This window comes from Spermophilus citellus, assembly GCF_964194105.1.
Source record: "Spermophilus citellus genome assembly, contig: SCAFFOLD_131, whole genome shotgun sequence".
NCBI lineage: Eukaryota > Metazoa > Chordata > Mammalia > Rodentia > Sciuridae > Spermophilus > Spermophilus citellus.
In genome coordinates this window covers 310,959-455,137 of record NW_027672905.1, presented here as the reverse complement: position 1 = coordinate 455,137, position 144,179 = coordinate 310,959, and the positions used below count along the sequence as shown (strand labels likewise).

The 144,179-nt window shown below is 38.0% G+C and overlaps 1 protein-coding gene across 5 annotated transcripts; it reads left to right on the top strand.

Annotated features, from left to right (window-relative positions):
- The first annotated feature begins 40,847 nt into the window (after positions 1 to 40,847).
- Positions 40,848 to 143,230, top strand: LOC308640383 (limb region 1 protein homolog). Of its 5 annotated transcripts, XM_081312312.1 has the most exons (15): positions 40,848 to 40,930; positions 42,228 to 42,266; positions 63,790 to 63,893; positions 90,398 to 90,524; positions 90,976 to 91,044; positions 91,871 to 91,935; positions 96,187 to 96,259; positions 110,252 to 110,332; positions 114,852 to 114,928; positions 115,514 to 115,591; positions 118,303 to 118,376; positions 118,614 to 118,704; positions 119,940 to 120,006; positions 136,248 to 136,351; positions 143,123 to 143,230. In XM_081312312.1, the coding sequence occupies exons 3-14, from the start codon at positions 63,840 to 63,842 to the stop codon at positions 136,325 to 136,327; spliced, it is 936 nt and encodes a 311-aa protein (XP_081168438.1). In that variant the 5' UTR covers positions 40,848 to 40,930; positions 42,228 to 42,266; positions 63,790 to 63,839; the 3' UTR covers positions 136,328 to 136,351; positions 143,123 to 143,230. The 5 variants fall into 5 exon arrangements, with proteins under 5 accessions (XP_081168438.1, XP_081168440.1, XP_081168439.1 ...); XM_081312314.1 differs by lacking the exons at positions 136,248 to 136,351; positions 143,123 to 143,230 and adding an exon at positions 135,876 to 136,019; XM_081312313.1 differs by lacking the exon at positions 42,228 to 42,266 and having other exon boundaries at positions 40,895 to 40,930.
- The last annotated feature ends 949 nt before the right edge of the window (positions 143,231 to 144,179 follow it).

The following is a 144,179-nucleotide window of genomic DNA, read 5'->3' as shown; positions in this document are numbered from 1 at the left end:
GTGTCAAGACCATCAGCATTAATAAATTGGAGGTCAGGGGATCATGCTGCTCATCAGTCAGTGTCACTGGTGATGAATGTCTTGAGGGCAAAGGTCAGTAGATTTGAGGTGACTAGAGTATTCTAGAGGCACAGCACTCTTCTGCTAAACAGGAGGCTCTTGGAATACTGACACGCTGGTCATTAAACCTGTCATGTCACTGTGCAAAGGCCAAAATCAAATCAGAGTGAGGATTCCAAGAGTTTTAATAAAGTGAAAAGAAATGGATCAAAATGAAATATTTTCTGCTTAACTGTTACTTTTAGATAATTCACATGAAAATGCCAAATGGCTGTTTTAAATTATCCTCCTTTAAAAACTAAGTTCATGATATACAAATAATTACAAAATTAGCCAACTTTTTGTTTCACATTGGGGTTGTTAAGATAGCTTGATGAAAATAAGATTTTGGAGCTTTGACAAAAGGGGAAACTCTTAGGTCAAGGTCTTGGGCAGCCCAAAACTGTGGCAGTAACTAAGCAAGGTACAGTTAACCATGGGTTCAAGCTATCTGTGTGAATTAGGCTGACTTAATTTATGGACTGAGGATAGATACATAAAATCATTTTTTAGATGAAGCACAAATACAAATATCAGGCAAAGCCTAGCCATGAACAGAAGAGGTCAACTCCACAAATTGTTGATAACTTGACAATTGGGGACAATTAATCCACCTCAGCATTGCTGTCATAATCAAATGAAATAGTCTATGTACAGCATCCAGTAAAATTAGATGAGCATATTAAATCAATAAATGACTGTGGGTTTGTGTGTGTGTGTGTGTGTGTGTGTGTATGTATGTGAGACTGTGAGACAGAGAGAGAGAGAGAGAGAGAGAGAGAGAGAGGATGTGTCACAAAATTTGTCACTTATAATCTTTATACTGATATTATACATAAAATTAATTCATATTGCATCTCAGGTAGAGTTAAAGACCAGATATGTAGTTGTGTCCAAAATAGTCAAATCCCTAACCTCTTAGAACTTATGTTCAAAGGAAAAAGATCCAGGTGATAAAAAAAATATATAGACATAGTGTATGCAATAGTGGCAAAATACTAAAGCACAAAAGGTTCAGAGTGTTATGGAGGCACCAGAGGGAAGGGCTGACACTTTGGATGTTTGTGGACAATTGCAATGAAAAGACCAGGTGTGTGTAAAGACACAAAGAAGATGAGCAAGGCAGCCATGGGGTAACAGAAGCATGTTTCAGGAAGGGAAAGAACCAGGTGGAAACTCTTGAGTAGAAACTTGCCAGGAAAGGAGTATGGGTGTCACAGAGTGAGAAAGAGCCAAATTTGGAGGATGAGTTCCAGAAAGGAGCTGTGGACTGGTCCATGCAGGGCCTTGGATGCCAATTGAGGGCCTTTGCTCTGTATTCTGAGGAAAATCAATAAATGTTGTATGCAAAGAAGTGAGGAGTTGACCTGTTGTTCAGTTACTGTCTGAAGTATGTCTCCAGGAAAATTCATTTTAAATCCCCAAAACACCAAATGAGGTGGTTGCTATTCTTTCCCCCTTATTCAGGCAAGGAACCAGAAGCTCAAAGAGATTAAGTAATTGACCAGTCTAAGTGATAGCCAGTGAATGAGCAGGGTTTCAAACTCAGGCAGGTTCACCTAAAGGACTTCTGTTCTCTTTCATGTGTAGTTGTGTCTCTTAGAGTTCTGGCTGCTTCTAATATTTTTTCTGAAATACTTAATTAGATTCATTTCTTCTGTGATGCAATCTCTATTTTCAATCTTTCTGTCATTTTAGCCTCTCAAAGAAGTCCTTATTTTTAAAAATATCTTACAGTCTTAATTCTAATGTTAACAAAATACTATTTAGAAAGTCACACTTTTTCCTTGGATTGTCTTTTATTTTAAGATTACACCATGTGGGTCCTTTCTGTGTAATTTCCCTTTACTTTCTTCATTTTCACTCTTCTTCCCATACTTCTTCTTATTTATTTCTTCCTTCCTAACCTCCCATCCTTTTGTGTGAAGCATACTAGGAGTCTTTCATGCATTATGCTGTTTATACTCTATCTCACTGGGTTGTTCTCTTGTCCCTTTATCTTTTCCTAATTATGAATCCTAAGTCTTTCTCATTTTGGTTCAGGTAATCATCTTGCTACTCAAATTTGGTCCTTTGGCAAGGGCTTTAAATCCTGTTGGATATGTACTACCCCAGGCTCTGCCCAGGGTCTTTCTTCCAGCTGTGTGATGATTCAGTGACAAAGTAACTATTGGAAAGTGCTCTTTCTGCAGACCGAAAAGCACAGAATAGGACCTGTCCTCGACATTACTAGTATCTGATTGTCTTCTGGATAGAATGTTTTCAGATTTATAGCTATTGAAAAGTTCACATGCAACCATAATCTCTTATCCATCATTAAGAAGAAATTCATTTTAATCAGCTGTGCTAAATAAAAGTGGGGCCATTTTCTGATTATGTAACACAGAAACATAAATTTCAAAAGCACTTACCATAGGCTGCACTACTTTTAGAGTGCTTTTGGTTCTTGCTTTAGCAACTTTTTTTTTCTTTTTTTCTGAAAATGCACAATTCCAGGAAGCATTGAGCAAATGTTAGTTACTCACTTTAGTTCTTCTTTCTACCTTTTTTTTTTAGTTTGAAGCTGAATTTACTACATAATCTTAGAGTGAAGGATATCAATGGAAAAGAAGTATACTATGCTCTGATCTCAAAAAGATACAATTCTTCGGTTTGGGATAAAGACAGAAAAGGGAGGAGAAAGAATCTGCCTCCTTACCCCCTTCTATCCCTGCAATTTTGTTTCATTTCTGATGGTAAAATAGCCATTGCAAACCAGCTATGCTTCTTAGATCACTGCTATAATTATAAAATCTTTCCAGATTTTAGAAAAAAAAAAAACAACTCTGAGAATTAGTTTTCAGCATTCTCAGAAGACTCAGCAAAGTTAAAATATCTGTCCAAATTATTAAGTTGTTAAGTGGCAGAGCCCAGAGCCAAGACACACACACACACACACACACACACACACACACACACACTCCCAGTGTAATGCTTTCCTCCTAACATGCTATGCATTTTTTAACAAAATATGATGGATAGCCACAAGAGCCCTGTCCCTTGGCATTAGTATCACTCCTCATTTCACATTTCACTGTCATTTCTGCAGCTGACAACATCCCACATCTTCTGATTGCATTCCCAGGTCTCGGCCGCCACAAATATCTACAGGTCACCTTCTTTCCCTAAATGGTGGCCTCTGTGTGGGTACTTCTGGTGCCCTCCCCATGAGCCCCAGCTGTTTGCATCCTGCTGTGAGTAGCTGCAAGCAACTGGATTTGGACAGCTGCATCCTCTGTACAAAGAAGAAGCCAACACATGTCCCTGATTCTGAATTCTGTGATTGGTCTGTTCCTTCCTGGATAGGAGCACACAATAAAATTAGGAAAGAAAAAAGAAATAAAAAGTAGAAAAGAGACATAAAAAAGAAGGACAAGGAAATAAGACTTTAATTTACAAGTTCTGCATGCTTTTCCAGGTCTGTCATCCCTAAGTCAGTCTCTTTTCCAGTCATTTTATACTCAAATTCCTAGGAAATCTGGAAGTCTACCCATGCACTATTAATTAACCTCCTAATAAATAGATTAGATAAAGAGAGATATGATATATTGAGGAACCTATAATTTAGAGGACTTTCCCGCACTATCTGTGGATCTGATAACAATGACCACATCAGTCTGAGGATGCAGGGATTGACCAGGCCACCAGAAACCACCTTGAGATCATCGGACTGTTATCATTCCTATATACCTTCCCTTACCCATCCTTTGCCAAGTGTCCTTTAAAAGAAGACCCAGGACTCCCAAAACCAAGTCTCTCACTGTCAAGATGGCCCAATTCTTCCTTGAATACGTATCTGCTTTCTTAATTAAGACTCTGTCCATACTTCCGACTGGCACATGCTGAAATTCTTTTACTTTACCAAGAAGGCTGCTACTATTGCATCAAATTCCTATTCTGTCTGGAAACTACTCTGACCTTTCTTCAGAGACACTCTTCCCCCATGACAAAAGTTTCTCTCTTCTGAAATTGTTTTGTTCTACTTTTATCTCATTCTGTGTGGGCCCTAGCCCTGTACAGTGTGAAATAGACTTCAGCTTATAAAGTCAGATTGTTTTGTTTAATCTAAAATAGATTAATTGCATTAATTTGTACAAATGATTAAAGTAATAATAATGCTATTCATAGATTTGAGTCCAGTTGCTCAGTTTCTCAGGCCACAATTACTTGCTTTTTTGACATACAGCATTATAATGTCAGATTCCTGTAAGTCGCATAGATCCTGAAATGTTCAAGGACTGGAAGTGGCAAATGAGAACTTGGGGGGTATTTCTCCCTTCAGTTAGTTCTGTTGCTTTGTACATTTAGGTGCTTTGATGTTGTGGGCATGTATGATTGTATTGAGTCTTTCTGGTGTATTGATTATTTTGTCATTATGGTATGTACTTTTAAAAATAATTCTTTGTATCTTGTGTCAGGTTTTGAAATAAGTATATATACCCACTGTTTTTGGATTATCGTTTGATAGAACACCTTCTTCCTATCTCTTTACTTTCAGCCTTTTTTTTTCCTATGCAGTGCTGGGGATAGAACTTAGGGCCTTATGTGTGCTAGGCAAGTGCTCTACTCCTGAGCTGCAACCCCAGCACAACTTTCAGCCTGTATATATCCTTAAGTCTAAAGCAAGTTTCTTGTAAGCAGCATATAGCTAGGTTTTTTCCCCCATTCAACCACTCTGTACCTTTTATTAGGGAATCTAATCCATTTTCTTATAAAATAATTATTGATAGGGAAGGATTTACAATTTTCATTTTGTTGTTTTCTGTTAGTCTTTTAGTTGTTTTTATTTTTTTGCCATTTTCATTATTTCTGTCTTCCTTTGTATTTTATGATTTTTGATATTGACAGGTATTGACTTCTTTTTATAAGTTCAATAGGTATTTTGTATTCTTTCTTTATTAAATTATAGTCAGAATACCTTAGAGGTATAGACATCCAAAGAATGTCTTGTCCTTTTAGCATTATCTAATGTCAATGTTTTGTTTCCAAGCCACAGTTAGGCAGGAGGATAGTAAGTCTTCTCCACCCCCCCACCCCCATTCCCCAGTGTCTGTAGTATATTTTTGAAGCTATTCATTCATGATGGTTTTACAGATTTGGAGAGTACATCCAAATATAATAATAAACGGGTCAGTTTCCTGAAAGTTTTGGTGATAAGATAATTCAAGAACTGAAGGCATTATAGGAAGAATACAATAAGGGGCTGATGTTCAGAATTTTTCTTTGAAAGCTCTTATGTTTTAACACTTAGTAAAATAGAAAATTCTAATTTTACACTTTAATATATATTATTATCATTCATCTTTTTGTTATGCAGTCAGTACTGTTCTCAATATAAATGCAAGAGTATTTTACTCATGTGGAATCACTGAAATTATACAATTCATATTTAGTAGTTCATACATACATACATATATATGTGTGTGTGTGTGTGTATTTGTTCTACCAGAATAGTGAAAATGCTGCCTAAAATTAACTCAACAGTTCTTAAGCAGTTTTGTTCATAGGCTTAACATACTTTACAGTTCACTCAATTTTGTAGTTTTTAGTATATTCACAGTGTTGTGCAGTTTACCACAATCCTTCAACATTTTCTTTATCTCGAAAACAAACTGTCTACCGGTTAGCAGTCATTTTCTATTTCTCCTCATTCTCTTTCCTGTAAGCTTCAGCAACCCTAATATACTTTTTGCCTAGATTTGCTTGTCTAGATTTGCATATTCTGGGTGTGTCATATAAATTGAATCGTGTAATATATAATTTTTAATATCTAATTTCTTTTAATTAGCATTTTTTCAAGGTTCTGTCAAATTGAAGCATATATCAGACTGAATTCTTTTTTTAAGAGAGAGAGAGAGAATTTTTTTAATATTTATTTTTTAGTTTTCGGCGGACGTAACATCTTTGTTTATATGTGGTGCTAAGGATGAACCCGGGCCGCACACGTGCCAGGTGAGTGCTCTGCTGCTTGAGCCACTTCCCCAGCCCAGACTGAATTCTTTTTTGTGGTCAGAATCTATTCCATTATTTGGATATGTTACATTTTGTTCATTCAATTATTATAGACCTTTGGGTTGTTTCTACTTTTTGGCTTTTATGAAAATGCTAAGACCATTTGTGTACAAGTTTTTGAGTGGAAATCCATTTTCATTTCTCTTGGGCATATATGGAGGAGTGGACACATTGGGTCATATGGAAACTCTATATTTTGTTTAGAGGAACTATCAACCTGTTTTCCACAGTTATGAAACCACTTCACATTCCTGTCATCAATGTTGAGATTTCTTCATATCTTCATTTTACTTGTTTATTTACTTTATTTTGGTTTGAATTATAATGATCCTAGTGGGTTTGACATGGTCTCTCATTGTCATTTTTGTATGCATTTTCCTGATAACTCATTCTGTTGAACATCTTTTTTATGTGCTTATTATTTGTGTATTTTCTTTGGAGAAATGTTTATTCAGATCCTTTGTCCATTCTTAAGTTGGTTTATTATTATTATTGAGTTGGAAGAATTATTTGTATATTCTAGATACAAGACCCATCTCAGATATAAAACTTGCAAATATTTTCTCCTTTGAGTCATCTTTTCACTTTTTTAATTGTAGGACAAAGGTTCTTACTTGTTTTGAAGTTAAATTATGTATGTTTAAAAATTTTGTTATTTGTATTTTTAAAAAAACATTTTTAGTTATAGATGGACACAATACCTTTATTTATTTTTTTTGTGGTTCTGAAGATCAAACCCAGTGCTTTACACTTGCTAGGCAAGTGCTCTACCACTGAGCTACAACCTCAGATCTATCATTAATATTTTTTATGTGATATGTAAGAAGGCCTTGCCAACTTAGGATCATGAATATTTACTTTTTTTTCTAAGTATGTTATAGTTTTAGCTGTTACATTTGGCTTTAGACTTCATTACAGTTTATTTCTATGTATGATTTAGGAAAGAACTTCATTCTTTTTCAAATGGGTATCCAGTTTTTCAAGTATCATTTGTTAAAAAGGCTATTCTTTCCCTCAATGAATTGTCTCAACATTCTTGTTGAAAATCAATTGACCATAGTAGATATAAGGGTTCAGTTCTGTTTCATTGATCTGTGTGTCTGTCATTGTACTAGTACCACACTGTCTTGATCACTGTAGCTTTGTAGTAAGTTTAAAATTTGGAATTGTAAGTCCACCAATTTTGTTCTTTCCATGATTGGTAATTCTGGATTAGTTGGATTTTTTTGTGAATTTATGATAAACTTGTCAATTTCTGCAGGAAAGCAAGAACTAGAATTTTCAGAGTGTGTTGAATATGTAGATCAATTTGGGAGTTATTATCATCCCAAGGATATTAAATTCTCTGATCCATGAACGTGAATTTCTTTCCATACTCAGAAATTCTATGTCCTTCAACATTATCTTGTAGCATACAGAGTACAATTTTATTCTGCCCAGGACTTCTCATGCTTCCCTTTTACCTGTTCCTTTTTCTTCTCAAGACAGGCCAAAGAAACTAGAATTTCTTTTCCCTATGGTGTCATGGAAACTCTTTCCCCACCTTTCTTCATGTTGGCCATAAAGAATTTCTCTGACCTATCTTGTCTGATGGTAGAACATAAGACCTGTGTTTTGGAAGAGATCCTGTCCCATACGTGTGAGGAAAGAATGCTGCACTCAGAGGTCAAGAAGGATCTGAACAGACAGTCACAACAGGCCTTGTTAGTTTCCCCTATGAGTCTATTGATGATTTGTTCAGTCACGTTTTTGCATGTCTTTCACGCTTCAATCATGATCATGCAATGGAATCTTTATAAATATCCCAAAAGACATGGTTCAGGGAACTTTGGGACAGCTGAATACCTAGAGACTTATAGGATGTAAACTAGAACTCATCACGTGCCAGGAGGGTGGCACACCCCAACTCCACATGGTTGGAAATGTCTGTGCTTGGGACCCGTTCAGACTTTGTCCTGTCTCTTTATCTGGCTATTTATTTGTGTATCCTTTATAAGAAACTGATAAACAAGTAAGTGCTTCTCCGAGTTCTGTGAGGTCTTCTAGCAAATTAATCAAACCCAAAGGTGTGGGTGTATTTGTATACAAGGTGTGTGTATATGTATGTGTCTACACCTTAGTTGGTAGCTGGTTGGTCAGAAGTTCTGGAGGCCTGGACATGTGAGTGGCATCTAAAGTGAGGGCAGTCTGGTGGGATTGAGCCCTCAACCTGTGGAATAACTACCTCCAGGTAGATGGTGTCTGAACTGAATTGATTTGAATGCCCAATTCACTTGAATTGTTGTCTGCTGTAGAGTTGCTCTTGCGCGAGGGTGGGGAGAAATCCCTGTATATTGGAATCACAAAAGTCTTCTGTGTTGATTATTGTTGAGTAAGAGTGTAGGGGAAACAGAGTTAGAGTTAATTTTTCTTCTGTATCATCAGAATGGACAGAAACTTTCAACTCACTGGGCAAATACCAAAGAATGAGATTGCCGAATTGTATTGTAAGATTATGTTTAACTTTGTGTGGAACTACAAAGTTAGTATGTAACCAAGTTTTTTGTATGGAAGACCATCCGATGGTCTTCCAAAGTGGCAAATGATTTTGCTTTCTCACCGGTGGTCAGTGAAAGTTCCTGTTGCTCCACATGCTTACCGGGCATTTGATGTTGTCAGGTTTTTTTTTTTTTTTGGATTTTAGCTTGTGCCTCTGGGCTGTGACCTTCACTAATGCTGCTCAGCTTTTTTTTCTCCTTCCTTAGGTAACGAAGACTGGAAGGGAGCTGGAGTTGTACGTTTCATTTTCCCTCAATTGGTTAGGCTCTTGTAATCCCCAAATAGGTTGGGCTGTGAGTAAAAATTGTTTTCTTTGAGGGCAGACCATTCATAAGGCTAACATGAAGCTCTGGGCATATTCAAAATGGTTATTTCCTCCTGCCCCTGCAGGAAGAATGAAGGGACACTCCCCTCATCCCCATATCCTTACCCTGAGAACCTGGCTGAGTTCCTGGGAACTCAAAGGGTGGCAGTCCTCTTCACACTGGACTTTTGGAGTTTCTAAGTCTTCACCCAGCCCACGCTGATCCTGCAGTAGCACATCAATGGCAGCTTAGAGATCCTGCTGGGACTGGTGCAGCAGACACAGGTACTGGACTTTGTTTCCAGTTTCTGGTGCAGCAGTTTGTCCTGGGATCTCAATTTTCTCATGGCCCTAAGAAAAGCTGGTGATTTTCAATTTGTTCAGCCTTTTCTTGTTTTGAAGGTGGAGTGATGACTTCAAGATCTTTTTGTGTTCTTGAAAGGAGAAATCACTGTTATCTTTTTGGCCTTTAAGTCTTTGGTTTACCTGAGAAATTCTTTTTGTGAATAGTATTTATGGTATAATTTAGATTAAAAATATTATATTCTGTGTGGTGACTTCCCTTGACTTCATCATTTGGTGGCTGCTTGAGAATATATCTGATATCTAGTCTCTGCATAGGTTTAATCCAAAGGAGTTATTTTAGGACTTTTTTTTAATATATATTTTTTTAGTTTCCGGCGGACACAACATCTTTGTATATGGTGCTGAGGATCCAACCCGGGCCGCACGCATGCCAGGCGAGTGCGCTACCACTTGAGCTACATCCCCAGCCCTATTTTAGGGATTTTTGAAGTTGATTCTTATTTAATTTTAAATAACAGGTTTTGGCTAGCATGGTGAATATTAGTTTAATGTTTTTTTCTTAAATAATTTTTAGTTGTAGATGAACACAACACCTTTATTTTATTTATGCATGCTAGCCGAGCGCTCTGCCACTAAGCCACAACCCCAGCCCTAATTTTTCTTTTTAAATATAAGATATGTGATCATGAGGGGTGGTATCTTTTATTTATTTATTTTTTAACATTAAGTTGTTTAGAATGATCTGTTCCTTAATCTTGTTAAGATTTCTTTTTATGGTGCACAGTTTTTTTTTTAAGAGAAAGGAATTTTATTATGTGGTAATTTTTAAAAACAATGTTAACCTGTAAGTGAAGGAATGGTATGTAAGTCTTTGAAGGATTACTTGAAAATGACTGTGTAAGAGTTTTGTATATGTGATAAATCAAGTAGGATAGAAGACCTTAAGAAAAGTAAGGCTTCCCATCCATAACCAGTCTCTTATTTTTTCTTCTAGATTTTCCCAAATCACTTCTGTAATACATATAGGAAGTAAGAATTTTTAAGTAATATTATTTCTTTTACCAACACTTAACAGTATATATTGACTTCCCACACAAGACATTGAGGATTTGGCTACTAGCTTTTGATAGAACTTACACTACTGGTAAATATTTATACCACTGCCCTTCTTCCACTTCCTCTGTGTTTATTGTTGTTATTCTTTGTTGTTCTTTTGGTTGCCCTTCTAAGACAGAGCTAAATCTTTATTTCATGTTGTATCAATTTACTACAAAGGTATGACTGATGAGTACTTCTTGTTCTTATATTCTCTAGTGGTGGCTTTTATTACTAATTGTGGTAATAATACTGACCTAAATATTTCATAATGGAAGCATGGTTTTTAATTTCCCACTACTTAAGATAAAGCTACAATGAAAATTTTAATGCATGTAGCTTTTTTCTTCTTAAAGTAAGATCACTGAATCAGGGTGCATATTGTTTCTTTGCTTTCTAATAGGGTTATGGAAAAAATTTTTTATTTTATTCATATTAAAAATAGCATTGTTCTTCCCTTCATTATATAAATAATAGTCCTTACTGTTATCAGTTGAGTTTATTCTGAAGTAGAGGACAGAGAAGATAAAAGAGAAAAAATATTTTGAAGTGTCACCACTTTGAAATATGTACCATTGTTTTATTTCTCTGTGTGTATTTACACAATCTAAATCATGGTATGTTTGTCACATTGTGTGTGTGATGTTTCTGTGTACAAGTGTCCAGTTTTCTCCTGTTACTTTTGACTTACAGTCATGCCCTGTGTATATTCCCATTTTTAACCATCTTTGCAGGTGACCAGGAGGAAGAGCAGTCCTTCTGGTTTTGTTACTAGCTGTAAATGTTCTACAGCAGGTGTAACTGGCTGTAGAAGGCTAAATCTTCTAAACTTATTTTTTCATTTAAATCAGTAATCCACCTGACACTTGTTTTCATTATATATATACATATATATATATAATGAAACATCTGTTAAAACATGTTTCATGAAACATCTAACAGAAATCAATCACGGTAAAATTTGGAAGAGGAGTGGGGGTGGTGTGGGCTTTTGGAAAGGAGGAATTTGGGTGGACTGGCTGTGATTGGGATGTAGAGTCCCAGGATAATGAATGATGCTTACCACTTGCTGCTTGGTCTCTAGCTCCTCTCAAGAGATGCCTGTATTTTTCCTGTTTTTCTAGAGTATGGTCTCAGAAGGGACACAAGGGACTTTTTTTGATGACTAAAAAGAATATCTAGAATTCGAACTTCAACAAAAAGCAACAATGTGTAATACTGTAGATGACATTAATGGCCTTGAAATTTGCTGTGATAATCCTGAAAAATTGAGTTTTTACCCCTTGGAAGGGTTTTGATGTTTTATCTGTTTGTGAGGAAGTATTATTGTTTTACCTTATTGGAACACATATTGAAAGATAAAGTGCAATTTATGATAGCAGTTTGATAACTGTTACAAAAGTAGATATTAGCAAGTGTTTTGTATCCAAATTAACTGTTCTTAGATAAGACATTGGTAATTTTGTTTTCTTCTCTCTCCTGAAGGATAATTTGTTGCAATTATAAATAGTGGAATTATGAACATCTTTATAAATACATTGTTGTGTGGTTAATAGAAAGGAATGCATTCAGCTACAAGAAAAACCCAATGTGGGCTTTTTTTTTTGTGGTGTCGGGGATTGAACTCAGGGCCTTGTGCATATGAGGCAAGCACTCTTCCAGCTGAGCTATATTTTTAATCAAATAGTGTGTTTTCTCAAGTAATCTGGAGGAGTGAAGTACTGATACATGCTACAGTATGTAGAAACTTGAAAATATTATATACTTCATGAAAGAAACCAGACACAAAAGTCATTCATAGCATGATTTCATTTATATGAAATAACTGGAATAGGCAAATCCATAGAGACAGAAGGCAGATTAGTGGTTGTGAAGGGGTTGGTTCGGGTGTGAGGAGTATAGGACTTTGAGTTTGGTGAATGCATGTACCTATTAGAACAAATAGCCTTACTACTACTTAAAAATATCTTTTTTTGGAGTAATTTTTAGGTTCACAGCAAAATTGAATAAAAGATATGGGGATTTTTATGTACTCTATGCCCTCACACATGTATAGCCTCCCCCATTATTGACATCCCCCACCCAGTAGTGCATGTGTTAAAATCAATGATTCTGCATTTAACATCATTATCACTTAGAGTGCATAGATTAGTGTTCACCTTTGGTGTTGTACATTTCTGGGTTTGGAAAAAAATTTATAACATGTGTGATACCATTATGGTATGGTAGAAAGCAGTTTCACCAGTCTTCTGTATTCTGTCTATTCATTTCTTTCCCCCCTCAACCTCTAGCTCATACTGGTGTTTTTATTATTTTCATACCTTTGCCTTTTCCAGAATGTCGTATAATTGGAATTGTATAGTATGTAGCTGTTTCAGGTTGGCTTCTTATGCTTTTACCTTTCCTTGCTTGATAACTTTTCATCGTTTGGTAGCCTTTTTCTTTTTATGACCAAATAATAGTCTTAAATGACTGTTTCACATTTTGTCTATTCATCTTTGAATAGATGCACCTTATTGGTTGCATACAAGTCTTGACAGTCATGAATAAAGCTGCTATAAAATCTAAAAATTTACAGATTTTTCTGGAACATAGATTTTCAACTCCTCTCGCTAAGTACCAGGGAGAGTGATTGTTGGATCGTTAGGTAACAGTGTGTTTAACTTGATAGGAAACCACAAAACTGTCTTCCAAAGTGGTGGTACCATTTTACATCTCTTTTTGCACGTCCTCTTCAGCATTTGGGGTTCTCAGTGTTCTGGATTTTAGACATTCTAGTAGGTGTGTGGTGGTAACACATGATGTTGAGTATCTTTTTGTATGCTTTTTTGCGTCTCTGTGTATTCATTGGTTAGATCTTTGGTTCATTTTCCAAAAGAGTCATTTGTTTTATTGAGTTTTAGGAAATCTTCATATATTTTTGGTAGTATCCTTTATCAGGTATTACTTTGCAAATATTTTCTATCATTGTATGGCTTGTCTTTTCATTCTCTTGACAGTGTGTTCACACAGCAGAAATTTTGTATTTTAATGAAGTACAACTTAGAATTTTTTTCTTTCATAGTATGAACCTTTGGTGTTGTGTCTAAAAAGTCCTCCCCAAACCTGTGTCATCTAGATTCTTTCCTATGTTATCTTCTAGGAGTTTTATAGTTTTGTGTTTTATATTCATTCATTTATTTTTGTTTATAAAAATACATTTTCTGTTTGGTCCTGGGGATTGAGCCCAGGAGTTGTTTACCACTGAGCTACATCCCCAGCCATTTTTATTTTTATTTTGAGACAGGGTCTCATTCTCCATGCTAATCTTGAACTTGGAATCTGCCTGCCTCAGCCTCCCTAGTTGCTGGGATTACAGAATTTGCCAGGTGCCTGACTAAAAATATGTTCTTACTTTTAATTGGCGTGTAGTAATTATACCTAATTATGGGGTACATTGGGACAGTTCAGCATACATATATAATATGTAATGATCAGGGTAATTGGCATAATTATTAGGCATTTATCATTTTATTGAGAACATTCAGAATCCTCTCCATAGCTATTTTGAAAGGCTTAATTAATTTCCATCCCTGTGCCATGGAGTAGTAGAAGTTATTCCTCCTGTTCAGCTGCACCCCTATACCTGTTAACCATCCTCTCTATGTTCCTCCACACCCTTTCCGCACTCTGAACCACCATTATATTCTGTATGTCTTTGACATCAGTTTTTAAGCTAGTGCATGTAAATGAGAACATGTAGTACTCATTTTCCAGTGTCTAACTTACTTAGATTAATATCTTCTAGTTCCATCCATGTTGCTGCAGATGGCAACATTTTATTCTTTTTATGGCTGAATGGGTAGTATTTCATTGTGTGTGAACCATATAAACATCTGTATATACCACATTTTCTTTACCTATTCAGCCACCAACCCGGACACCTAAGTTGATTCTGTATCTGGGCTATTGGGCGTGGTGCTGCAACAACTTATGAGTGCAGATGTCTCTAAAATATGACAGGATTTCAGTTTCTTTGTGTATAGCAAATATTTGGCTATATTGCTGGATCATGTGGTAGTTATTTTTCTAGTTTTTTGAGGGAACTCCATACTGTTTTCCATAGTGGCTGTACTAACCTACATTCCTAGTGGAATTCAAGAGTCCCTCTTTCTCTGCATCCTTGCAAGCATTTGTTATTTTATATCTTTTTGATAATAGCCATTCTAACATCTCATTGGGTTTTAGTTCACATTTCTGTGATGATTAGTGAGTATTTAAAAAATACGTTTGTTGGCCATTTTTATATATTCTTTTGAGTAGTGACTTCAGGTCATTTGCCCATTTTGAAATCAGATTTATTTATTTCTTTTTGCTGTTGAGTTGTTTGAATTCTTTATATATACTGAATAGTAATGCCTTGTTGGATGAATAATTTGCAGATGTTTTCTTCTATTATGTAGGTAGTCTACACACTTTGTTGATTGTTTCCTTTGCAGTGTGGATCTTTTTAGTTTGATGTAATCCCATGTGTCAATTTTTGCTTTAGTTACCTGTGCTTTTGGGGTCATATCCAAAATCAGACCAAAGTCCTGAAACATTTTCTCCTAGTGGTTTCATAGTTTCTGATCTTACATTTAAGTTTTTGATCTATTTTGAATTTATTAATTTTTTTAAAAAATTTATTTACTTTTGGTACCTGGGATTGAACCCAGGGGCACTCAACCATTGAGTCATATCCCCAGCCCTTTAAAAAATATGTATGTATGTATGTATGTATGTATGTATGTATGTATATGTATATATGTATGTTATAGATGGACACAATACCTTTATTTTACTTATTTTATTTTTATGTGGTGCTGAGGATGGAACCCAGTGCCTCACATGTGGTTGACAGGTGCCTTGAGCTACAACCCCAGCCTCCCCAGCCCATTTTATATTTTATTTTGAGATAGGGTCTTGCTGAGTTACTTAGGGACTTGCTAAATTGATGAGATTGGCTTTGAACTTGCAGTCCTCCTACCTCAGCCTCCCGAGCTGCTGGGATTACAGGTATGTGCCACCTCGCCCTGCTTGAATTTATTTTTTTATATGATGAGAGTAGGGGCTGGTTATTTATTCTGTCCATGGATATCCAATTTTCCAAGCACCGTTTATTGAAGACATTCTCCTTTCTCCAATGTATGTTCATGCTGTCTTTGTTGAAAATCAGTTGACTGTAGATATATGGATTTATTTTTGGATTCTCTACTCTGTTTCATTAGTTTATATGTTTGTTTTTATGTCAGTACCATGCTGTTTTGAATACTGTGGCTTTTTAGTATGTTGTTAAATCAGGTATTGCGTTATCTCCATCTTTGTTCTTTTTTGCTCAGATCAGGAATGCTTTAGCTATTCAGGGTCTTTTGTGGTTCCATGTGAATTTTGTGATTTAAAAAAAAATTCTGATAAGAGTATCATTGGCATTTTGATAGGAATTGCATTGACTCTATAGATTACTGTGGGTAATATGGACAGTGATTGATATTAATTCTTCTAGTCCAGAAACATAGTTCTTTCCACTTTTCCTGTATGTATCTTCTTCATTTTTTTCCGTTAGTGCTTTCTAATCTCATTGAAGAGGTCATTCATGTAATGACTTTATCAGTTCTGACATTTCACTTTTGGTCTTTCTATATTTAAAAATATCATGTTGTCTTGCAAACAGGGATAATATGATCTCCTCTTTTCCTCCTCTGTTTGACTTCTTTCTCTTGCTTTATTGCTTTGGCTAAGACTACCAATACTATGTTGAGTAAGAGTTTTGAAAGTGGACATCTTTGTCTTGTTCCTGATATTAGAGGAAATGATTTCTGCTTTCCCCCATTCAGTATGATGTTGGCTTTGGATTTGTCTTAAAACGCTTATATTGTGTTGATATAAATTCCTCCTATACCCAGTTTTCTGAGGGATTTTTATCATGAAGGAATATTGAATTTTATTTTTTTGGGGGGGGATCTGTTGAGATAACCACATGGATTGTTTTTGACTTCCCAGTCTGTTCATGTGATGTGTTTGTTGATATGCATATGCTGAGCCATCTTGTATCCACTCCATCTTGGTATATAATATTTTTGATATTGTTGGATTCAATTTGATAGTAGTTTATTAACTTTTTCATCTATATTCATCAGGGATATATTGATTTGTAGTTTTCTTTGGTGTGTCCTAGTCTAATTTTTGTATCAGGGTAATGTTGACCTTATAGAATGAGGTTGGGGTTCCATCTCTTTCAGTTATTTGGAAGAGTTTAAAAGTAACTTTTTTCCTCCTAAGGTTTGAGTAAGTCATTCAGTGAAGCCATCTAGTCCTGGGCTTTTCTTTTTCTTTGTTGGAAGACTTTTTTTTTTTAACCAATTCAGTTTTTTACTTGTATTGATCTTTTTAGCCTTTCTGTGTCCTCAACATTGAGTTTTGGTAATTTTTGCCAGAAATATACCTATTTCTTGTAGGTTTTTAAATTTGTTGGCATATCATTGTTCATAATAGTCCCTAATGATCCTATGTATTTCTGCAGAATCAATTGTAAAGTATTATGTTTATCTGTGTCTTTGAGTTATTTCTCTTTTTTTGCTTATTGTAGCTAAACATTATTGATTTTGTTTATCTTTAAAAATAAAGTTGTTCATTTCTTTGATCTTTGTGTGTTTTCCTGCGTTTCATTTAATTTTGCTCTGCTCTTTGTTTTTCCTATGCTAATTTTGGGTTTGGTTTATTTTCTAATTTCTTGAGTTGCATTGTTAGTTTGTTCTTGATATCCTTCTCCTCCTCCTCCTCCTCCTCTTCCTCCTCCTCCTCCTCCTCCTCCTCATCATCATCATTTTTTTGTTTGGTGTTGTCCTGGGGAGTGAACCCAAAGTTACTCTACTGCTCAGCCTTATTCCCTATCCATTTTTATTTTATTTTGAGATAGGGTCTCTTTCTGTTGCTGAGGCTGGCCTTGAACTTGTCCTCCTGCCTCAGCCTCCTGAGTAGCTGGAATTACAATTATGCACTGTCATGCCTGCAATTTCTATTTTCTTAATGTAGGCCTGTATTGATATAAATTTTACCTTTTGGTGAAGTTTGGTATTGCCTTTGCTGTATTCCATACATTTGGGTATGTTGTGTTTTCTTTTTCATTTGTTTAAGAAAAACTTTAATCTCTTGTCTTGATTTCTTCTTAGACCTATTGGTTGTTTGAGAATATGTTTAATTTCTATGTATTAGAACAATTTCTAGAATATCTCTTGTTTTCAGTTTCTGGTTTTCAAGCATTGGATGCATTTATATTTACAACTGTTACTTTCACTTTGTTTCTTGAGATAGTTTTTTTCTTAAATCTATTTTGTATGATATAACTATTCTTACTTGCTTTTGGTTTAGGTTTGTATAGTAATTTCCCATTTCTTCACTTTCAGTTTATATGTGTTGTTACTGGTAAAGTGAACTTCTTGTAGACAGCATATTGTTGGGTCTTCTTTCTTTTCTTTTCATCCATTCAGCCAGTCTGTATCTTTTCATTGGGGAGTTTAATCCATTTACATTCATTAATCATCTGTGTTCTCTTGATTTCCTTTTCTTTATTACTGATAAATAAATGCACATGTCCTTCCATTGTTTCTAATGAATCAGTTTTCTCTATTAAGACTTTCTTGGGCTGGGGATGTGGCTCAAGCAGTAGCATGCTTGCCTGGCATGCATGCAGCCCGGGTTCGATCCTCAGCACCACATACAAAACAAAGATGTTCTGTCCGCCGATAACTAAAAAATAAATATTAAAATTCTCTCTCTCTCTCTCTCTCTCTCTCTCTCTCCCTCCCTCTCTCTCTCCCTCTCTCTCTCCCTCTCTCTCTCCCTCCCTCCCCCTCTCTCCCTCTCTCCCTCTCTCTTTAAAAAAAAAAGACTTTCTTATGGAGACCAGTTGGATAGGCTGTGCTGGGTTTGGTTTGGGTGGATGCTTCAGTGAATTGTCCTGTAGCTTCTTCAGCTGTAGTCAACATTGGCGATTAGAGGATCGCACCAGCTGGCTTTCTTTCTATTTTTCTTCTTATTGTGGTGCTGAGACTTGAACCCAGGGCCTTTATATGCTAGGCAAGTGTTCTATCACTGAGCTGCAATCCTAGCTCAGGTAAGTGGTGTTCTTATACGGGCAGGTTTGCTAGTGGCTCAGGGCCTGGTGCACCTGGCTTTGGCTGTGGGACTTGCCATGAGTTTCTGTGGGTTGTGTCAGGAAAGGCTGCTTTGGCAGGCTCACATAGGTGAGGTGTGGTGCTGTCAGTTTCTGAGGACTATACGGTGGTGTTGGGGCACCATATTGGGCTTAGGTGAGTCTGGCACAGTTTACCTGGTAGTGGGGTAGGGTACTTGTCAGTATTTTAGGGCTGTTGTGTTTTACATTCAGATGTGTGATCCACTTTGAGTTAACTTTTGTGAAGTATATAAGTCTATATTCATATTTTTCTCATGGATTTCTATTCTGGCCTTGTTTGTTGAAAAAAACAGTACTTTATTGTATTGCCTTTCCTCTTTTGTCAAAGAATTATTTATGTGAGTATATATCTGAGATTTCAGCTCTGTTCTATTGACCCATATTTATCTATTCTTTACCAATACCATACTGCTTTGATTTCTATAGCTTTGTAGACTGTCTTGAAACTTTATGATGCCAGTTCTCTGACTTCATTCTTTTTCTTTAATATTGTGCTGACTATTATGGATCTTTTTGCCTTATATAAGTTTCAGGATGAATTAGTATCTGCAAAGTAATATGCTGAGATTTTTGGTTGGGATTACATTGAATCTGGAGATCAAGTTGGAAAGAACTGAAAATTTGAGAATATTGAGTCTATCTGGGAACAGAGGATATCTCTCCATTAATTAAATTATTTTTTGATTTCTTCAGTTTTCTAGTATTATGTAGTTTTTGTACATATTGTGCTGAGGGCCATGGCCAGGTAGAAATGACGCATCGATATTTCCTTGCCAGCGTACCCCATGTTAAATGGATTTGCCTTGGAATTTCGCTGTGACATTGCATGTGTGTTTGAGAAAGGTGACCCTGCCCAAGGACGAGGGTGGATTCAGGATTAGGGTATATCCTGCAGTTTGAGGAAGTATCCCGCTCCTTGGGTTTAGGGCGTTCCCGGTTTAAGACAAGTTTAAGGTGTTCCCAGTGGAAGACAATAGGGGTTTTAGGGAAGTTGGAGGTTGAAGATTATTGCTGCCGGGATTAGGGTGTTCCTGCTGCTTGTTCCCGTTGAGTTCTCTTGAGATTCAAAGGGGATTTTGGAAAAAAGCCTCGGGGAGTAGGTGATTTGGGAGGCAGGAGAACTGGGATTGCCCCAGAGCGTGTGTGGAGGCCAGTGTGAGTTCGGGAATAAAGAATTGCTGTTTGAATCTACAAAGCTGTGTGGTGGCTCGTGATTCTGCGCCCAGCCAAGACTGTGGCAATATTGTTCGATTTATACTTGAGTATTATGTATTTTTTTGAAGTGTTAATGTAAATGGTATTGTGTTTTTACTTTCAAAATCCACTTATTCATTGTTGGTATGTAGAAAAGCAATTGACTTTAGTATATTAACCTTGTGACCTGCAGCTTTGTTATAATTGCTTACTTAGTTCTAGTTATTTTTGTTGATTTGTTCAGATTTTTTCTTTCATCTGTGAACAGACAGGTGTTATCTCTTCCTTCAGATCCTATATATCTCTCATTTTCTTTCTGGTCTTATTGCATTAACTAGTATTCTCCATATGTTATGGTTTGGATATGAGGTGCCCCTCAAAAACTCCTGTGTTAATGCAGGAATATTCAGAGGTGAAATGAATAGATATGAGAGCTGCAATCTGATCGGTTCATCCTAGTTTGATTGGACTGACTGTAGGCAAGTGGGGTGTGGCTGGAGGAGGTGGATCGCTGGGGTGTGTACCCTGGAAATGTTCATCTTCCTTGTGGCTCCTTCCTGTTCTGCTCTCTGCTTCCTGGCTGCCATGAATGGGGCATTGCTTCTTGACCATACACTTCTGCTGTGAGGTTCTGCCTCACCTTGGGCACAGAGCAGTGGCCTGGGCTGGCCATGAACCACACCTTGGAACTGTGAACCAGAATAAGTCCCCTTCTCTCACTTATTCTTTTCAGGTATCTTAGTCACAACAACACAACGGTGACCAACACAGAAATCAGTATAATGTTGAGAAAGGTTGGTGAGAATGGACATCTTGCCCTGTTCCTGGTCTTAACGGAAAAGCTTTGAGTTTCTCATTATTAAGTATAATGTTATTTATGTATTTAGATATTTATTGAGATTCCCCTCTAGTATTATTATGTTTTAAAATTCACATTTATTATTATTTATTTGATTTAGGCTTATTTCTTTCATGATCAATCACAGTCTCTTAGCTAGTATAATATTTTATTTATCTTTTTATGTCCAGTTTTTAAAAGTGTTTTGGTGCTGTGTTTTTTGGTATAGGATGATTTATGATGGTTCTTTCTTCATTGTGGGTTATACTATTTTTTCCTGAAGTGCTGTACTTTGTCTTGCTTTGTACATTTTTTTCTTAAATAATTCAGCTTTGTCTGAGAGAGAAGGGGGGGAGAGAGAGATTTGGATATATATATATATATATATAGAGAGAGAGAGAGAGACAGAGAGAGAGAGAGAGAGAGAGAGAGAGGGGGGAAGGGAGAAATAAAAAATATCCAACCATTGTATTCCTTGGCTTAATATCTGATAATTTTTAAAAAATCATAAATTAGTTTTATTTATTTATTTATTCTTTGTACAGGTACATGGCAGCAGAGTGTATTTTGACATCATACATATATGGAGCATAACTTATTCTAATTAGGCTCCCATTCTTGTGGTTGTGCATGATGTGGAGTTTATTGGTACTGAATATGATCATAGGAAAGTTATGTCTGACTCATTCTATTGCCTTTCCTATTCCCATCCCAGTCCCTTCCCTTAATTCCCCTTTGTCTAATCCAATGAACTTTTCTACTCCAAAACTTTTCTACTCCCTTCTTATTGTGTGCTAGCATCTGCATATCAGAGAGAACATTTGGCCTTTGGTGTTTGGGGGATGGCTTATTTCACTTAGCATGATAGTCTCCAAGTCCATCCATTTACCAGCAAATGCCATGATTTCATCCTTCTTTACGGTTGAGTAATATTCTATCGTGTATATATACTACATTTTCTTTATCCATTCATCTGTTAAAGGGCACCTAGGTTGATTCCATAGCTTATCTATTGTGAATTGAACTGATATAAGCATTGATGAGGCTATGTCACTGTAGTGTGCTGGTTTTAAGTCTTTTGGGTATAAACTTAGGAGTGGGATGACTGGGTTAAATGGTGGTTCCATTCCACGTTTTCTCAGGAATCTCCATATTGCTTTCCATGGTGGTTGCACCAATTTGCAGTCCCATCAGCAATGTACCAGTGTACCTTTTCCCCCACATCCTCATCAACATTTATTGTTGCTTGTATTCTTGATGATTGCCATTCTGACTGGAGTGAGATGGAATCTCAGTGTTGTTTTAATTTGCATTTCTCTAATTGCTAGCGATGTCGAACATTTTTTTTCCATATATATTTGTTGATTATATTTCTTCTGTGAAATGTCTGTTCAGTTCTTTTGCCCATTTAGTGATTGGGTTATTTGTGTTTTTGGTGTTAAGTTTTTTGAGTTCTTAATATATCCTGGAGATTAATGCTCTGAGGTGCATGTAGTAAAGATTTTCTCCCATTCTGTAGGCTCTCTCTTAAAATTCTTGATTGTTTGCTTTGCTGTGAAGAAGCTTTTTAGTTTGATTCCATCCCATTTATTGATTCTGGATTTTACTTCTTGCATTTGAGGAGTCTTGTTGAGGAAGTTGGTTCCTAAGCTAACATGATGGAGATTTGGGCCTACATTTTCTTCTAGTAGGTGCAGGGTCTCTAGTGTAACGCCTTGGTCCTTGAGCCACTTTGAATTGAGTTTTGTGTAGGGTGAGAGATGGGAGTCTCATTTCATTCTACTACATATACATTTTTCCAGCACCATTTGTTGAAGAGGCTGTCTTTTATTCAATGTATGTTTTTGGCGCCTTTGTCTAATATGAAACTAACTGTATTTATATGGGTTCGTCTCTGTGTCTTTTATTCCACTAGTCTTTATGCCAGTTTTGGTGCCAGTACCATGCTGTTTTTGTTACTGTAGCTCTGTAGTATAAATTAAGGTCTGGTGTGTGATGCCTCTTGCTTCGCTTTTCTTCTAAGGATTGCTTTGGCTATCTGGGCCTCTTACTTTTTCCAAATGAATCTCATGACTACCTTTTCTATTTTCATGAAGAATGTCAGTGGAATTGTAATAGGAATTGCATTAAATATGTGTAGTACTTTTGGTAAGTATGGCCATTTTGACAATGTTAATTCTGCCTATCCAAGAACATGGGAGATCTTTCCATTTTCTAAGGTCGTCTTCAATTCTTTCTTTAGTATTCTGTAGTTTTCATTGTAGAGGTCTTTCACCTATTTTGTTAGATTGATTGCCAAGTTATTTTTTTTATTTTTTGTGGTGATTGTGAATGGAATAATTTTTCTAATTTCTCTTTCAGTTGATTCATCATTGGTGTACAGGAATGCAGTTGATTTATGGATGTTAATTGTGTATTCTGCTACTTTGCTGAATTTATCTATGAGTTCTAGAAATTTTCTGGTGGAGTTTTTTGGGTCTTTTACATACAGAAATCATGTGGTTGGCAAATAGGGATACTTTGAGCTCTTTTCCAATTTGTATCCCTTTAATTTATTTCTTTTGCCCAATTGCTAGGTCTAGAGATTAAAGAACTGTGTTGAATAGAAGTGATGAAAGAGGGCATCCCTGTCTTGTCCCATTTTTTTAGAGGGAATGCTTTCAGTTTTTCTCCATTTAGAATCATGTTGGCCTTGGGTTTAGCATGGATAGCTTTTACAATGTTGAGGCATGTCCTCAGTTTGGGTAGGTCATATGACTTTAGAAATTTGTTGATATCTTCAAGATGTTCTATTTTATTGAAGTATAAATTTTCAAAATATTTTTTGATTTTCGTCTTGTATTTCAGTAGTGTCTATGGTGATATTCCTTTTTTATGATGAATTTTAGTAATTTGAGTTTTTTCTCTTTGTTAGCTTGGCTAAGGGTTTATCTGTTTTATTTATTTTTCAAAGATCCAGTATTTTGTTCTGTTGATTTTTTTTTTTGAAAATTTTAAAAAATTTCATTGATTTTGGCTCTAATTTTAATTATTTCTTGTCTTCTGTTGCTTTTGGTGTTGATTTGTTCTTCTTTTTCTAGGGCTTTGAGATGTAATGTTAGGTTATTTATTTGGTGACTTTCTATTCTTCTGATGAATGAACTTAATGCAATGAACTTTCTTCTTAGAACCACCTTCATAGTGTCCCAGAAATTTTGATATGTTGTGTTGATATTCTCATTTACTGCTGAAGTTTTTTTTTTAAATTTCATCCCTGATTTCTTTCTATCATTAAAAATTTTTTTTGTAGTTCTACATGGACAGCATACCTTTATTTTATTTGTTTATTTTTATGTGGGGCTAAGGATTGAACCCAGTGCCTCACACATGCTAGGCAAGTGCTCTGCCACTGAGCTACAGCCCCAGCACCTCCATCGATCATTTAATATCATATAACTTAGTCTCAAGGTGGTAAAGTGGCTTCTATTTTTTATTTTATCATTGATTTTCTAATTTTGTTCCATTATGATCAGATAGAATACAAGGTATTATCTGTTATTTTGTATTTGCAAAGAGTTGTTTTGTGGCCTAAGATATGGTCTATTTTAGATAAGGATCCATGTGCTGCTGTATTCAGTCATTGAAGAATGAAATATTCTATATATGTCTGTTAAGTCTAAATTATTAATTGTATTTTTTAGTTTTATAGCTTCTTTATATAGTTTTTATTTGGATGATCTATCCAGTGATGAGAGGGGTATGTAAAATTCACCCACTATTATTTTGTTGTGATCTACTTGAATCTTAAAATTGAGAGGGTTTATTTGATATATGTATGCATGTACTCAACTGTTTAGGCATAAATATTTATGATTGCTATGTCTTGCTGATATATAATTTGCTTAAGCAGTATAAAATGACCTTCTTTGTCCCTTCTGATTAACTTTGGCTTGAAGTTCACTTTATCTGATATGAGGATGGAAACCCCTGCTTGTTTATGAGATCAATGTGAATGATATGCTTTTTTTTTTTTAAATCTTTTTACCTTTAGTCTATGGATGTGCCTATGAGGTGAATCTCTTGAAGACAGCATATTATTGGGTCTTGTTTTTTAATCCAATCTGCCAGTCTGTTTTTTGTTTTTTTTTTTTGTATCAAGGATTGAACTCAGGGGCACTCAACCACTGTTTTGTATTTTATTTAGAGACAGGGTCTCACTGAGTTGCTCAGCACCTCACTTTTGCTGAGACTGCTTTGAATGCACAATCCTCCTATTTCATCCTCCTAAGCTGCTGGGATTACAGGTGTGTCCCATTGTGCCCGGCCAGTCTATTTTTTTTTTTTTTTGGTACTGGGGATTGAACTCGGAGGCACTCAACCACTGAGCCATATCCCCAGCCCTATTTTTATATTTTATTTAGACACAGGGTCTCACTATATTGCTTAGCACTCACTTTTGCTGAGGCTGGCTTTGAACTTGCGATTCTCCTGCCTCAGCCTCCCAAACTGCTGGGATTATAGGTGTGCGCCACTGTATTGATGAGTTTAGGCCATTTACATTCAGTGTTATTATTGAGAAATGATTTTTATTCACTGTCATTTTGATTTGTTTCTAGTTTTAATTTGAATTATTTTCTCTTTTCATTGACTACTCTAGTGTTCTTCCCTTTCCTGATTTTCAATTTTCTTTTTCATTTCTTCTTCATGGGATATTTTATTGAGTATGTTTTATAGTGTAGGCTTTCTAGTTGTGAATTCTTTTAACTTTCATTTATTGTGGAAGGTTTTTATTTCATCATCAGTTCTGAAGCTTAATCCTGCAGGGTGTAGTATTCCTGGCTGGCATCCATTTTCTTTCAGAGCTTTGTATATATTATTCCAAGACCTCCTAGCTTTGAGGGTCTGTGTTGAGAAATCAACTGAGATCCAGACTGGTTTCCCTCTAAATGTGACCTGTCATTTTTCTCCAGCTGCCATTTATTTATCAATCTATTTATTTTTTTTTGGGGGGGGTACTGGCAATTAAACCCAGGGTCACTTAACCAGTGAGCTACATCTGCAGTCCTTTTTTTGTATTTTATTTAGAGACAGGGTGTTGCTGAGTTGCTAAGTGTCTCGTTACGTTGCTAAGGCTTGCTTTGAACTCCTGCCTCAACCTCCTGAGACACTGGGATTTCAGGTATGCGCCACCACACCCAGTTTCTCTGGCAGCCTTTAAAATTCTATTCTTATTCTGTATGTTAGGCATTTTCATAATAATTTGCCTTATGTGGGTCTGTTGCAGTTTTGTGTATTTGGGGTCCTATAAGCTTCCTGTATTTGATTTTTCATTTCATTCTTAAGATTTGGGAAATTTCCTGATACTGTTTCATTGAAAAGATTGTGCATTCCTTTGGTTTGTATCTCTGAGCCTTCATTATCCCAATAGGTTGTTTCATGTTACCCCAAATTTCTTGGAAGTTCTTTTCTTTTTATTTGTTCTGTTTAGATATACATGACAGTAGAGTATATTTTGACATATTATACCTACATGGAGCATTACTTACTTGGAAGTTCTGTTCATGATCTCTTAACAATTTTTCTCCATGGCCAACTTTATTTTCAAGATTATATATTTTGTCTTTATTGCCTGAAACTCTATTTTCCAAGTGGTCTAGTTTGCTGGTGATGCTTGCCATTGAATTTTAAATTTGGTTTATTGACTCTGTCAATAAATCAGAAATCCTCTCAAGGATTTCTGCTTGTTTCAGAATCTCTCTTTGATCTTTCACTTCATGTATTTTCTCTCTGACTTCACAACTTACTTCATTCTTTATCTTGCATATCAGTTTAATTATGATCATTCTGAACACCTTCTCTGACATTGATGTTGTTTTTCTCTACTGGCATATTCATTCCACCTTCTATATCTTTTGTAAAATGCCTCTTGACTGCACATTCCCCTTCACATCTGTTTCTTCCTTCCTAATGACTCTCTGAAAGAACTATCTACTTGCCTTGCCATTTCTAACTCCTCTGAACCCACTCCAGTCCAGGGTTGGCCTCCATTACTATAGAAAAACAACTCTTGTCAAGGTTGCCAGTAGCCTCCATGGTGCTAAACCCAGTTGTCAATCCTCAGTCCTCATCTTACTTGGTGGGTCAGCAACATTTGACACTGTTGTTGATAATTCCCTTTTCCTTCATGTGGCTCTTTCAGTGCCTAGTCCTGTTGACCCCTCTACCCCCCATGCTTTTCTGTCAGCTTTTGCAGATTCCTCCTAAATGTTTGAGAGCTCCAGGGGCTCTGTTTCCAGACTTCTTTTCCTAGGTTGGAAATCTTATCTAGTCTCAGGACTTGAAATACCATCTGCTGATTTTTTTTAAGTTTCTAGCCTGGTTCCTTCCCCTGCACAGTACAGATTATTATATTTTTATATCCAACTGCTCATTCAGCCTTTTTACTTGAGTGAATATATGTATTTTAGATTTAGAAGTGCTTGTTTCACCCCAGAACTCCTCTTGTGATCTTTCCTGACTCAGTTTTTCCAGTTTCTCAGGCTAAGAACCTTGTGTTCGTTCCTGCAAGTCCTTCCAGGTCTGCTTTCAGAACATACCTAGGACTTGATCGCTTCTTAACGCCTCCACTGTATAGGTCTAAGTGACTTTGCTTTTGGATTTCTGTGGCAAATTCTTGTGTGGTCTCTTGCTTCTGTCCTCACCCTCTTCTCGCTTATTTTCTTTTTTTTTTTTTTTAAAGAGAGACGAGAGAGAGAGAGAGAGAGAGAGAGAGAGAGAGAGAGAGAGAATTTTTAATATTTATTTTTTAGTTCTCGGCGGACACAACATCTTTGTTGGTATGTGGTGCTGAGGATCGAACCCGGGCCGCACGCATGCCAGGAGAGCGCGCTACCGCTTGAGCCACATCCCCAGCCCATTCTCGCTTATTTTCTATGTAACAACTAGAGCATCTACGTCTACATTATGTACATCTCATCACATCAACTCTCTGCTGAGAATCTTACTGTAGATTCCCATGTCATTCAGGTTCAGGACCAACACAGTAGTTACCATGTCTAGGAAGCAGAAATTCCTACAGAGGTCTGTGCGAACTGGGCCTCCATTACTCTCTGACCTCATCTCTTAGTTCTCTCCCCTCATTGTTTGAACACACAGGAGCCACTGGTGCCGGAGACCCTTGGCATTGCTGTTTTCTCTGCCTCACTCACTTCCCCCTGGGTGTCTGCATGACTTACCGTGTCTTCTCTCACAACTCTCTCCTCACATGTCACCTTCTTGGTGAGGCATGCTCCCACTGCTGCTGGCACTGTCTGTTCCCCCAAGTCTATACGGATTGTCATCTGACACACTGCAATTTAACTCTTTGTCATTTACTTTGTTATTTCTCCCACTGGATTGTGAGCTTCATGAGGGCATCAGCTTTGTTCACTGCTGTGTCCCCAGTTCTTAAATGAATACTTGACATATAGTGAACACACAATAAATTTCTGTTGATTGAAGGAATTTTAGTCAGCCTCTCAGAAATATCAATTCTTTTTATATCAACTGTCAAATATCAACTCATCGCACTGGCTTTAACCATATAATTTACTTTTTCTCTGCTCAGTTACTCTTCTTCCCATTCTTCTTTAAGCCCTACTCTGACTTCTGTTACATTGTAGAACATTTCCCCCTTATCCCCAGTTCCTTCCTAGAAGACCCCTCTGTTTACATTTCTTTACCAACAACTGGTTTTCCTTATGACACATGTCCTGTATTCTGAGGATTACTAGGAGGAGGTGGTGTCTCTGTCAATGTTCCCTAAGTAGCTGGTGTTCCAAATAGGTCCTCGGACTGTGCAGGTGCTCGTGAATGCTCTCATTTGTTCAAGGTCCATATTGTAATCTGTCAGTGTTCCATATGTATTTGGAGAACTCTGACACGTGGTTTATAGTCTTCATTTTTGAGGTGTAATTTTCTAGATGGTGTCATTGATCATAGTGAAACCAGAGTTTTGAGATGAAACTCAAATTTTCTTCTTCCACTAGCAGGTGAGACGGAGTTTTTTTGGATGAGGTCTGCCTCAGGTGCAGGTCTCTGCAGCCAGGAAGTGTTGCAGCTCTCAGTGCTGGGCCATGCCTTCCAATGTTACAGCAGTGGGCCCTAGGCACTCACCATCAGTTCCTAATTCTTCTATTGGTCCAAATTTATGTTAATTAGGGTTTAGAAATGTACTTATGCTATTGGTCGAAATTTATGCTAATTAGGGCTCACAAACATAGTAATGCTATTGGCCAATACTTTTTTGTGAGTGTGGTGCTGGGGATTGAACCCAGGGCCTTTTATATGCAAGGCAAGCACTCTACCAACTGAGCTATATCCCTATCCCCCAATATTGGTGAATTCTTGAGTCCCAACTGTCATTCAAGTCTGTCCCACTTTCATTTTTTTTGTGCCAGGTCAGGAAACTGGAGGTTGAGGTTGTGGAATGGGGCTTCAGAGCTTATCCACTCTGTGTGTGTGGATGAGTTTGCTGGTGGGGAGTGTTTGGGGGGATGGGCCGACGCACCTTGGCTCCCCTTTGCACTATGAGCTGTGCCTGGAGCCTCTACCTAGCCTGTCTGGCAGGCTCCAAGCAGCCTGGTGGCTGGCTTTGCTGGATTGAACAGTTACGCCCCACTCCCCACATTGATTTGTGATGCCTCATTTATGTTAAGTTTTTACATAATAGAATCTATTTCATTCATCTGTGAATTCTTGTTGCCAGCACACACTTTGTCACTGAAGCTTCCCTGTGTTTTGATATTTAGTAGGTAGTGGATTCTCATCGACTTTGCTTCTTAGACTTGTTGGTGATAGTCTGGTTCTTGACACCTCCATATGATTTTGAAAAACATTTGATCAAGTTATGAAAAGAAAACTCTCCACTGGGATTTTTACTCCCTGGAATAGTATTAAATGGATTAATTGATGAGGTCACATAAATTAGTATTTTAACAAAGCTTTATATTAGCAAAATGTCTAAAATTTTTACTTTTTTAAAAAAAACTTGATTTTATTTGTTCTTTCTTTATATGGTGCTGAGGATCGAACCCAGGGCCTCTCACGTGTTAGGCAAGCACTCTACTACGAGCCACAATCCCAGCCCCAAAATTTTACTTTTGTATAATGTAAATCCTTTTCCCTATAAATGCTAAAAGATGTATCTTGTATTAGTTAAGAAAAAGGCAAAAAAATGTAAATGATGTGTTAAATTTGTTTTGTTTCAGATATGTTTTCTTCTTTTTGCCATTCTGTACATTGTTTCCTACTTCATCATCACAAGGTACAAGAGAAAATCAGGCAAGTACAAACCTTTTTTTTAAAGCTTTCATTATTGTGCCTCCTGGTTTCAGTGTGGTACATGGGCTCTTTGGGTACTTGTTAGTGTGGTAATGTATTGAATATGCCCATGGTTGAAGTAAACAGTGCCTGTTGAACTGGAGCACCTTCCAGGGAATTTGATTACTGTTAGGATCACCTTTGGAGACCAGAGTCCTTGTTTATCACAATTCTTAGGCCCAGCTAAGAATAGTGCTGGGCTATTTAGTATCTGGGGAAATTCCAGAGTTTATGAGGCAATTTGGTTCCTTGTGACTGGCTCTGACTTTGAATAGTCAATTCAGTCCCACCTATCCTTTTCCAGCTACTAGAATATCTTTTTTTTTCTCTGAAGTACTCTAGAATTGATAGTCTCCATAATACTATTGGCATTCAGTTATCTACTATCCTTTTAGTACTTTATATTATCCTTACCTAGCTAGTGGGACCACAATATCTTTTCTTTGTTGTTGTGATATTGGGGATTGAACCCAGGGCCTCTTGCATGCTAGGCAAGTGCTGTACTATTGAGCTACAGCCCCAGTACCCCCCGCCTCCTCTAGTGAACTTTGTGCTAATTAAATTCACAGACTTTTAGGTTAGAATTTCACAAATACCTAAGCAACTGCCTTGCTGCTTTCTGACAAATCTTAGTTGTTTTCTGGGAATCATAATACTTTCAGCCTGTGATGCTGGGCTAATAGCACGATTCCTTGTTTTAAGGATTCTTTGATATTATCAATCTAAAAACCGTCAAACTTTTGAGAGACATAAGGAAACAGCTCTTTCTCTTGTGTATTACTTTAGTAGTGTTACTTGACTCTGAACATACTGAAGTATGCCTAGATTCTGTAATTGGTCAAGATTTTGAAGATCTGCAAATCTGAGATAGTATCTTAGCTGTTTTGAAAGATATTTTGGCATAATTTCATAGGTATGGGCACAGAAGGAGGGGGGGGGTGAGTGAGTGAACATAAACACATTGTTTTAGGGGAGATAAGGGGTTATAAGAAGGAAAGTTAAGAGACTGAGAAAGGAAGATTTAAGAGACTTAATTTTTAGGGTACCCTGGATTTAGCAGGTGTTGGGAATAGAACTGAAGTGGCCATGGGTATATTGAAGTTCCTCCCAAGACTTGATGATTGATTGCTTGTGTATGAACTAACTGTGACTATTGCATTGTGGTCCTTTTGGTTGTAAAGCTGTTTTGAGCAGCCTGGAATTAGTGGATGGACACTGGAGTAACAGAAAGGCCCAAGTACACCATCAACACTGAGGTTTTAAAAGATATTTTAAAAGGCTGTGGTATCCAAATTAGTTTAGGATGGTCTCATTCTCAATGAGAATCTCATTGCCATTATTAATGACAAACTCAAATTATAGAAAATTTGACGAGTTCTAAGATTATAAGTTTTAATTTTATAGTGAAAACTTTAGTGTACTGTTATCAGCCAGAAAATTTAATTCATTAGCTATTTCACTTAATATTCTTTGACAGTACGTTTCATACTGGCCCTCAGGTTCTACTAACTTTTATTTTCTTGAAGAGAAAATATTTGGGAAATTTAAATTTACATATGCAATCAGGATTTTAAAAAATACCACTGCCGTCTCTAATTGTATGCCATTCTGCCTGAATTAAATTTGGATCTTTGATGAAATAAACACAATGCTCTTTGAAAGTCTTTATTTCTATTTAGTAATTGCTTTTTCAAGTTTATGTTTTTGTTACATTTTTAAGTAAATTAGTGAAACATTTTGTTGAAAAAGGATATTAATACTTTAAACATTTTTGCAGATGAACAAGAAGATGAAGATGCCATAGTCAACAGGACTTCGTATGTATTCTAAGATTCAGTTATTCTGTTTCTATTTCTGAAGTCAAATTCTGAAAATAATTCTGATTTTTGGACAAAAATACAGAGAAAAAATTACCTGACGTATTATAACACCTTTATCAATATATTTTAAAAATTCTTTTTAGTTGTAGATGGACGCAATACCTTCATTTATTTATTCATTTTTGTGGGGTGCTGAGGATCAAACCTAGTGCCTTATAAGTGCTAGGCAAGCATTCTACCACCGAGTCACAACCCCAGCCCACCTTTCTCAATATTAATCCTACCTTTGAAAAACACATTTAAGCAAATACATGTAGGCAGTTTTAAAATTTGCTTATTTAAGGAGATGCCAGATTTTATCTTCACAAGGTTTAATGAGAAAATGGACTTAAGTTTGGAGAAACTGCTGGGTTTAAGAAAGAAAACCCCAGCTGTTTGAATTGTCTTTGGGAAAGACTGTGACTATCTTGAAACAGGGAACAGATGTTTTCTGGTTAGAGGAGTGGGCACCTTCTATGATAGGGAGGTGGGCCCTGATTGTTCATCATAGCAAAAAGAGCCATTTCAGAACCACACATTGCATTTAGTCATCTTGTCCCTTTAGTCTTCCTCAGATAACAATCCTGGCCAGCATTTCCTCAGGTTTCCTGATCTTGATGCTTTTGAAGAGTACTGGTCACTTATTTGGTTTTGTCTGATGTCTCTTCATGACTACTATCAGATTATGCATCTTTGATAAGGGGAGAGGTGAGAGGGCAAGAAAAGGGGAAGAGGGAAAGAGATTACCTGTGCTTCCAATACATTGATACACGTGTACTAACATGTAGTCACATGTTACAGAACAGTATTCAGCCATAAAAAGAGATGAAGGACTAATAGGTCTTGCAGTGTGGATTTCATATAGTGTGAATTTCACCTCAATGAAAGAGTCGTTTTAGCTAACAAATGACTTGAATAGACCAGATTTGATTCATAATTGAAAAATGAATATAAATGGATTCTGCCTTACTAGATTTGGCAATTTAAATTATTTCAAGTGTCCTAGGAAAGTTGGATAAGAAACAAAAATAATTGCAACTTCACTGTAGAGATTCTTTCCTTAGGCTCCAACTTAGGCCCTAAGCTTGATGTTTTAAATTTACAGGGTTAGGGGGTCTTAATTTTATTACTAACATTGTGATATTTATCTAAATTAATGCTTCTGTAAAACTACAATTCACTTCACTACATCTAAAAAACAGTCATGAATCACAGACTGAGTAAAGGGCAGATCTTCCTCCATGTGAAATCCTCTAGGTGTGAAGGGTAAGTGAAGTATGGGCCTTTCTCTTCATCATTTAGTCTGCACAACTTTGGTGGTAAATGTACTTAAATGCACTTCAAAATTAATAATTTATAAACTTAACAGAGCATATCACTTTGCCCTTTATCTGTAAAAGTGTGTTTAATGAGGTTGCAACTGTGTCCTGTTTTCTTGTGAAACTGTCCACTAGCAGGCTGTACTTCCTTCCTCTGCTCCAGCGGGGCAGCTGCACAGCATGATAAGTAAGCTTTCCCACTAAGTAGTTTCTGTGTCGAGATTTGTGCTGTATCCTGTTCCTAAAGGTAGATGGGTTTGCAGTTACAACAGAGTTAGGAGGGGGAAGCCTGGAGAGAGTCACCGGAGAGGATGAGTGTTGTCTGGTCAACTCCCTTCCCCTGCATTGGTGATAAGAGTGAAAACGAAAACCAGAGAGTGAGGCTGGTATGCATTCATAGTTTGCACCCAAAATTAACTTGCATCCAGAAGAGATGGAGAAGCAAAGATTGGCTTTCTCTATTTGTAAAGGAGGGCTTTCATCTCCTTTGTAGGATGTGAATTAAATAACATCGGCAAAACAACAACAACAAAAAAGGTTGCTTGTGGTGTAGCAGGTGGGATCAATGTCACTCCCCTTTTCCCATCTCGTCTCCCTTTTCCCTTGCCTTCCCTCCTCTCCCTGAAAGCAGTTGTGAGCAAGGTAGAGAAGAAAGGTACCTTAACTAGGACAAAAAAGGAGTTGAGACATGGTGTTGAGCACAGGTGAGGGTGACACCATTCTGTCCACGTGAGAGGGCTTTCCACGGCTGACTAAGCCTCTTATTGGCTTTTTTGACCCTTTTAGAGGCCACCTTTGGTTTCTCTTCTATTCCTGATATGCCTTTATTCCATGCTCTGTTTCTGTGTACTCAAAATCCTAAATTAACTTCCTCTGCCCTTTGTAACTCAGTGCATTTTTGAGAACTCTTCTCAACTAGGTATTTAATTTGATTTGAATTAATAGTTGATCCAACTATCAAGCAAAAAAATTAAAAAAATAGGTGATACTGCTTTTGCTGGCTGTGAGCCTGGGCAGGACAAGGAGGATGTCTGTGCTGGAGGGAAGTCTGGCATGTGTGTGTGTGTGTGTGTGTGTGTGTGTGTGTTGGAGCCTGGCCGGTGAGGTCAGCTGCATAGGTAAAGAGAGCTTCTGAGAAGGGGGTCCCTACAGGCTGAGGATGGTGTCTGTGCTTGTGGGAGTCTGGCTGGGGTGGTGGAATGATTCAAGGGGGAAGGAGGGTGTCTACATGGCAGACAGTCTAGAGTGGGGAGCTCCATAAATAGGAGAGTGCTTGTCTGTACAGGTTGGGGATAGTGTGATAGGAGATTGGTTATTTGTGATGGCAAAGCCTGATTCTGTAAAGATAATGGGACGAACCAAGAACAATCAGAGGAAAAGGAAAAAATGGAAACAAATTACCAAGTTGTTGCCTTGGAATTGGAGGTATCAGCGTAATTTCATGGTTTCCAGCATCTAGAGAGTTTAGAAGTAAATATAGAAATAAATATGGGTCTTTGTGTGCACATGTGTGTGCTCAGCACATGCTGCACTGCTCAGCTCTGTCTGCCCTCTGAGGCGCCTGGAAGTGCCTTTCCCAGCATCAGTGAGCATTTCCAGCATGCCCAGAGACAGCGCCTGCTGAGCAAAACAGTGCTTTTGGAGAGAGGTTGGGTTGCAGGCTGGGGTCAGGAAAGGCCCAGGCTAATTTTGTACATCTTTTTTTTTAATATTTATTTTTTAGTTGTAGTTGGACATAATACCTTTAATTAATTAATTAATTAATTTATGTGGTGCTGAGGATCGAACCCAGGGCCTTTCATGTGCTAGGCCACAATCCCAGCCCCTAATTTTATACATCTTATTGTAAAGAATCAAGCAAGTATCCAGAGAGTGATGGGCATATGTTGAAGGAGGCAGAATCCTTCAGGGTTCTCATACCAAGTTAAAGGCAATTCAAGCAACAGCGTCAATCATTGTAATGGATCCTAATCCATTGAGTATAGTAGAATGGTTTTGAGTCCATACAGAAATCAGTAAGTGAATTAAATCAAAAGTTTCGACAAGAAGAACTAACCTTACTCAGAATACTAATTAAAGGAAAGAGTAATTTTATGGTGGAGAACCCTGGCGGACACCACTTTGACCAGTGATCTAGACAAAATGTTGGTAGAAGGGCAGGCAGCAATTCCCAGCTACTCATAGCTATCGAAAGAAGCGTGGACACTTCTGTGATAGTCCTGTCAAACTCCATGTATCCACAACGGAATCCTCATTTCCCCTTCAGCCTTCTGTGCTTTGTAGCCTTCTGCATCTGAGGTACTGTCAGCTTCACCCTTTCAGTTCAGGCCCAAAGCCCCAGAGTCACCCTGATGCCTCTCCCTGTCCTCCTCTCCATATTAGGCATCTATCTGTTCTGTCTTCAGGACCACACTGCCCATCTTACTGTCTTTATTGCTGCCATATCTGCTTCAGGAGCTTTCAAGTGAGTCTCCTTCTTCTGTCCTTGCTTCTGGTCAGAACATTAGCCAGATCATGCCCCCTTCTGCTCAGAGTTCTGGAGTAGCCACTCCTGCCCACTCAGAGTGCGAGCCAAAGTGCTCACCTGGCCCAAGACATTCCTCCATGGCCCTCTTGCCCTTCTCATTGCTGAAAGGCAGCCATATCTTGTGCTTTCCTTAAAAGGCTGGCCACGCCTGGCTTAGGGCTTTCAGACCTGTTTTGTCTTCCCAGAGTGCTTTTGTTGTCAGCTGCCCCACTGAGCTTTCAACCCCTTCCATTTTGTTTTGCTTTGCCTTACCTTCCCCCTAAATTTCCGACAGCCAGCCTGCCTTTTCTTTCCTTTTCTTTCAACAGGAATTGAATCCAGGGGTACTTTACCACTGAGCCCCATCCCAAGTCTATTTATGTTTTTTATTTTGTGATAGAATCTTGTTAACTTGGCTTGAGGCCTTGCTAAATAGATGAGATTGGCTTTGAACTTAAAACCCTTCTGCCTCAGCCTCCTGAGCTGCTGGAATTACAGGTGTGCCCTACCACATCCATCTAAATCTTTGCTTTTCAGTGAAGCCTACACTGACGGCCATACTTAATACTGAAACTCGTCTGTCTTCCTTTCAGTTTCTAGTCCTCCGTGCCTTGCATTATGTTTCTGTAGCATTTATGATTTTAATGTTATACAATTTCACATTTACTCTTTTATAGTTTATTATCTGACTTTCCCAACTGGATTCTAAGCTCATGAGGGCAAGAATGGTTGTTTTGTTCGTTGTTGTAACATGCCTAGAACAGTCCTAGCACAGAACTTTAAACATGTATATCTTTCTGGTGAATGAGTGTTACCAAAAACTCACTGAGTCAGATACCCTGGGATATGTGTTTAAAAAAGCCTCATGGTGGTCCAGATGATGCTTCTCATTACTCCTTGGGGGTCCTGATGCTAGAGCTGGGTACTCCTTCTGTGGTGCTGATAGTACTGCTGCTCAGAATAACATGATTATTCTGACAATCACTGGTTAAAGAACCACTGATGTAGAGTGAGGGATGAGGGAGCCTAATTCATGCAGCATATATTTACTGATTAGCTAGACAAAGACTTAGGATGGAAATAGTGCTCCTCAACTTGAAATATCATGCAAGGTCAGGTTCAGATTGCAACTTAAATGTATCTGATAAATTTGATCATGAGGAGAACTTTTTCACTACTGTGGGGTTAGGGTTTAGATATGGAATGTCCACCGGCAGCTCGTGTATTGAAGACTTGATTTCTACAGCAGCAATGTCCAGAGGTGGGGCTTTGGGGAAGTGAGTGGATAATGAGGGCTGTAACCTTATCAGTGGGTTACTCCATTTGATGGATAAATAATTTGAGTGGACTATGGGAGGTGGTCAAAATTCTTGTCAGGTCAGGTTGGGTACATTTGGAGGAAATGAGTCGCTGGGGACATGCCCCAGGGGACTCTATCTGTCCCTGGCTCCTTCTTTTCTCTGGCTCACTCTGTCTGCTTCTAGCTGCCTTAAAGGAAACAGCTCTTCTCTATTTTGTCCTTCTACCATGATGTGCCGTCACCTAGGGCCCAGGGCAATTGAGTTTGCCGTGGTGGACTGACGTATCTGTAACAATGAGCCAAAGTAGATCTTTCCCCTAAGTTGTTCTTGTCTGGTATTTTGGTCACAGTAATGAAAAGCTGACTAACATGTGGTGAGGAGTGGAAATCCTACTGCAATGTGTTAAGAAAAAAACTGATGTAGAAGTAAAGATGTAACTTGTATGTCCTTCTCAAGAAGCTTTTTGAAAGATCAGAAATCCCGTAGGACTTTTCTATTCTGAGGATTAGGAGCTAGAGAAGGTGACATGGAAGGTTAAAGATGTCCAGCTGGTGAGGCAGGAGGCCTGTGGAGACAGCAGTGTGGAGAGCTCCCAAATGGTAAGTGTTTTAGTCAGCTTTTGTGTTGTTGTGGCTAAAATACGTGATGGGAACAATTTAGAGGAGGGTAAGTTTTTTGGTTACAGAAGTCTTAGTCCATAGATGGGCATGTTCTGGGCCCAAGGTAAGGCAGAACATCGCGGGGGGAAGGACATGGCAGAGAGAAGCTGCTGCCCTCAAGGCAGCAAGTAACTAGGGAGAAGTGGGGAAAGGGGAGAGGGAGAAAAGGGGCTGCAGGGACAATGCTTCCTGCCAGGGAAGACCCCTGTGACCCACTTCATCCAGCCATGCCCCACCTGCCTACAGTTATCACCCCTTTAAACTGGGTTGGACTGGTCAGATCACAGTTCTTGCAATCCAGTCATTTCACATTCTTGCATTAATACAGGAGCTATTGGGTGATACCTCATATCCAAACAGTAACAGTATGGAAGGAGTTTACCCTTCTGTTCCCATTCTGAAAGAGAAGATTGTCATTTTCCAGGAATGAGGCACTGCAGGACCATGTCAGAAAGCTTGGAAAGAGCTTGAAGATTTGAAGATGTGGTCAAGAACGGGGGATTAGAGATCCAAGAGTCAAGGTTCTGGCTCTTGTTTGCCAACTGAAAGTATATGAAAGTTTTGTGGAGTGTTCAACTAAGTTGAAGTGGTCTTATTGTCTTAATTCATAATCACTGCACAAGATGTGGTCTGTGGACGACCAGCTGTCTTTACCCCCATTATATTCAACATCTCAGTGTTGGTCCTCACCACATTTTGGAGAGGAGGGGAGATTCTGCCTTTCTCATCGGATCAAGGAGATAGTAACAAATGTTAGATACTTGGGAAAACACTGGTCTTATCCCCTCCACTATCACAAAAGACGTATTACTCTAAAGATGTAATTTTTTTATTCTGCTGCATTTCAGAAGGACATTTCTGAAATTTCTTCAATTCTGAAAGGCCTCTCTTCTTTAATTACATAAGTAGTGTGATCTAAAGCACAGTGTTCTATGGTGCTTTTTCAACTTGGGGCCTTCTTTTAAGGACCAGCTCTCTGCCAGCTTTAACTCTGTCACATGAACCTTTTATGAATAACTTTTTTATTCAGCTATATTCAGTGGCAGCAGCAGTGATTTTTAAAAAATATTTTTGTTATCTTTAGGGCCAATCACAACAATTAAAAGGCTCTAATAGTTTTTTATGAAAGATCAAGCATTATAGTTGTGATGATCAATTGTTCAGGAATTGTGGGTTTTCTTTGACTTTAAATAATTTGTTTGTCCCAGAAGCTGACTCCTTTTGTTAGATCACTGGTTATAGTTTTTGATTTGAAAACTGTGTTGGCCTTTATTGCCAGGTGTATGATGAGAGTATTACAGGAGTCAAGAGGGGAGAGGAGCTAATTTTCTGGAGAGGAGCAAGATGGTAGAAGCTAAGGAATGATTCTCAGGGCAGATGACATGTGAAGTCTGTTTTGAAATTTGTGCATGACTTGCCATGTGGGTATGTGGAGTGTACTTTAAGGAGGGTGCAGGTGTGGATGCTAACAATGCAGTTTGATGTATAGGGAATAAGGTGGGTAGGGAAGTCTAAGTGTATGCTGAAGTGTGTCCTGGTAAAGGCATCCTGAAAAGCACACAAGGAGAGCCAGTCCTGGAGAATTTGGATTTGATCTTAGCTTTGGCCCTGGTAGGAATGATGGCAGCTGGGCTAACATCCTCATTTTCCTAGAGAGGTTTGCTGGTATTACCACTAGAGCTGCCATCCACCCTAAGATGAAGACTTTGTCTAGAGTGTTTTTCTCAGGACATGTGCTGTCTACTCAGCAGAACCAGTTTGTAGCATTTCTCATGTGTTTTATCTGAATTATATGTTGGTATGTAACACATGGTCCACATTTGAGGTTTTTTAACATCAATTTACCAAACACAGCAGGTTTTCCGGGCACTTTGACTTTAACTAGGAATATATTTCACTTCTGTTTTTGGCCACAAGATGGCACTGACCTCAAAGTTACTTTAGTCAGTGTGTATTTTGAGCGTTTAGTATGATTCTATTTTGAATGTTAGTGAAGTTTTCTTTTCTTTTGCCATTATATTCTGTAAAAACTTTTTCCAAGTTAGGTATTTGATATAAAAAGTTTAAACATATCAGGAATAAGTGTAACTGAGAAAGCGAAAGCCCCTTGTAACTATATATACCTTGCCATGGGTTATTATACAGTGTGTGGACTTTTTATGTCTCTTTTTTCTTGATTGCATATGTGCATTTTGGGGGGATGGGGTGGGGAGAGCATGTTTTATATTTATTGTTCATGCTTTTTTTCCATTTGTTTTGTTGACTTAATTTATTTTAGATTTTTTTACATTAGAGCTGTGTTTTATCTATTTTATTGATAGACTATTTTTTGAAAATAAAATTTATTAAATAGGTAACTTCATTTATATTTGTGAGGTAGAAGGATTAATGCTTTTTCTTGTTCTTGATCATTTATAGTTCTTTTTTTTGATTAACATATACTGATTGTGCATATTAATGAGATTCAGTGTTTATTTCAGCATTTGTATATTGTCTACACTGATCAGATCAAGGTAGTTAGCATTTCCCTTTTCTTGTCATGAAATAATCATTTTATTTTATTTCTTTCTTTCTTTATTTTTTTTTTGGGGGGGGGTTTTGAGGATTGAACCAACAGGTACTTTACCACTGAGGTCTCATTAAGATTCTGAGGCTGGCTTTGAACTTGCAGCATTCTTGCCTCAGCCTCTTGAGTTGCTGGAATTACAGATCTGCACCACTACACCCAGCTGAGATAATAATTTTAAATTAATTTTTTTCATACCTTTTTCACAAGTGTTTTTTTTTAACCCAAGACAGTTGTTGCATTGCTTTTAACATACATTGTCAAAGCTATTAATTAAATACAATTGTGAAATAAATACTTGTGTTTAAAATATGAATGGAGCCACTGCTGCAAAGTGTGAGAAGCTTGTATTTTATTTATATATATATATATATATAATCTGTCTTTTAGGTCTAGTCATCAGATTTACTGATCTTTTCATGGAGTTTGAGAGTTTAACTTCCAGGACCATATATACATCATTTGTCTTCCAAATACATATATTTAATGATATCCTTGTATAATATTTTTTTTTTATTAGAAAATTGAGTTTGTATTCTTCTGATGTTGCTTCTGTGATCATTGGTTTGTCCTGTCTAGTGACCATGACTCTCTTCTCTTCCAGGTTGTTTTTGAGCACCTTCACTTTAGCAGTTTCAGCTGGGGCTGTTTTGCTTTTACCCTTCTCAATAATCAGCAATGAAATCCTGCTTTCTTTTCCTTAAAACTACTATATTCAGTGGCTAAATGGCTCCCTGATTCATGGTTAGTATATATTGCTTAGTATAATTATTATTAACATTTTAATTTCTTACTACATTGTATTTTTAAATTTTTCTTTTCTTAGTTTCATTCATAATTTGTAACTTTCTCTAGTAAATCATTAGGATCCTTAGTAAATCAGAAAAGTGGATTTTATTTACCATTCCTGTTTTTTAGCTGTGAAAGGCTTTTTTCTCTTATTTAATCTAAAAGCAGTTTTTAATATTCATTATGATTTTGATAAAATATCTTCATTTAAATATTTAGGAAGAAAAATTTGATTCAACTGGTTATGTTGAATTTTCATTGAAAACCTGAAAAATCAGGGACCATAGTCTGTTTTATTTATTTTCTATTAGTTTCCTTTGTCATTTCAAAATATATGATGGAAGGGGGAAAACACACTGTATCAAGTATAAACTTTGTGATTTAAAAAAGTAATGACTGACTTAATATGGATAATCAGATATATTGCTTTGAAGGGAAGTAGACTTGCATTCCAACTTTGGTCAGCCATTTTCTAGCATACCCTGGGCATTATGGTTTGGATGTAAAACGTCCCACGAGCTCCTGTGTAAGACACTGAAAGGATGTTCCAAGATGGAGTGATTAGATTATGAGAGCTGTAACCTAATCCACTGGTGTGGATTAACTGGGTGGTGACTTCAGGAATGAAGGGTAGGGTATGGCTAGAGGAGGTGGTCACTGGGGGCATGCTTTTGGGTTTAATATTTTGTCCCTGTGAGGATCTCCCCCCCATCCCGTTTCCTGATTGCCACGTCTGAGCTGCTTTTCTCCCCTGTACCCTTCCACATTAGAGTTGGCTGTCTGTGGACTGAGACCTCTGAAACTGTGAGCCAAAATAAACTTCTCCTCATCTAAGTTGTTCTTTTTTTGTCACTAGAGTTTGAACCCAGGAGTGCTTATCTCATGAGGCATATCCCCACCCCTTTTTATTATTGTGTTTTGAGACAGGATCTTGGTAAGTTGCTCAGGGCCTTGATAAGTTGCTGAGGCTTTAAACTTGTGATCCTCCTACCTCAGCCTCCCGAGCTCAAAGTTGTTCTTGTTGGGTATTTTGGTTACAGCGAGGAAAAACTAAAACACTGGGCAAGTCATAGTTATTATCTGACTTGTTTCCTATTCTCTTAGTTAGGATGATAAATAAGATCTATCTTGCAGGCTTGAGTTTAGAAATATAACTAATGTAAAATACCTGTCTCTTAATTGGTGCTATAGGTTATTTAGACTGCGTCTTCTCTCTCTCTGTCTCTCTCTCTCTCTTTCTCTCTTTCTCAAGGTGGTGTTGGGGATGGAACCCGGGCCTTCAGCATACTAGGCAAGTGCTCTACCTCTGAGCTACATCCTCATCTCTCTCTCTCTCTCTCTCTCTCTCTCTCTCTCTCTCTCTGTTCTTCTTAAAGAGACTTACTGTTTTTTATATATTAATTTAGTGTAGGTACACTAAACTGTTTTCTCTCCTAGAACATGCTGGTATAATTCTTTTATAATTGTCTCTTAGAATTCATTAATGTTCTTAGAGATTTTGATATTTTTCTTCTTTATCGTACTCATACCTCCCTCATTTCTTAGCAGTATTTTAAATTTTTTTTTTAGTTGTAAATGGACACAATACCTTTATTTTATTTTATTATATTTATTTTTATGTGGTGCTGAGGATCAAACCCAATGCCTCACACACACATCCTGGGAAAGTGCTCTGCTACTGACCTACAACCCCAGCCCCAATGTTATTTTTTGTTACTAGTTATTGTAAGTGTTGTTTTATTGGTGTCATTAGTTGTTAGTTATTAGTGTTAACACTTATTTTCTTATAGAGATAATGTAATTCGATAGTTCTATGGTGGGTTAGATACATTCTTTATGAAAACCAAATGCATGTAACAGAATTAGGGCACCTCATTTTCAGGTGTTTTAGTGTGGAGTCAAATTTCTCCCCATCCTGATGAAGTAGCACTTTGAAATTATTGAAGCGTGTCTTCTTATGAAATAATATCTTTTTTAAAAAAATAATTTTGTTATATTTATGTGGTGCTAAGAATTGAACCCAGTGCCTCACACGTGCCAGGCAAGCGCTCTACCATTGAGCCACACCCCAGTTTAGGAAATAGTATCTTGACCAGTATTTGCTGCATGTTTGAATTCCTTCATGCCATGTTTAAGGTAAAACATGACTTTTTCTTACCAAGGAGCCTTCTTTTGAGTTAATGGTAGAATGTCCTTCTTTAATAACATGCAGCTGACCTGCCATTGGACTAGAAACAGATGTATCAGAGATGGCTTCTCCATTAAATATATGGTATTGGCCAGTGCATTTGGCGTTCCCAAGGGGACATACACCTTGGGATAACTTGCCTTGTAATATTATCATGATAATCCATATGCAACAACTGAAATACCTCTTGCATGCCTTAAATTGCTGCAACTTCTCTTTTAGCTGTTATCATGTTCTTTGTAACTAATGCAAAAGAAAAGAACAGAGTAAAATGTAAGAGATCCACTAGTTTACCAGTTTAATGTATGAGATGAGTAAATTTGAGAAAATACAGAATGTTTGAGGAAGTACAGAGTGTACCTTTTGTAGATGAGGTTCCTTCAGCATTCCCTTAGCTGTTGCCGTGACTCAGGCCCTGCATGTTAAGAACATCAGGAGCAACAATGGCTTCTTTCTGACTTTTTTCCTGAACATAAAAGTAGTATTTATTCACTATAGAAGGATGTAAAATAGGGAACGGTTCAAAGAAGAAGATAAAGCCCACTCTTTCTCAGTGTATCTATGTGTGTGTGTGTGTGTGTGTGTGTGTGTGTGTGTGTCACGTGGCACATGCCATTCACATCTTTTCAAGCATTTACTATCACATGGTGAATGTTTTCCATTCCATTTGATGGTCTTGAAAGCACTGGCTGGCTTTCTTCTCTTCATGGGGCACAAAGATATAAAAACTTCAGGTACATGTATAATTTGTTCCATATCTTTTGTCCTTTTCTATTTTGTTTTCATATTGATTTATGTGGTCTTTTTGTATATTGATGTGAAACACATTTACTATTTAATTATATTGAATAATTATTATTTAATTTCCATGAATATATTTTTTGGTTGTTTTAATTTTGCTTTTTACATTTATTTGCTCTTTTGAGTTTCAGAATTTTATATTTTATGTTATCTGGTCCTTTTCTTAAGAATTTTTAATTTTATTTATTTATTTATATTTATTTTTTAAAAAAATAAATGACAGCTGAATGTATTACAATTCTTATTATACGTATACAGCACAATTTTTCATGTCTCTGGTTGTATATAAAGTAGGTTGACACCCAATTCGAGTCTTCATACATGTACTTTGGATAATGATGTCTATCACATTCCACCATCCTTGCTAATTCCCTGCCCTCTCCCTTTCCCTCTTACCCCTCTGCCCTATCTAGAATTCATCTATTCCTCCATGCTCCCCCTCCCTACCCCACTATGAGTCAGCCTCCTTATATCAGAGAAAACATTTTGGCATTTATTTTTTTAGGGATTGGCTAAGTTCACTTAACATTATCTTCTCCAACGCCATCCATTTACCTGCAAATGCCATGATTTTGTGCTCTTTTATTGCTGAGTAAAATTCCATTGTGTATATATGCCACAGTTTTTTTTTTTAATCCATCCACTGAAGGGCATCTAGGTTGGCTCCACAGTTTAGCTATTGTGAACTGTGCTGCTATAAACATTGATGTGGCTGTGTCCCTGTAGTATATGCTGTTTTTAAGTCTTTTGGGTATAGACCGAGGAGAGGGGTAGCTGGGTCAAATGGTGGTTCCATTCCCAGATTTTCAAGGAATCCCCATACTGCTTTCCATATTGGCTGCACCAATTTGCAGTCCCACCAGCAGTGTCTGAGTGTACCTAGAAAAATAAGAGACCCAGAATAGCTAAAGCAATCCTTAGGAGGAAGAATGAAGCAGGTGGCATCACTGTACCAGACCTTAAACTATACTACAGAGCAATAGTAACAAAAGCAGCACGGTATTGGCACCAAAACAGACTGGTAGACCAATGGTACAGAATAGAGGACACAGAGACTAACCCACAAAATTACAATTATCTTATATTAGACAAAGGTGTCAAAAACATGCATTGGAGAAAGGATAGTATCTTCAATAAATGGTTCTGGGAAAACTGGAAATCCATATGGAACAAAATGAAATTAAACCGCTATCTCTCACCGTGCACAAAACTAACTCAAAGTGGATCAAGAACCTGGGATTTAAACCAGAGACTCTGGGTCTAATAGAAGAAAAAGTAGGCCCTAATCTTCATCATGTGGGATTAGGCCCCAACTTCCTTAATAAGACTCCTATAGCACAAGAATTAAAACTAAGAATCAAGAAATGGGATGGTCCTTTTCTTCCTTTGGTTTCTCTAACTACTTTTGATTTTAGAAAATCCTTTCTCATCCTGAGATGTGACAAATATGCACTTTTTTCTTTTTCTCTATTTTTTAAATGTTTTCTTTGTACTTATCTGTTATTCCCTCTGGCATTTATATGGGTAACTACCTTTTCTCTAGTCCCTTTCCCAAAGTCAGCTCATTTTCCCAGTATCACCAATTGAATATATTTTTATCTGCTTTTCTAGAAATACTCTATTTTTGATTTGGTAAATTATTACATAGGGTTTTGTTTTGGGGCTTGTGTACACAGATTTTGGAGTCAGATAGATCTGTGTTTGAATTTTAACTTTGTATTTTACTAGAAGTAACCTTGTTGAATTTGTTTAAGCTTTCAAAGTTTCAGTATTTTATCTGTCAAAGGAATAGAAAGATCTAATTTTAAAATAAGATATATGGACCATATATACAGCATAAAAATATCTATCTAGTCAGATGGTACAGAGTAAGCTTGAAAAAATAAGTGCTGAGTTTTAATTCCTTGTTCTTTCCCACTGTACTAGTGATATTGTTTTAAAGACTGTAGTTTTGTCATGCTTTGGTCCCACTAAGTTTTTAAAAGCTAACACATTTTATGAAGGTTTTCATAAGCTAGTCATACATTTTGTTTCCACTGCATATAATATGGAGATACGACAATTCTGTGGTAAGTTTTTTCAATTGTTGCTTATTATAAATAAGGCCATACCACAGATAATCACATGTGTATGTATGGTTCGTGTGTGTTTATTAAAGAAATATATATCTGATGTAGAAATTTAGAACACAAGCAGCATAACTGGCAGATTGGACCTTCATCAGTGACTATAGCCAGGTGTTTTGGTGAGTGTAGATCCATGTTGCTGAGCCCATGCACAACCTCCAAGGCCACCAAGGACACTTTGTGCATGGATCCCCTGGGTGATGACATGCATAGCTGTAAAGCAGCTGACTGGTATCTACAGTCATCCTGTCCCTTTGGGTCATTCTGTTCTCTCGGCTATTATATTCAGAGAAGTTTGTCCACATCTTTTTGTCTCAGATGTCCTTGTTACCAATTTCCAGTTATATTTCTTCTAAGTTCTGGATCATCCAAACCATTCACTATAGCTCCATTAATTGGTTTGTAATTGCACATTTCACCATTTATTTCTCCAAGTAAAATAAATAGCCAAATTTGCTGCCCATTGTAGTGCCCACTAAGAAGATTTCCCTTCACCTCTTTACTTCAGAGTGTCTAGAGAGGAGCTGTAGTGCCATTGCTGTCTACATTGGACTATGCTGAACTAGGCCCAGGTCTCCACTTTCTGTCAGCTTTCATAGGGATTCTCTTTGAGGCTGGTAGATAGATGCAGCTTGAGGCAGAAGAGACAGTGTAGCAGGGGTGGGAGCTGTTGGTATTTAGGCTACTTTTTCATGAACTTAGTTATTCCTTCAGGACCTGCTTAGGCCTGAGTACATATATACCACTTCCATTTGATGATGGAATATTGTTCTGTTGTCCAACTTTTTGGATTGCGATATCATAAAATGCCCAGTTCTGATGGGCAGCCTAGGATATATGGTTAAGAATTCAGTCTCTACTAAAGCCCAGTATCATGTCGATAGCTGTTTCTCATAAGAAGATTAATTATCTGAAAAGAATGGCAGGCATTGCTTCAACATCCTAAGGGCCTTTCTGTGATTCATCCATGGGGTCCTGCCAGGAGCTCCAGACTGCATACTTATCTACCACTAACACCTGAAGCACCATTGGATCTGCAGGATCACATGGCCCAAGTGGTAGAGCAGTTTGTGAAGCAACCTGGACCTGTTGCAGAGCCTTCTGTTCTGGGCCCCGCTAAATACTACCATCTTATTAGGTAAACTAATAAATGGATACATCCAAGTGAGAAATGTATTGCCTCCAAAATCTAAGGTGGCTCACTGGATGTTGTACCCCTTTTTGGTGTAGGAGGAGCCAGATGGAACCACTTGTATTTTATCATAGAAGAATATCTGAAAATGCTCCATACCACTGGACTGCTACAAATTTCACTGAGAAAGAAGGCCCCTGAATTTTATTAGGATTTATTTTCCATTCTCTGACACATAAATGTCTTATAATAAGCTCAGAGTAGTTGCTATTTTGCACTCACTAGTTCCAGTCAGCATAATGTCATCACTGTAATGAACCAGTGTGATAGCTTGTGAAAGGAAAATGCAATTAAGAGCTCTGCAAACAAATGATCACAGTGCTGGGATGTTGGTGGACCACTGAGGTCAGTAAAATATATTTCTGGCCTTGCCATCTGAAAGTAAATGCTTCTGGTTATCTTGATTGACAGGGACTGAGAAAAGGTATTTGCCATATCTATAGTTACGTATCTGGTACCAGAAGATGTGTTGACTGCTCAAGCATTGGAACCACATTTGGCATAGTGACTGCAAATGGGGTCACTCCCTAAGCTTATGATAATCCACTGCCATTCTCTCAGATTGTCTTCTGCACAGGCCTTGTGGGTGAATGGGTGTGTGGTGGGAATCACCACCCCTGTATCTTTCAGTCCCTGATGATGGTGGTAATCTTTGCAATTTCTCCAAGTTAGTGGTATTGCTTTGTTTACTGGTTTCCTAGGTAGATGCAGTTCTAGTGGTTTCCCCTTGACCTTTCCCCTATAGGAAGCCCTCACTGCAAAGGTCAGGGAACCAATGTGGGGGTTTTACCAGCTGCAGAGCATGTGTATTCCACGTATGCATGCCAGAACTGGGGAGATAACCACAGGATGGGCTCAGAGACACATTGTGGGTTTGACCTGAGCTAAAACTCCATTGATCACATGACCTTTTAAAGTCCCTGCTTTGAGTCTCCCATGATCAATGTCAGATCAAGGCCAGTGTCCAGAAGTTCTCAAAAGTTCGGATTATTTCCTCCCTAGTACACAATTATATCATCTGTATTCAATTGTCAGTCAACCATTTACATTTATGGCATTTGTGGGATTCTTTGAGATTCAGAAAATTTCTCAAGTTCTTTAATCTCCCATGGAATTTCTGTTTTAGTTATTGGACATTGAAAATGTCAATAAATATTCCTTGATTGAAGGAGTAAAAGTTATTCTATAATTAGGAATACTTTGGTAGAAGTTTTTGGATTAGAGGCTGAATATGTGTTGATAATGCTTTTATATGTGTAAATGTAGTTAGTTTATTTTAAATACAGCGTCTGGATTTGGATGCACAGGTTTGAGATATTACACATTAGTCTTATTTCCTGGGAATGTGACTTGACTTCTGTGAGTCAGAACACAAATACATACTTACATAATATAAATAATCAACCTCAGTTCTAAGACTGCATATCATATAACAAGATGGGTATCTGTCTACAATGAGAATGATTAAAACAGCTTGAAATATTTTATAAAAAGTGATGTTGGAGCCCTGGATTAGACAGAACTGGTAGTGATCTTCTGTGGTCATTATGTTCTTCCTTGTAGTCTTTATCACTGGTCACTTGATCTGTATGGCATGTTCCATCTTTCATTTAGTGTGGGCTATGGCATGCCAACTGCTGCAGTTTGTTGTAGGAAGGGACAAAGAAGGAGAGATGACAAATTAAAATGGCGGCAGTATTTTTTATTGTTGTATAATTAAAATAAAGGGGTGAAAATGGGTAGAAAAACTCCATTTCTATTTACTTTTTGTATCCCAAATATTGTTAAAATGTTAGTAGAGCTGGCCGTGGTGGTGCATACCTATAATCCCAGTGATTTGGGAGGCTGAGTAGGAGGATTACAAATTCAAAGCCAGCCTCAGCAACTATCAAGGCTGTAAGTAACTTAGTGAGACTGAGTCTCAAAGAAATAAAAAGGGCTGGGGATGTGGGTTAGTGGTTAAGCACCCCTAGGTTCAATCCCTACTACCCCAGATACCTTGCCCCTGCAACAAAAACAAGTTAGTGGAGTTGAATGTGGTGACACATGCCTATAATCCCAGTTACTTGGGAGGTAAAGGCAGGAGGATCACAAGTTTGAGGCCAGCCTTGGTAAGTTTAGTGAGACCCTATCTTAAAATAAAAAAAATAAAAAGAACTGGAAATGTAGCTTAGTGGTAGAGCACTTACCTAGCATTTGTTAGACCCTGGGTTCGATCTCAAGTACCACACGCACCAAAAAAAAAAAAAAAAGGTGGAAAAACATGTATTCTTCAGTTCCTTAAATGGAAAGACATTGATACAACTGTTTGCTGGGTGCGAGACTTCTAGGTGGTGAAATGTTCTGGAACTGGGTAGAGGTGCTGGTTGTACAGCATTTTGAGTATGCCAAATGCACTGAATTTTTTACTTTAAAGTGGCTGTTTTTATATCATGAGTTTAAAATTAAGTACCAAGTAATAGTAAATTTTGGTAGATAGAAAAATGATAGAGTTAATTTGTAGCTTTAAAGTCAGGAAATAGTTCTTTAGCATTTGAGGTATTTTCCTCCTTGGTGTCCAAGGTTTGCTTCAATGTCCATTCACTTGAGATGAGAGGTACACATTTATAGCCTGATTGCCCAGCTTAGGATTTTGTATGTTCAGAATTAACCACAGTGAATCAAATTAGTCTTGGCAGGGACTGAGTGCTTTATTTTGATTTGTCATTAGGAATAGATGATAATGCCATTTTGGAAATGAAGAAACAGTACAAAATCATCTTTTTGAAAAAATGCATTTTAAGTTATATAGAAAGTCAAAACAGTTTTAAATTACAAGCAAACTTATATTTGCTTATAAAGTTATTAAATAAAAGTGCTTAATAAGTTTTATTTTACCATTATTAGTTAAATGTCACTAAGAATTTAATACTAAATTGGTGTTAAAAGCTTAATCATTTATTATAGTATACATCAAAAAAGCTACTGGATATTGAGGTATTTGTTTATGATATTAAAAATAAAAACAATCTTGGCTGGGATTTGGCTCAGTGGTAGAGTGCTCGCCTACCATGCATGGGGCATTGGGTTCGATCCTCAGCATCACATAAATGTAAAATAAAGATATTGTGTCTAAAAAAAATCTAAACATTTCAAGTGGGAAATTAGCTTTAATTAAATTTGGTAGATTCAAACAGTGGAGTGCTTTTTTTGTCCACTATAGTTGATAATATAGACAAATATTTGTTGACATACAAATATATAGGAAAAAAAGTATATTTACAATCTGATGTACCTTTTGTAAAAAGAAGTAAGTATATATGTATAAAGAAAAATATCTTGGGGGGTGAATACAAAGGGTTAGTGGGCGCCATGCTTCTTTGTTTCTTTAATCCCAGCTGCTTGGGAGACTGAGGCAGGAGCTTTGCAAAGTCAAGGGAAGCCTGGGCAACTGAGCAAAACCCTGTCTCAGTACAATTAAAAAGGGCTGGTGGTGTAGCTCAGTGGTAGAGTGAGTACTCACCTAACACGGTGAGGTCCTAGAGTCAATCTGTAGTGTCACAAACAAAAAGACAAAAAACAAGGGTCTATACAATAGTTTTTTTCTCAGGGTAATAGGATTATATGATACAAATTTTCTCTTATTTGCATTGTATAATATTTATACCATGGACATTTCATTGCTCTTTGTTGTAAGAAAAAAGTTGTATGTTAAGGTGAACCAAGTTTCACAACTAACAGTTAAAATGTTCACTATTTTTTGTTTTTCTTGTAAGTAAATAGAGACTCCTCTTATTCTAAAGTTCTTTGAACACTATTTATTCAAAAACACGTTTGTCTTTTTTTCCCATGCTTACACTTTCTTGAAGCAGTTTAAAAAATATGTCACTTTTGGACAATTAGATTCTTCATTTCTACTGAACAGGGGTTTTAACTTAGTTTTGTTTTGGAAGTTGTTGAATATGGCTTAACTTTGATTAATTTTCTAATTTAAATTCATGAAAGGTTTTGTTTACACAGAAAATTATAAATTATATTTTTTATAGAATTGTATATTGTATTTTGAAATATTTTGTGACTCCAGCAGATGGAGCTAGAAGTTAATGAATTCTGTGGTTATCTGTCTGGTGTTTTTTTCTTTTTTAAAATATCTTTTTAGTTGTATGTGGACACAATACCTTTACTTTTATTTATTTTTACGCGGCGCTGAGAATTGAAACCAGTGCCCCACTTGTGCTAGTCGAGCACTCTACTACTGAGCCGCAACCCTAGCCCTGTCTCTGGGTTTGTTTTAAACCAAGTATTTTGGGATTATTAATCTTTAAATTCAAACTTCTTTGGGGGATGGTGCATTGAATCTTTCATAAAGGTTGTCAGTGATACTGATTTAGACAACCTACAACATTTCTGAATTTTTAGATTTCTACTATATTGAAGCATGCAATTTTAGCTTTATGAGGAAGAGATATTTGACTATTATTTTATAAATTAATAATAATAAATAATGTAAAATAAAATACATGTATTCACTTAAATAACAATTTTTAATTTAAGAATGGTCTGTCAGAATCATAAACTATCATTAAGGGATATTTTCATGTGTAGGCATGATGTATGTTGGTAAAATCTAGAAATTTTCTGACTTTGCATAGTTGCCAAGAATATAATGACTTATCAATGTCTATTAGAGACATTGTTGTATCTTTATATTGATCTTCTCTTAGTAACTAACTTATATATTGAAAAATATTATAATTGGATCACTATGAGCTCTGTTCATCTGAAACTTTCACATTTACTGTAGTTAATAAACTTAGTTTTTTACATTAAATTATTTAAAGTGAGAAGGCTGGTAGGTAAGTACATGAAAAAAGGGCATCTGATTTCATGACACACTGAATTTGTTGGTATTCAGACCCTTTGGGTCCTGAATCATTTTCTATAGTTGTCCAACGGATGCTGCTGCTCATTATGAACTCTTAATTAAAAATTTCTTTATTTAGGTTTTGATAACTATCTGATTTTTTTGGGGGGGTACTGGGATTTGAACTCAGGGACACTTGGCCACAGTGCCACATCCCGAGCCCTGTTTTGTATTTTATCTAGAGATAGGGTCTCATTGAGTTGCTTAGCACTTTGCTGTTGCTGAGGCTGGTTTTGAACTTGTGATTCTCCTGTCTTGGCCTCCTGAGCTGCTGGGATCATAGGCGTGTGCCACTGCGCCCAGCTTAGTATTAATTTTTAAGTGAATGTATTGGTTAGAGTAGACACTTCTTTCTAATTTATGAACTTTTACTTAAGGTAGGCTTTATTTTTTAACTTCTGACTTTCAGATGAGATGGGGCATGTTTAGGGTGGTTTGGCTATAGACTCACTTTTGACTTTGAAAGAAGAATTTGAATTTGTAGTTTATGAAAGACATATAAATTTTGAAAGTACGTGTATTTATAGACCCATAATAGCAATAAAAGTTCTTTCTTTTGTACTATGAGTAATAAATTTTTTTGATTATAAAAATATAGTGGACCCTTTGCATTTGAAGATTTATATTTATAGTTATAACCAGTTGAAAGCAATTTTCTTTTCTTTTCAGGACTGAGGATCAAACCATGCTAGGCAAGCACTGTACCACTGAACTACATCCTCAGTCCTTTTTATATTTTGAGACAGAGTATCATAAAATTACCCGAGACTTGCAGTTCTTCTTTCTCAGTTTGCCAAGTAGCTGGGGTTATGGGCATGCACTACTGTGCCTAGCAGTTGACAGTTATTGTGAGGTCCTTGATATGTGATAATTGATAATTTTTCTGAGCATAAAATTTGGATTTTGCAGGCAGTGAGGCTAGGAAATGAAATGAGCTGTGTGGCTAATGAGTGAGGCTAGCTCAGCACCTCCATTTCAATTCAGCTTAGTTCTATGCTGTTTTTATGCCTCTTATGGGGGAAGTAATAGAGGGATATGGAGAATTATGTATTTCACATACTTGCTTCTGATTTTTTTGGAATACTGTCTGTGCTCCTTTTAGGAAACTTAGAATATGCAGAAAAATAGGAAGAAAAAGTCATGTGTAATTGTGCTCCATTCATAATTTGGTGTATTTTTTGCAATTTGTCTTTTATGCTTAATTTTTGTTATTGTAATTTTTATATATTTTTAATGTTGTATGTGGGTTTTTGTTGTATAAGCATTTTTGAGAGAAGCTAATGAGAATACTTAATTACATCATTTTTCTTACCTTTCTGTGGTCTAAGTTCTAAATATTGGAATTTTTCAGTTTTTTGGACCATTTGTATCATGTTGAAAAAGGACAGTGGGGAGGCATTGACATTCATTTGTTTAGCATTTTGGGTGTTATTTCTCTTCTGTTCTTCATAAGTGCCATATGACGAGTAACGTTTTTTACGTGGAAAAAACTGAGTGACAGAGTTGAAGTCCCTTTTTAAGATCTTACATTGATTGGTGCAAATCTTGGCATGTCAGATGTAGAGTGTCACTCACTTAGATATAAATAGTGTGAGTATCTTATTTTTGGTTGGGTACATTATAGTATACTAAGTACATAGAGTATATTCAGTTTTATTGAAATTGAGTTTTTAAAATCTTCTTTGAATTGAAAAATGTTTTGGTTTTAAGAAGGCTTTGGTGTACATGTGGAACACCCACACCTAAACAACTGAGAAAATATATGTAGAATTATTATTATTATTTTTTTTTCTGTTTCACTCCCTTACAATCTGATCACAGATTCCACTGAGCATTTTGTTTTACACTGATGGGTAGAATTAATGGGTTATCATAGTCACTTTTCCCTTAAAATTTTATTTGACGGACTTGTTTTTTTTTTTTTTGGCAGCTAATATTAACAAAATTCAAAATATTGTCTCTTTTCCACTTAGAATGATATGTATGATCTATCATATACTAATGTAGAAAGAGCAAGAGATCTGGGATCTAAGTCCAGGTTTATCATTTGTAAGTTATAGAATTTATGGGGAATTTGTTGACTCTCCTTAAAAAATTAATTTGGTTTATGAGCAAATTAGACAAGGAAATCTTAAGTTATTTTGTGTTACAAATTTCTATGTTTCTATATTGTATTTGGTGCACTAAAATAAAAGTAAACTTTGTTTATTTTGAATAAATAGTGATTTCAGATTCTTAGAAATCTTTTCTCTACTCTGCTGAAGTATTTTATTGAAACAAAGATCCTTGTTTAGTTCATTAGAAACAGGAAGAAAAGTTCTTTGAATCAAAAGCAATTCTTTGGAGAAGACAGAAAACTGGTGCCTATTTTTCTAAGTATTTTTGTCCCTCTTTCTGAGAATAAATTGACAGTAGCAGGTATTGGACAGGGCAGTAAGAACTTAGCCCAAGTCAGGCTTTGCAATTACTTCATTGTTATGTTTAAAGTATTTCTAACATACCATCATTTGAGGAGATATAATGGAAAGAGGGTGAGAATAAACTTGATGCCGTTTGCGAAGTATCTGGGAGACCCACTGTAGAAATGTATAATGGAATAGTTAAATTTTAGGTATTTAGGGCAAGAGAATAAAGAGATTCACTATAGGAAACAGTATGCATCTAATAAGAGAAAACTAAAACATAGAAGTGGAGGTTTATTCATCTTACGATAAAGATTTTATTCTGTTGTTGAATGTTGAAATAAATATTTAAAAAGGAGTAGAGATTTCAGTAAGAATCTGGGAGGTCAACTTGCGTAGACTAGGTAACTCCACATTTTAAAACACATTATTTTATGATTAACAAATCCATCAGGACAGATAAGAGGTAAAGAGCAAGCACTTTCTACTGCGGTATTTTGTGCCTGGAGATTTTTCTGTATTGTTTTATAAAAAATCATGTGTAATTGTGCTCCACTTAGATTTAGCTTAAGAAAAATTAAGAACACCAGTATTTAAGTGTTGATAGCAAAACACTTTAAAACTAAATATAATTTGACTAATATGGGGTTTAAGGACTAGATTTTCAAGAAAATACATGTGCTTTTGACTCAGTAAATCCATCCTAAATTGAAACTATCAGAAGTTGAAGATACATTTAATCTACCAGACCTACCAAACATCCTCGCTTAGTAACAGAGTGCACTGCAGAGTGTCATTTGGTTAGCCACATGGTCGTGTGACTGGGAGCTGCAACTGGCTGCTGCTGGCTAGCATCACAGGAGAGTTAGACTTCATGTGGTTAGCCTGGGAATAGGTCACAATTCAAACTGTGGTGTCTTCTAAATGCATATTGCCATTGAACCATTGCAAAGCTGTAAAATCATGAGTCAAACCATTTTAAGTTGGAAACTGTACAGCAGTAATCACTCAGAGATGGGAGACAATACAGTGTCGCTTGGAGAAGACTTCTAGGCTGCAGTGCAGAGAGGGAACCTGGTGGAGCTAATTGGTGTTCTGTGTTGAGGAGGAAAGGTGGAAGTTCAGAAAGACCAAGATAGCTAGAAGGTATCAGGCCAATATTGGAAAGCAAAGATCTGCACAGAGATGAGTTATGTTATACTTCCTGGAGTGTCCCTGAAGCCACATGTAAAGCCTTGGTTCTCAGCTTGGTGCTATGAAGAGAGAAGGCTTAGTGGGAGGCTTTCTGGTCACTGGGGCCATGCCCTTGAAGAGGTAGTGAGGCCCGAGCTCCTTTCTCTTCCTCTCTTTCTTGCCCTGGCCATGAGGTGAGAAGTTTTGCTTTGCCACATTACTCTATTCACTCAGCTAGCTTCGTGCACAAGAAACACGAAGAAAACTATACTATGGCTTATCATCAAATTGGTCAGAATCAGTAAAATCATGAGTCAAACCATTTTAAGTTGGGAATTGTCTGTACAGCAGTAATCACTCAAGAGATGGGAGACAACACAGTGTTGCCTGGAGAGGACACTACAGCTTATCATCAAATTGCTCAGAATCAGTGGCAAGGAAAAAATCTTAAAAGCACACAGTATTTGAACGTCAATTTATAGCACTAAATCCTTATCAGAATAGAAAAAAAGGTTTCAAATCAGTTTCCATAAATTCAAGCTTAAGAATATGTATTATATATATATATATTAATAGAAAATAATACTCTGTATTTTAATAGAAAAAGGAGAACAATCAATGAAGTAAAGGAAGAGGATTGAGGGGAAGGGGCAGGTACAGGAAAAGGGAGGAACTGTGGCATGAAATTGACCAAATTACACTATATACCTATATGGATGTACCATAGTAAGTTCTTCCTTTTTGTATAACCTATACAGCACTGATTAAAAAAAATAAAACAATAAGTAAACAGAAGGAAGACCGGTAGAATAGAGGAAGGGGAACCGGGGGAAGGGAAAGAAGTAGTACTGGGGACTGAAATGGAGCAAATTATATTCCATGCATGTATGATTATGTCAAAATTAACCCCACTATTATGCATAACTATAATGCATTCATAAAATAAAAAAAGAAAAAGAATAAATGAATACTAAAGAATAAAGGAAATTTTAAAAAGAGGAGAAATCAGTGAAACAGAAAACAAAATTGATGAGATCAATAAAATTGATAGATGATGCTAGGCTGATGAGCATAAATTTTTTTGAGTGATTATAAGAATTGACATTACTACAGATTCTACACCTATTGAAAGGATAATAAATGCATATGGTGAATATCTTTATGTTAGTAAATTCAGTAATTTAGAGAAACGAAGAAATTCCGTGAGAGGAAAAAACTATTAAGACCTTTTCAAACATTGTGAGAGTGTTACACACATTCTTACAAATAAAACTCTAGGCCAAGAGGAACTCCCTGTCAGTTCTACCATGTGTTTAAGGAAGAAATAAAGACTGCAGTTATATGTAGTCTTCAGGAAAGTGGAAGGTGAAGGAATCTTAACTTATTAAGCCAACATTACCATGGTACTAAAGCCTGACAAATACATTAAACACTACAGACCAGTATCCGTCATGAACACTGATGTATAAATTCTGGACAAAAATTTTATAAGATGAACAGCAGCATATAAGAAGGAATAATATATTATGGCTTTTGAAAAACAAGTATAACTTAACCATATTTACATGCCAAAAAAAGAAGTCACAATACATTCAGAAAAAGCATGATGAAATTTGACATCTATTCCTGATAAAATTTCTCAGCTCACAGCATTTCTAAGGAATATATCATCCTCCCAAAAAGCAGCTGATGAAAAATTGGCTCATAATATTAGCCAGTGGTGAAGGGATGGGCACTTTCTCTATGAGATCAAGAACAAGGCAGGTGTGCTCCCAATCAATTGTATTCGACATTGTTCTTGAAATTATACACAAGTTGGGAAAAAAAAGTATCTACTGATAGATGATATGATCATATAGAAATTCTGTTGGAATCTGTTATAAAGAAGTTATTAAAGCCAACAAGTAAATCATGAAAATTTGCAGGATATAAGATGAATATACAAAACACAATTGTATTTTTATATGTCAATGAATAATTGGAAATTGAATTAAAAATCAATACCTTTAAATATAGAAACATCAAAAATGGGAAATACTGGGCTAGGGTTGTGGCTCAGTGGTACAGCACTTGCCTAGCATATGTGAGGAACTGGCTTCGATTCTTAGCACCACATATAAATAAATGAATAAAAAAGGTCCATCAACAAATTAAAATATATATAAAAGTAAAGAGTTAAAAAGAGAAAAAAGTAGGAAATACTTAGGGATGTGTGAGATCTATATATTTTAAACTACAAAACATTGTTGAAAGAAAAGTGTGTTATGATCAATGAAGACATATACTCTGTTCATAGATTCCAAGATAGTTTTGTCAATTTGGGCTACTACAAGGGAATACCATACACCAGGTGGCTTTAACAATACATTTATTTCTCACAGTTCTGGATACTGAAAGTCTGATATCGGGGAGACCAGCATGGTGAGATTCTTGGTGAGGGTTCCTTCCTGTTTCACTGGTAGCTATTGTGTGTCCTTGCAAGGTGGAGAGCAGAAACAGAAAGCAAACCTGGTTCTGCTGCTGCTTGTAGAGGCACTGTCTCATCATAAGGATGGAACCCTTGTGATCTCACTACCTCCCGAAGGCCCTTACCCCAGATGTCATTATACTGAAAATTAAGGTTCCAGTTTGTGAATTTGAGGGCACACATTCTATCCATAACAATATTGCTAAGGTATCAGTTCTGCCCAAGTTGATCTATAGATTGAACACAATGCCTGTCAAAATCCCAGCATGCTTTTAGGTAAAAATTGATAAGTTGATCTAAAATTCAGATGGGAATATGGTGAACTTAGTATAGCCTAACAATTTTGAAAGAAAACAGGGTTGGAGGACTTACTACCTAACTTAGAGACTCATTTTAAGTCTACGATAATCAAGATCACATGATAACAGAATAAAGAAAAATATACCAACTCTGTAGAGTCCAAGAATAGATACACATATACATTATCAATTGGCTTTAAACAAAGGTACAAAGATAATTTAGTGGAAAAACAATCTTTAACAGAGTGGAACAATTGGATAATAATCACAGGCAAAAATGAACTTCAGTTCATACATGGCACCATATACAAAAAGTAACTCCAAAGATCATGGACTTAAATACAAATCCTAAAATAAAAAAATTGTAGAAGAAATCATGGAAGAAAGTCTTTGTGATATTGGACTAGATCATAATTTCTTGGATATCAAAATCATGATTTGGAAAAGAAAATTTTGATAAACTTGACTTTGTTAAATTTAATGAATTTTATTCTTTGTAAGACAAAAGAAACGAAAACTTTTGTGAGAAAATACCTAGCAAATCCCATACCTGATAAAGGACTTGTATTCAGTTTATATAAAGAACTCATCAAACTCAGCAATAAGAAAGCAAACAACCAGGTCTAAAAGTGGATGACAGACTTGAAGAGACAGTCTACCAAAAAAGACATCAGTGGCAAAGTAAGGTCATGAACAGATGTTCACATCATTTTGAGGGGAAAGCAAATTAAAACAGCAGTGGCATGCCACCATGCATATGTTGAAAGGACTACAACTAAAAGAGACTGCACTTACATGTTTGGCAGGTGTGTAGGCGAACCTGAACTTCGCTAGTGGGAATGCGAAATGCAGCCACTATGTCAAACATTGTGGTGGTTTCATAAGCTACATGCCCACAGCATGATCCAGCTATTCCATGCCTCATATTTACTCACAAGAAACGAAAGCATATATCTGCCACAGACAGGTGCATGAGTGTTTATTTGTAGCAGCCACCAATTGGGAACAGCCTAAGTGCCCATTTACATGTGGCTGCAGTCCAGTAAATTTTGGGTCTGATCCATGCTACAGCAAATCAGTGTTGAAAAAATCTCAAAATAATTGTACTGGAATGCAGAAGATAAAAATGACTACAGAATGCATGGGTCCACTTACATAAAATTCTAGAAAATGTTTTTTAAAGTGTAAAGTCAATGGCTGACTGGGGATAGGTGTCGGAGGAGAGTGGCATAAGGTATAGAAAAGTGGTGCTGGTGTCACTGGTGTGTTTTTATGCCTGCACTTATCAAATTATATACTGTATATTAGGCCATTCGATGTTGTTACAATAAAATACCATTGCTGGTACTTCATAAAGTAAAGAAGCATTTGGCTCACAGTTCTTGAGGTCCGAGATCATGGTTCTCCTGATCAGCCCCACCCTCAACACCGCTGCATCACCACAGAGAAGCTGAAAGAGGACCAGCTGTGTGCAGAGAGGGCCCAGTTATGGGGTGGGTGCGCTTGCGGTCGCTCGCTTGCGCTCTCTCTCTCTCTCTCTCTCTCTCTCTTTAAATACTTATTTGTTTTTTAGTTGTAGCTGGACACAATACCTTTATTTATTTATTTTTATGTGGTGCTGAGGATCGAGCCTCGGGACTTGCATGTGCTAGGTAGGTGCTCTACTGCTGAGCCACATCCCCAGCCCAAGGGTGGGCTGTCTTTATAACAGCTGCCCTCAAGAAATTTCTTACATGAGTGCATTCTGTGAGATGAGCATTCATCCTGTCTCCAGGGCAGACCCTGTCCTCCTAGCCTCTACCTCTTGAAGGTTCTGCCACCTCAACTTGGCCACACTGGAGACCAAGCTTGCTGCACATGAGCCTTCAGGGCAGGACACAAACTATAAGCCCTAGGTGCACTTGTGTAGTTTATTTTATGTTAGTTATAGCTAAATAAAGTTGAGAAAATTAGTCTTTCATTTTTTGCATACATTGTGCTTTGATTTTGCAACGATAATTGAGAGTTAATTCTGATATCATCCCCTTAGTTTGGTTTGTGAGCTTTTCCTAGAGGGTGATTCCTTGTTAGTGGTTAGCTGTATAGGATGTATGTTCCAAGTGATTCCCTGTTACTGATTCTTTGGAACTGGAGTAGACACATGGGAATCAAAAATGAGGAAGAGAAGTAATGTGTATCTCTTGGAACTTGGATCTAGAGACATATAGTGATAAAAGTGTAGACATCTGTAAAGAATTGGGAGTTATAGGAAATGATGGAATTTATTTTGCCTAAAATCATGTCAGCAAATCAGATAGTGGAGCAGCTTTCTCTCTGCTCTGGGCAGAGCACCTTTTTGATGAGCTATGAAGTGAGGACCTGGCTCGAGAGGAGACATCAGTCAGTGCCTGGCACATCCAGCACAGGGCTGCTGTTAGGTTGTAACAGGTGGTGGATTATTTTCTTCTATAGTTTTCTGAAAGGACTGTGTGACTTAGAATTGGATTAAAGCTATCTCATGTAAATTGAATATAATGTTTGACATGAAGATGTTTTATCTTTTACAACAATGTTACAATGATTTAAAACCAGCCTTTGTGTTTTGTACCATGAGTGAATAAAGCAACACATTAACAATCACAGTTCTCCAGCCTACAAAAGAATACCCACTTTGTATGCAATAGTTCACATAGTACTAATTATCACCTTATGTATTTGGAATAACTTATTTAGAAACCCTGAAGAAGATAAAATGCAGTTGAGCAGTTGAAATAGAGGTCAGAGACCATGCTCTAAAGTTTATGAACTGGACCTGGAGGGCACAGTTTGGAATCAGGTCCATTTATTCTTACTTTAGATAAAGTACTAATGAAGTTTACCTCTTTGTATAAGGGAGGGGGAAAATGTGGATGGACAAATGCAGATTGTTAGTAAGAGCAGTGGATGTAGCTGGCAGAACGGGAGGTGAACCTCCAGCCTGGGTACTCTGAGGGAGAGCAATTGGCAGAAGAGCTGATAGTGCTACATACTAGTAGCCTCTGTGAAGTAACTGGTAACAAAAGCATTAAGTCACTAAGTGCTGATTTTGTGATAGACATTGTGCTGGTTCTCGTACATGCATTATTTCATCTGGTAATTAACAGCTACAGACGTGGCATTATGCCTTGTTTCATAGATGAAGAACCTGTGCCTCAGCAAGGTTGTCACATGAAGTGCAGACAGGATGTGGGCCAAGTCTTTGAATAGAGTGTGTGTGTGTGTGTGTGTGTGTGTGTGTGTGTAGCCCTTTCTGGTTATTGGCACAATAAAATGATTGACTCTTATTTTTGAAACAGTGTTTCGCTGTGTTGCCTAGGCCAGTCTTGAACTTGTGAGCCTAAGTGTTCTTCCTGAGGAGCTGGCATTACAGGTTGCACCATTATGCCCAGCTTAGCTTAAAAATTTATTTTTATTTTTATTTTATTTTTTTTTAGAGAGAGAGAGGGGAGAGAGAGAATTTTTAAAAATATTTATTTCTTTTTGGTGGACACAACATCTTTGTTTGTATGTGGTGCTGAGAATACAAGCTGGGCCGCACGCATGCCAGGCGATCGCGCTACCGCTTGAGCCACATCCCCAGCCCTCCAAATTTTTTTTTAAAGGATCAGAATGTATAGAACAATTTTAATTTAAAAAGTTCAAATTAGTTTTTCCACTAAAAGATATTAAGCCATTACTTTCTAAGAATTTTCGTAAAACATTTTATTTCTTACAAAGATAAATGGGTATTATAAATTCATAAAAATCTGTACAGACTTTTGGATAGAAAATTATAAATTGCTTTTATTGTGTTACTTTATGTAGAAAAAAAGTGAATCAATCTAGATAAGCTGTGCAAGTGCTAAGTTAATTATTGTCTTCCACACTATTCCAGAAAGAGCAGAGCAATTCTAGAGCATGCACACTAATTTCAGACTGGGTGGCTGGGGAACGGCGTGCTGAGGCTCACCCTCTTCCCTGGAGCATGTGTGCAGCCTTGTGAGCAGAGGTGCTGGCTTATCATTGTGCCTCAGTGCTGTGACCACTGCTGTGAGTGGAGTGGAAAGAACGCAGGCTCCTGTATCTCCAAGCCTCAGATTACAGTTGCATGTGATGCACTGGATTTACACTGAAATCATAATTTGCATAATTTCTATCTTTGCTTTGATTTTACAAACTTTTGTAAGGGTGATAGCCATTATTTTAAGACTCAATTTAAAATTCTAGTGTTTTATCTATTTAAAAAAATAGGAGATACTGAGCCACTCTGCCAATGACATACCTAAAGGTCTTTCTAAATCTGTTCTTATTTTAGTTGCTGCATTTTGTTGTGACATTATAAAGGACTGCAGAATGTCCCCAAAAGGGCAACCACCACATGAGCTTGCTGCTTCTGTGACCTCTTTTTCCCCACTTGGAGTCGTTCACTGGCACTTCTGTGATGTAGTGGTTCTAAAGTCTCAGGCAGAGAGTCAGCTCTGCCAGTTGCAGGCTCTGTAGCCTTGGCAAATGAGGTGGCCACCCCTGTCCACTTTGGGTAGCAGTGCTGCCGGGCTCAGGGACTGCTGTGAAGAGCAGACGAATGTGTGGAAGGTCTGCAAATCACTTAGAATGGTGCGTGGCACATCAGCCTGTCAATGCTAGTTATTTTCGGGGTTTTATGAGGCTTAAATTAAATGGGATTATACATGTAAAATGATTAGCAGAGTGTCTGGCATTTATTAAGTGCTCAGTAGATGCTAGTGGCTCTAATTTAAATATTCTGGTGCCTACATGTCTAAAGACGTGTGCCTTTGGATCTCTGCATGTCATATTGTTAGTTAATTTATTTTAGGGCACCAGAAAAAAGAAACTAGTTTCTATATTGGCCTTTCTCAATAGGTACAAGTTACAAAGTTAAAGTTTAACAAATATGCAATTACTTTGTGATTTCTAAGTTTAAATTATTTGTTATTTCAAGTTTATATTTACTTTTAGTATTAAAAGGTATAGATGTTGGGGCTGGGGATACGGCTCAAGCGGTAGCGCGCTCGCCTGGCATGTGTGCGGCCCGGGTTCGATCCTCAGCACCACATACAAACAAAGATGTTGTGTCCGCCGAAAACTAAAAAATAAATATTAAAAAAATTCTCTCTCTCCTCTCTCTCTTTAAAAAAAAAATAAATAAAAGGTATAGATGTTGATTAACATCACCATTTAGTGAAATCTCAAAAGGCCTGTCAATATCTAACCTGAGTTTCCTCTTCTTTTGTTATCTTCTTTATAGGTTTGTGGAATCTTGCGTCTCTCTTTTCCAACCTTTGTTTATTTGTGTTGATGCCCTTTGCATTTTTCTTTCTGGAATCAGAAGGATTTGCTGGCCTGAAAAAGGTAAGTAAATTGAATTTTGGAATTAAGAAGTAAATGTCAGGCTGGGATTGTGGCTCAGCGGTAGAACGCTTGCCTCAAGAGTGCAAGACCCTGGGTTTGATCCTCAGCACCACGAAAAAAAATAAATAAACAAAATAAAGGTATTGTGTACAACTAAAAAATAAACATTAAAAAAAGAAGTAAATGTCATTTATGTTGAACTGAAGATCAAACAAGCATTTGAATAGAATATTAAAAAAAGTTTAATAAATAATATTAAAACCACATTTTAGCAATAATAGTAATATTGCACATTGAATCATTTTGTATGTTTATGGGGAAAGTTCTTCATCAATCCTGTATATGTTTGTGCTGTGCATTACTCTAGTGGAGTATTCCTTTGGAATAGATAAACCTATAGGGTTGGTGTTACTGCTTTCTTAGGTAATCTCATTCAATTTTAGAGTTTGATATGAGATTCTAAAAATCCTAAAATACATCTTGATGTAAAAGTTATCTCACATACAATATTTTCAGGGTAGTAGCACGTTATAAAATCGGATATGCTTTATTAGGTAGTCAAATTCCCAGTATACCAAGAGTAACTAATCTTAGGTAAATGTGGAAGGCTTAGAAGTGGGCAAACTGGGAAACGTCTCAGGAACTTCTTAAACTAATCAAGACTTTAAAACAGGCAGTACTTTAGTCTATCCTTGAAGATAGTATTTTCAAAAAATTTTTTATTTATTCTTTTTATATATAACAGCAGAATGTATTTTGACATTCCCATTCTTTTTTAAATTTAATTTTTTTTTTAAAAAATTTCCCCTTCTTGTGGTTGTGCATGGTGTGGAGTTACTCTGGTGGTGTATTCATATATGAGCACAGGAAAGTGATGTCTGATTCATCTACTATCTTTCCTATTCCTGTCCCCCTTCCCTTCCCTTAATTCCCCTTTGTCTAATCCAATAAACTTCTTTCTCTGCCCCCACCTTATTATGTAGTTAGCATCTGTACATCAGAGAGAACATTCAGCTTTTGTTTTTTTGGGATTGGCTTATTTCACTTAGCATGGTAGTCTCCAGTTCCATCCATTTACCGGCAAATACCATAATTTCATTCCTTATGGCTGAGTAATATTTCATTGTGTTTATATACCACATTTCTTTGAATACAGTATTTTAAAGAAAAAGAAACTAGGTTCTATTTATAACCTATGCAGTTCTTTGTCATAAATTTTTGGAATATAATGCAAATGCAAAGATTTAAGTACATTAATACCTTTTAAATGATTTTTAAACTTGCAAAGTGAGACTAGTGTTACAGTTTAGCATGTTTTGCCTTTCTGACTTTTAGTTCTATTCAGTATGTTGTGGTGGCATTCAGAATGAAATGTGCTTGTATATCTTATTATCGAATAATAGTATAATGCTAATTCAGAAAATTTGGCTTGGGAAATTGTAAACTGCATGTGAATTGTTATTACTTTTCATCTTGTATAACTCTGTGTGGGATCATAGAGGTGAAATTATTTAACCATTTGATAGCTTTCTGACTTTAAACCTTAAATACCATACATTTTAAAGATGCAGTGTATCACTGGGGTGATGATCACAGTGCTGTTCCCATGGACTCACGGGAACAACTGTCTGGCTGTTATTCCATAGGCGAACGTGTTGCAGCTAGCTGAAAAGGAACAGCTAGCTTCTTATTTAATGAAGGTTCCGAGATAAGAATGAATGAAGGAATGTGTTTGGCAGTCAAGCCTCACATTGAGAAAACTGGCTTTTGTATTTTGGACGTTTTTTAATCCTGTTATATTATTAAGATTGGCAATTAAATTTATATACTGTTAAGAATTGTATTCTTTCAACTTAGAAAGCTGTTTGCTGGTTTATATTTTCTTGAAGAAATAATACAAAATATTATTGCTGAAAGGGATTTAGTTCAAACTCTTCTTCTATAAGGAGAAAACTGATATTAAATTGTATCAAATTGTCTGTGATCCATCCATGTAAAATAGCACAATTAGAACAGAATATCTAGGGTCATGTCTGACCTTCCCCAGGTCGGTGTTCTTCACAGCCAGCACTCTGGAGGGCACAAGAAAAGCCAGTAGGAAAATGAGGTGGCCAAGGACAGAACGTGAATGTGAAACACTGTCAGAAGAGAGGCGCAAGGAAGAGTTCTGACACTGTCAGCTAGTGTGAGGAAAATGGGGTGACCACCTGGAAGCCAAGGGACAGAGAGTTCCAGGAGATGCTTACCACCAAAGTGGAACTAAAAAGAATGAACAGAAGAAAAGGGGCATTGGAGAGTATTGAAACGGTGGGCTTCTGTAGCATCTTGGAGTTTGGAGGTAGAGCTTTTGATGGACATTTATTCCAAGAGTTTTATGAAGTAGTCTACTACTAGTTAGTGGTTATTGTAGGCATTAGCAATCCTCTAACTACTGGTTAGTATTATAGGAAATTTCTAGGGACACAAATAAAGAAATGGGTCTCCTGCTTCCAAGGAAACATGGAGAACTTACAGTTGCAAACCAGATGAACTTATTACAGTTTGATGAACTTATTCATGAGGTGCTAAGGAAGAGGCTGAAAGAAATGTTTATCTTGTTCTGCTGTGCACCAGGGGCAGGCTGCGAGGAGGAGGCCAGCTGGGATTGAGCTGGGATCTGATCCACCAGCAGTGTTTGCTAGAGTATGACGTTCCAGGCTTGAGCCATGGCCTGGAACTCTAATGGAATTGAGGGAAATGGCTGGTACCTAGATGTGAACCATGAACAGTCAAGATGCACAAGTAGCCCTCAGGGTCATCTTCTGGAAGCACTGATCCTCTGCCAGGCAGTTTGGATTCTGTGCTGTAGACAACAGGGAGCTGGCATTTTCCCATGAGGATTTTTGCATCTATCATTTCATTTAAGTGAATCACACATTTTAGAGTTTCCGCATATGTCACAAAGGAAAGGAGCATCAGGGAGCACATGGGCCAGGGAGTGCTTGGCACCGAGTTTTGTAGAAAGAACATATGCATCCAGCTCTGCTCAATAGAACATTTTGGTCTGTGTCACAAAAACTGCCTGTTGGCGTTTGCTTTATGCATTAAAGCTCTGCCTCTTCCTGATACTGCCTCTTTGCAGTGTTCCCCAATGCAAGAAACAACTGGAACTGCTCAGTGTTAAATATGTCCGTGTTTGGTGTTGTAGAACTATCTACCTGGTGTTCTTTATGAAATTCTAATTGTTAGCTAGGTAATTTTTCAAAATAGCATGTGACATGGACAGACCATTCTACCCTTCTTGTGAACTGACTATCTAGAAAGGGGACTTGGCTACCTCTAAGTGCCCAGCCAGTCAGGGAAGGGACTCGGCTCTATGTGGTGAACCAGTCAGCCAGGGAAGGAACATGATTGCATTTGATGAAGCAGATCAGCAACACACTGTAGGCTTTAAAAAAAACTCTGACGTTACTTTTCTCTTGTGCCCCTTTATAGACTTAAGATCAAAAGGGAGAATCAGCTGAACAAGGACCCAAGAGATAGAGGTATTTTATGACTACACTTGTACATAGTTGTATAGTTCTTCCCTTTGAATTTTTTTTCCTTTTTTTACTCCTAGTCTCTCTATTCATGATTAAAAGAACATTCTTTCTCCTAAACACAAATTTGACTGTGTTCATCTGTTAAAACCCTTCAAGGGCCTCCAGTGTACTTCATGACCTCATATGGGACTGAAGTGTTGAATGTTTGTGTGATACAGTTGTGATTTTCAGACAGGTAATTCCCAGACCCAGTGAAGGATTGGGAAGATTGGAATGAATAGGTGCTATGGTGAACAATTTAAACGTTTTGTTTCTCATACTAGTAAAGAAGGGGAGTAAGGGGGTTGCGGCCTGAAGGCAGAGGAGGGAGAGTAACTGTCAAGTGGGGAGTCTGAATGTATGGGCATGCCCAAGGGCAGGGGCCAGGGAAGAAAGAGGGAGGGCACAAAGGTAAGGAAGTGGGCTTTAGAGTCAGCTCCCTGGGCATGTTACTTCATCTGAATCTCAGCTGTTCTTTCTGTAAGATGGCTACAATAAAGATACTTACCTTACTGTATTATTTTCATGGTTATATAAGATGAGATTGTTCATGTAGAGCATAGAGCCCAGGACTGCATTTAATGTAATTGTAAATGTTAACTATTATTAAACCACCACTGTCTTCATGGTAGTGTGTACGTGCATTCAACCAATAAATATTGTTATTTATTCTTTACTTATTAATATTACTTACAATATTAATGTTATTTGGGATTCAGAAAGAAACCAAATACAGTAGAGTCAGCTGTTAATTATTCACATGTTATTATCATGAGCAGTTCTAAATTCCAAATTGTTTTTCACATTTTGAAATAGCATTGACTAAAGCAGAATAAATCAGTTTTAGCATTAAAGGTAGCATACTTTGGAAAAAAAGCCTTCTTGAAGCTACAGTACATTTTAGACCCTAGTAGAAATGTTTTAGAAAGCTTTAAACTTAGGTGATCAGGTCGTGCTATTTTAAAATGCTCTTTTTTTTTTTAAGTTTTGAAACCAATTACTTGAAAGTTGCAGGGGTTATTAGCATTTTAAGTCTCAGTGTGTGTGCTGAAATGCTAGGTGTCTTTCTGCAGCATAGGATTATTTGGTGTTTCCTTGTGCAGCTCTGGATGTTGCTCCAGATGCATGGCTCTTGTCAGGCACTGTCTGTATTAGAACTACAAATTTTACTGCTTTATTGATGTTAATGTTATCATCGGCCACAGTCACAAAGTGTTTGAATTGTCTAATAAGTATTCATATATGTTCCTAAAAGGTGTTTATCATTGGTTACCTTTGACATACTCATTTCTGACTGGTACTGAAGAAGGTAGAACATTTCTAATGGCAGATGCTGCCCAATAATTTGAGTCCTGATGAACTTGTATTATGGTTAAGTTAAATTTCCTTTTTTCCTCCATGACCACCCTCCTGGTTTTCTTTTACTATGTCTAGTCTGGTGTATTCCCTAAGTGGCACATGGCCCACCATACTCCCACGGAGTCCCCTGGGCGATGGATTTTAAAACAGCTCCTTGCATATTGTCCCGAGATGCGGAAATTGGCCACTGGCCATGGGGCGGATGCAGAGCTTGAATTGAAAATCAAATTAAGCAGAATTCTCTACTTAGTTTTTAATTAAGCCACTATGTTAATTCAAACAGGACATTTTAGGCCTGGGGGTTGACCATGCCCTTTTAAGGCCCTTAAATAGCCTTTCTTCTTTCTCCTCAATGTGGCGAGTGTTTCAATTTTATTAGGACCATCTTTTTGCTATTCCCTTTCTTTATTATTCTTAAGCCTAAGAGAATAGAAGTGGTTTTGATAAAGTTTTTAGTAAGAAGCTAACTTTTACTTGGATCTTAAACTACTAGCAGTTTAATGTTGATGCAGATTCTTCTGTTGTTAGATTCATGTGCTGCATCAAGCATCGAGTTTGTTCATGTGTGTTTGAACCTGATCCTGTGTTTACATTTGAATTTTCATTTCTGATAGAAAGGCACATCATTGGGTTTGTTTGGTTTTGTGATGGAGATGCCTCTTTGCGGTTTTGAGCTTCGTTACTCTTTAGTGGCGGGTGTCTGTGGGTCGTGGGGATTGGGGTCATCTAAGGGCAGACAGTGCAACTGTTGCTCTCATACCTCAGATCAGAGCTGTAGTTTTTCCTCTCCTCTACCTCAGGAAAGACCTCTAGGTTAGCTGCACAGTCATCAGGAGATGCTTCTGATTCAGTCATGAACTCTAGAGGTATCATCTCTGGTTGGTGCTCACATGAGATGTAGGAATCTATTTGTTGCATATTGTGTCTTAACATCTACTTTGAATTAAATGTTATAAGGAAACAGATTAGCAACTAATGAACGTGGGAAAAAACTCAAATGTGACTATTTATAAGTTTAATGACAGATTAATTCATAAGCCCAAGATTTTTCTGGGAACAAATGTATATTGTTTTTAACGTAATGCTTATCTTTGATTTGAAGTCCTGGTATAAAATTTAACATCAGCGACAGCAACATCCTGACCAATTATCCAAACCACGCAGATATCCTAGACTGTCCAGAACTAGCGCATGATCTGTAGGATTAAGAGGTTAACTCCTATAACTTCAAACAAGTGCTTAATAATAAAAACAAAAAGTACAAAATTTGAGGTGACTTCCTTTCTTAATTAGTTAGGCTGACCAGGTGGGAGCGAGAGGCTCTGTGCTGGTGCTCAGGACATCCATAAAGCCCAGCAACATGACAGCACAATGGAGGAGGAACAAAGATTTTTTTTAATATGTTTCTGTCCTGTGTCACAGTTTGAGATTGTCCTGGTTTATGTCCCTTTTGGCAAACTTACATAAAAGTGACCCTGTACTGTATTTTATGACCAGATGACTTTTCCCCTCAGTGGCTAATTTGTCTCAGGCCTCCATCTTAAAGAGAAGTGAGTAGGAAGTTCAGCCTCTGTCTCTGTGAGCTTTCATTGCATTCTTTCATTATTTTTGCTTGTTTTTTTTTTTTTTTTTTTGCCACTGATGATTCATAAATTGTTGGGAATGAGTGATTAAGGAAGTGCTGCTTAGTGTTAGTGGCACATGTGCATATTTGGCATGGTTCTGGTGGGTGAGAGGAAATCACAGACAAGAGGAAGGCTCCTGCTGGGAACCCTTCAAGGAAATTTAACTTGGGCATGTTTTGATCTTGGTGTTTATTGCAGAAAATGAATTCCTATCTTACTAACTATTGTTGTGTGTTAATTTGATTCTTCCAACACCTGCAAGAAAACCATGGAGTAATGCATTAGTAGAGCTGCTCTACATTCTCCCAGCTGGGAGATGAGTGTGGATGAGAATGGTTCTTATCTTTTTTTATATGTGTGTGGGGGTACTGGGGATTGAACTCAAGGGTACTCAACCACTGAGCCACACCCCAAGCCCTATTTTATATTTTTTAAATTTAGAGACAGGGTGTTATTGAGTTGCTTAGCACCTCGCTGCTGCTGAGGGTGGCTTTGAACTCAGGATCCTCCTTTCTGAGCCCCTGAGTTGCTGGGATTACAGGTGTGTGCCACCATGCCTGGCAGAAAATGGTTATTTTCAAAACATTCCATCTGGCAGTGCTTTGCAGTGGAGGCCTTAGGAATCACCCCTTTGCTGTGAAAGGTGTGGCGGTGGAGGCATAGGTAGAGAGCCTTTCAGATAGGGAGGTTCGCACACGGGCCCTCAGAGGAAGGGCAGAAGCATCATGTGAGGAGCAGAGCACTTGTGCTGGTTTCCTTTAGAGATGGTTTGCGTTCATAAAGACTTTGAATGAAACTTCATTTAGTTCCTGAAATGGCATCAACTTCATTGCTCTTAGTGCAGTTGCCTATTGGAGGGAATTAAATTATAGTCACAATGAATTGTTGAATAGCAGCTGCTTTTTTTAAAAATTAGTTTTCATATACTTTGTGAAAGTACAGCATTTTGAATTGGACTACTACCTATTACTTTCATCTTTCTCTCCACCTAGAATAATGAGGGATTTCTGCATTTAAGGCTAGATTCTTTCTTTATTTGCATAATAATGTAATGGCCAAAAATGTGCATTTTGGAGTTCAGAGCAGCCGGACTCAAGTCCTGATCTAGTCTAAGGTGTTGGTGAAATAATGTGCCCAGGACACATTATCTGTAGCAGTTACCACAAAGAGCTCAAACGTGACAAGTGTGTGAGAGCTGCTAATGAAACATCAGGAAAATTAGTATAGGACAGATTTTTATGTCATAGCACAGTGACATGGGCAGTTATGTTGGCATCGACATGGCCAGCTTTTGTTATGTATCCTGAAACAGGATCTGTTTTATCTTAGAACAGTATAGGTTGTAAAAAACAGGTCTCATGTTTAATAGGCAACTAAATTTTGAACTTTATTTTATGTGATAATTAAATTACTAACTAATGTCTCATAGTTCAGGCTTCTTTGTTAATTGAGGAACGTTTTGGTAGGGAAGAAATAAAAAGTTACCAGGTTCAGATTTTAAACTAATTATACTTTTAATTGTACTGGCCTCAAATACTTCCAATATTCATGAAATATTTGGTCAGAGGAAGGGTGAAAGCATCATTTTAGGAGCAGAGCACGTTTCTGTTTTATAGAAATAATAATTGTTTCATTAGAATTTTTTTCCAAGACTTTTTTTGGGGAATTGAAAATTACCCACCCTTGGTTGAGAGGAATGTTATTTGAAAGTGAAGTTAGATGTCAGACTTCTTAAGTAATTATGATATCATATGACTGCCAGGTAAGTGCTCACCAAAGAGGTTAGAGTTTGTATTGTGAAAATCCTGTATTTACATGGCATTTGTCTTGTACTTATTTGTCTATAAAATCACTTATTCAGCATGTCACAAGGATGATCTTTGATCTTTATGAAATGTTTGCCAATATGTAGCTGAAACTTGGTACATAATATCAATCTACAATCCATTAATTTGGCTCATCTATATACCAAAAGTAGATACTGTGTACTCAGACACATCAAAGACAGTGTGATTGTTTGATAACTTTACTTAGGTAATATTTAGATTGTGCTTCATCTACTTTTCTTTAAGTTACTGACAGTGATACAACTTAAAAATGTATTGGTTTGAACTTTCTGTTTAAAGAAAGGAAATTCTCATCTAGAAAGACAAGCATTGTTCTGGAGTGACTGAACTTTAAAGCAACTGAAATGCTAAACTATATGTATGTAAAAGACATATTTGTCTTTTAGTGATTAAAAATTAGGTTAGCAAGCAAAAACTGAAAAAACATAAGGGTATGTTGACAGTCAAAAAAGTTAGAATAAAGTGTATTGAAAGGATCAGTTTTATGGGAAACATTTCCTGTTTTTTATGGAATACGGGAAAAGAAATTTTAGGTTTTATAAGGCTAGAAGTAAGTATTTTATACTTTAAAAGTTTATTTCAGGTAGAATTACTTAATATTTAATGCTTACATTGCACATCAGTGAATATTTTTATAAGCAGTTGATTTTTAAATAGACTTGTGAAGGGCTTAGATGTTTTTAAACCTTTTTTTGAGGTATCAGAATGATAACTGTTATTGATTTTTACATCTTTTTTTAAACACATAGAATTCAAGTTATATTTCTGATGTAATTTTTAAGAAAGTAATGAAATACTTTATGTTATAATGAGAATTAATTGCATTAAATGACTTAAAATGCTTTACTCAATATTCAGAATAAGATTTTCTTTTCTTCCTGCTGTTATTTTGGTTCAGGCTTCCTCATTTCTCACTTGGACTATTTAAGTTACTTTTTTTTTCTATAGCCAGTTTCATCCCCATACAAAGTAATTGCTGTAGTGCCTTTTAGCTTTGCTTCCTTAAAAATTAGTTGTATATGTACCTCAGCTCCATAAAATCTTTGATAGCTTCTAATTCCAACAAAATAGTCTAAACTCTGGTGCATTACACATAGGAGCACCTTATGTGTAATTTGGCTTCCATCTGTCTTAAGCCGAGTCTTTCCCTGGGCTCCCTGCCTGCCCTGTGTTGTGTCCCTACCAACTCACCTCTCCTAGAACAGGCCCTGTCCTTTCTCACTCCACCTCTTCCTTCACATCGCTCCCTCTGCCAGGAAATCAGTTGTTCCTCAATACACTCCTGCCAGAATCCTTTTCCTGAGTGTTGTCTCCAGCATGATTCTTTTGTAATTATAACTGCTTTGGGTTAGGATTGTGGTTGTTCCTCATTGTGTCTTTAACTTGAATACTTAGGGTGCTGGGGTGGAGTCCTTCTGCAGGGAGACAAGGGTGAAAGTGAGCACTCTGCTATCTCCCTCCACTTGTCTTGGGGGTGTGGGACCTGAGTGTGTTCCAGCAGAGCCCTGTGTGGGAGAGATGGGTTCCTGCAGTTCCTTTCAGGATGTAATGTTTTTAGAACCTTGACACAAAATAAGACTCTTAGACTGATGCATTATTTTAGTGCAGCTTGGTTGACTGATTCTGAACCTTTGCAGACCCCTGACCATCCTGAGCTCTGTTTATAGGACTGGTGTCTTCCCAGCCCCAATCCTGCCTGGTTCCTCAGCTAGCTGGGTAGATTTAGGATTTTATGTGTCTGGAACCAGATGTACTGTTTCCCACAGTTTCTAGAGTGTTTGCCCCATTGATGGCATGGAGCTCAGCCTCACCACATCTGTCCTGGCTGGACCTGACCTCTGCTGGAACTCACAGCTGCCTCTTCCCAATGTGTCCTCAGGGTCCTGTTCTGTTGATCTGGTGCTGCCTTGCTCCCTGTGCTGTCTGCAGGTTTAGGAGAGCTTGTGGCTGGAGTTCTTCCAACTGTGCTGTCAGCTGTAGTTTTTGTTATACAGTTGCTGAGAAGTTGAAGTGAATCTAGAGGATGCTATTACTACTGTTAACCTCAAATCTTACATGCTGAATCCAGTTCTTACATAAAACAGGCACTAGATCTTCCCCCTGCATTCAGACATTATGAAAGATTCATATTTATTTACTATTTTACTGTTTTTAAAGTATTCTTATGTATTTTATTTCATTTGGTATTTTAAATATCTGAGCGATAATCAAGGCATACTTTATTGCACAAATTTTGTAGATAATGTCTTAATATTTTAGTTTTCTCATGAAATTTCCAGGGTATATAGTCAGCAACAGAATCAATAGTGAACCCAAAAAGTCTTTTTTTTTTCTTTTACCCTGTGAATATGTACACCAAATGATTCTCAAACTTTTCAGAAATTACGGAAGTGTTCCTGCAGTTTAATTCTCTAAAGATACCTCATGGTGTTATTTCTGTTTTTTAAAAAGTCAATAAATATTACATGTATTCATACATATTATAAATATTTTTTCTTTGAAGGCATGTTGTGAGTCTGTGACTGTCATTTGGTGAGTATGCCAGACAATTTGAGAGATCAGGGTGCATGCTCAAGGTTTCAGGACTTAACTGATCACTCATTGAACCCCATGAGCCACAATAGTAGTTTTGAGTATTATGTTTCTGTTTTTAAAAATTCTTAATCATGTGTTGTTTATCTGATACTCATAATGAAGGATTGATTAATACCATAAATATAAGGGACATTGATGCTTAAATACAAGGTGATGAGGAGTATGCTAGTAAAGTTGAAGATGATGACTCTGTAGAGCTACTCAGCTTAATATTCAGTGAATTAGTGTTCTGTATTTGGCTGATGAAAACTTGTCTATAGCACATCAAGATAGCCCTAGAACTTCAAAATTGATGCTAAGCAGAAAAAAAAAAAGTAGAATAATGCTTAGGCTTAATTTGGTTCTATTTATTAAAAATAGATAGCTTGGATCTGGGATGTTATTCATGAAGAAATATTTGCAAGTAATTCCTTAAAAATTCAGGTGCGTGACTGATAATTCATATTAGGAAAGTAAAAATGATAAAACAAACAAAAACAACCCACTAGTGAGCTTCTGAAGAGAGAGAAAACAGATCCAAGATGGCAGAATGGAGGAGGTAGCATTCCTTGCTGCTCTGTGGTATGAAACCAAGAAAGAAAACAGGCAGCTTCTCTGCAAGTTGGGTGAAAAGGGACAGAAAACATATTCAATAAAGTTGATATTTATTCATGATTAAATTAGGAGCACATTGCCTGTAATTGCAGCTATGTCGGGGACTGGGGTAGGAGGTTGGTGAGCTTGACGTCAGCCTTGGCAACTTGGTGAATCGCTGTCTCACATAAAATAAAAAGGGCTGGAAGATGGAGCTCAGTGGTAGAGTGCTTGCCTAGCAAGAGCGAGGCCCTGGGTTCTCCCTAAACTGAAAAAAAAAAACAAAACCAAAACCGAAAAATGACCCGCCCACCAAAAAGCAAAACAAAATAAAACAAAACAAAACAAAAAGCACCCAAATGCAAAGTAGGAACAAAGGGAATTTTCTTAACTTGATAACAAATATCTACCTTAAGCCAATAATTGACATAATACTTATTGGTAACATGTAGAAAGTATTTAAAATTGGAATGTCATTGCAAATATTTTTATTTCAAATAATCAATTTTATTTTCTAAATAATGTTAGAATTGCCTCCCCTGGATCTTTTAATCCCTGATGGTGATAGTAATCTTTGTAATTCCTCCAAGATTGTGGTATTGCTTTGTTTACTAGTTTCCTAGGTAGATGTAGTTCTAGTGGTTTCTTCTTGACCTTTCCATCATAGGTAACCCTCACCTCACAGGTCAGGGAAATGATGTGAAAAGACCACCACCAACAAAAAACAAAACAGAAAAATTCAAATGATCATTATTAACAGATGATTATTGAAAAGATTGTATAAAATCCAAAAATTATTTATTGTTTCCAATAAGAAAATATAACAAGAAAGCTGGACATAGGATTAATACATAAAGTCAATAAATACCAGCAACAAAGAAGAAATCCAATTAAAAATTCCTTTTATTCCCTTTAGGCAAGATAGTCTAAAATATGTTGAAATAAATCTAATGAACAATGCTTAAACCCTTATGACAAGCAGTAATGATTTTATGGAAAATCAGAAAACCAAAACTAGTCAAAGTAATTTTGAAGAACAGGGTGGTAGAACTTTTCAGTCAAACATCAAAACTATAATGAAATATTACTTCACACTTATTAGAATGGCTATTAGCAAAGAACCCAGAAAATAAGCATTAATGAGGATGTGGGAGATTAGAATTCTAGAGTGTCATTGGTGAGAATGGAAAAGTTATTGCTGATAGACAAATGTGGTGGTACCTCAAAAAAACAACAAAAATAAAAAACTGAGAGTAAAATTACCATTGGATCCTGCAATTTCTCCACTGGGCATATAACTTAGGTAGTTATTTGCACACTCATGCTCGCAGCAGTGGTGAGAGGATAGGAACATCCTGAGTGTCCGGGAACAGGTGAGTAGATGAGCAACATGTGGTTATGCATGCATGGGATATTATTCTGCTTCAAGGAAGGATGTGCTGACACTGCTGCAGAATGGGCAAACCCCAGACGTTATGCCAAGTAAAATAAGCTAGTCCTCAGAGGACAAATACTGCATGATTATGCTCAGGTGAGGTACCTCGAGTAGTTAGTTACATTCACAGAGGAAGTAGAAGCATGGCTGCCTGGGCTGGGGCAGGCACAGTGGAGCTGTTGTTTAATGGGCTCATAGTTTCCATTTAAGAGGAGTTCTTGGAGATGACTATTGGAGATGCCACCGCAGCATGTGAACAAACTTCTCCCATGAACCTTATTTAATTAGAAATGGTTAAATGGTGAATTTTATGTCTCATGTATTTTATTACAAGTTTGAAGTAAATGAAAACATGATAGTGTTTTGTTATCTTTTGGGTGGGTTGATGTCATTGGGAGGGTTACATGGATGCCACAACAGTCATGGTAATGTTTTTTGAAGTTAGGTATATACCTGGGTATAGTCCACCTAAGTTGACATACAAAGCCAAATAGTGTGCTTTTTATTATTTAATAATAAATAGACACGAAAGCCGAACAACGTGCTTTTATTATTTAGACATAGAAGGAAAAAAGATGATTCATTTCTTGGTGATGGGCTCACATTAACAAAACAGATGCTACTACATTAAACTAGTTTATTGATTTTCAGTGGAAAAATTTATTTACATGCATGTACCACCCAGCTTTGCTCTCATTTATCAAGGGCTGTAAGAAATGCAGAAATCTGGGAGAGACAGCCTGGCGAAGCTCACCCAGGACCTGGTTTAGAGAGAGAACAGACACCTATAGTTCTCATGTGCTTGTGTACTGTTTCTGCCGTAAAGCACAGCTCTTTTGTGGTATTTTGGAATTTCTAGTGCTTTTGTGTAAGTGTATTTTTTGCCAGAAAAGCATCATGACACTTTATCTAAATTGTCATGTGACATTCCTTTATTTTGAATTGCAAACCTGAATATCTTTTCTGCTTTGTGTAATAATGTAATAAATAAGAATCCTAATCTTTTTTTGTCTAAATATTAGAGTGTGTGCTTGGGAGTTTTATGAAAGTGGAATAGTAGCATATTGACTAAGATGTTCTCTTGTATTAAAAGTTTCCCATGGGACTGAGCATTTGACCGTGGTATGAGCTGGCTATTGTAGAATTGAAAATTAATGTCTGGTGAAAGAAGCTTTTATGTTCCTTACTGAAATTGTAGGTTTGTCATATGTTTAAAGCTTTCTTCCCACTTTTCTACTTGTCATTCTTTCTTTTGTACCTAATTTCTGTCTTTTTGGGGTAGTGGAAAGCATGGGCTCTGAAGGTGGGCAGACCTGAGTTAAAAAGTCAGTTCTGAAGTGCACTGAATGTATGACCACAGGCAAATCACTACTCTTGAGTTGAGCTTCTTGTGGATAATAAAATTGAGCTTTTTCTTTATTGTGAGGATTTGATAAGCACGTAGAAGAAGGCTGATGAGAGCTCTGCATGTTAGCTCCCATCTCTATTTCACAGGAAATTTATTACTGAAGGCTTAATTAAAACAGAAATAGAAGAGTCTCACTGACTAACCAGTAAATTGTTTTGATATGAAGTAGTGCGGTGAGAAGTAATTTCTCCCCAAATTTAGAGTTACATTTAAGTTTTTATAGTTCAGTTCTTTCATTTCAGGCTAGGAATTTGTTGTTTTATTTTATTTACTTATAGTCTGGAGCTTATCTAATATCATGGGAAATTTCTGTCCACAAATTTTAATATAATGAACATTTTGAACTAGCAATATTAATGTTTTTATTGTAACTTACCTAAAATACTTTTTTGGGAAAGTTTTAATAGCTGGAGTATTTTATAGTGTCAATTTTTCCATCTTGTGTAGATCACTGTATATGTTTTTAAAATAGACTGCATGGCATGTTAATATTCAAGAGCATCTCACTATTGACCACAGAACTTGAGGAGAGCTGTTTCCTTGGGCAAGCCCCTTTGTGCATGTGCTTAGTGGTTGTTGGGTAAGGGGGACATTGGATGCTCTCCAAAAGTGCTTGCTTGCAGTTTTCTTGTGGTTTAAAATCATTAGTCCTCCTTTTATTTTCTGTTCTGCTTTAGTGTTCCCCCATGACTGCATGTGTGACGGGTCAGCCTTGATGCTATGCTGAGTAAACCTTATCTTAAAGTTACTAAGAAACCCTTTTCATTAAACCAAAACAATGACTTGCTCTTTACATGTTCTGTGAACATAGAGGTTTTCCCAGGCTTTCTTAGTGTGTGGAGACATGGCATATCGAGTGGTGTTTGCATTCCTTATAGGAGGGCCAGATGTCAGGAGAAACCTTGTTTGATTGTTCATCACCATAGAAACATATCAAGTTCTTAGTGATGCTTTTGTAAGTACATTGTAGTTTCCACTTCACTGATATTCAGTATAGAGCAATTAAATGTATCATTGACCAGCACAAAAATTCCAAGAAGCATTTATAACATTTCAGTATTGTAGACTATCCATTCAGTGCTTATATAAATCTAAAATAAATCTGTCTCTGTTTAGTCTTTACTAGCCTGCTTCATCAAATTTAGCTATTATGATGTTGAAGTCATTGTAATTTCACAATAGTACTGGCATGAACCAGTGTGATTACATATTTATTCCTTGAAAACAACATGGCACTTCATTGGCAGAGAGTACTTATCTTGATAGTATTTTGCATGAATATGCTCTGCGCTTGTTATGCTATGATCTTAATTGAAGGGAAGGGTTTCATTAGAGGAACTTAGAGTTGTACTTTTGGGGTGGGTCAAGATATGCATTCATACTTGAGTGTAACAATACTGTGAAGTTTTTGAGGCCCTCGTAGACATAGCAGCCTAAGCATTCAGAATTATGTGAAGGAAGTGCAATTATTGATAGTAAAGAGAAGTCCTCATAGTCCTCTTATCTTCAGGAGGCTTCTCACTTTTTAAGGTCAGCCATAGGGCCCTTCTCCTTCCTTGATGATATTTTGTCCTTGTATTGTTTGAGGGTATTTCAATGAGGTGTTCTAACATCTGATGAATATCTTAGCTCAATATATGAAGGAGTAGAGTTGATAGGAAGCGTCCCCTTGGAGTTGGCTATCTCCTAATTCTGACTCTGGATGGAAAAAGGACTGTAGAGTAGGCATATATGTTGTCCTGCTGGCAATTAATGGTAGTGATAAGGGCTCATCATGCTTTTCATTACTTTGCAGACAGAATCACACCCAGAACCCTAAAAATCTCATGTGTTACATGCCATAAATCCTGCACTCTTTCAGGCTTTGTAATATTCTTATGCTCTCAAGAAAGATATTAAGTTTATAGATTTTTAGTACTTCTGTAAACTAGTTGACTCTGAGTTAAACAATGAAATTTCTGATTATGTATAGTCCTGTTATGTCTTCCCTAAAGTTTTTGAAGATAAAAAAATTTGCTATATTACATTTAATGAATAAACTTAATTGATTTCATGTGCATGGCTGATTTTGTCTCATTTAATCATAAAAAGAAAATAAAATTTAAAAAGGGAAATACAACTGTCACATCCTTATACTGGATTAAGTCAAAGTAATACAGAGTAACACTCATTTCTTACTGTAGCAGCTACCCTTAGTATTTCATTGAAAAGTTATAAGTTATACCAAATAATTTTGATGGCTTATACTGTAGCAGCCTTTTTGTAAGTGTAATATTGTTAATTTATTCTTTTTTTTAGAGAGAGGAGAGAGAGAGAGAGAATTTTTTAATATTTATTTTTCAGTTTTCGGCAGACACAACATTTCTTTATTTATACGTGGTGCTGAGGATCGAACCCAGCGCCCAGAGGCCAGGCGAGCGTGTTACTGCTTGAGCCACATCCCCAGCCCATAGTTTATTCTTTTTTATATAGCTGAAAATCAGATTTCTTTTTGCAAATATTTTTTTTGTCTTTCAAACTGAAAGCATTTCCTATGAAATCAGGAGCAAGACAAAATGTCCACTCTGACCTCTTCTATTCAATATAGTTCCAAAACTCTAGCCAGAGCAATCAGGCAAGACAAGAAAATTAAAGGGATACAAATAGGAAAAGAAGTCAAACTGTCTCTGTTTGCTGATGACATGATCTATAAGACTCAAGGAACTCCACCAGAAGACTTGTAGAGCTAATAAATGAATTTGGAAAAGCAGCCGGATACAACATCAACACTCATAAGTTAATTACTTCAACTGTGATTCTGTTGAGAAAGAAACGAGGTAAACCACTTCTTTCACAATAACGTCAAAAACAAAAACAAAACAATGGGAATTAATCTAAGAAAGGAGGTAAAAGCTTTCTAAAATGAAAATTATAGAACTCTGAAGAAAGAAACTAAAGAAGACCTTAGAAGCTGTAAAGCCCTCCTATGTTCCTAGATAGGCAGAATTAATATTGTCAAGATGGACATGCTACCCAAAACAATATACAGATCCAATGCAATCCCCATCAATGTACCAATGACATTCTTCACAGAACTAGAAAAAAACAGTCCTTAAATTCATTTGGAAGAGGGCTGGGGATGTGGCTTAAGCAGTAGCGCGCTCGCCTGGCATGTGTGCGGCCCGGGTTTGATCCTCAGCAGCACACAAATAAAGATGTTGTGTCCGCCGAAAACTAAAAAATAAATATATAAAAAAAATTCTCTCTCTCTCTTTAAAAAAAAATTCATTTGGAAGAATAAGAGCGGGAGGCATCACAGTAACTGATTTCAAATTATACTACAGAGCTATAGTAATAAAAATAGCATGGTATTAGTATCAAAATAGACATGGAGACTAGTGGTATAAAATAGAGGACACAGATTCAAATCCACATACTTACAGCATCTGATACTTGACAAAGGTGCCAAAAGTATGTGTTGGAGAAAAGATAGCTTTTTAAATAAGTGATGCTGGGAAAACTGGATATCCATAATTAGAAGAATGAAATTAGATTCCTATCTCATCCTGCACAAAAGTCAAATTAAAATGGATCAAAGAATTAGGAATTAGACCAGAAACTTTGAACTGCCAGAAGAAAACAGGAATAATACTCTTGCACATTGATTTGGGCACTGACTTCCTTAATAAGACCCCTAAAGCTCAAGAAATAAAACCAACGTCAATAAGTGGGATGCTATCATATTAAAAATCTTCTGAAGGAAATGGATTAATAGCATGAAGAGAGAGCCTACAGAAAGGGAGAAACTCTTTGCCAGCTCTTCCCCTGTCAGAGTTAATATCCAGCATATATAAAGAACTCAAAAAACACATGCCAAAAAAAAACCCAAAAAACACAAGCCAATCAATAAATGAGCACATGAACCCAACAGACATTCTCAAAAGAAGAAACACAATGGCCTACAAATATATGAAAAAATATTCAACACTCTAGTAATCAGAGAATTGCAAATCAAAAGTGCAGTAAGATTTCATCTCATTAGCTAGAATGGCAGTTATCAAGACCACAAATAATAAGTGCTGGAGATGTGGTGGGGAAAAAGGTATACATTGTTGGTAGGACTGCAAATTAGTATTTGGAAAGCAATATGGAGATTCCTCATAGTACTAGAAATGGAACCACCATATGATTCAGCTATCTCACGCCTAGATCAGCATACTATAATGATACAGCCAACTTCAGTATTTATGCAGCACCATTCATAGTAGCCAAATTATGTAATCCACCCAGTTTTCATCCATAGATGAATGGATCAAAAAAATGTGGTATATATACACAATGGAGTTTTACTGAGCCACAAAGAAGAATGGAATTATGGCATTTGCTGGTAAATGGATGGAAATGAACAACATCACACTAGGGAAATAAGCCAGCCTCAGAAACCAGGGATTGAATGTTTTCTCTCTAATGTAGAAGCTAGAGCAAAACAAGGGAAAGAAGGTAGTGAGGGGAATCAGATTTCATAAAGATATAGGAGGATAAGTAGAACAAGGAGATAAGAAGGGTGGGAAGTGCGGGAAAAGGGAGGAAATATGGAATGAATTTAACAATCATGTTGTATACACATATAAGCATACCATAAGAAATTTCACCTTTATGTATATGTAGAAAGTACCAATCCAAAAAAAGTAAATAAATAAAAAAGTGAAATGAAGGTCAGAAGGGTAGAGGAAGAATAGAGAGTAGAATAGAGACTAGGGGGAGGAAGAAGGGGAGGGAAAGGCAGAGGAATGGGATTGAAATAAAATTTTGTGTGTGTATGATTTTATCGAAATGAACCAACTATACCGTGTGTAATTATATTGCTCTAACAAAAAAATATTGACCAATTTGAAATAAATTTTGGAGCAGTTTATATGGTTCTACTACAGAGAGAGTGGTGTTTGTTTCTTGTCTAAATGTTTCTGGCCTGAGAGCTAAGGCATGTGACTGCATTTCTTCCTGATGTTCTTGTAGAGATGTGATACTGGAGCGTCTCTTGGGTGGGTGTGGAGGCAGGGGAAGAGGGGGGATGTTCTGGAGTTGAACAGTAGAGTCAGAAGGACTTGGTGTTTGGATGAAAGCTCATCAATGGGGGTGCAGGAAAGTAGGTGACAGGAATATTTCACAAATGTTGGCATAAACAAAGTGAGTAATGATACCGTTGAGGTACATTTCACTGAAGGAGGAGCAGATACAGGGAATAAAATGATGAGTTGATTCTAGAAATAAGTTTAGGGTACCTGTGTGTATCTTAGGAAAGATTGCAGTTGGTTTTTATGGGCCTTGGTCACAGTGATAAGATTTGGTCTAAAAACATACGATTCAGGGTTGTTGGCTACAGGAGGAGTCAGAGCATATAAGGAAAGAACAGTGTATCAGTGAACCATCTTCCCCAGATTTAGTTGAGCTGCTACTGCTTCAGGATCAGTGTTCAGGAAAGGGCAAGCCCCTTGTAACTTTGATGCACGCCACTGTTTCAGAAACTCTAATAATCGCTTGTGAAGAGATAACCATCTGGGATTGAGCTATGGGAGGAAAGAGACCCAAAGTGTCTTCTTTTATAGGATCAAAGAAAACCATACAGAAGCAGGGTAGAGGAGGAAAGCCGAGGGGGTCACAGGCCACTCTGCCGTATCCTACTGAGGTAGAGATAAAGTCAGCTATAGTTGGAAGAAAGAAGAGGATGGATCACAAAGGAAGGAAAATGCTTTAAAAACCATGATGGGAATTGTTAAAACCAGCCAAAAGCCAGTGTTAAGATAGCCAAGTAACTCTGAGGCCCATTTTAGAATGTTGTAGCCAAGGTTTCTGATGGTTTTGTGAATCTCTTTCACAGGGTTGAGAATTCAAGGAGTAAGTCATTCAAGGAATTGTTTAAGCTGGCCTGGTGGGAGTCAGTGGGGCAAGGACTGCTAGAGCATCATTGAGACTGGATTGTCACAAAAACGCACTACTAGTTCACAGTGCAGGCAAGTGAAACAGCCTGATGGAAGGATTGGAGAGGTCAGGGAAGAAGAAATTACGATCACAAGTACCTGGGCCAGGTCAGCGGTCTGAAACTGGAGAACAGTGGGAAGTTGTGAACTGAGAGCAGTTTCGAAGTTGAAGATGTTAGGCATTATTAGCACATTTGCGGGCAGCTATGGTAGAATGGAGGTTAAGTTAGTTGGACCCAAGCTTGTACTATACTTTATTAAGGTAGAGGACATTACGGCAGCCACTTAGGAGCTAGGTGGCTTCCTAGTCATGAAGGAAGATGGGGTTGCTTCTTATAGGTTTGTAGGTGGCAGAGACAAGGAGAAGAGGATGGTAAGATGGTAGTTGAGGGTAGTAAAACATTGATTTGGAAATAGAAGTGATAATTATCAGAAGTGATAATGTGAAGCATGTGTTAACTATTACATTGTGTTGACTGAGTACCAGATACTGTGCTAAGCATGTTGCACATACTAATTTATCTGATCTTTCTAGCAGCCCTGTGAGGTGAGGGTGCTTTTCATATCCCCTTCTTCACAGGAGGAAACTGAGGCACAAAGAGATATAGTAATTTGCAGGGTTATATGCTAAGTGGCCGAAATGTAGTAATTTGCAGGGTTATATGCTAAGTGGCCGAAATGTAGTAATTTGCAGGGTTATATGCTAAGTGGCAGAAGCAATACTTGAACCCAGCGGTCAATTCAATTGCTAGAGTAGAGGCTTTAACCACCTTACTGTACTGTCTAGCTTACAAACTGAACTAGGAAAATTTTAAGTTGTGTTTTGGGTGACAATCTTGAGGAATTTAACCTTTATAAGAAAAAAATTGAAATATTAGTTTGTTTTAAAAATTATTTAGTCATATATACTCACTATAGACAATTTGGAAAAATAGAAAAGCATAAAAGTGTATAAGAAAAACAACTCTCCAAAATTGTAACCCTAGAGATAAAGACTGTTAGTATAATACTGATTACACTTGCTTGCTCTGAATGTACTTTTAAAGACTGAGGTCTGCAGACTTTAATTCCACATGGTGGAATTGTGTTATGAACATTTCTCATAGTTTAAGACATAGCTTCTTACTCTGCAGAAGTGTCATAATTCATTCAGTCTTTTATAGTTGGATGTGTAGGTATATATGCTTATCTTGTGTGTATATATGCTTATCTTTAATATCTGAAAATTGTTTATGAAACTTTTCATACTATTTTTGGAATAAAATTAGCATGGAAATTCTGTTATTTGGAAGTTTCAAATATACTCATCTGTAAAACAATCATGCTAACAGCTTTTCCAAAAAAAAAGTTCTTTGCCAATATTTTTAGTTTCTTCAAAGGATAATGTTCTTTTGTTTTTTTCTCTCTCTTCTGCTTGAGTCAGTTTTAACAACATATATTTTCTAGAATTGGACCCTACCCATCTCATCCTATTTCTCAATTCATTGACAAGAGAATTGTATTTGGTATTCTTTTGAAAATGTATTCTGTATCTTGTTTGTATTTTTTCTCATTCCTACTGTTTTGTTCTTTTATTTTCTTAATTGTTCTAGCCAGATAGTTATCTAAATCCTTTTTAAAGAGCCATCTTTTAATTTTCTTACTATTTTGCTTTTTTTCCCCTGTTAATTGCTACATTTAATTTCTTCCTTTATCGTGTCTTAGTTAGGTTTTTTTTTTTAGGTTTTGCAAATTTTCTTTCTTAATATTTATTTTTTAGTTTACCTAAAAACTAAAAAATAAATATTAAATAAAAAGTTTTAGGTGGACACAATGTCTTTATTTTTCATTTTTATGTGGTGCTGAGGAACAAACCCAGGGCCTTGCTAGGCAAGCACTCTACCACTGAGCCACAACCCCAGTCCAGGTTTTGTAAATTTTGAATTTTGAGCACTTTATTTCCTTAATAATAAAACTTATTTGAATGTCTGAATACAAATTTTCTTTGCCCTATGAGTTTTTTCTTTTTTTTTTTTTTTTTTTTTGTACTGGGGATTGAACTCTGGGGCATTTGGCCCCTGAGCCACATCCCCAACCCTATTTCGTATTTTATTTAGAGGCAGAGTCTCACTGTGTTACTTAGAACTTTGCTTTTGCAGAGGCTGCTTTGGACTTGCTATCTGCCTGCCTCAGCCTCCTTAGCCACTGGGATTACAGGCATGTGCCACCATGCATGGCTTTCACTGATTTTTTTTTAGTATGGTTTTATTATAGATATGGCTTATACAGCTGATTTTTTTTTACCTAATCTGCCTATATAGTTATAGTGGGTATATTTGGTTTTTATGTTTTCTGTGTCCGTATTTTTTAATATATTTTGTTGTTAATATTTTGCTAAACTTGTTTTCTGCTTTTTATTATGTTGATTGTTCTTTTCTATAAAATCTTAGTAATATTGCTTTTGATACCAGGTCCTAGTACTGTAACTTTTTAAAAAAAATTATTTTTTAGAAGTAGTTGAACACAATACCTTTATTTTATTTATTTATGTTTTATATGTGGTGCTGAGGATTGAACCCAGGGCCTTGCATGTGCTAGAGTAGCGTTCTCCGCTGAGCCACAACCCCAGCCCAGTACTGTGACTTTGATATTAGTAAGATTAGTGTTAATCTTAAATGTTTAATAGCATTATTTCAATTTCTCTATTACCAGAATAAAGAGGGACATAATTTAAATGACTTTTATTTAAAATGGAGGTTTTCTTGAATTCTTTTTCTCCTTCTATCTAAACATCAAGTTGTTGGTAAGATGACTAGAATTATCATCATTAAATCACTTCTTTCAAAATTTTTTTTTGTCATTGCATTTTAGTGTGTAACCAAACAGGTAATTATTTATATTTGTCTCTATTTAAATTTTTTTTTCATCATTTACCAGCAGTTCTGTGTAGCCATTTCCCAGGCCCAGTTAGAAGGGTGCCCTGGGCCACTATAGTCAGCAGAGCCATAGAAGTTTGAGGCCCTCCTGCCTGCAGTCCCTTTCATACTCCCGTGTGTATGTGTGATTTCCCTTCCCCTCAGGACGGAGAGACTGCCACTTTAGCCCACATGTCCTTTTTTGTGTGGCATTTGAGTTGGGGTAGGGTGTGAGGGACAATGGAACTTGGAGAAGGCCATGGCCTGCCCCGTTAAGCAAGGAACCTTTATCCCTAGTGACCTTATGACTGCTTGTGGCCAAACCAAATTCCTAATGTCTTCAGGTGACACAAAGCTCTGTGGCCTCATTCTTGGCACCATTTACTGAGCGTAGGACTTCTTCATTCAGCATCATGCCTGTGAGATCTCTAAGCTGGTATTGCTGGCCTTACTGTTCCAGTCAGGGTGACGTCCATCCTGCTAGTCATGGCACTCATGGGTTTGTCCACATCCTTTCTATGGCACAGCCTTCTGATGTGCACCAGCAGTAGGTGCATGGACATCTTTGTCAGCTTGCCCACTGTTTGGGATCATTGCTAGATCTGGATAGTCTTTTCATATTCCTTAACCCAACTTGGATGGGTGCTTGTTCTTTTTTTTCGATAATGCCAAAACTGACAAGTCCTGTGAAGGCTCTGAGACTTTATCCTGCTTGGGAGCTGACAGCCTGCCAGGTTTGTGGATGTTGGCTGGAGATTTGAGATTTCTGGGTCAGAGACAGAGGGCTTTGTCATGCACAGCACAGTAAGGGCAAAAATTTCCTGAGGAGGTTCCTCTTACCCTGAGCCCCACAGCTAGGTAGAGGCTGCCTGCCCCACTGTGGGCATGGGTCACAGCTGAGGAGACCCAGGCTTGGGGAGCCCACAGCATTCATTATGGGCTGCAAGCAAGCCTGTCTGACCTGTGATTGGAGGTCACGTCTCTATTGTCCTGGACAGTAAACAGGTCTGTCCTCTGCTTCAGAGGGCACAGTCCAGATGGAAGGCTGAGTGCTATTATACTCATCCTAAGAAGGCAGCCCAGAATAAGACTGTCTCTGCCTCTGTCAGGTGTCGAGACTGAGGAGAGGTGCCTCCGGACTGAGGGGTGTGTTTGAAGAAAATAAGTGGAATTGCTAACAAATATTTCTTACCTGACAGCCAGAGAAGTTTGTAAGTCTTATTGTGATTGGCTTCCCAAAATTTATTATCATGATGCTTATACCTATGTTATTATAATTATTTAACATAATTGTAATTTTTAAAACTTTTTTATTTGTTTTATTAGTTATACATGACAGTACAATGACTTTGATATATCATACATTTGAATCAGATGGGATATAATTTCTCATTTTTCTGAGTGTACAGGTTGCAGAATCATATTGGTCATGCAGTCACCTATATACACACAGTAATAATAATGTCTATTTCATTCTATCTTTCCTATCCCCCCTCCCCTCCCCTCCCCTCCCATCACTTCTCTCTACCTAATTTTATAATTTTTTTTGAATATTAAGTTTCAGACAGGTCCTAGGAGCCCTACTGTATTATAATCCAACAATATTAAACTGTTTAGCTCAGATATCCTGATTCTTAAAACCCACGAGTTACATGTTTTGGGAACCCTGCTGGTTATCTCACATATTTCTGGGGACAGGCTGTAGGCAGAAAAGGTAGCTGGGAGGGCATGACACACACTGCCAAAGTCCTCCTCTCTCCTTACCTGTTTTGTGTATAGGCACCAGAATGTTTAATGTGTATCGACTGTTGATTAGAAGAGAGGGTGGGAGGAAAAGAGGGTGAAAGGTGATGGTGTGTTTTGGTGTATGAAGTTATGAAGTGGAGATTTAAAAGCTTCTCCAGTAAAGAAATACTGTGGCTGGCCATTATGTTTGGCTGTAGCAGTTTATGACTTTTTCAGTTTCTTCTCAGGTGAACAATAGCTGCTTGGTGTTAGAGTTCATGTATTAAAATGCAGACCTGGTTGGTCCTGGCTCTCCAGCCTTCCTTAATGTGTGCGCTTCAGGTGAGCTGGCGTTCACATCCCATGTAGTGTTTCAAGTCTGCCAAGGGCAACCCTGTGGCAAGGCTATGACACTGTTGAGGGATTGGCAAGAGAAAGCCACTCGTCTCAGGTTCTCACGCAGGCCTTGGACTAAGTCTCCATGGCTTTAAGACATTTCCTCTCTATATTGAATTTGTGTAACTAGGGTTACTGTGATTTAAGTGCATCCTATTTCTGCTATTGAGATAATAGAAAAGAATATTTAGGACAAAATTGAAATGAATGTATGTTTTAGGTCTTTATTTAACTTATAATATGGAGTGAAGGATGACATGATTTATTGAGAAACACATATATACTTATAATTTTGTTGTGTTAGATATTATAGGTATAAAACAATAATATACATCTTTAAGTTTAGGTACAGAAACAATTATTTGGTGACTTTTCAGGAGTGTAAAGAAGTTTCTGTGTTTGTCTTGTTTTCAAGTTTAAAAGTCTGGCCTCTGGTTTGGTCCCTAGGTCAGAATTTATTTTACATTTGAAAATGTACGTAATGATTATTATATTCCAGCCTTGTGAATTAACACAAATTCTATCAAATATGAGAAGGGAAGTATGTGCAGTTGCCATAGTACCCTTGGAGTTTGTGGTGTTGGATTGCAGCAAGTAGTTCTGCAGCTGCACGCTAGAGGGCTCCGGAGGCCACGAGCTGCTGTGTGGGTTCTTGCCTTGGGAGTTGGTGCACCATGCTCCCACCAAGCTGTGTTCCCCAGACTGGCCCTCTGCTGCAACAACTGCCTTGGAGCCCCTTGACTAGAATCATAGGCAGAAATTCATAAATTATTTTCTTTGTGAAAAGTGTTAGGAAAGTAATTATTCAAAATGGTTCCATAAAGTGTTTTCATAATTTTTTTTGTAGTTTACTCCAAGCTTGATAGTATTTACTATAATTTTGAAAACTCAGTCTATTCATTATAAACTAAGCATTTTATATTAAATTTTTGATAAATAAAAATTTAAATAAATTTAGATGTAATAAACATTATGTAAATTAACAAGGTAAATTTCATAAATATATAAATAAATCTAATAAAGTATTTCCTTTCCTCCCAAAGGATTATATAGGCTTTTATATGGACTGAAGCCTAATTGTTCATGAAATGAAATAAAATATTAAAATCATCTCTCTTACACATTTTCAGGGAATACGAGCCCGCATCTTGGAAACTCTGGTCATGCTGCTGCTGCTGGCATTACTGATTCTTGGGATAGTGTGGGTGGCTTCAGCACTGATTGACAACGATGCTGCAAGCATGGAATCTTTATATGGTGCGGATTTACTTGTATTAATCAGTTTCTATAATGGAGACCATAGTTTGGGATATAATTACATATGACTTTAATAACATTTTAAATAATTCTTTATATAGTTCACCCTTGATGTTGATTTACAGAATTAAGAAGACTTTATATGTATTTAAGAAATGTTTGTTTTATGAGTAAGAAGCCTTTTATTTTTAATTAATTGGTTTCTGTTCTTAAAATTTTAGAGAGGCTCTTTTTTTTTTCCTTCCTCCAAACAGGTTTTGCAAAAGGGTTATTTTCTATCCTTCTATTTTATATTTTTTTATTCATACAATTTAGAAATTATATGGTTTAGTACACTCAAATAAGCAATTACAGTGTTTATTATACTTTAAATATAGTCAGCCTATATTAAGATAAAACATCTTAATGTGCAGTATTTTGAACTTATTAAAGTTATTTACATTTTTTATAGACCTCTGGGAGTTCTACCTACCCTATTTATATTCCTGTATATCATTGATGGGATGTTTGTTACTTCTCTGTAAGTATTTTTCTGGCCTGATATTGATAGGAGAGTAGTTGTTTTGTATTCTGGGAAATTATGAGAAAGCTTCCTGATGAGATTCCTTAACAACTTGGAGAATTTTTAATTATTCAAGATAAATTCGATAAACTGAAATCTTGAAATAATAATATGCTTTTTTTATTCTCTGAGGAAAGCCTTTCTGCTGGGTTGGAAAAAGAAAGAGAGAGGGACACCCCCCGACACACATTCTTATACTCTGTCTTGCTCGCTTCCTGTTCACATGTTCAGTACCCCACCCCAACACATTCAGAGCACCAGAGTCTATTTTTAAATGGAAATGGTAGGTTAATATGTGATGAATTTGTGATTTTTTATTTCAAAACTTGTTTTGTTTTACTTGAGGCATCACATCCTATCTTAGGGATTAGTTGTTAAATGTATTTCAAAGGACTTAAGACTATAGTTGTCACTATTAAATATTCTTTTCAGGTTCTCACTTCCACCAGTACATGAAATTTAATCTGTTCTTTGCTTGGTTTTATACAATTTATTTTAAACAAAAGTACTTATTGTCATCCCACTGTTAGAATCTTAAGTGTCCTGAACCTTCTCTCGCCTTAACTACCTTTCATCAGATGTCACGCTGCCCTCCCCTCACACTGCTCCTCTAGCCTCTTCATGGATGAAATGCAAGAACCTTCTGACAGAGAACTGGGAGAATCTGTTGGAGTCAAGAATTTACTTAAAACAATGCTGTTTGAGTTGTTTTAGTTTTCTGTGCTTTATCTTTCTGAGCTCTAAAGTATATATCTCTCTGTTGGTGGTCTTCCCATTTCTGCAGTGTGTACACCAGTTGGCCTTTCCCGCATGTTCACAGTAATGGGCCAGTTGCTAGTGAAGCCAGCAGTAAGTATTCTATTATAAATTATTTGACTTATTAATTAAATATGTTTACATTTGAACTTCTTTTAGATTGTGAATTAGCCTTTAGAAATAGAGTATTTTTGTAGGTTTATTACTTAAATTTTACATTTTTTAAAATCTTTTTTTATGTTTAGAAACCATATTTGTTTTTGCTTTAAAAGTACTAATTATAGGCACTTTGGTAAAAATTTGGCGAGGCAATTTTAAGAGAAAATTTTGCAGATATTTACAGATATTCATTGCTTTATATCAAACAATTCTATTGTTTGAAAATTAACTGCATGTTTTGATTTACAAAGCAGAATGCTTTTGAAAATTTGCACATTATATATTATAATTGAATTATACTTTGCTTATTCTTTTATTTATTTCTTTTTGGTGGTACTGGGGATTCAGTCCAGAGGCACTCTACCACTGAACTACATTCCCCAGAGATTTTTATTTTGAGAGAGCGTATCTCCAAGTTGCTGAGGCTGGCATCTAACCTGTGTTCCTCCTGCCTCAACCTCCCATGTTGCAGGGATTGCCCAGCTCTCTATATTCATTGAAAAATGATTTTCAATAGCAGAAAGATCAGTAGAGTACAGAGAAGGGAGCAGGAGGAGGGAGGAGGGGAGGGAAAGGAGAAGTACTGGGGATTGAATTAGAACAAATTATATTCCATGCTTTTATAATTATATCAAAATGAACCCTAATGCTATTTATAATTAAAAAGAACCAATACAAAATTGGAAAAAAATAAAATATGTGACTCAAAAGACAATAAATAAATGTCTTAAGGCCCTTAAAAATGATTTTGAATTGATAGTAATTCTGATGACCTGTTCTTAAGTTTCTTCTATCTTTAACTATTTTGTCAGATATTTAATAATGAGAAAATAGTTTCTTGGTTGTAATTAGGAATTTGCCACTTAAGTTATTTTCACTGGATCGTCATTGCTGACAGATTCAACTCTAACCCCTTCATGCTCTTGGGTTTTCCTAGCCCATTCTGATTGACCTCTCCTACCCCTCTGCAGTCTTTCTCTAGCTCCCGCACGGCTCTGTGCCGCTCCCCTCCAGTCATGCCTTTGTCCCTCTTACCTACTCCAGCATCAGCCGCAGGCTCTGCACCTCGTGTTTCTGCTCTAGGCAGAGAATCAAACTCCTTCCTCTGCACTTCTCACATTCACCTTTTTAACTGACTAATACTATGTTATTTTAGTAGTATTAATGAATCACCCCTATCACGGTGATTCATTAAAGGAAAACCCTGAGGAAATGTTGTAGTAGATAATCATTTAGTAAATGCTTATTTAATTTTGAAAATTATAATCTCATCATATCTTCTTTTAAAAATAAAGTCTAACTTTATATTTGCTCCATAAATGTATGCACACCCACAGCACACATGCTGTCAAATCTTAGAGAGGCTTTGTGACACTCTATTCCTATAGTTTCTCCCTGCTTCCTATAGACAGAGGCCGAAGGTCCTCTGGTGTTCTGAAGTTCTGCTAATGCTCTTCTGGGTGCTCTGGACCACCCCTGCCACTCTGACCTCACCTCTAAATGTCTGATTCTAATGAGAAGACATTGGAAATAGCCTTTAGCACCTCAAATGCTATCCAGTACCTCATGGAGCTGCAAGCTCAGCATGTAGAACCAAACTCCTTATTTGTCTCCCCTCCTCAGGCTAATTTGTCTCCCAAACCCGTCTCTTATTAATGACCTCCTCAAAGCCATATTTATATTTGCCTCTTTCTTACTCCTAACACATAATAACAGTGGTTGGTTATACAACCTGTAGTGATAAGCACTGTATCGGACACAAAATTTCATTGTCTCCTGATGATTAAACCATGAGTTAGGTGGTATTATAAATGAGAAACCCATGAGTTAGGTGGTGGTATTTTATGGCTGAACAAACTTCAGTTCAGGGAGATGGCATGTCCTAGGTCACAGAACTGTGATGGAGTAGGTTTGAACCCAGAGGCTGGCTTCAGAGTCCATTTTGGAGCACTGTTCCTCCTTGAGCTCCAGAGTCACATTGCTGCTTTCCTGCAGAGTGGACCTCTCCTCCTCTGTGTTTCTTGTGTGGTTTTCTTTGTTGAAAGGCCTATCTTCCTCTTGTCAGTTCAGGTCACTGGGTGATGTGCTCCAGCCATCAGCCACACTGGCCAAGACTTTCTTCTCCCTAACTGGCAGTAATCTTTCTTTCTCCAACCTTTCAGAACATTTTATTTAAGCCTCGCTTTTGACATTGATTTTAATCCTATAATTACTTTTTGAATTCATTTGACCTCTTCTACCATTTGAGGTCAAAGACTATGTCTGACCCATATTTAAGCCCTCATTAGTACATAGTAGAGCAAAGGCTTTGAAGGCAGAGAGCATTTCTTGGGAAGCCATTGTTTTTTTGGAGTATAAAATGGTGATGGTGGGAGTGTTTTTATGGTTTTGTAGAAATCAAGGGTATGATGTTCATGGGCACTTGACATATGAACCTCTGTCCTGCTAATGCTGTCACTCATTCAGCACCTGTGATGGTACGTAACATTCAGTAATTTGCAAGTAAAACAAGCAGAAGTGGTCAGTTCTAATCGAAACAGTAGAAACTGATGAAGCGCTTTGATAGGAGAGAGCCTTCCTGTCGTGATCCATACAGGTATACCCCTGTCCACTTGTGTAGGCACCTCTGATTTGTTATCCAACTGGTTCTGTCAGAGGGCCACTCTGTTGCTCCCTTAGGACCATCACACTTTCTGGCATGTGCCACTTGTCTCAGGTTAAGTATTGTCTCCCTGGATAGGCCTCACTGTTGGTTATCTGGAGAAGACTTCCTCCCCTTCTTCCCATTCCTTATCCCTCATAGGACAGTCATTCATTGTCATTATTTATTTATTCGTCATTAATTCATCCTAATTACTTATTTGTTGCCCTCTTCAGGTTTAGGCTTCCTGGGGGAAGAAATGTTATGTCCACCCACTGATTAGCTTAGTTCTAGGACCATAAGTACTTATTGAAAGACTGGGGATTTTTGGATTGCTTTACATAAATATAACATAAACTATTAAAATTCCAGGTGTGATAGGGATTGAGTGATTTAGGAATATCATATTAGGCAGCTGAAAGGGCACACAGTTTCCACTATTGCACTTTGTTCACCAACCCCTCATGATTGAGTAAGTAGTTTTGAGTTTGAATGATAGAGAACATTGATACCAGCTCTGGGTTTCTTTCATGTTTTCCCCTTTCATAGAAGGATGGTTATGTTAGCAAAGGCAGAACTGGAAGCATTAGGTTTTATCAGTTTTTAAGACAGTGCAGGTAATATGCCATACAATCAGTAATTGATGAGTGAGGTTCTTTTCTTACTATTGTATGGCTTCATAGTGAGTAAAAACACCCATTTCTCTAGGGTTCTGTCTGTTGGATGATTTGTTTTGGTCTCAAAATTTTTAAAAGATTATAATTATTAACATTGTATAGATTAACAGGATCAGTATATTTCTATATATGCACATATTGGCAATGGTCATGTCCAAATGAGATGATAAAAAATATTGACTTTATTTTCATATTTTTTCTACATTTTTTTGGTATATTATAGTTGTACATAATGGTGGAATTTGTTACATATTCATACTTGCGAAGTACACAATATAAAAATATAATTTGCTAATATTATTCCCAATACTAACTCACATGATTTTGATATCATCAGTGTTCAATATTCATGGAGTGTTTTTAATGTATAGACATAACATAAATGGAAGGTTCTGCATGTTACTGATGTAGTTTATAGACTCCTTGAACTAGAAATTCTGTCAGTAAATATAAATGGGAGGACAAGTGTTGGACTAGATGATCATTCCTTCCGGCTTTAAAATAACAGCTTTGGCATGAAGACATATTTGCTATATTTAGCTTTTTGACTCTTTAAAATTCATACATTTGTTTGCCATCGAGAAAACTGCAGATGTTTTTAGTTTAACAATATCCAATTTATATGAATGTAGATTTTGTGAGAATAAAGTTTTGATGTGTTTATTTATACACTAAATTGTAGAAAATAAATACAACGTCTATAAAACATGCTTAATTTATAAATAAAATAGTTTGGACATTTTATTTTGGGTTCTTAGTTATTTGAGTGAATATATTATCTGAAATAATAGACCAAGTAGCTTAAATAGTCAATAAACAAGAACTTTGTAATGTTATATAATTGAATAGTTTTGTCTTTAAATTTAGATTCTTGAAGACCTGGATGAGCAAATTTATATTATTACCCTAGAAGAAGAAGCACTCCAGAGACGGCTAAATGGTACATGTATATTACATATTTAGACCAGTGTAACAACTGTTTAATTAAAAAATAACAGATAATTAAAGGAAAGAAATGCAAACCTCTTATAGGCTTCAGAGTAACAAAGGGACTTCCAGGTGAAGGGGATCTGCCAAGAGTTGGATGTGGATACATTGTGATGAGCACAGCTGGCCTCTAGAGAAAGTGGCCACTGGGGGGCCAGCAGCCTTCTACCACCAGCTCTTCAGGTGATTTGCAAGTGCAGAGGTGGTTTGGTCTGTATGCAGCATTAGTGACTGTAATGTCCCTACTTCATTTCCGTTCTGCTGAGATCTTTAAGATAAAGAGTAGCATGTTTCTTGGACACAAAGGTGCCAAATGTGACTCTCAAAGTTTTACTTGTGAACTCTGTTGTCTTGAGGAATACTGTTGGCTATCAGTTGGTAACTATGTAGGCACATTAAAGATTCTAAAATTTCATTTCAAATTATGTATTGTTTTTGGTTTCCAGTGAAGAAAAGTGTAATGATAGTTTAACAGAGAAATGACATAGTTTAGGTACATATCTTCATTTTACCTGAGTGATTTTTCACCCTGTACTTTCCTCTTATGTAGCATGTTTTTAAAAAGTTGAAAAACCACCCTTTCTCCACCAAGATCAGATTAATATCTAATTATGTTTCAGAATCATAATTTAAGAGTAGGTATAGAACAGAAAGTTATTTTTACAATGAAATATTGAGAAATAAGAAATATATCTAGGGGCTGTGGCTGTGGCTCAGTGGTGGAGCACTTGCCTGGCCTGTGTGAGGCACTGGGTTTAATTCTCAGCACCACATATGAAATATATCTAAATATGGTAGAGAGATTAGTGAATCAAAAAATAAAATAAATCTTGCTGGAAAGTTGAACTGTCTCTGTCAGTGTTCAATAGTTTCTCAGTCCTGGAAACTTCAAACTTCAGTTTGAAGACTCCTTGATGATTCAGTTTGGATTATATGTTTTGTTTTATTTATCACTAGCACTATGTTAGGATTATTTATGTTTTCCTCTTAAAATGTGCTCTTTTTAAAAAACAATTAGGCATCTCACACAAGACTCTCTAGATATAAATTGGGGCTTTTCTGTGGTTCTTGTTAAAAGGCAAAGATTATTTAAATTCATTTTTTATGTATTTCCAATAACTTGTCCTTTGAAATAATTTCATCAGCTTTCTTTACTTGAATCTTCATTCAGACTGTCCAGTTTCTATTACTAAATTAAAACCTTAGAGTGTGTGTATACACACATACACATACACACATATTTTCTTCAACTACAAATAGGAAAATTAATTCATCAACTTAAGTAATTTATTTGGTACAGATAAATTGTGTCAAAGACTAGAACTCGATGTGTCTTTTATTTTTCTAACTGGATTAAAGTTATTTTAAAATTTAAACTCACTTAATTTCAGAATTACAAACTTAAGTCAACAGCATCAGCTTTATAAAAGTTTATAAAATTTTATTAAAGTGAATATTGAAATAAATTTGTCTTCTTTAGATGATCATGCTGTTATGTAGTAAACAAGCCTGAGTCACTTATTTTGATGTGGCTTCATTTTATATTATGGTTAGCTTTCTAGCAAGATGTCAGACTACCTCCTGCAGTATATAGACACGTTTCAGCCTGTGGTGTGTGTTATTTCTGTCTTTAGATAAGAAAGGGTAAAACATAGTATTCCATGAATGAAAGAATTTGAATTAAGTCTTATCAAGACAAAAAATAAAAATGAAGCCTATTCTCAATTTCCTATTGCGTGGTAGGGAAGGGTTCCTTCAGAATCCTCAATCCTTTGACTCCTCAACTCAAAAGTAGTTCACTATATCCAAAGAAATTAAAAGGAAAACACTGGCTAGAAAGCTAACCATAATATAAAATGCAGCCACATCAAAGTAAGAGAGAGATCCCAGTAGCATGGAGAAGGCAGAGGGGATGGTCTGGGGGTAGAGAGGGTAATAGAGGTCAGGACAGTGAGTGCTTTGGCTAGCCAGGCATCATTTGTGATAGTTCAGGCTAGTAGGGCATCTTTAAAATTTTTTTTGACAAAGCTCTTTGATGATGTGCTAGAAGGTTATGATTTTGCTTTTTACTGCTGGTTAGCCACTGTGGACTATTTCAGGTGGGAGATAATAGGCTAAATGGTTACTGATTATTATACATAAATGGTTCTGTGGCAAAATTGATGTTTTGACTAACAGGGATTAAGAATTGCAAGATTCATAATCTTCCAAGGCTGGGGCTGTAACTCAGAGGCAGAGCGTTTGCCTAGCATATATGAGGCACTGGGTTCGATCCTTGGCACCACATAAAAATAAACAAAATAAAAGCTTCTGTCCATCTACAACTACAAAAAAATTAAAGAGAAAAAAAAAGAATTCCAAGATTCTGGGGCTGGGGATATAGGTCAACTGGTAGAGCACTTGTCTCACATGCAGAAGGCTCTGGGTTCGAGATTCCCAGCACCACACATACACATACACACACACAAAAAAAAAAAAACTGCAAGATTATGTAGAATATATTGATCAATATGTATAGAGGAAAAAGCAAGAACAGATTTTCATAATTTGCTATTTTTAAAGAAAGTACAGAGATAGGTTGGTAGGATAAACCATCCTCGTGTATTTTATTTAACCTAGAATCATTTCAGATATATTTTGTTGTAAGTTACTTTATATTTTAAATTTTAAAATAGAAGTCTTTATTTTTTATTGCCACTGAAGATAATTGTAGAATAATGAAAGTAAAAAGACTTTAAAATACAAAGTATGAGTGCTGATGTATCACAGAATTCAGGATGGTGTTCGTCAATGGCATACTGAGAGGGATGGGATGCGTGATGCACATCATAGGAATCTCTGGGACATCTGTGCAGTTCCTTCAGTTCAGTTTTACAGTTACTTGAAAAAATTATGACACTTAAACCATATCAAGGGAGTAGTAGGAATCCTGCTACTATTTTTTTTTAAGGTAGTAAGGCTTGAGTAGCAGTTCTTGTGTTATTGGAGTTGAATTTTCATGCCTCATTTAAAAAATATCAGTATAGCTGTAAGATGGAATGCTTCGCTATGTCTTAACTATGTCTTCTCCAGTGTTCTTAATATATTGTTCTTAATATATTGATGTATAGAGAAAAAAGCAAGAATAGATTTTCATAACATGGAGGGTGCTATAGGTTCAAAGCTTTGTTTAGAGGCTTTGTTCCTGTTAATATTGTCATTTCCATAAAGAGTGTCAATAAAGCAAAGTCTTGCACTGTTGCGGTGTTTATCAGTATACTAAAGAAGCCATCCTGTTTCCAGTCTCTACTGCCTCCTCCTCTTTGTTTACTGCATATCTTTTAAGGGTCAAATGTAGTGCAGATGAATTAAGACTCCAAGTCTCAAGATCATAGACCAGTTGACTGAAGAAGGAAGAAAAGGGATAAGAACATATAAAGAGTTATTCTAGTGCATCAACACTTAAGAAAAAGATGTGGGGGAGTAGTTCTGTGTGTTGGTGAGCAGGAAGGTAACGCAAAGCCTCACTCCTTTGGCTCCACAGCTGTACCCCTTTGGCTAAGATAGCCCCTGCCTTGTGTCCCCATCAGCATGGAGGGGATGAAGAGATGTCTGTAGAACTTCTGTGATCTGGAAAGACTCCCACCCTCTCTGTCCGTCAGCACACATCTCCCCTCCTTTCTGCCTTGAGACTCAGGGCTGATGGGCATGTTTCTCTCGCTGGCCTTCTATCACAGGTGGTCCGTATCAAGAGCCCAGAACATAGAGCAGAATTCTTGCCTTCAGGACTGTTGCCCTGTGTCTCGGTACATCACGTTCTGGTCTGATGTTCCACTTCCCCTGGCACCTGAAGCTTTCTGCTGTGCCACTGGACACTGAGTGTTGACCTGTTAATGAGATCCTGGACCCTCAACCCTCCTCTTCCTCAGAGAGGTACGGCTCTCCCCAGCACCATCGACCTCCCTGACCACTTTGTGAGTTGGCCTCTGCTTTCCCAGGTCTCTCCCTTTGCTCCTGGGGTTTGCTATGTGCCCTTTTATCTTCCTTGCTGCTTCCCGAACCTTGGAATCTCATGCTCTCAGACCGTGACCTGTTTCTGCCACCCCCTTTCCTTCCAGGCCATTTCTGCCCTCTTTGGACTTTTTAGCTCCATATTCCCGAGCATGGATTCCGGGCATGTCGTGTCCTGTTCATGACATTTACAGCACTCTGGGGAATGCCTCGCCCTCTCTTTTGTGGAGCTTTGTCTGCCTTTGACATGACTTGGTCCTGGCCTTCAGCAGTAACTCAAGTTCTCACATTTCCTACATTCAGGAATCGTGCGACCACCTGCTATTCCAGCTCACTTCCTCTGGTACTCTGTTTCCTATAGTTCTTCAGTGTGGAAACGCAACATGCCACTTCCCCTAACAGCTTTTCCTTACCCTTCTCCCGCCATTTCCTTTAAATGGAAAATGCCCAGGATGGAGAGTATCATTTTACCATAGAAGTGAAGAAGGTGGGGGAAGTAAAATTTGGTGAGAGGGTAAAAACCAAAATCTCCTGGAGAATATTAGGAAGGCCCAGAGTAGGACTGCAACAGACACACCAAGGTTGAGGGGGCAGGAGAACCATATGCGCTATAACAGAAATAAGGTGGTTTCCCTCTTGTATCCATGGAACATGAGCAATCAAGAACCATTTCTACTCCATGACCCCTGAGCAGGAGCTCAACAGCAAGTCCCATTACAGTAATTGTAGTAGAAAATCTTCTGTAATTCCTTCCCAGTGTTAAGAGGATACATATATCATTAACATGTTTAAATGTTTAGGTAATGCAACAGCATTAATTGAAATAATTAGCTTTCGTGTGTGTATAGCCTATGGGTGTACTGGGTAACTTTAGAAGTACCATAATGAATAGAAATTATTTTTTGTTGTTTAAGTTCAAAGCCTCCACAATCCTTTTAATGTAATTTATTTAAAAATATTGTAGCCTTTGAACTTAATAATTTGGTTCAATTTTGTTAGATAGATACTATTTTCATCATCATGATAAAAAGTTAGTATATCATTTTTGTAGCAATTACTTTCCTACTTGATTCTAATCTTTTTAAGAAGGCTTTTCCATTGAAGCTTATATTCTTTATTCTTAAGAGTATGGCAGAGGTGGTTGTTTCATTTTTGCTGAGTTCTGGGTTTCAATGCCCTTGTATTCTGAAATATATAGGGTTAGAAAGAGCAAGTCATGTGCTGTGCAGCTTTTCCTGAAACTTGGTGACCCCTCAGATGCTCTCAATGTTGTCAGTCCTCCAGTCTTCCTGTTTATAGCCTAGTTTGAATTTTCAGGGGACATGAAGGTGCCAGGGCTTGGAGTGGGGTCTGTGTCTGCTTTAGGGTCATGCGTCCCGTCAGAGGCATTTCCTGCTATCACAGGCAGGTCAGTGTGCAATTTGGTCTTTGCTTATCTGATGTCTTTCATGTAACACTTTATACGAAAAGTTTTCTTTGGGGCTGGGATTGTGGCTCAGCGGTCAAGCGCTTGCCTAGCACGGGCGGGACCCGGGTTCGATCCTCAGCACCACATAAAAATAAAGGCATTGCGTTGTGTCCATCTACACCTAAAAAATAAATATTAAAAAAAAGAAAATTTTTCTTAGATTTTATTCTATGTCTTCTGCATTACTTTCATCTTGGCTTTTTCTGGGCATTCTTCTAGGTTTTGGCAGTGGTCATTCTAAGAAATTTATACATATTTCTATATATCACTGAAGGGAGACTGTCTTGACATTCTCAGACTTTGGACCATTGTGAAAAATGCCTGGATGAAGTCAGACATCCAGGAAGCGATCAGATGCCTGCAGAAATCATTTCTGTACAGGGGCTGAAACAGTGATAGATGCTTGCTATATAACTTACTCAGCCTCTTGGGCCCTTTAATCAGTTTCATGATGTTAAAATGTGGTCCAAACAAATTATTTGTTGCAAGAGAAAATGAGGTAACTCTAAAGATATAAGCTAATAGATATAAACTATTCCAATATGAGTAGAGGAGGAATGTTTTGTAATAACAAATTAGAATAATGCATTGAGTATCATTTTCTATGAAATTTAGAGAAAGAAGTCATGCTGTAAAAATAATCCAAACTTAGGTAACAGAAGATGGATTTATTATGCACAACCACAGTGTACGTGGAGGTGCTGTTCCTAATGGTAGCATATGTGAATCTACCATTAAGAATGGTCTTAACATATAGTTTAAGCCCCTTCAAGCTTATATTTGAAGTAGAAAAAAAGCCAAACCACTATTTTAATTATGTATAACACTAAATAACATTCCTAAAGTTTACTGCTTAATAATTGCCATCATGCTTGCAGTCATTAATAGTGAAAGTATATTTGCATTTTCACAATTCAGTTGGGTATCAGAAATCTTACATTACTTTTTATGGCTCAGTGCTAGAGTGCTTGCCTTGCACGGGCGGGACCCGGGTTCGATCCTCAGCACCACATAATTGTAGATGGCATTGTGTTGTGTCCATCTACACCATAAAAAGTATCATAAATAATAAAAAGTGTCATAAAATAAATAGAAACTATTACTTTAACAAATACCAGCATTCTGAATGAAATAGACATAGGAAAAGTTTTGGTGTATGGGCTCTCTCTCTCCTTTGTGGATTGCAATAACGTTAGTTCATGCAAAGTAGACATGAGATATTTGGACAGGAGATTTCAGTTTTTGCATGCTTTCAGGGGTTAGCTCAGTCAATGTTGGGCCTGTGGTACACAGGAAGATGTTAGGGAGATGGAGGCTGTTTGCTGTATGAATTATTAGGAACCTTGGACTTTAACAGCAAAGTTGTTTGCCTAAGTGATTGGAAATAATTAACACTACTTGAGTGACCTCCCATTCTTGAGGATAGAGATCAGTTTGGTCATATTTAAAGTTGTAAATATGATCAAATTCTTAAGAGTTACTTGGATAAGATATTCTAAGCAAACTATTTTTGGTTATGTTAAAAAGTCAAATGTAAGAAGAATGTATACTGGAGGTCTCTATTTCAAATAATATTCATTATGAGACTAAGTTTAGGACACTGAGCTTAGTTTAGGGAGATAATTGTATTGCACTAAGTTATTCAAATTGTTTACATGTTCATTTGAGAATATAAATTTGTTTTAAAAATACATTGAATATTTTAAATTAAATAATTAGCATCTGCTCTTTAATGTATGAAGGCTGTCTTATGTATTTAGTCTGTGATGTGTGTTAAGAAAAGGCATAAGGAAGTTTAGCTATTGAAGAAATGCTGGACTTTAGGAGATTCTGTTATCTTGGAAGTAAGATATTTTTAATACCACACTAGTTTTTCAACTTAAGAATAAAGCTGGGAAAAGTTGCCTTTAGCTATTAGTTTTCCTGAATCCAAAGAGACGGGTGGGGCAGGATCAAAAATACTTATTTGATCAAAGTTATTGGCTCTGAAAGTATTCTTACCTATGTAAGAAAGATGAAAGGTGTTGTTTTTATTGCATGCTAGTAACAGTGTAATTTTGAACTAATTGGTGTTGAACTGCCAATCACCTGGGGGGAATGCAAATAGATACTCTTACAATTTCCTTTGAGGTAGTGAAATCTTATGTCGGGGCTGGAAGAAAAACAGAATAATACCGTTAAATTGACCTTAAATGAGCTGCTTTGTGGTTTTCTTGGAGAATCCCTTTCTATTTTTCACGACTTGTCTAAACAGGTTTTGTCTACCAATTCAGCTTATTGACTAGACAGTGTTGACATTGGACATTTTAGGTTCATTTTGAAATAAAGTAATGGTAATACAGTTTTTCAGGATATTTTTATTTTTTAGTACAACTTAAATTCATATAATCATCTAGTATGTATTTGTACTGTGTCATAATTTCTCACACTAGCTATCATTTTCTTCTGGTCATTTTTAATGAAATATTCTGTCCCACAAAAGCTTGCTTTTTAAACTTAGATATTGGTATATCACCATGTAATAAAGGTGGTAAGGTCCTTGAATACTGTGCTGGTAGAGATGAATCTTGTCATTTAACAAAAGCACACCTAGTTTGTGGGTAATAGGAATGTGTTCTTGATTTTCATAGGCCAGTCAGTATTTACTAATCACCTGTTGTGTGGCTAGAGGTGGGCCTCCTGAAGTGAAAGCACAGAATTTCAGAAATGTCACTTGTTGTTTTCCTCTGAAAAATCATACAATGACTGGCCTAGACATTTGCATTGAGCTTTTTTAGGTTTACTCATAAGGTAGACATGTATGTCTTTTCATTTAGTTTCAGATTGGCAATGGAAATATCATCTATTCTGGTGAACAATCATCAGGTTATTTTTTTCTGGCCTTGTATTGGTTACTGGAATAATAGTTCTTTACAAGTGTAGGAAATGGCATGTAGTTTGGAATTATACTAATGGAATACAGAGGCTAATTGAGTGTTAATTATAGTACTGTATAATTTATGAAGAATTGGGATAAAAAGTAAAATATAGTTATCACTATTTATGCAAGCAATGTTGGGAATTGAACTCAAGAGTCTCCCACCTTCTAGGTAAATGCTCTACCACTGAGCCACACCCCCGTCCCCAAACAATAAATCTAAAAGATCCAGCTTTATCTTACAAGATTCCTGAATTTCAAAAATATTGACTTGGGGCCAGGGGTCTTAAACTTTCACATAGAAAAATTACAAAGTAAAACCAGGTCAACATCAGACTTGACATTTGCAGCCTGCTAAGGATCAGTGAACAGCATCCACAGTTGGGGGGTGGTGGTGGTAAAGACTACTTCTAAGAACTCACATATCTCAAAGATTCCATTCATCTCTTAAGGCAAAAAAGCAATGCTTATTCATTTCACATCTGTGTAGTGAGTAGTTAATCTGTGCGAGGCACTTTTCTAACTTTCATACTGAAGCAACAATTTACTAATAGCTAAAAATATTTTTTTTAAAAAAGACTATCAATGGACCTTTTCATTTTATTCATTTATATGTGATGCTGAGAATAGAACCCAGTAGTGCCTCACACATGCTAGGCAAGCACTCTACCACTGAGCCACAACCCCAGCCCCCTAGTAATAGTCTTAAGCTAAGTCTCTTTTTGTAGAGGTCCTGGAGATTTAACCCAGGGGTGCTCCACCACATCCCCAGCCATTTTTGTGTTTTTATTTTGAAACATGGTCTCACTAAGTTGTTGGGGCTGGCCTCCAACTTGCGATCTTCCTGCCTCAGCTTCCTGAGTTGCTGAGATCACAGGCCTGTGTCACTACACCTGGCTATTAAGCTAAATATTTTTAAAGCATCAGTCACTGCTCCCTACTCATCTCTCCAACTCCTTGATCTTGTTAAACAACCTCAGCAAGGTCAAGGAGTTGGGGAGATGAGTGGGGAGCAGTGAGTGATGATGAGATGAAACAGTCATGAGCTTTTCCTAGAAAGCGTCCCTGTGGAGTTAGAGAGCATTGTGTGGATATGGAATGGAATGAGAATGGGAAAGTGACCTTGAAGTGCCTAACACGGGGTGGGGGGGGGGATAAACAGGAATCCCACTAGCTGGGGAAAGAGGAAAAAAAAACAGCAAAATAGAAATTATAGAGTTAAATGAAAGGAGAAAGATCACCAGTCTCTCAGCCAAAATGTGGGTGGCACAATTTAGTCCCTTGATGTCACTGTTGAGCTGCTGGAAAACTCACTTGGAAGCTTGCTCTATGTTCCAAGCTGCTAATTACGTGAACTTATTTCCTTACTTTTAAGCTACTCTGAATTTTCTTATTTAGTGGTGAGCTTCCTAATAGATACACCCAGTTTCACAGATAGGAACGCTAGGTTCAGAGAAGCATACACTTACAGGGGTGAAAAATTGAGAGAAGAAAACTATAATAAAATTTTGGAATATAGCAGACCTGAGAGAATTTTGGAAAAAGCCAATTTAGCAGAATCAAGAAAGCTGACTCCTAAGCCAGGTGTGTTTGGTCTATATGCTAGTCTCCCCCAGAGTCTCAAAGGGTGGCACCACCAAGCGGAGTAGTGAGAGCTCAGTGAGGAGGGCTGCTTGAAAAGCCTATTGGGAAGGGGTCTAAGTCCCACATCATCTCCCTCTGAGCAAGGTTCCAGGCACCTGTCTCCCTCCTGAGGAGAGGAGTGAGGGTTACTCTGAGGGTAACACAGGGCAGGTCTTAGCCCAGTACAGTGAGGGTGGGAGTGCCACAGACGAGATGCACAGGCTCCCTGTCCTCACCTAGACAGCCAGGCTTCAGTCCTGTAGGGAGAGAAGGAGGGTCTTAGCTGAGGATCTGTCTTGTCTAGGAGGAAAGTGCTACACATCCAGCAATAAGCTGTTAGCTAGGTGATTCTACAGGAAGTGTCACCATTGTCAGTCCAATCCACAGAGTCTTGAGCTTCAAATTGGAATTTTTGTTGCTTCATTATTTATTTAAATAAAGAATTTAACCTTTATTTATTTTTTATGTGGTGCTGAGAATCAAACCCAGTGCCTCACCTGTGTTAGGCAAGTGCTCTGCCACTGCGCCCCAGCCCCAGACCTGTTGCTTCATTCTTAAACAGGAACAGACAAATGAGGTTCACCAGACTGTCTGAGGAAAGCCTCTCTGTGGCACAGCAAACAAGACCACTTGGGGGACAGAATATGCATGGGAGAAGAACAGCTCATCATAAACTCCCTCTTCATATCCCTAGGGACAGGGATTGTATTCTTGAGAAAGGAATCTTGTAAGCAGGAAGGGATTCTTGAAAATTAGAAACAATAGCATACTTAGAATATTGAACAATAAAGAAAAACTGTTCCGGGAAATTGGTCAAAATTACAAAAATAGGGAAAATAGGAGAGTTAATATTAGAGAGCTACTTCAGGAGATCTGATATATGGCTAGCAGGAATTCCAGATAGGGAGAAGAGAAGGAATAGTGCAGAAAAAATACAAAATCAAGAAAATTTTCAGTTTGAGGGACATGAGTTTGGAGATCCAGAGGGAGGGCTCATCTTGCACTGAACAGCACATATGAAGATGGACTCACAGCGAGAACACCGGGAACTCGGATGCTGTGTACTTCACAGTGGGACTCACAAGCACGACTCATAAGACACACAAAGGGGCAGGAATGAGAACAGCAGCAGGCTTCTTAACGTAGCAGTGGCTTCAGAACTCTGAAAGAAAAGTTTTAGCCCAGTACACACCCAACTCTGTATTTAACCAAATGGCGAGAGAAAGGTATTCCCATTTGTGCAGTCTTATGTGATTTTCCTCCCATTCATCTGTTCTCAGCAAGCCACTGGAGGACACGCACCACCTAAGTGAGGGGGAGAGGATGGGCCTTGCAAGAAGGGCAGCCCTAGATGACCATGTGCACCTGGCAGGGGCAGCAGTCTCCGGAGCGGGCAAGTCCCAGACTCTAGGAGAAGCTCTATCAAGATAATGAAATTTCAAAGAATATAAAACCCAGGAGAAAATAGAGACTATTGGTGCAAAGTTTGAATTGGTGATAAATACATAGAAAACTAATAAGTAAATGAAAAGAAATAATTTCTAATTCTGGGGGTAGAAGAATGTTAAAAAAGAAAGGAAAGCTGATCATAGTTTTCTACAGGGGCAAGCAGTGGGTAGCATTTCTGTTGTTACAGTGATGTGTACAGTGAGGAAGGTGGAAATGGAAGTGTACCAACTGCCACGCCGAGTTATTCTAAAGGCAGAATCAGATCTTAAGGATGTAAACCACCTGAATTCCACTGTTACAGAGCAGGCCCGGTCAGGCTGGGTCCTTCAACATGCGTTCCTCATGTTGGCTGCAGGCTCCATTTGCCCTTTCTTCCAGGAAAGCACCTAACTTTGACTTTGAGTTTTCCCATTAGATAAGATCTGTGGGATTGCTTTTCAAAGTTCTCCACCTCTTCTAGCCAAGGAACTGAATCTTCAAGGGTCATCTGAGCCCTGTCCTTAGGACACTTGCTCAAGGGTCACTCTGAGCCCTGTCCTTAGGGCACTTGCCCTGTGGGCTTTCATTCCTGACCCCAACAGCTTAAAGACTGAAAGTGGTTGGGCAGATTCCTCTTGCAGTGACCGTGGAGGGGGATCCTGATGGTCCTGCGCTGACGCTTCCAGCTGCCTGGTGTCCTCTGTTTGCCTCACTGGCAAGTTTCTTGCTATATCTCATGAGTTCCTTTTCCGTTTTAACTAGGGAATCAACTTCAGTTACAATAACCAATGATGTGGGTTTTAAACCTCAAATAAGTTTCGATTGGATAAGAGAAAACGTTTAAAATGAAAGGCGTGCGTGTGTGTGTGTGTGTGTGTGTGTATAGGTATGTGAATATGCAAGCAAGACAAATAAAAAAGATTAGAATTTAAGGCCATAAAATAGAATTTTAGTTATAAAGCATTGCAGATGGGGGTCACATGAAGTGGTAAAAGGTGTGATTCATAATGAAGATGCAGCAGTGATAGGTATGACAACAAAGAGAAACCTCAGCAGCTAATACAGGTTCATGAGGAGAAGCTTCTGCAGAACTGAGGAAATCTGACCAAAGCACAGGTGTGCTGGGGATTTTAACTTATCTGTCGCAGAGTTTAAAAGATAAATCAACAAGAATAGGGACATATTATGTGCAAACCATTAGAGAAAGCAGCAGAAGACCTGAGTAGGGGGGATGCCCAGGTGGAAATGTGGTCAGTCACATCAAGGAAAGGACGTGTTAAGTAGCAGTGGGAAGGTACTTGTCACCCATCACTTCCAGTGCTGGGGAAGAGACTAGAAAACAGGTACTTTCAAAAGTTATTGATGGAAATATAAACTGTTACAGTAAATTAAATTATTACAGTAAATGACACTATTTTGGCAATGTAACCTTTAAATATCTAATAAAACTAAATGCTCACACCTTTGACTCTGATATGAATTTAGAGAACTTGTCATACAAAAATAATAGAATCAAAACATACTGGATGTGCAATGATAATTTTTATTACAACATTGTTTGTAGTGGCAAAAAATGAAGAAAACCTGAATATTCACAAATGGAATAATTTTGAGTAGAATTGTAGTACATTCCTATTATGGAATAACATTCCTATTATGGAATGTTATTCAGCTATTGTGGAGTTGGCCCTATGTGTCAACTTGGATGTAGCATTGAAAAGGACAGCAAATGGTCAAGTAAAGCTTCTTATTTGGTCCTACTAATATAAAATGCACAACAATATATGATGAAAGCTAAGCGCAAAAATGAAGAAAGGTAAGGAAGCGTCAGCTGTGCTGGTGATGGTGGTCACTAAGGAGGTGAAGGGAGGGGAGTAGACCTTGGTTCTTTTCCACTTGGTACAGTAAGCATGTGATGCTCTTACAGTTAAGAAAAGATTAATAATAGATCAAGTAAGAATTTTATCAACATAAGAAATTTTCTAGGAAACATTTTTTTCTTTTGAAATGTATTTCTTCTTCTTTTTATTCTGATTTGTTATAATAGGACAGCAGAATGCATTACAATTCATATTACATATATAGAACACAATTTTTCATATCTCTGGTTGTATACAAAGTATATTCACACCATTCGTACATGTGCTTTGGATAATGATGTCCATCTTATTCTACTATCATTTCTAACCCTATGCCTCCTCCCTTCCCCTCTCAACCCTTTCCCTATCTAGAGTTCATCTATTCCTCCCATGCTCCCCCTACCTACCCACTATGAAACAGCCTGATGCAGGTTGTTTTAATGAATCATAATAATAGCCATTATTTATCAGGTGGTTAGTATGTTAGGAAACATTTTTAATCAAGAAGAACCTGGATGTCTTAAATAATAAAGATGTGAATGTGCTTTTTATAAATCACAGCAACATTTGTTTTTATTCCCAATTATCAGGATTTGCAGTAATGTTCTAATGTGCTAAGGGTTCTGTTGTTATACTTCTAAATATTTTTGCTTTGGGTAGGTCTGTCTTCATCGGTGGAATACAACATAATGGACTTGGAACAGGAACTTGAAAATGTAAAGGCCCTTAAGACAAAACTAGGTACTGTACTTCTTTTTCTTATGTATTGATCTTTAAAGACCTTTCTTATGTATTGTCTTTAAAGACCTTTCTTTGGTGTAGTCTGAAATACTAGAAAATTTGCAAAATCTTTAGATTATGTTAGAACTTTCTGTGTGAAGTCATTAGTAAAGACTGTCTTTTCGTTTGGGAAGAGGACAGTTATATATTCACTCACTTTTTTGTGTGTATATACTAATAACTTTCAAAGATGCTAATTCTCAAAGGTGTTACTCTTCTGTCTTCTCATTTACATTATTTATGATAAATAATCTGTAATACTTATCTTTTTTAATATTATTTTTTTAGTTATAGGTGGGCACAATATCTTTTGTTTTTATGTGGTGCTGAGGATTGAACTCAGTGCCTCACACATGGTAGGCAAGTGCTCTACCACTGAGCCCCAGCCCCAGGCCATATTTATCTTTTAATATATCTTTTTAATGTATCTGCTATTAGGATACCTCCTTAACTGTTAATTTTGGGCAATCTGCTTATGATGAGCCTTTCAGTGTGCTGTATTCTTTGGATTTATTGAGTCTCTCAGATCTGGGAATTTATACTTTTCATCTAATTTGGAGAATTGTTGGCTGTTAACTTCTGCAAATATATTTTTCCTTGTCTCCCTACCCTTTTATCAGGAGCTCAAGTTATGTGTAGATTAGCCCATAGCTTGAGGATGCTTCTGTGCTTTTTTATCTCTTTTCTTTTTGTTTCATTTTTGACGGTCTTTGACTGTCCTTTCACTAATCTTTATTCTACAGGTCTGACCTGCCTTCTGCATGTCTGACCCATGTGTGTTTCTATTCCCAGTTACTAGGATTTATAATTTGCATCAGAGAGTGCAGTTTTCATTTCTGTAAGTTCTCTTTGGGTCTGGTATCTTTCACACCTCTAATTAACATTTCAATCTCTGTCTTCCACCTTTATGAAAATAAGGAACATAATCATGACACCACTTGGAATGTTTTTGTTTTATAAGTCTAACATTTGTGTTGATTCTTGAAAAGTTTGGATTGATTTTCTTCCTCATTATTCGTAGTATTTTGTGCTTCTTTGCATGCTTGGTAGTTTTTGATTTGAAAATTTTGGGGGTGCTGTTTTTTGGGGGGATATTGGGGATTGAGCTCAGGGGCACTTGACCACTGAGCCACACCCCCAGTCCTGTTTTGTATTTTATTAGAGACAGGGTCTCACTGCATTGCTTAATGCCTCGCTTTTGTTGAGGCTTGAACTTGCCATCCTCCCGCCTCGGCCTCCCAAGCCACTGGGATTACAGCTGTGCACCACCTCGCCTGGCTTGGGTGCCATTTTTGTTACTTCCAGAAGTGAGGCGTTTTGTTTTGGAGAGCAGCGAATTCACTTGTAAACCGTGTGATGTTACTGTGTCTTGGTGTGAAGCCTTATGAGGCCGGATGAGAGCTCTACCACATTCAGGGCTGATTTTCCCCTGCCTCTTAGGCAGCCACTGTTCTTGGCCCTTGCTGATTGCCAAGTTCTGTTCCCTCCGACTTTTGTGTGGAGTGTTTCCTGACGTGTCTGATCTGATCATTACTGAGCACATGACTGGCCCTTTGCAGGCCCTGGGCGTTCTTTGCCTGTGTTGCAGTCTCCTCTCAGGGATGGTGCTCTGTATGCGTCAGCAGGTTTGGTCCCCTCAGGTCTTCTGCTCAGGAATGAGCAGATCTCTCCTTGGGTTCATCTTCCCTGTGCCATGGTCTGGGGACTCACAAGAAGGTTGGTCAAACAGACTTATACTCTTTGTTTCCCTTCTTCAGGGATCACTGTCCTGCCCCAATAAGAAGTCTACTGTCTTGAAAACTGTCATTTCAAATATGGGTTCTTTCTGGTTCTTAATTCTTTCAGGCTGGATGGCAAATCTGTGCCCTGTCATTCCATCCTCAAAAGTCCAGAATTAGGTTTTCAAAATCAGATATGTTCATTTTAATTTCTGTAAGTAATATTATATTGCCTCAAGTTATCTTAGTCATTTTACTGTGGATGGATTTCAGATATGTTTCCAGTATTTTGCTTTTAAGAATAATGTTGTTTAAGCATTTTTGTGCGTGTCTTTTAGTGTATGTTTTTTTCAGGACACACTCTAGAAGTGAATTACATTGTACTTAAGTATATTCACTTTTGTAGATAAATGCTAAGTTCTTTCCTAAGTATTTGCATTATTTTGCATTCCTACTAGGCATAGTAGGATTCCCTATTGTCCCCATCCTTGCTAACACTTGACAATGTAGAACTTTTAAATGTGTACCAATGTAGTGGATGGACATGGTGTTCCATTGGTGGTTCTCATCACATGTTCCATTCTGTGATTGCAGGGCCCTTCTAGCTTCTGCTTGGAAACACTCTTTGGAATTTCACTTAGTACATGTGTCCTGCAGTGATTCTTTCAGTTTCTGTTTGTCTGGAAACATTCACTTTGTAGGGCATTTTTTAACAGAATGGAGAATTCTTATTTGTTACTTTTCTGCATTATGGAGATGTCATCCCAGTGTCTTCTGGTTTCTGGTTTAAAGTCATATTGTTGGTTTTCGAAGGGCTTTAAATATTTCCTTTTTGTCTTTGTTTAGCCGTTTTACATTGATGTGCTAGGTTTTTGTTTGTTTGTTTGTTTCATGTGTATGCATTTTTTTGGTTTCTTGATTATGGTTCTTAAGATGTCTGTGCCTTCATGACTGTGGCTTGATGTCCTTCACCCACTTGGGAGAATTATTGGTCATCATCTCACCAAACACTGTTTCTGCTTCATTCTCTCAGTTATATACATGGCAGACATTGTCACTCTTATTCTTGTCCATATGTCCCTCCTTTTTCATTTCCATGTTTCAACTGTGATACTTTCTGCAAGTCTTGTTTTCTATTTCACCATCTTTTCAGCTATGCCATAACTATTCCAAACTATCTGTTGAACTCTTAATTTTTGTTATAGTTTTTTTTCTAGTTCTAGAATTCATGTTTGGTTATTTTTATTGGTTCAAACTTACTTGTGAAATTTTCCATTTTGTCACTTACCTTATTGAACCTATCAATCATTTCAGGCCTCTTTCTGATAAGCCCATAAGTGGACCAACTGAGGGTCTGTCTTCCTCTTTATCCTGCCTTCTGGACATGCTTGACTCAAAGCTAGACTTTTCTAACAGAATCATAGAAATTGAATGCTGTTTTCTTCTTTCTGAGCAGTTTCACTTTGGCCTCTGGTGGGCAGTAGAGTGAGACATAACAACTTAGTCCTTCTGGGCTGGTCTGTTTCCAGCATGACCTTGATCCTGGGTTATGGCATTTCATTGGTCCTCACTGAAAACCTGGCTATTTTGATCAGGCTTTTTTAATGAACTCTAGCTTGCTTCTCAAGAAACTTGAGCCAGCAGAGCTTTGCTGGGCTTCCAGCCAGGACTGCATCCTTCTGCTCTCCACAGTCTCTTGGCTACTGAGGCTTTCTGGGAGAGTGGGTTTGCATGTCAGGTTCTCTTCTTTGCCCTTCCTTTCTCTCTATAATGGTGGCATCTCAAATTCTGGCTGCCCTGGTAGCCCCAAACTCCAGGGTTTGTCTCCCTGGCCCTGTTGAGTTTTCTGAGAGTTTTGCTTTAACTTCGTTGTCTCCTGACTACTGATTTCTGCTTGATCTCTGAGTCTCATGGGTCCATGCCAGCTGCTTATTGGAAAACACCTTTGGGATAAAGTGGTGTACATGGGGGGCTCACCTGCACACAATTCAGAGAATATTGGCTCCTAGTTCTCCTATCTGGGTAGCTTTCTGGTGTCTTAATGCAGATGCTTTAAAAGTGGAATTTCCTTTGTCCAGGTGTTCTTGGCAGGGGGACTGGAATAGTTCATGGTGTCCTTGGTATCTAGCCATGGATGTCTACTTCTAGCCTTCAGAAAGCTGGGAGTGTCACTGAGGCTAGAGGAAAGTTTATGTATGTTATTGTACTCATTCAAGGGTATGTCTATGTCAGTATGTATATCTATACCAAATGCAAAGCTTTCTGTATTTCAAGTAAGCTGTATATTTACAGTATGTTTACATAAAAATGGAATTGTCTTTACAGGGATAAAATTTAGGCCTCCCAGAATTGAGCTGTTTAACACAGTGAACTGATTCTTTTTTTTTTGTACCAGGGATTGACCTAAGGGGCACTTAACCACTGGACTACATATCCAGCTCTGTCTTTATTTTATTTAGAGACAGGGTCTCACTGAGTTGCTTAGCGCCTCACTTTTGCTGAGGCTGGCTTTGAACTTGGGATCCTCCTGCCTCAGCTTCCCTAGCCTTTGGGATTATATGTGTACGCCACTGCGCCTGGCACAAACTGATGTTAAAACTCTGATTTTTGTAATTTATGAAGGAAAATTGAAAGTAATTTATGCTTTTCAAAATGGGAAAAAATAATGTATACTGCTAATATCATGATGGGATGAAAATATAAATCTGGAGATAATTTTTAGAAATTTCTGAAATTTTTGTCTTGTTTTTTCCTTCTAATAGAGAGGCGAAAAAAGGCTTCAGCATGGGAAAGAAATCTGGTGTATCCCGCTGTTATGATTTTACTTCTTATTGAGACAGTAAGAATTTATTTTCATTCTTCGTAAAGCATATTATATTTTATTTACTTTAGCCTTTGAGTATTGTAGCTTTCAGCTAAATGGTTTCTAGTGAACAAGATTTTCTATTGAACAAGATTAAAATGCATTTATACCTTTGTTAGAGCAAAGATGGAAGGTAATGCCAATTAGAAAAAGTCCTCAATTGTCTGTTTCCTGAGGAAATTCAGACTTTTGTCTCATTTGAGAAAACAAGATGTTGTAGAAACCCTAGTTTAAACTTGCTGAAAGGATATGAAAATTACATTGTGAAATTAATTCTGTTGATACTTTACATGTCTGAGATCTGTAGAGTTGTGGGTTTCCAATTGGTGAGACTACTTAGTGAATGGTCTATCTCATTATCTTTTGTCATAAGCTTTGAAATCATAATAATTTGCAGAATTTTAAAGAATTTACCCTGGAGCATTTATACGTCATCTGCTTTGTTTGTGGAATTTGGTCTTGGCTGCTTTCCCTCTGTTCTGGAGCATGCATTTGGTCCTGTAGACTTATCATCTGCATGTTGGAACCAAGAGCTGACCCAGCCCAATCTTTGTGTTGCAGGCTATCTCGGTCCTACTGGTGGCCTGTAATATTCTCTGTCTGCTGGTTGATGAAATAGCAATGCCGAAGGGAGCAAGGGTACAGTAAAGTGCTTTCCTCTCTTTTGCAAGTGTGTTCTGTGTATAGACCTGAGTGTTTTTAGTAAGTGAATGAAAACATTTGCCTTTCTGTGAGGTCAAGTTGTATGACTTTCTTTATGGAAAGAGTTTTCAAACAGTGTTTTTATAAATATTGATTTCTCTAATTTTTTTTTTTTTTTTACTTTGAGTTGTCCTTTTTTTCAGGTTGCAGAGTTCTCTTTAAACTCTGGTATCAGAGTTAAACTTGGTTTTACTGAAATTCCTATTGGTGATTCTTTAAGAAAATGCATGCTCTAAAATAGTGATGTATAAAGAGTATACCTGTTAGACTCATTGGATTTTTTTTTAACCCAGGGCCTCAGGCATGCTAGGCAAGCACTCTGCCACTGAGCTGCATCCCCTGTCCACTCACTGGATTTTTCAAAGATCTAAATATACAGCTATAGGGACTTATACTTTAACTGTATCATACATTTTGTGAAACTATAACAAAATATACAGTTACTGGATAAAAGTATTTCTTTTCATGAATTAACTTTTTTCCTGATTTAAAAATCGATGATGTTATTTAATTGTATTGATGAACCTCTTTGAATATATTATTCATATGTACTATAGTTATCCTGATGTATTCATATTTGCTATTCTTTTTTATATATTACTACAAAAGTTTGAATCCTTAAAGTGGCATTTAAATTTTGAAATTTTATTTTATTTTTCCCAAGTCACCAGCTTTTGCATTCCCCATAGCCAGATTCATGATATCACTGATCCCTCTCTGACCCAGATGACATATCCTTGTCTCTCATAGGAACAAGCCAGTGTCTGTCTTAATTCCTTCCCTTCGGTTTCAGAAAAAGATCCCCTGTTCTTTCAAAGACCGATTTCTTTAGCCATTTTCTTGATTCACTCAACCACCAGCCTGCTTGGGACCTTGTGCCATCTGCCACTGCCATCGCCATACTTAGTTGTGCAAACCTACCGACTTCCCAGGTGCCTCATTCTGCACAATAAACAAGATGGTACTCCTTCTCCATCTTAGCCTTGTCTTTGTATCTCTCAAACCATGGGTTGACCAGGAAGTCATTCCTGTATTGACTGCCCGTTGACTCTTTAATCCATTTTAATATGCCATCAAGACAAAGTAAGTCCCAAGCTCTGTGGCACATTTTTATACTACCCCCCTGAGTGGATATTAGAGAGTGACATGTACCTTTAAGGGCTTCCTGTATGATTGTACAGATAAATTAGTTCATCTTAATCCTGCTATAGCTTTCTCTTAAAATGGAGTATTCCAAAAATATTTTCCATTTTAGTCAACATGGATTTGCAGGGGAGTAAAGTGTCTTTTCCTCACCCAGCATACGGTTCATGAGAGGTCTCTATATCAAAAGAGATCAATGAGAGAAAAGTGAACATATTTATTTAACATAAGTTTTATGTGACACAGGAGCCTTCAGAAGTGAAGACTCAGAGAAACAGGGAACCCTGTGTCTTTATTCTGAGGTTTGAAGCAGATTGGTCAGTGGAGTGGTGGCCCTAAGAGGGTATGGTTTACTTAGTATGTCCTTTGTCTTCAGAGAGGGGAATTCTCCTGGTATCTGGGGTTAGAGATAACCTAGGGTCCTCCCTTTGTCCCTCCCCACAATAAGGGTCCCATGGTCTGCTTCAGAGAACTTTGGGAGGTCAGAGAGTGATCTTTGTAGGTCTTCTCAAATACCGAGGTGTCAGGTTTTGGGGTAGCATGTTCTAAATCCAATCATTTTCTATTGACATCATTCTTTTTGTCTTCAAAATATTGGCAAGAAATTGATAAATTCCTTTCCCTTTGTTTATATCTGAGATTTTCATAGCTACTCTTCCATTTGTTGGCAAAATTGAGTGGATATATAATGTGTATGATAATATTTATTGGCTTATTTTTTATTAGTCTGACTACACATTCTTATCTCTGGTGGTGTTATATAAGCTGACTAGTAGAACAGTAATTCATATGCAGATCATTCCTTTAATATTTAGTTGTAAGATTTGAAAATATTGTTTGCAATTTACTAGGGAATTATATTTTGCCTGTCAGGGCTCATTAAATTAATATATTTTGTCTGGTTTGATTTTTTTTTAAGTTCTAGGTTTTGAAATAGATGTGACATTTAGGGGAAAAATGATGCATTACTTTTTAACAATCTGTGTTAAGTTATATTTTTTGTAACTCTGAGTTTCTAAGAAAGATTTGGGGAAGGGAAATAGGATAGGCATCCACTTTCTTTCTAAGCTTAGCTTAACTCTGACACAATTAATTTGTGTAATTCTGTATGTTGCCTTAGCCTTCAGATGAGTATATTTTCTATCCCTATTGTAACATTCTATTTGTAAAACATTTATCCCAAGAATATTTAAGATCTATTTTCTCAAGTAGCAAATTGCTACACTTTTTAACAGTAAGTATAATATCATTTTGGCAAGTACATTAAATTACATTTGAGGTAAATCAGATTTTTTTTTGAGCTTGTTAAAGTTGTTAACATGGTAGCTGAATTTGTTGATGAATTCAGTCTGATGTCATGTTTCATTGGCCTTTGAAAGCCTACATGTTATTTCAAGGTATTAAACATTCTTAGTTTCAACTGTCTAATGTTTGTGAAACAACAATTTTAGGAAAACTAAATATAGTGGTGTCAGTGGATTCTGAATTTTTTTTTTCTCTTCCAGGGGCCTGGAATAGGAAATGCCTCTCTCTCTACATTTGGTTTTGTGGGAGCTGCACTTGAAATCATTTTGATTTTGTATCCTTTCTTTAACTGAATTTTCTGTCTGTTAACAAGTTTTCTGTCTAGTTTCTGGGACAGTGGTAATTTACTAAGACACTTGTCTGGAAGAGAAAACAGGTCAGTCTTCCCCAAGCACTCAAAGTGGTGTTTTGTTTTGTTTTGTTTTTGCTGTGGGCCTTAAGACCTTTGGGAGGTTGCTGAGAACTCATGGAAACTCGCATTCTTCTGAAGAGTTTTCCTTGATTCTCACAGCTATCTTATGGTGTCTTCTGTTGTTGGTTTCTATAGTCTCCGATTTTTTGGAAACTTTACACCCAGGAAGGATGACACAACTATGACAAAGGTAAGGTAAAGTCTGAGGCAACTGTGGCCCTCTTTTGCCTTACAAGACAAACGGATTGTTTTATTTAGTAATTGCTCCGAATGGTTCATCTGCTGTGATAGGTGTTGGTTTGCAAGCTACATAAACACAAGCAGGAAGATTTTCAGAATGCTGAGTGAGTGGGAAAAAGGATGAGCTCTGTTTGATTTGGATGGGGTCCATTCACTTGTAAATGCACAGAACTGCAGAGCTTGTTCACTGCTATAGAAGGGTCCTGAAAGGACTCTTTTGCCTATAAAGAAAACGTATTGCTAATGAGTAACTTTGATTGTACTAACTCTACTTCTGGGAGCTTGTCTGAAATCTGAAGAACTTAGTTGCTACAAGTAGTAGAGACAAAGTATCTCAAATTTGAATAATTAAAGTAAGTCAGAAGAGTTTTATTCAGAAACATTTTGTAGTCTGAGGTTAATTTGACTTTGTACAATATGTCATTGCCTTCATAATAAAGGCTGTTATCTTATATAGTGATTGAATCTCTGGAAAATGTTCCCACAGGCTGACAAAGAATGACTAATAAGAGTTGCTGGCTTACTTTTTTCTTCCATCGTATGTTTCTTATTTTTAACTTATTTAAAAAGGAGAAGATATATTACACACACACACACACACACACACACACACACACACACTTACACACATATATAGTGTTACAGCTTCTTTAAAGTCAGTAGTTGAGGGTTTTTTAAAATCTAGTATCTAGTTTAAATGATCGTAAGTATTAATAAACATTTCACTCCTCTTATTAAATGTGAACAAATAGCCTAGGACACCTTGAAAACGAGTGACTAAGTTCAGATGTTTAATAGCAGACACTTTTAAAATTAGATCTTAAAGAGAAGTAGATCTTATATAAGAGAACTTGAACAGTAGTCTGGTTTTAAAAATATAGTAAGAAGAATCAAATATATTTTTTTTATATTTGACAAGCAAAACTTTTTGAAATTGGCAATCATACCAATAATGTGAAGTATATTGTCTAAGTGAAAAGTGACATGAGTGTTCCATGACTGTGTGTGTGTGTGCCAGGTACTGTGAATATTTTATAGAATTCACAGTTTTATTCTCGCAGTTCTGTCCTGAGCAGTCAGCATCGCTCAGAAGCTGGCTGAGTGCGGCAGTGACCCACAGGGTGGGTGGTGCACTGTCATCCTGCTGCCCGGTTGCCCAGTATTCTTTCTGATCTCTCCTCACAGATCATTGGTAATTGTGTATCAATCTTAGTCTTGAGCTCTGCTCTACCTGTGATGTCAAGAACTCTGGGTAAGTTTAAATGAGAAATGTTCATTTAAAACCTTTTTTCTTAAAGATACTGTTACTAAACCTTTTTAACTTTTATTTTTTCAACTCTTTTAAAAAGATCACCTTTAAAATATAATGTTTCTTCCTACATTGTTATACCTTTAGTTCTGTACTTGGCCATACCAAGACAAACACTTTCATCAAATAAAAACCTTTAAAAAAAATTTAAAGTGTTTCTTCTCTAAACAATAGACTCCCCCCCTTCTCAGCCCCCACCACATTCACAACTTTTGAATCTTCCAGTGAGGAAACTGTCTTTAAAAAAACATTTTCATCTAGAAAATATTAAACTAATGTCTTTTTTTGAATGTAAAATTTAGTATGTAGTTTAAAAAACTGGAAAATTGTAAACTCATTTTAAGCTGCTTTGTATTCATGAGAGTAGAGTTGAAAAATATGCATGATACAGTTTCTGGGAGCATATGCTTGTTCCAAGGACGTCCTTGGTCCTAAGTCTCTCTTTGCCTGTCAATCAGATCATTTCCTTAGTTTGTCATTATACAGAGGATTCTGATCATCTTTTAAAAGTAAAACAGATTTCTACTTTGTCACTGAAAGGTCATTTGACCTTCTATATAAAATATTAATTATAGAGGTTCAGTTCTTGCCTAGGTATTATTTCAAACAAAACTTTCTATTGGACCGTTTTGTATAATTTTCTAGATTCAGGTTTTAACTTAGGAAACTAATGATTATAGAAACATCAGTAACTTCAGCAACGCGCTCTGCAACAACTGTAGTGCCTCTGGGTTTCTTCTGCTTTAGCTGTCATGTTGCCTCCATTATTGATTCAAGGCTAACGGCCATCAGCAGTGCAGGCTGTGCATGAAAGTGGGGGCTTTGTAGTTATCTTCATAATTTTTATGAAGACTTCATTTTTTTTAATAGAAAGTGTAAAGTGGACATGTAAAGGGACCACTGGAAACCCATTTACTTAGTCCATCAAATAATTTTGGTGATATGACAGCCACCCTGCCATTTAAACATTTAGAAAGCTTATGTACTGTGCTCTGTTACTTAAGATTAGTTGTTCATTATTAATAGATACTGATTTTGCTGATTTTGCTCTTCCTCTTTCTAGGAGAAGCATCTGTCCTTCACTATCAACTGTGAGTAGCTGTAGCCTTTGTGGTGTTCTTTCTCATTTATTTATTTTTTGTAGTTACATATACCAGCCAGGTTGAGGATATTCCTTCTTTTTCCTGCTTTTTTGGAGTGTGCTTTTTGTTTTTTAAACCAGGGATGAAGTTGTTGTTGTTGTTTTTAATCAAGGATGGATGTTGGATTTTTTAAAAATGTTTTTTGTGGATCTTTCGAGATAATATGGCTTTGCTTTTTAGTCTACAGATATGCTAAATTATGTTGAGTAGTTCTCAAGTGTTTGTTAAAACCACCCACTTCCTGGGGTAGGATCCTTGAGGTTTTTTCCTTGTTTATATTGGATGTGTTTTCCTTGTTTATATTGTTGGATCTGCTTCACTGTTTATGACTATATTGGTCTGTAGTTGCCCTTGTTAGTATCTAATATGGTTTAGATTAGGTGTACTCCAAAAACTCATGTGTGAGACAATCAAGAAAGTTCAGAGGTGAAATGACTGGGTTACGAAAGCATCAATCTAATCAGGGCCTTAATCCCCTGATAGGGGTTCAGGTGGTGGTAGAAGTAGACAGGTAGGGTGTGGCTGGAGGAGGGGTCACTGGGGTGTGCATTTGAGGTTTATGTTTTATCGGTGGTGAGAGGAGCCTCTCTCTGCTTCCTGATCATCATCGGGTACTGAGCTGCTTTTCTCCACCACATTCTTGTGCCTTGATGCTCTTCCTCACCACTGCCAGAGCCGTGGAGCTGGCTGTGGACTGAGACCTCTGAAACTGGGAAGCTCCAAATAAACTTTTCCTCCTCTATTTGTTCTTGTCATGTCTTGTGGTCACAGTGGTGAAAAGGCTGACTAAAACACTGTCTTTTACTCTGGTTTTGATGTACATATAAAGAATGCTCTCCTCATTCAGAATATTCTGAAATATACCCTCTTCTTCAGTTATCTGGATAAGCTTTTGTAGAATCATTTTTTTCCCCTTTAGTTCTAATATAGTTCCTCACTGAAACCATCTAGGTCTGGAATTTATTGTTTTGGAAAGGTTTTAGTAACAAATTCTTTTATAAATAGAAGGCTACTGTTTTACCTATTTCTTCTCCAGCAAGCTTTGTTAATGTCGTTTAAGCAATTTGCTTTTTTTATCCAACTTGTTTATTGACAAGAGTTCTCTTACTTTCAGTGGAAGTAGATTTTGCAGTGAAATAATCTTTTGAAGCAGATTGGGTAATTGATATATTTTTTTCCTGAATAGTATAACTGCAAATTTACGAAATTTTATTGATCCTCTCAAGGACCAGCTTTTGGTTTCATTTATTTTCTCTGTTCTTTTTCTATTGTCTAGCTCACTGATTTGGCCCTTATCTTTATTATTATTTTTTCCTTTCTACTTACTTTGGAGTTTATTTTCTCTGATTTTCCTGTTGCCTTGAAATAAAAAGATGGGTTCATTGATCTGGGGTCTTTTTCCATTTCTGATATTGTCACTTAACACTAAAAATTTCCTTTTAAGTTCTGTTTTGGCTGCCTCCTCCCAGTTTTTATAGTAAGTATTTTGCTTCTCATTCAGTTCAAAATACTTTCTGATTTAATCTCTTTATTTCATCTTTGACCCATGAGTTATTTAGGAGTATGTTATTCAGTTTCCACATATTTGGGGGGATTTTCCAGAGATTTGTTACTGATTTTTAATTTGTTTTTTATTGATTTCATTATGGTGAAGAAGTGTATTTTATATGAATTGGATCATATTGAATTTATTGAGACTTGCTTTATGACCCAGAATAAGGTCTGTCTTTAGTGTACAGTTGAAAAGGTGGTATATTTTGCTATGGGTAGATGGTGTGTCCTATAGTAAAAGGTGAATTCAGTTGGCAGTGTTACTTGTACCCTCTATACTGTTCTATACTGTTCACTGTTTTATCAGTTATTGAGAGGAGAGTTTTGAAATTCTGAGTCTATTGTGGATCTGTTTATTTCTCCTGACAATTCTGTCAGTTTTTACTTCATGAACTTTGAACCTCTGGTATCAGATGCATAAATATTTAGGGTTGTTCTGCCCCCTTGATGAACTCACTCTTTCATAATTATGACAGTGCTAATGATTTTCCTTATCCTTAGTAATATTCTTTGAAATTTTCTTTGTGTTATATTAATGTAGCTATTTCAGCTCTTCAGTTAGTATATATATTTTTTTTATTCTTAAACTTTTAACCTGTTTGTGTCTTTATATTTAAATAGTTGGTATTTTATAAACATACAGTTGGATCTTGTTTTCTAGCTGGCCTATCAGTCTTTGTGTCTGAGTTTGGACACTTGAGCCATTCACTCTGAATGTGGCCATGGACATGACTGGGTCTGAATCAGCTCTCATGGTGCTTGTCCCGTCTTTCCTTTGTTCCTCTTTTCCTCTTTATCTGCATTCATCGAAATAAATTGCATTTGAAAGAGATGGTTCTGCTTTACCTCCTTTGTTGACCTATTTGCTATAACTCTTTGTTGTGTTATTTGACTGGTTACTGCAGGGTTTGTAGTATTAGTAAGAAATTTATATATAGTTTATCACCATCTGTCAAGTAAAGTGCCATGTAACATAAGAACCTTCCAACAATCTTCTTTCATTTCTTTTCTGCTAATCTTGTGCTATTATTTATTAAAATCAGATTTATTGTAGTATCATTGACATATTCAAATTTTATATATTTAAGATGCTCAGTTTTACATTGTGATATATATATGTGTGTTCTGAAATGATCATCGTGATGAAGCTAATTAGTGTCATTACTTCTGTGTAGTTACCAGTGTGTGTATGGTGAAAGAATTTAAGATTTATCCTTTTAGCAGATTATAAATATACAAAATAGTTTGTTAATTATTGTCACCACAAAGTACATCAGATTGTGAAAAACTTAACTCATATTACTGAAACTTTGTACCCACTACCTAATGTCACCCATCTCCCCCAATCCCTGGCAGACACCATTCTACTTTCTGTATAAATTTGACGAGTTTACATTCTACTTATAAGTGAGATCAATGCAGTATTTGTCTTTCTATGTCTGGTCTGTTTCACTTAGCATAATTTCTTTATCCATGTGGTCATAACTGGCAAATTTCCTTTACTTTTAGGACTGAATAATATTCTAGAGTGTGTGTATATGTGTACATCTATGTGATTTGTACATGTGTGCATTTTCTCTATCCATTCTTCTGTTGAAGGACACTTTGATTGTTTCAGTTTCTTGACATTGTGAATAATGTTTCAGTGTACGGGAAATGTGGGTATCTTTTTGTGTGATCTGGTTTCAGTTGCTTTGGATATACACCCCAAAGTGAGATTGCTGGATCATGTGGGTAGCCCTGCTTTTAATTTTAAAGAATCTTCGTGCTGATTCAAATGTATGATATGTCAAGGTCATTGTACTGTCATGTGTAACTAATTAAAACAAATTTTAAAAAATCATGAAAAAAAAACCCTTCATACTGTTTTTCATGGTTGATTATACCAGTTTACATGCTCATAGCAATGTACGAGTGTCCCCTTTTTTAGTGTCCTTGCCAACTCTTACTCTTGTCTTTTTTATAATAGTCATTCTAACAGATGTGAGGTGTTAGCTCATCATGGTTTGGATATACAATCCCTAATCATTAGAGATGTTGAGCACCTTTGTATATATTTATATTTGCTGGCCATTTGTATATCTTCTTTTGAGAAGTGTTTATTTAGGTCCTTTACCTATTTAAAGTCAGGTTATTTATATTTTTGGCATTGAGTTGTAATGGTTTTTAAATTGTATTTTGGATATTAATCCCAAATCAGATATATGGTGTGCAAATATTTTCCCCAGTCCGTTGGTTGTCTTTTCATTTTGTTAATTGTATCTTTGCTGTGCAGAACCTTCTTGACTCTTTTTGCTTTTATTGCCTAGCCTTTTGTGTCATAACCCCCAAGACTGTTGCCAGGGTCAGTGTAAAGAAGGTCATAAGAATGTTTTCTTCTAAGAGGTTTTTATGGTCATGTTTAAGCCTTTAGTGTATGAGTTGATTGTGTGTGTGTGTGTGTGTGTGTGTGTGTGTGTGTGTGCAGTGTGAGACAGGGACCTGACTGCATTCTTCTGCATCGAAGATGTCCACTTCTCCATCTTCATAGTTGAAAAGACTGTCCTTTCCCCCCTGTGTGTTCCTGGTGCCCTTGGTGTTCTTGTGCTCAGCTCATGATAATGCATAGATTTATTTCTGGGTTCTCACTTCTGTTCTAGTTGTCTCTGTGTCTTTTTTGTCAGTATCAAACTGCTTTGAGTTTCTGTAGCTTTACAATATATTTTGAAGTCAGGAAGTATGGTGCCTGCAGTTTTGTTCCTGCTCATGATTGCTTTGGCTTTTGTGGGCCTTCTGGAGTTCCAGAGGAATTTTAGGGTTGTTTTCCTATTTCTGTAAAAAGATTCTATTGGGAATGTGATATAGGTTTCATTGAATCTGTGGATTTCTTTAAGTAGTATGGATACTTTAACAATATTAAGTCTTCCCATCTACAAACATAGGATGTTTTCCCATATATTTCTATCTTTTAAAATTCCCTTCATTGTAAATTAATTTTCAGTGCACAATTTTTTTACTTCTTTGATCCAAGTCAGTTCCTAAGTATTTTATCCTTTTTGTTAATCCTATTTCTAATTTAAAGGATTGTTTTTGGATAGTTTGTAACTAGTGTATAAAAATGTCACTGATTTTTGTGTGTTGATTTTGTATCCTGCAAGTTTACAGAATTTATTAGTTCTAAGAATGTGTGTGTTTGCTCGTGAGCACACATGTGTGCATGTCCTGTAGGGTTTTCTGCGTATATGATTATTTTATCTGCAAACAGAGACAGTTTTACTTCTCTTCCAATCCGGATTTCTTTTCTCTCTCTGTCTAGTTTCACAGCTCCAGCTAGGACTTCCAGTATTGTGGTTGGTAATAGTGACTAGAGGGGGCATCTTGACCTTCCTCCAGGTCTTAGAAGCTTTGAGTTTTTCCCCACTGATTATGATGTTAGCCATGAGTTTTCCATATGTTGCCTTTAAAATGTTGGGGTAAATTTCTTCTTACTATTTTGTTGAGAGAATATATAAACCATGAAAGGGCGCTGTATTTGTTAGACACTTTTTCTCCATTTGCTGAGATGATCAGGTGTTTTTTTTTTTTCCTTTGATTCTGTTAGGAAATCACATTGGTTGATTTTCATATGTTGAACCTTCCTTATTACCCACAAGTACCACTTGTTTTGACATATAATCATTTTAATATTGCTGTTGAATTGTGTGCCAAAATGTATTCATCATGGATATTGATTGGCCTGTACTTTTCTGTGTCGTCTTTGTCTAGCTCTGAAATCAGGGTAATACTGGCCTCATAAAATAGTGAGAGTGTTTCCTTCTTCTGTGTTTTGGAAGAGTTTAAGAAGGGTTTGCACTAGGCATGATTGTGCATGCCCATAATTCTACCTACTTGGGAGGCTGAGGCAGGAGGATTGCAAGTTTAAGGTTAGTCTCAGCAACTTAGTGAGCCCCTCAGCAACTTAGTGAGACCTTGTCTAAAAATTTAAGAAAGGACTGGAGTGGGGGGTTGGGGCTGTGGCTCAGTGGTAGCACACTTGCCTGGCATGTGTGAGGAACTGGGTTTGATTCTCAGTACTGCATATAAATAAATAAATAAATAAATAAATAAATAAATAAATAAATAAATAAATAAATAAATAAAATAAAGTACTATCAACAACTAAAAAAATGTTTTAAAAAGTGGGGAGGCTGGGGATGTAGCTTGGTGGTAACCCAGGGGTGCTTTATTGCTGAGTTGCGTTCCTGGCCCTTTTTATTTTTTGCGACAGGGTCTCAGTAAGTTGCTTAGGGCCTCACTAAATTCCTGAGGCTGGCCTCGAACTTGTGAGCCTTCTGTCTCAGCCTGCTGAATTACTGATGAGCTTTTCTTTATTGGTAGGTTTTTGATTACTGATTGGCTACTTGGGCATTTTGTTTCTTCTTGATTCAGTCTTGGTAGTTTGTATGTCTTTAAGAATTTATCCATTTCTTCCAGGTTATCTTATTTGTTGGTGTATAATTGTTCATATTAGTCCCTTAGGATCTTTTTCTTTTCTCTGTTATCTGTTACAATGATCCTACTTGCATTTCTTATTTTAGTTATTTGAGTCTTCTCCCTTTTTTTCTTGATGTTACCAAGGGTTTGTCAATTCTTTTCAAAAAAATCAACATTTTATTGAATTTTTTTTTGGTACTGAGCATTAAATCCAGGGGCCTTTTACCACTGAGCTACATCTTCAGTCTCCCTTTATTTCAAATTATTTTTTATTTCAGACAGGGTCTCATTTGATTGCTGAGACTTGTCTCAAACTTGAGATCCTCCTGCCTCAGCCTACCAAGTTGCTGGGATTATAGGTGTACACCACTGCACCCAGCTGATTTTTTAAAAATGCTTTTCAAAATTTTCATGTATTTCTTCTCTAACCAACATATTTTTCCTTCTTTATGCTAACTTTGGTTTTTTCCCCCTTCTTTTCTAATTTCTCTAGTTTTAAAGTTAGTTTGTTTAATTGAGTCCTTCTTTTTAAACATGGACATTTATCACTATGTACATCCCTCTTTTCCCTTGCTGAAGCCCTTAAGTTTTGTTAAGTTGTATTTTAATTTTTGTTTATCTCAAGGTGTTTTTCAGATGAACACACAGATATGTATTTACAATCTTGTTGATTTGGCCCTTTGATAATTATATATGACCTTTGTCTCTTTTGACAATTTTTGACTTCAAGTCTATTCTGTCTGATATAAGCATGGTCACCCTTATTCTGTATTGGAATATTTTTTCCATCCCTTCATTTGATACTATGTATAGCTTCATATATAACATGAGTCTTATAAACAGTGTATTGCTAGACCTTGTTTTTTTAAAAAATATTTTTTTAGTTATCAGTGAACCTTTATTTTATGTTTGTATGCTGTGCTAAAAACTGAACCCAGTGTCTCACACATGCTAGGCAAGCGCTCTACCACTGAGCTACAATCCCAGCCCCATGGACCTTCCTTGTTTTTTATTTATTTGTTTTTTCTCATCCAGTCATCCTCTCTGTCTTGTCTTCTCCCCAATATCAAACTCAGAGCCTCATGCATGCTCGGTAAGTGCCCTACCAGTGAACTACATTCTTAGCCCTCTATGCCTTTTGATTGGAGAGTTTAAGCATTTACATGTAAAGTAGTGATAGATAGGTAAGGACTTACTGTTATCACTTGGTTGTTTTCTGTTTCATAGTTTTTAAAGAATTTATCCAGAACTTTTTGGATGCATTATAATTATACACAGTGAACTTGATGTTATATATTTGTATATGCACATGATGTGACAATACAGTTTGGTTAGTATCAATCCCTAGTGACTTCCTTTCCTTGATTCTGCTAGCCTGCTTCTTCTCTTCTACTTGTCGTCTTTCTATTTCCTTTCTTTTTTCTTTTTTTCTCTTTAGCTTCCACATATGATAAAAAATATATAACCATTAACTTTCTGAGTTTGACTTATTTCATTTAATGTAACACTTTTAAGTTCCATCCATTTTCCTGATATGACACAATTTCATTCATCTTTATAGCTGAATAAGCTGTGCAACTCCTAGAAGAAAATGTGGGGTCAACATATAGATGCATATGACTTCCTGACCTTTAGGGGCCCTCGGGAGGAAGTCATTGCAATGTTAATAAGTGGGATGGCATCAAGTTGAAAAGCTTCTGAACAGTAAATGAAGCAATTGAGAATGTGAAGAGAGGATCTACAGAATGGGAGAAAATTTTTGCTAGCTACACTTTTGACAGAATATTAATATTTAATATACAAAGACCTCAAAAAACTTAACACCTAGAAAACCTGGTAACCCAATTAATGAATTGGCAAATGATCTAAACAGACACTTCTCAAAAAGGAGAAATGTAAATGGCCAACAAATACTGTTCAGCATCTTTAGCAGTTAAGGAAGTTCAAGTCAAGACTACACTGAGATTTCATCTTAGATTGGCCATCCTCAAGATACAAGCAATAGGCTGAGGTACAGGCCCACGCCTGTAATCCCAGTGGCTTGGGAGGCTGAGGCAGGAGGATTGCAAATTCAAAGCCAACCTCAGCAAACTCTAAGTAACTCAGTGAGACCCTGTCTCTAAATAAAAAACATACAAATAGGGCTGAGGATGTGACTTAGTGGTTGAGCGCCCCTGAGTTCAATCCTTGGTATCCCCTTCTCCTTTTGTTCTTATATTATTTTCCCGATTTCATTAAACTGTTTATGTGTGTTCTTGGGTAGCTCATGAATTTCTTTTAGAGTACTGTTTTGGATTCTTTGTTAGGTAGGCAATGTGTGGATGTGGATTTTTTTTTAATTTATTTTTTTACTGGAAGTTCATTGTATTCCTGATTTCCCATTTTCTTGTATCCTTGTGTTGACATCTGGGCAGTTGAGGCAATAATCAACTTCTAGACTTCATGGATGGTCTTGAGTAAGGAAAGCTCCCAGCTGTGGGGGACACGGGGTCACTACCTAGGCAATGTGTGGGAGTGTGCTGTTGCACGAGGCGCAGGCATAATGGCATGCATATGTCAAGCGTGGGATTTGCAGGGGCTTTGGCTCTAGGGGATGGGGTCAGTGGTGTGGTGGCTCAGGCAGTTGTGGGGTTTCAGTGGTGAAGTCTGTGTGGATATTGGTTATGGCTGCCAGGGCTGTTGATGTCCTCCAGGTGCCCCTGGGTCCAGCAGCAAGTATGCATGGGTAGGCAGGGGCTGGGCCAGTTGTCAGTGGGGGCACACACAGCATTCAAGGCCAGTGTTTGGGGCTGAAGCTGGCCTCTAGCAAACAAAACACTGGGCTCTAGGAGAGCCGTGTGAGGCTCGTATACCGGCTTTTCTAGGTCTTGTGACCAGAGCACCTGGAGCAGCAGTTGTTGGAGCAGCAGTTCTGGACTCAGTATGGTGGTGATGGCTTAGGGCAGCTCCATCTACAGAGGCAAAAATCTTGAGACTCTCAGTGCCAGAAGCTGCAGGATATAAGCCGTGGTTGCACCAGCTGTCAGTTTCTTTAGTGGCAGAATCTGTTGGGGGCTTCTGATGACCATGGTGGCACATGCCACTTGATGGGGATCAGTGGCTTCTGCACAGCTGTGTTGGACTGCCAGTGATCTGTGTGTGTGACAGTGCAGCTGGGGAGGCCATTGGCTTGTCCTGTTCTTCTGGTGCTAAGGTGCAATAAAGTGAAACTTCCTCCTGCACTTCTCTGTTTGCTTGGCTCTTTGCCTCACCCTGAGGTTGTTCCTCCATGGCTGCGCCCGGCTCTTCCAGAGCTGGTCTCCTTTGTGGGTCTCTGTCTGGTTGTGTTTTTATAGGTGGGCAAGGTGCAGTCTTCCACTATACCATGCTTCTGATGTCATTCTCGAGCTGTTGTCATCAGACATTTTACTTTTACACATGCTGTAAACCTCACAATATGTGGTCTTTGCTTTTGCTTTAAATGATGATTTGTTTTTTCCTTTAGTGCTGGTGTTCAAATCTAGGACCTTATGCATGCTAGGCAAGCACTCTACCACTGAACTACATCTACCCCGTCCTAAAACAATGACCTTTTAAAAAAGTTTAACAGTGTTTAAAGAAGTTTTTTAAAATATATTTATCCACATGGTGATCATTTCTGCTGCTTTTCAGGTCTTTCTGTAGAGTCAGATTTCCTTCTGAGGTTGCTTTTCTTCTACCTCAAATACTTTCTTTAACATTCTTTGCAGTGTAAGTCTCTGGGTAATGAATATTCAGCTGTTTGTAAGTGAAAGTTCTTTATTTTGCCTTGTGTTTCAAGGTATTTTTGCTGAATATGAAATTTTATGTTACTTTTTTTCTCTCAGTACTAAAAACAATTACTTCATTGTCTTTGCATTATCTTTAACAACAAATACTTTGCAACCAGAATTTTTGCTCTTTTTTACGTGAGTTCTTTTGGCAGCTTTATTTATTTATTTTTTTATTCTTTTAAACAGATTGGTTGCTATGTGCTTTGGTATAATTTTCCTTGGATTTCTTTTCTTTGAGTTCATTGTGCTTTTTGATCTGTTGGTGTGCAGTATTCATTAAATTTGGAAGATTTTCATTTATTATTTCTTCAAATAATTTTTCTTCTGTTCCCTGTCTTTCAGGGACTCTGATCACAGGCACATCAGTCATCAGGAGTGAAATAACAAACAGTTCTCTGATGCTCTGTTCACTATTTGGTCTTCTTTTGCTCTTGAGTTTCTATTACTTTATCTTCAAATTTGCTAATTTCTTTTTCTGCATTGTCTAATCTGCCATTAATCCCATCTGCTACTGTACTTTTCATATTTTCCATTGTAATTTTCCTTTGAAGAAGGTCAATTTCAGACTATTTTATATCTTTCATATCTCTACTTGTAGAGTCAATCGTTTTTTTTCCTAGCTTTTGAAATTAAAGGACTGTTAAGGTTATCTTATCAACTGTGCCATTTCTAGGCTGGGAGTTCCCTCACATGCCTGCAGTCCTGGGCTCCTGTGTGCAGCTCTCTGGACACAGAGCCATCTGCATGCTCTAAGCTATGTCTCTTCATCTCGGGGAGGTGGCTGAGCCTGACTCCTTCTTTATACACTGCAGCCTGAAGCCTACCTCAGGCTGTGAATGGTGCCACATAGGGGCCCACCTTACGTCTCATCTCCCAGCAGTCTCTGTCCCTCATTGCCTGGTGTCCAGGATCTTGAAACCATCATTTTGTATATTTTGTCCAGTGGATATTGAAGTCTGTGTGGATATTGGTTATGGCTGCCAGGGCATATTTAAATAGGATGGAAAATCTAATTGCCTTTACTCCATCTAGGCTGGCATCTGAAGCCAGTAATTATATTTCCAGTTGATGTCATTTAACAAAAATATACTTTCACAGTAAAATGTGTCACAAGTTAAAATCTTTGATCTAGCAGTGTCATCTACCTTTCCAGCCCCACATTGGAACCTTCCTTAGTCTGTGAATACCTTGATTTTTCTAGCAAATAAAATAGTTGACAGTGAGCCTAAGTACATTATCCTGGAAGTCATGATGTTTAAAGTGATGTAGACTTTATTATTTCATACTCTTGAGTCATGTTTGGTTTTTGATACCATCTTAGCTAAAATTATTTTAAAAGTTTGGTTTAGAGAAGGGAATTTGTAAACCTAGTCAGAATAGTGATTTAACCATTTCCAGAAAGAGAAAATATGTTCATCCTAATATTTCAATAGAATTTAATGTATGAGTTTGTTTTTTATAATGAGATGACTGTGTGCTTTTGGGCAGCCTTACATCTAAGTCATGGATATTTGCGTCAGCCATTTGTACAACAGGCCACATGTGTAATTCATTGACAAAATCCCTTTGCTGTCCTTTGTGTGCCAAGCTTCTGAGTGCTCTCCTACCACCTCCTGCAGAACACGAGTGTGCTTGCTAAAGGCCAAGTCCACTCACCTGGGCTAAGAACAGCAGGAGTTGTCTGACTCACCTTGTGGGTGGAGTAGCCATCTCTTTCTTAAAATGAGGTTTTATTCTGTACATTAGTTCTTTTAAAGTATGAGTAGAAAAAGATTGTTATTCAAAGAATTACACCTAAAACATTTTTGATTGAATCCTGGGGGTGGGGGTGGGGAGTTGTCATGCAACTTTTTATGAAGAGTATTTTATTCTCAGCAAAGAATATGATGCAGGTGATGTGACCTTCTGCCCAGGTGCGGCTTGACTAAGCTTCTTACTTACCTTTTAACAAAGGGAACTTCTGAATGGGTGTATTTAGGCATGTAGTGTTTTAAAATTTGCTGTCCAAATACCCTTTTGCCTTTCTCCAGAAATACAGGTTTTGAAGCACTGTATGTTCATATGATAAGTGTTAATAAATCAAAGCTTTGTCTGAGTGTGGCTGCATTGTGTTAAGTATTGGCGCTTTTTAATTTGAAAATAATTTTAATTATTGCTGTTATAGAAGCCTCAATGCCAGTATCTTAAGTGATTACTTCAGTTTTTTTTTTTTTTTTTTTTTTTTGCTTCAAGTTTCAGAATTAAAGAGCTATGTGTGTTGTCCACAGTAATCTTTGTCAGTATCAGTTCAGTTTTTTAAGAAAAGTTGCAGTGGAAACAGCAGTTATTTTAGACTAGTCCCTAGGAGCTAGTATTCTGTCTGGATTCCCAGTACTCTATGGCAGCAGGCTCCTGGGTGTGTCTTTGTGAGGTCAACCTGAATGATCCTGGGAACCACACCTACTGCTAAAGGCTGTCCTTTCCCTGGACATCCCTGTTAGGCCTGGGCCCTGATTCTCTCGGATGCCAGGTCAAGTCCATTGAGGTGGTCTTAGTCAAAGCCCACCCTCCTCTTCTAGCACACTACCCATTCCTACTGTGGGCTTTCCATGACCTCACCTCTCCACTCTCATACTGCTGTCACAGTATAGGGCAGGCCAAGTCCAGGGTGGTCGAATGACCACATAGCAGGTTCTGTTGGTTTCCAAGTTTCTTAAGATCAGCCACTGAACCATGGGAAGAAAACGTTAGACCTAGTATTTGTATTAGTAACTTTCAAAGTGTTTGATATTAGTAAATAGTACATATATAGTTTATGAATAACTAAAAGCACATGGTAGGTATATGTGCCCAGATTTTGTCTTTACTCAGGGCAGTATATGATCCACACATTGTTGGGCAGGTGAGACTGCTCTGGACCTTTGAGGCAGGGTTTTCATCCTAGGCTGGGGCCTGTCAGTTCTTAACAAATAAGCCTCATGGAGTGCAAAATTTGGGGTGTATGTACATATGTGTGTTTTTCTAGTAAGGCAATGCATAACCCTTACCAGATTCAAAAAGGGATGTTTTGCTCTGCAGGTCAGATAAACTGCCAATCTAGGGTCTTAGTTGAAATTACGGAGACTTGTTTTGGTAGGACCATAGCTCGTTTACAGGTAACTTCCTAGGCTCCCTCAAAGTCTGCTTTATTTGAAAAATTGAAATATATAATTAGATACCCATTCCTTTAACAAAGTGAAGCTTTACTGGACTTACAGCTGAGATGCTGCAGCCAAGATGGCTGTCACCATCTCATAACAACAAATTCCACATGCACTTCTGAAAGTCTCTGGTAGGAGTGACTACAGAGCAGGCTTGGATCCCCTGTTCTTACCCTTTCTGTGAGAGGGTTTTCTGTTGTGTGTATGCAGTTCTGTGCTGCTCTCTGCAGTTGGCAAGGCTGAGAGTCAAGGTCACAAGTCAGCTGACAGTGTGAGACTGAGTCAAAGGTATTCTTGAAATCACATGTAGAATCCTTAAGGCACCCATATTATATGATGTACATAACTGTACAGTTCTGTAGATGGTTTCTGTTATTTCTTGTAATTCTTTGGAATTCCATTTTTTCATGGCTCCCTAGTAGCTCTTCAGTTTATTCCTTGAAGGCTCTTATAATCCCGTTATGTCACTTGACTGACCACCTAAATGTTGGGATTTATTTACCTATGAGTGGTCAGAAAAATCTTGCCGTTCACATTTTCTTTCCAGTGAGTACTGGACCTGGGTGCATGCTCACTGAATAGAATGACTATTAATTTTTTTTTAAAATAAGACTTTTAAAAATATGTGTGTAGGTAAATTTAAGTAACTTAAAAGTATATATGGCATAATCCCATTGCATTTCCAGTTTTGCCCTTTTAGTTTATAAACCTGTAGCATTTAATTCAGATTAATGATGTTTTATGTTGGGGGTTCAGTAGAGAGCCACGATTTCTTCAGACCTCTAAAGTACTGCCAGGCAGAAGAGAAAGATGTGGTCCAGTGGCCCCAGCAGTTGGAAAGGAATCCTTCTTATTTTAAAACATGAGCTAACAGTCTGACTCTCTAAAGTAGAAATTATCTGTGTCTAGAGATGGTGCCCTTCCTGTCATTGATGGCAATCAGAGAATCTTCTATCAGAAGTACTGAGAACAGAGTCCTGTGTTGGGAGAGAGGTTACACCAGGGGACTTCTGAGACTGATTCCAAATCTCAAAATTCAAGCTGTATCTCAGTGGTAGAAAGCCTACCCAGCATGTGTGAGGCCCTGGGTTCAATCCCCAGCAGTGCTAAAGAAAAAAAAATCTGAAATTCTGAGACCAGTTAAGCATGCATCTCTAAAGATGGGCCTCCATGGATTTGCATCCACCCCTTCCCAGCTGTGTGATCTTGGGCATGTTACTTACCTTCTCTGTTCCTCAGTCTTCTTAGGCTGTAAAAGGGAGCTAATAGTCCCTCCTGCACACTGATACTGTGAATATTCATGTGGTCATGTGTCAAGGTTCAGCAAGATGCCTGGCACATCATAAGTGCCTAATAAGTGCCAAATGCCATTCTCTAGAGGGTACATAATGTCCAAACATGAGTCTCATCAGCTGCATTTGGGCTCTAGCTGTAGATTTTCCTAGGTAAATTCTGGGAGCCGAGCTCCAAGAGAGCCCCTGATGACCGCTTCCCTGCCTCCTCTGTGCTCAGGGAGGCTGTCCAAATGCAAGCCTTGAAGAGTCTCCTGACTGTGTTCCTGTGGTCCTCTTAACCACGAGGAAATGACAGCGTTTGTTTGGCTTACACATGACTTACCTTAGGAGCAAGCATGCACCCCCACAGAGGAGTGGTACTCCTTGCTTGAATGACAGACAAGTTTTTTCTCCACTTTGCAGGTAAGGACACTGTGCCTCAGAGAGCTTAAGTCACTTTTCCAAGGGCACACAGCTGAAACCAAAGTCCTCAACATCCAAATTCATTCCACACTGTGAGCTTTTATCCATAACCTCTGGAAGATTCTGGAATTCACTTAGAGCGTCGTATGTATTTCATCAGGAAGTCCACGAAACTAGGACTTTTTAAAAGGTGGTCCTGAGAAGATTAGGCAGTTTGATGATCCCTTTGTGGACGATTTTATGGTGGGTGAGGGATATCAGAAAATAAGACACCCCCCCCACCACACACACACACACACACACACACACACACACACACACACACACACACCTGACCTCACCTCTCAGCCCACTTCTTTGTCCTTCCTGCAGGTGTGGGTCGATGCTGGGACACAGATCTTCTTCTCCTACGCCATCTGCCTGGGCTGCCTGACTGCTCTGGGATGCTATAACAATTAAAACAACAACTGCTACAGGTGAGCACCCCCGGGCCCCGCCTGCCCTCCTCCTTGCTCCCGGGGACCCTTCTGCAGCATCACACCAGTCCCTTCAGCTGCCTGCCTTGCAGGGCCCAGGAGGGAACATATAGGCTGTTTGCTGACCTCCTCCTGCCCAAGGGTCAAAGAGGGGGCCACCAGAGGAGGTAGGGCTACTAGAGCAATCAGAGTCTGCGGCAATGTGAATCTGCCCCCCAGAATCTCTCTCTAGCCTCTGTCGGTGTCACCTCACATGGAGACACAAATTTAGCCCAGAGCTGGCAAGGAACTTGCCCAAGGTCACGCAGCTCACTAGTGGCAACATCAACAGGTGACCCAGGTGTTCCAGCATACAAGGGCTTATCCTTCCACCATCTATTCAGAAATCATCTTCCTTGCCTGTCTTACTTGACTGTAGGGTTCTCCTCTGTCCCACCTGGAGTGGCTGCTGCCCCGCCTTGCCCCTTGGCCTGACCGGCCTCCCTCCCTGACCTCCTATAGATGGCCACACCCAGGTGACAAGGGGAGCCCCACAGCAGGGCTGAGACCTGCACGTGCCCAGAGTTTCCCAGCAGCACGGGGGCAAGTGAAATCTGTACCGTGATTATCTGTTGGTTGAGGTCTCTGCACCTCTGGACTCAGAGCCCTGCACAGGTTAGGGGAGTACTTACAGGTGGATGGTAGAGGGTCTCTTTCTAAGACCCCCCAGATCACCAGAGATAAGACTGTGGAATAATGACAGGAAAGCTGTTCCCTGTCACATGTTGGTGGAGAAAGGAAAGGGGTTGGCACAAGTGATTCTGAGATGAATATTTGGGGGAAATAAGTTAGATCCTCAAACCTCATCCCATATAGTCACATAATACAATTGACTAAAGAGTTAAATTTTGAAAGGGAACTATCCTCAAATAAGGAATAATAAAATACTTAATTTCAGAATGGGAAAACATGTAAAAATCATTAGAAAAAAAGAAATCACAAAGGAAGAGAGTGACATTGGCTCATGTAAAAATCTATAATTTTTTTTTCTCTTTTGGTACTGGGGATTGAACCCAGGGGTGCTTAACCACTGAGCCCCATCCCCCAGCCCTTTGTATTTTTTTTATTTTGAGACAGGTTCTCACTAAGTTGCTGAGGCTGGCCTTGAACTTACAATCCTCCTGACTCAGCCTCCTGAGTTGCTGGGATTATAGGTGTGCATCACCACACCCAGCAGAAATCTAGATTGTTGGGGCTGGGGTTGTGGCTCAGTGGTAGAGCACTTGCCTAGCACATGCAAGGCCCTGGGTTCGATCCTCAGCACCACATAAAAGTAAATAAATAAAATAAAGATATTGTGCCCAACTACAACTAAAAAAATAAATATTTTTTTTTAAAATTTAGATTGTTAAATGTTAGACTTCTAAACTTTAAAATTTTCTACAAAGAAATTTTTTAAAACTGTTCAAAATAGCCTAGAGACTGGGCCTGGGAAGTCAGAGGGCGGAAGATGTTCCCCCCTCCTATACCATTAAGACATTTTTCTTTTTTTTCTATTACTGTGAGTACCTATTGACTTTAATTTAAAAAAAAAAAAAAACACAAGTTAGTACAAATATCTACATGTTGTATTTTATTTAGATGTTGATGGACATTTTTTTTATTCCTTTTATTTATATGCGATGTTGAGAATCGAACCCAGTGCCTCATGCATGCTAGGCAAACACTCTACCACCAACCACAGCCCCTGTATTTTTTATCTCTAAATAAGATATGAAAATCATCCTCAAAACTAAAGGGCGTAGTAATATATAATATGTGGGGTTAGATCCATGCTATGTTAAGGTGATGAATGTGTCAATATAAAAAACACTAAAATACAAAAGAAAAATAAACTATAGCGAGGCACAGGGGAGGGGCACATGCCTGTGATCCTAGCTACTGAGGCAGGAGAGTGCACAGGGCAGGATAATGGGCAATTTAGCAAGACCTTGCGTCAAAATAAAAATTAACAAGGGCTGGATGACGTGGCTCAGTGATAGAGCACCCCTGGGTTCAGTCCCCCATACAATGAAAGAGAGAGAGAGAGGGAGGGAGAGAGAGAAGTCCTATTAGGGCTGGGTGTGCAGCGTGGTGGTGGAGTGCATGTCCAGCCTACATGAGGCCCTGGGTTCCATCCCCAGCACAGCAGAGTAAATAAATCAGAAAAGAAAAATAAGCAACAGACTCTTATAAAAACAAGATTGTTTTTCTCAACTAGATCATGAGCAGTAACCCCAAAAACGAATCCCCATTCAGTGTAGGTGAGGGCATGTGGGAGGGGCGTGTTCCCCTGGGCCGGGAACTGATGACCACAGAACCTCGACCTGATGACCACAGAACCTCGACCTGGCTCCCGTGGAATCGCCACTTGAAAGACCTTTTGTGGATGGTCCATCCCCTCCCCCATTCTCCCCGTCTCTGAGAAAGGGAAATCAGGGCTCCGGGAGGTGGTCCCCAGGTGGAGGTTGTGGAGTCTGGGCTCTGACCAGGCCCTCTCTGCTGTCCCTCCCAGGGCTCTCTGGAAGCCACCTTTGTGCTCACTTCATGAACCCGTTTGTTAAGTCTGCAGGGTCTGCCGTGACATCTGTGCGTCCGCAGGGCATGAGGCAGTGGAATGGGCAGCACAGGAGACTGACAGTAGTGACCCAGTCTGCTGAGTTTGTCATTTGGGGAAACTGAGGCACAGGGGAATTTTTTTTTAAGTAGACAGATCCAACATGCTAACGGCACACTAGGCCACAAGTGCCATCGTTTCTGGGGCCCTTGGGCTGAGGAGCAGTTGAGTATGGCTGGAAGGAGGGATGCCGGAGAGGTGGGCGGTTGGGCCAGGTTTCTGTAAGACCCTCGCTGTGCTCCAGGCTGTCACAGAGGAGATGGGTCTCGGGGTTGAGAGATCAGGCAGTTTGTCAACCACAGTATGGAGTGGGAACCACGGGCAGCAAGGGACAGGCCCTCAGCTAGGGACAGCAGCACAAGCAGGCTCCCAGCCCAGGCTGACGATGACCCCCTTGGGTTGTCTCAGAGAGGTGCTGGCACTCAGCACGGGACCCTATAATCCCAGCGGCTTGGGAGGCTGAGGCAGGAGGATGGTGAGTTCAAAGCCAGCCTCAGCAAAAGCAAGGCCCTAAGCAACTCAGTGAGACCCTGACTCTATATAAAATACAAAATAGGGCTGGGGATGTGGCTCTGTGGTCGAGGGTCCCAAATTCATTCTCTGGACACTGGGAATCCCGTGGTCACTGACTATCCCCTCTAGCCAGGCCATCAGGAGCAAGAGGACACCAGCAAGTTTCCTCATTCTCCCTGTATCCTGTGGTTCTGGTCTCGTGCTGGCTTTCATGCTATAAGACACCCATTTGTCACTTGTACCCACAAGGAGACAGGGGCCCATGGAATTTAAGTCACTTGCTTGTGTTCCCATAGCTAGTGATAGAATATGGCTTTCCTGGCCCCGGTACCCCTATTCCTCACTACCACGGATGGCCAATTCCTTCCAGGCTATTAGAACTGAATCTGGACGAGGCTGTCTTGTCACCAGTCTGGGTCCCTGGGCAGTTGCTTCTTCCAAATGTGCACACGAGTGACCAATACCAGCTACCCCCCAATCCCTCTGCATTCCCATCCAACAGCTAGGGATTTTTTTTTCTTTTCCTTTCTGTCTCTTATCAGCAGAAGAGAGCAAATACCCTAGGTGACATTGCAAAAATCAGAAGGCTCATTTTAGTCCTGTTTCAAAATCGTTCTGCAAGCAGGTCTTTCCCATCTCAGACGGAGTAAATTAATACCCTCTCTCCTGACAGCATAATCACTTCTGGAGGTCTTACCAGCACAGCTGAGCTCCTGCTGACTTCAAAGCACTGGTTATGTAAGGCTTTCACCTAAGCAGTGCTCGAGCTGGCGCAGGGAAGGAATTAGAGGGATGGGAATGGACCCACGCGGACAGGGGCGAGCGTCCCCTCAGAGCACACAGCACTAGGCTACAACTGCCTGATTGCATGGATGCCCTGGGCGCTGGCAAGCAGGTCACAGGGATGGAAGGGACCCTAGGACCCTTGAGAGCTTCCCTCTCTGGCTGCCTGTCACTCTGTGGTTGGAGGAAGGCACCCAAGAGACCTCTGCAAGAAGATGGGGATTTTGTAACTGGGGACATTTTCTTTTTCACCCTCTGTATGGATGCCCAGAGATAACTGTCCAAAACCCGGGCTCTGGAAGTCTTACTTCTTGGGGCACATCATTTTTGTTCAGCTCCTGGAAATAGCATCTGAGACGCATCCCAAACTTCACAAGTGACTGTGAGACTTGCAGTAGATGATTCTCCTTTTCTGGTCCTCCAGGTCTGAGTGAAACCTAGTGTAGGGCCTGACACGCTGGCTGCAGCTCCTTTAAAAACGATATAGGAGCCGGGCATGTGGGGGTGAACACCTGTAATCCCAGCAGCTTAGAAGGCTGAGGCAGGAGGATGGTGAGTTCAAACCCAGCTTCAGCAAAAGCAAGGTGCTAAGCAACTCAGGGAAACCCTGTCTCTATATAAAATACAAAATAGGGCTGGGGATGTGGCTCTGGGGTTGAGGGCCACATCCTGAGTTCAATCTCTGGTACCCAAAATAAATAAGAATAATTCAGGAGAAGTCCAAAATGTGACCCACATGGAGGCAATGCATCCATTGCATTCCCAACACATCTCATGTCACTCTGTTCAGTAAAGCAGGCCCATTTTACCTCAGACTCCAAGACCCAGGCAGGAGAAGCAGATTTGTCTCTGCCTTAAGAAGAGCTTGGCCCTCATCCAGGCCTGGACTGAGTTTCCTGTATAGCAGATGCAAATGAGGTTAATGTGGCAGGGCTACCAGCCCAGCCGGCATTCACAGAGCGATTTAAAAAAAAAAACAACAAACCTGTATCAGTCATCCACTGCCACATTAATGCTGTGTAACAAACAGCCCCAGACATCAGGGAAGTTTGACCATAACAAACATTTTCCCTTACTGCTCTCCAGGCTGCCGGTCAGCCAGGGAAATTCTCCGGGCTGAGGGTTGGATGAGTCTGACTCCAGGCCAAGCTCAAGTGCGTGCCATGTGTGTGCATTCTGGGGTCCAGTCTGAAGAGATGGCAGCTCCCCTGAGGAATTCTTCTCATAGAAAATCACAGAAATGATAAAGGACAAGTCCAATTAGGCCAGCACAACTCAAGCCTCTGTTTGTGTCACATTGGCTCACGTCTCGTTGTCCACAGCAAGTCACATGGCCAAGGCCAGAGTCAGAGGGGCAGGGAAATACACTCGTCTCCAGGGAGAAGGGAGCAGGAGTGAGAGCATGCTGAGAGTGATTTGATGGGACACAAATCCCAAGAGACCCAGTTACCCAAACAGCTGGCCTGGACGTGGGTGAGATCAGACCCCAAATAAAGATACTGCAGGGAGAACTGGAACCCACGGGTCTTGACTGCTAGTCCAGAGGCTCTCCCTTAGAATCATGGTGTCAGTCGCCAACCATGTTCTTATCACCTTTGGTTGCATTTCATGAAGCACAGTGTCAGGAGAAGAGGAGGTGAATATCTCACTCCGTGTCTGAGCCTCGTGCCCGGGTATAATAATTGAAGAGGGGCTTGGCGAACAGGGTACATTAGAGATCAGGAGCAGGATGAAGAGCTGGTAACGGAACTGGGATGTTGAACTGGGAGAACAGAAAACTCAAAGGGATATAAGTCCACTATCTTTAGATCTCCCCAGCCTGAAGGCGCGCCAGGCTATTTTTTTGAGGGTAAAACCAAAACTTCCCAGAGGAAAGCAGGTTTTGGTCTCATGCAGTCTAAGCAGTGGGTGTAGTCCAACAGGGGGAAAGGACTACTGAGAACAGGGGAGGGTCCTGCAGAAGCAGGCTCGCCACCCACTGGGTCACTGTCCCGCCCCAAATCATGGCAGGGCATTGACACAGGCCGTGTGCCCAAGCCACAGCCCCACCCATGCTCTTTGGTGGCTGGGATTCTGGGAGGCGGATGCCCCAACTTGGCAACAGGCTGAGACGTCAGGCATCCGTTTTCTCCAGGTTGACAAAGCCCTGACATTTGTAGTCTGATTTCTCCTGGGCTTTGTGCAGCGAGTCCCTCTCCAGAGCAGATGAGAGCCGCTGCCCCAGTAAATCCCTCCACGAGGGGGTCCATGCTGGAAGGGGCTGCTCCTCATAGCAGCAGAACAGAGACTGATCCGTGAGTTCTGTGAGATGTGGCTCTGGTCGGTAGCTAGTCCCAGATGGATGTCACAATAAAACCTCTTCCTGAAAAGCAGCTGGAGCACCAGGCGTGAGGTCCGGGGTGGTCCCCTGGCTCAGAGGCACCATCTCACAGGGAGGCTTCTCCCAAACTCTCAGTTTTGAGTTCCCAGGAATATAACCCTCTCCTTTCCCTGGCTTTCTCTCCTTCCAGGGATTCAGGGGAGTGTTGGTTTTTCTCCCAAGTTTCTTCTCACTCGATCTGCACTGTACCACATGCCAGCCTCCGTTCCTTCCTTCACCACCCCCTCTCTGTGCTTGTGATCCATGCCCTACCTAATCTTGGAGAAATGCAGGAGAAGCTGTGTGACCGTGGGCCAGCCACCTAACCTCTCTGAACTATGGGTGCTTCACCAGGGAAATGGGGCTGTGCCTGCCCACACTTCCCTGCCTGCCCCCCCCACAGTGCTCAGGTGGACAGTGTTCCGGCAATGCACCTGTCCCGCCCACTCTGACCTGAGTCCCTCTTGCTGCTTCCCCACAGGGACTGCATCATGCTCTGTTGCCTGAACAGCAGCACCAGCTTCGTGGCCGGGTTTGCCATCTTCTCAGTCCTGGGCTTCATGGCATATGAGCAGGGGGTACCCATTGCCGAGGTGGCAGAGTCAGGTGAGTTTGCCGAAGGTTGCGGGTCTAAGAGGCCCCGGGGGAGATGGATGAGCAGAATGTCGATGCAGTCTTCATCTCCTGGGTTCAGGTCCTGAGAGGTGGTTCCACCAGTCATCCACAGGCTGGGACCTCAGGAGGGAGCACCTTCACACTTCCCCTCACTCCTGTAACCCAAAGCCTTCCTCGGCCGCTCATGGTGCCACACTCAGCATGGGCCAGAGCCCTGGGGTTTCATCCTCCCATGCCCACTCTGCCCAATTTCAGTGGTCTGTTCCCTTTGGCAACATAAGTCACTCCCTCGTACCGCAGGGCCTTTGCACGTGCTGCTCTCTCTGCTTGGAGAGTCTCCCTCCCTCCCCTGTTCTAGATGTAGGATAACCCCAGTTTGTCATGGCCTTAAGTGTAGATGGACGTGTTTGTGTCAAACCCAGCGTGGGCAAGGTTGTGGTGCCAGTGGTTGAAAACCCTTCCCTTGTTTTTCATGGTGTTTGAATTCTGGGCAGATAGAGTATATATTTAAAAAAAAAATAGTTTTGTTTGCATGACATAGGAAGCTAGGCTCCAAACTCAGAGAAGTGCAAATAGGTTTTTCCCATACAAGAATGTCCAGGGGGATGGTCTGTCAAGGGCAGCACAGGGCGGTCTAGCCTCCTTGGCTTCCATCTGCTCAATGCCAGTTGTGCCCACCTCCATGGTAAACAACCACGCTGCCTCCCTGGTGAGCCCCAGTGCAAAGTGTGGCTACCTCTGTCTGCTGTGCAGAGTCAGGGCCAGCACCCTCTGACCACCAGGCTGGGCAGGCCGGCGAGTGTGGACTTCACAGGAGGAATTTGTACCTGCTCAGGGCCCTCCCTTCTTGGGATTGTGTGTATCAGACACAGACATGGTCCCTGCAGAAATCAGGGGTCCAGAGCTAGACCAGAGGTTTGCAA

What these genes read in the sequence shown, in the direction of transcription:
- LOC308640383 (XM_081312312.1), top strand. Translation starts at nt 63,840, where the DNA reads ATGCCCTTTGCATTTTTCTTTCTGGAATCAGAAGGATTTGCTGGCCTG. An exon ending in ACTCCAGAGACGGCTAAATG is followed by an intron (nt 96,260 to 110,251) that starts GTACATGTATAT and finishes TGCTTTGGGTAG; the next exon opens with GTCTGTCTTCATCGGTGGAA. An exon ending in TTTTACTTCTTATTGAGACA is followed by an intron (nt 114,929 to 115,513) that starts GTAAGAATTTAT and finishes TTTGTGTTGCAG; the next exon opens with GCTATCTCGGTCCTACTGGT.